Source organism: Panthera onca, chromosome A3 (genome assembly GCF_046562875.1).
Source record: "Panthera onca isolate mPanOnc1 chromosome A3, mPanOnc1 haplotype 2, whole genome shotgun sequence".
Lineage (NCBI taxonomy): Eukaryota > Metazoa > Chordata > Mammalia > Carnivora > Felidae > Panthera > Panthera onca.
Window position 1 is genome coordinate 17584120 of NC_138341.1, and position 144179 is coordinate 17728298.

The following is a 144179-nucleotide window of genomic DNA, read 5'->3' on the forward strand; positions in this document are numbered from 1 at the left end:
AACCCAAACCCCTAACCACAAATATCCTCAAGACCCCTTTCCCGCACATCCACAAGTTAATGTTCACAGATTCATTGTCCCTTTGTGCACATCCATCGCCATGTTTGTAAGCCTTCTGATCCTAATAAAAATGGGGCAAGGACCCCTATTCGGGGCTTTTGTCTTTTCCCGGACATTAGTCATCTCTTGCTTTAATCCTGCGTCTGCTCTTTTGCTGGCCAAAAGAGAACTTTAGACTTAGAGTCTATGACAGAAGAAGTTACACATCCATCCACTCTTACGAGTTTTAGCTAATTATTCGTTCAACAGCATTAGCATTTGGCAGCTCTTCCTGTCTAAATCTACATCTACTATTCTGCATAAGTTTCTTGACATTCTTCAGCTCTGCAGAGCCTTCTCGCCAAAGAGACCTCAGAGCTTGGAGTATTATCACAGCAGTGAGACTGAAGCAATTCCAGGCACAATGCTTGTCAACACATACTCGTGAAACAAATACCAAACACTGGGGTAGGCAGAGTGAGTTAGTACAAGCTAATTTACAGATGGTCTCTGCCCTCTAGAGGTTAATTATCTAGGAGAATTCACAATAGCAAACATTAAGCATCAAAAGGAAGGCATAGCCAATGTGTAATAGATCCCCAAAAACAAAACAAAACAAAACAAAAAACAAAATAACAAACAAACAAACAAACAAAAACAAGTCATTGCTATAGATGAAGGAGTTTTCAAGGGGGAGATGGCATTTGGAAGTCATGACTGCTAACAAGAATCTGAATATTTGTGTGAACTTGAGAAACTCCAGCTTCTCTACTTTTAAAATGGATACAAATCCATCGTCCTTTTTTTTTTTTTTTTAATCTCACACAGTGATTCCATGAACATGATTGGAGGTAGATTAAGAAAGTGGAGGGGCACCTGGTTGGCTCAATGGGTTAACAAGCGTCCAGCTCTTGATTTCAGCTCAGGTCATGATCTCACAAACTCTGAGATCGAACCCTGCCTTGGATTCTGTGCTGAGTGTGCATGGAGCCTGCTTGATATCATCTCTCTCCCTCTCTCTTTGCCCCTCCCTGCTTGCACTCTCTCTTTCTCCATCTCAAAATAAATAAATAAACTTAAAAAAAAAGAAGGTGGTAATCCACAAAATTCAAAGGAAGTTTACATGCCAATGAAGCAGAAAGTCTTACACAGCACAAAGTACACACAGGGATCACCAACCAAACGCACCATAGACTGAAAATATAAACCGCCCAGAGGATTATCTTAGAAGTCCTTGGGTCTTCACCTGTTCATGAAGACTAAGCAGAGAGGTATCTGATTATAGCCCTACCCTTGGAATACACCATGTGCCTTCCCTGTCTCTTCCCAGAGATGGCTTTATCAGAGCCAGGGTATCGGTAGTTGCGACCACTAGCAACAATTCCGTAACCAGAATCCTCTGTATTTTTGGGATGTGTCACAGAGCCTCTGAGATTACTATACCCATCAAAGCAAAGGAACTGTTTGACAAGTGACCAAATAACTCAGTTTTCCTAGAATAATCTGGTTACTAATATTCTCTTTCACTCTCAAAAATGGCCCTGGTTAGATGATTAATTTTATGGCAACCCTAACTATTCCCTGCTTTCCAGAGGCCATGCAGAGGTGGGCCACAGACAGCCAGTTTCCTGCTGCAGACGTCTGAGCAGAGGCATGAGGATAGCTTGAGGTTTACTGGTGGAGAACAGAACAGTTGTTTAGAAACTGCACCATAGGCAAAAAGCCTCCCCAAGCTTTGCAAATAAGCTATTGTCAACTTAATCTGGTTTCATTCTCTCTTCATACTTGATCTTGTTTATATTTTTGTTGTTGTTTATTTGCTTTATCCAATTATCAGCTGTTTCAAGGTTAAATTAGAAGCTTCTGGAAGGCAACAACCCAAGATGATGTTAATGATTCGGAGTGGGCACATGTGCCTCATTTACACTTTACAAGGAATCCATGACAATTGTTTCAACTGACTCTGAAAATTCTGTAAGTAATCCTAATTTCACAAGCAAAGAAACTGAATTCCAGGTCCTGACTGTTAGCTGGTATTGAACTGATGGTGCCAGGACATAACCAGGTCCTCTGAAGACAAATTCTAATCTCTGTCACCAGATTGCACCTCGGTTTTTGTTAGTAATGATTGTAATTACAACAGTCAGTTGCACAGGAGAAGCAAAACGGAACCAGGAGACCTGTTAGGCACTCTGGAGGCTTTTAAAATGATCTCATAGGAGTGCCTGGGTGGCTCAGTTCATTAAGCATCTGACTCCCGATTTTGGCTCAGGTCATGATGTCACAGTTTGTGAGTTTGAGCCCTACTTCAGGCTCTGCAGTGGCAGTGTGGAGTCTTCTTGGGATTCTCTCTCTTTCCCCCTCTCTGCCCTTCCCCTGCTCATGTGTGCATACTCTTTCTCTCTCTCTCTCAAAAAAAATATAATAAATAAACTTAAAAATATGTACGTACCATCTTCTTTCCTTGCCAGTCTCTAATTCTCACATAGTTCTTACCCTGCCAGTCATCTCATCTAGCCTGGAAGGGTCTTCTTTCACCAGCCTCATACCCTCCATATGTTATTCAGATCCTTACCTCCTCCAGGAAGCCCTTCTTGGTGCCTTAGGTCCACGGGAATTTCTTTCTTTTCTGAGCTCTTACATCCATGACTTATAGAAAACTTTATTTGGAATCTCAGTTGTTGACTGTTTTTATATGACTGATTCTTATTTTCCTAGTATCTTTTCAACTCACTGTGGACAGAAATTGTACTTGTTCATTGATATAACCCTGGCACCTCTCCCCCAACTCACCCCCACAATATGGGCAAAGACTCAGAGACATGGCAAGCAGAGTACACACAGACACAAGAATGTACAAGACAAGGGCAACTGAATCCTTTTGGGAAGCTCTGGCAGTATTGTCTCCTACTGTGAAACTCAATCTGAACTGAGATCAGGCTCCCTCATGCGTGGTGAAAGGAATAGATCAGGCTCAGGGACCCAGCAGCAAAAACACCTGCCCTTTGACCTCCCTGTTCCCTCACACATCTGGGGTCTAAAGGGCTTTTGCCCAAGGCAGGTGGAAGGTGGCAAGCCTGAACAGATCTCTGCACAGAAACCTCTTTCCCTGAGGCCAGAATGTGTTAATGAATGTGACAATTTCTGACTTCTTATGTGTTTAAATCTGTAACCATCAAGTGGACTATGCCTCATCTATGGATGTAGTATCCATCCTTGTGAGGTTTTACTATCAATGGTGACAGACTCTACAATTTCAAATCTGTTAATTTAACTTACATTTCAGTATTGGATAAATCTGAGGGAGCAACAGGGGCAGCCACACAAGTATAAAAATCGGTTATGCCATTGGAAGATAGATCGATAGATCGATACATCATCACCTTTCACGAACAGTTTCTTCTCTTTTGAATATCCCCCTCCCCAGATGAGCATGGGCTAAACACCTCACCTCCTTCAAGTCTTTGCTCAAATGTTACCTTTGCAAGGAGACCCACCCTAACCACTAGAATTAAAATTGTTATTGCCTCACCTTGGTAGCTCTCCCTGAACTCTTTCCTGTCTCATTATCCTGCTCCCTTTTCTAATACCTTATAAAACATATCTATATATTCCATGCAGTATTTAGCGTGTGTCCCCTCACTATGTAAACTCTATGTGGTTGGCAATTTTTGATCACTTTTGTTCACTGATGCATTGCAAGCATGTAGGATAGTGCCAGGCATTTAGCAGGTACTGAAGAAATTGTTTTTATAGAATAGAATGGGATAGAATATAATAGAGGAGAATGAATGAACATTATATCCTTACCAAACCCTTGGTATCTCAAGAATGGTTCACCTAGAGATAGAACAATAAGAGCAGGTGTCAAGAGACCTCCAAGGACACAGAACTACCTGAGAATATGCAAATGAGCACAGACACATAGTCTCTAAGACTGGATGTCAGAATACTCTCTGTAGTATGGGATTTCCACTGGGATCTTTGTTGATACAAGCTTTGAACCAAGCTGAGGGCATAATAGTACTACCACTTTCTAAAGACCCAAGAATCTGAGAAATTAAACTTGAAAAGATACACATCAGCCCCTACCCACCTCTTGGGGACAGAGCATGTGTACCATCTTCCCAGCACTGCAGTTAGTATGAGTAACAAAAAACAAGGAGCAAACGTTGACCCTGACATCATGGTATCTACTGTTAGAACCCAGGAGACAAAAAAGGAATAATGAGAATAATAAGAAATAAATAGATGGCAGGATAAACACATAGAATCCAAACATTCACTAAGTATCTATTATGACTCAAGCTCTATACTGGGTATTAGAGATATGATGATGACAATATAAGGTTTCAGCCAGGATATAGGGAGGGGTGGTAAATGCATCATTAGAATACAATGCAACAGGTGCCGTAAGATCTGTACATAGAAAATGCTTTGAGAACACAGAGACAGTGGTGAATAATTTTCCCATAAATGAAGGGAAAACTAAAATGTCAGGGTCATATTTTCTTTCGGCCTTGAAGGACAAATTGGAATTTTCTGGAAGAGAAAGGTGTGCATTTCAGGAAAAAAAAAGTATAAGTGGGGGCAAGTGCAGATATCAGGATTCCCTACATTTTGGAAAGACAAGACCCTATAGTTCTTACAAGATTATCCTTTCCTCACTGTCCCAGCATATGTCTAGTCCTCTCAATCTCCCAGAACATTGGACAGTGTCTGCTTCATAGGACACACTCAAGGAAATTGGCTGTAAGCCTTGATGGGTGAGCTGGTTAGACCCTGATTGCTTTCATTCTTTCAGGCATTTACTCAGTATATACTTATTTTTAACAGAAGGGCTGATGTTTTTGAAGACCAGCTCTTATAACCCAAGGTCTTATAGGACTCTGCTCTGATTTTAATCTGTAATACCTTCCTTCTACAGAAGTGATGATTAAACTCCGTGATCAGTTGTCATACTGCTGCTCCTGAACCTGGTATGCCCAGCACAAGTTTGGGCTGGGGGTGGCCATGAGAATATGGTATCAAAGGAGGATAGCACAGAGATGCATTCAGAGAATCAGGCTGCTCAAAGTCTTCCCCTGCCAGCTACTACTATGTGTTTTTGGACAACTACTCAATAGCTCTATGACTTTATTTATAAAATAGGAATAAAAGGATCCAGGTATTAGTGTTGTTCCAAGGCCCAAATAAACTAGGACTATTCAAAATCTTTAAACAATAGGTGCTACAAAATAGGCGCTTGGTAGTAGTTAGATGCTCTTATTAAGAGTTGCAATGAGGTATGCCTGGGTGGCTCAGTCGGTTGAACATCTGACTTCAGCTCAGGTCGTGATCTTGTGGTTCAGGAGTTTGAACCCCACATTGGGCTCTATGCTGACAGCTCAGAGCCTGGAGCCTGCTTTGGATTCTGTGTCCCCCTATCTCTCTCTGACCATCCCCTGCTTGCACTCTGTCTCTCAAAAATAAATAAACATTATTTTTTTTTAAAAGAGTTTCTACAATACTGATTTTCATGATTCCTCATCCACAGTGCCACTCTCTTACACTGCTCTGACAGATTTAGCAGATAGAAGGAGCTGTATAGCAGGATTCAGGAGGCGGTTCCTAGTCTTGGCTCTGTCCCAAATTAACCATCTCATCTAAGACAAATAACGTTCTCCTTTCAGTTTCTTAAAAGGGTTATGGTTAGGCTTGGATGTATCTACAGGGATAAAAGAACTGTACCCACGTTCCTAGAAGACCTTTGGGTTTCCAGTTTCTCCTTGTTCCTGAGATGGACACCATGAGAGTACTGATGCAAATTTCCCAGAGGACTCTTGCTTCTTCACAACTGGTTAAGAGGTAGGTAAAGAGAGAAAATTTCAGTTCTTAGAGGAAAACCTGACCCTATGCCCAGCAGAAAATTTGTGGAGGCTCCATTGCCATCCCCCTGCTGCTGCAGTTCAAATACACCTTGGGCCGAACAGGTGCAGGTGAAAGCAACCACTCTGTGTTCCTGGCACAGTGCTAAATGGAGGGAAAAGTTTCCTTCCTGCGGTAAGCACAATGTTATGGGGACATGGCAGCTAAAGTTTCTATCTTCTCCATTGTGACCCTTAGCTCACTGAACTAAAACTGCAGGATTTCCTTATCTGTGTGTCCTGCAGAGCATGAGCATAGTAAAGGCACTAATTAGTTATTATTTGTATCTATATTCATAGCATCTTGAAAGATGGAACAACAAATATTTGTTGAATGAGGCAATAAATACATGAGTAATAGTAGTAATACCAACAGGAACAAAAAGCAACTAATGCCTTTACTATGTTTTATTCTGTGGGAGCAGTGTATAGGTGCCACATACACATTATTTCAATTAATCCTCAGAGTAGGATGGGGGTGGGGGGAAGGCCTATCCCTGTTTCATAGACAAGAAAACAAAGATTCAGAAAGAATGAGAAACAGAAACAAGTTTACGCAGCCAGCGATCAGAAGAACCAAGGTTCCCATGGACCTCTGCCTGAACCCAAACCAGTGGTACAAGTGGGTGAGATATTCAGCATGTGAAGGGGCTAGCCAGAGACCCTAAACCTAGAGCTAAACTCAAATTTAACTAAACATAGATTCCATAACTTTCTCCTTCTCCACCTATTTTTTTAATTAAAGCACATAAAACAAATTAAAAATTTTGAATTCCTAGTTTTCTCAGTACCAAGTATTTACTTGGGTGGGTTGACAAGTCCATGATGCAATGGTGCTAATAAAACCACTATTGAAAACCACCTCTAGGAGTCCAGAGCCTGTATGTCCAGAGGGGAGGGGCAGAGGGACTTCCAGTGCTGAAAATCAACACAGGTGCTTTATTCTTTCAAAATGATTGTTCATCAAAAACTTCAGTCTAATAACTGAGTTTCATTTTACCATCATATTGCAAATCTGAGTTTAACTGGAGTTGTGTGCAATGCTCTGCTAAGTACACTCTGGTGGGAAGCCTGAGTTTTAGCCTAAAGCCAATGGCTGTCGACCTATTAGATAACAGGACTATTTTAGCTGAACACCATGCAAAAATGGGGCTCTTCAAAGTGCTGATTTGTTTCATAGATGCCTAATAATTGCAGATGTTGGAAATTCTGGAATATTATAAAACTCTACTGACATTATGGATGAATTTAATCCAGTGACAATTACTTTGATGAATCCCAAGTGAGAGCCTGGAGGAAGAAAGAAAGAGCAATATGATCCATTTAAAAGCTCTTTTCAGGGGCACCTGGGTGGCTCAGTTGGTTAAGCATGTGACTCTTGGTTTTGGCTCAGGTCATGATCTCACAGTTTGTGGGTTTAAGCCCTGAGTTGGGTCTGTGTGGACACCCTCTCTGCCCATCCCCCACTTATGCTCTCTGAATAAACAAACAAACAAACAAACAAATAACCAACCTTTTCAGAAAAGAACTGATTCAGAATGATTTACTTGCATAGTCACATTCTAATCTGACAAAGCAGTAAAGGAAGCAAGAATTGTTATTTCTTGGGGTCATCACTTCCATTATTGCTTTTATGTGTATTGAATATGGGGAAGGGAATTACAGCTCTGGAGAGTTAAGACCCATGTGGTCTCAAAGACTAGAAGGAGAGATACAGCAGAAGAACCAGGAATAAAAAGAATCAGAAAGGACTCTAGGGATAGGTTCCCAAGTCTCCTCACCTCAGGAACCATAAGTGTTGAGCATAAGATTAGAGGAAGTCCTGCCTCATGGGCCATATTCTGGCCACAGAGTACTGGGTTTCCCTGGGCTTATGAATATTAGTTTAAAAAAATCTGATTAAGAGATGGAATGTCTAAGGGTCTCAGCAGCAAGACAGGTGAAGTATCAACAGCCCTAGGAGTATTATTGAAGAAGAGACAGCTACCACGTGGAAAAGCCGCACATGGACAAAGGGCTTGCAGGTCACAAGGGATAAATTCAGACTAAGGGAAATAGAAACTGAGGCCTCACACATGGGCAGTAACAGCACACCAGCTCCTCGATATGACACAGTTTTGGACTGGAGCTCCAGGTTCCGATCCACAGCCCACTACTGATTTCTCAGGGCTTTGTATGGGATAAACATGCAAATAAAAAAGTGAACTACACATATGTGGTCCTGGGTCTTAAGTTTATCTGTAGTGGAGGACATAGAAACTGCAAAACACAACATAGAGACAATTGCAGGGTGAGATAAGTGACCCATAACATCCTATCGTGTCCCTTTCCTTCAAATTCAGAAACATGAAAATAATAATGCCCAAACTGCCTACTTCACAGTGTAGGGTGAGAATCAAATGGAAAAGCTCCTGAGAAACATTAGTAATTCTATTCAAGTAAGATGCTATTTCATTGTTTTAAATTGCTTTAAACAGGATGTTAAAGAATTACAGTAATTAACATAAGAGATTAATATGGATATTGGCTCAGAATGATGAAGGATGCCTACAACTGTTAAAAAAAAAAGACAGGTGGGGGCTGGAATCAAGTGAAGAAATAACTCTTCTAAAAACGGTGGGAAATGACTCAACTAATACCAGTAGCCAAATTTGTGAAGTAGCATATGCTCCCTTCTAGGAGATAGCTGTCATTTTTGGAACTTCTGAGTCTCTCTGTGCCAGTTGAAGATGACTGAAGAAGACAGTTTATGAGATGGCCTAACACCCAATATAGAGGACTAGTGTTCTCAGGAACCAATTACAAATGGATTTTCATCAATCTGAACTATCAGTGTACAGCAGAGAGGAGAGAGATTAAAGCAAGAAATCAAGAAAGGATGCTCATGAATATCAAAGGAAGAAGGTAAGTCTAAATGAAGGGCCAGAAAGAGAGGTAAAGACCAGGAGAGAAAAAGAGAGAGGGAGTGAGAAAGAGACTGAGAATGAGAGAGGGAAGGAGAAATAGAAACGGAGGCTGGGGACAAGGCAATACCTACAAAAGATAACCTTGTGGCAAGATAATCACTACAAAGGTGTTTAGAAAAAAAGAGTGAGAAAATGATGGAGATTCTGGAGAGTATTAAGTGTGGCTTTCCACAGAGAATGCTTGGAAGATTAAAGGCTACAACTCTGTAAACCACCTAGCATAATCCTTGGCCCAGAATAGGCACTGATTAAATGTTAGTTTCACTATATTTTCCCTTGACCTCACTGCCATAAATAAATTACAATCAGTTGGCATCTCTCATGTTTTGGAGTGTTTCACAATGTCTTCGCTACTGCTATACAAATGCTTAGTGATTAGGAAGAGTTTTTGTTGTTGTTGTTTTGTTTTGTCTTTTCATTTCTGCAGCCCTGCTTCCCTGTCAGGTAACAGAAGCCTAAAAGCCTGGGGCATCTTGGTTAAGAAGGACAACAATAACTTCAAAGCACCTCAAGAGAGAGCAGGTAGGAATGTAATGTTCTTATATACTGAAGGAAGTGGAGGTTGAGGTGCTCTTGGAAATTTTACTAAAAGAAGTGAAAATAAAGTTTGTTAAAGTGAGGTGATGGTTACAGGAATGGACACTTACCTAGAAATACATCAAAATATATCAAACTGTTCATTTAAACTTTATGCATTTTTCATACCTTATTGCATGTAATTGATACTTCAATTAAAAACACGTACTAGAAGGAATGTAGTAGAAGGTCAGTGCACTTTCTGAATTCCTCAGAACACACTGGGTTACTGCCACTAGCAGTCAGTAGCAGAGCTGGACACGACTCAGGTTGTGTACTGGCTATTCTAAGCTTATGTTGGTAGTTGAAGGGGACTTCTAGAAGGAGTGAGCTTGGGACAGGCTAAAATGGCATGGGACCAATGGTTGTGCACTCTGGACACCAAAGATTCTGAGGAAAGGAGAATGAAAACCAGCATTCTTTGCGGGCTTACCTCAAGCTTTATACATGTTATCTCATTTAATCCTAAATCTAGTTAACAGATAAAGTAATTGAAAGGAACTTGGAGGCGTTAATTTTCCCAAGGGAGTGATGTGCCGTGAGAAAAGATGGCTGAATCCTAGAAGTCTTCTCCTCCTAAACCAGAATACTGTGTGTTTCCTTACTATTTTTCTAATCTGGTGTTTTGCCTCAGTTCTGCTGTTGGTGAAGCAGTTTCTGTCATTGAAAGAGGTCTAATCTAGACCATATGCTCCCAGTGTTATGGAGAAAAGCAAACTTCTAAGCTTCCCCTGGATTAGAATTTCTCTGTGATATCCATTCCCCAGATCAACTGCCTCCATTACTGACCAGATGAAAAATATCATTAGTAGAGGAAAACACAGAGTGGAAGCTTGGGAGTAGCAGCTGTAGTTTCTACTCAATCCCATGCATAACTTCCATTAGCAGTAATGTCTGTGATGTGTGTGAGCTGAGGGAATACTCCACTTTATTAAGAGGAAATGATATATACAGTTACTTATGAAGTAAAATCAAATAGCAGAATTGCTATTTGTCTATGGGAACTCTTCCTTATTAGTGTCATATAAATGCAAGTAGATACTTAAAGAGATTGATAACACATGGGCCACGTACAGTCACACCATTAGAATGACTAAAAACCAATTCTAAAAACAGATCCGTATGATTTTTTTTCTGACATTTTGTGATAAGAATATTCCAGTTCTAGAACTACAACCTCACCTCTTAATAAACATAGAATGCAATATTGCTAGATCTAAAGCAAATCTGGAAGGCAGAGAACAAAATGTGGTGGTGCAAGCATGTTTTCTCTCACCTTCACCTTTTCTACTAAGCAAAATAAGTTAATGAGTCAACTCATTTCCAACCTGCATGTTACGTGCCAATTGCTTAAATCAAACGAGAAGCTCTTTTTAGTGCAGGACCCAGAGCTCAAGTGAAAGTTGTCAGATTTGATAAAGTAGATTTGTTCTAGAAGGAAACATTCCCTTTCTATTTTCCAGGGTACATCTGTTTGCCAGAGTGCATTTCCCAGCTAATACTAGTTTGTCGACAGCATTTGCAATGAACTTTAATTGTGTGCTTTACCTGACAGTCTTAATTGTAATCTGACTTCCTTCAGGTAGCAATCAGCCGAGTGAGGTAATCATATCTCCCTGAAGCCCATAAACACAACCACCTGCGCCTCTTCTATTTAGCCTTCCTCTTTTTAACTCCAGTATCACATGGAGAGGGGATACAGAGCCTGAAAAGGTACAGTGTCCTCAAAATAGCTGCTATCATCTCAGTGGTGTATAATTAAACACAGACAGAGTAACTGAAGACAAAAATAATCCTATAATTTTAAATTGTAATAGTAAAGCTTGGGTACAAGCAGAGATTGGCATTTTTAGTACCAAAGAAATTGGTTCTGCTTCATGCTTATGCCTGCGTTTGTAGATTTCCCCAAATGTTCTTCTTGGTAGGTGGTTTTCTATGTGAATATCAGGGGATTTCCCCTTCATACACCCTGTCTGGAAGCTCCACCCTTTTCCCTATTCTCTGTCCCCACTGCTCACATCCCTGATCCTTATCACCTCCCATGGGGATTCCTAAAGAGGGCTCTAAGTCTGTGTGTCCAATTTATCTCTGTCCAAACCACACCATTTGTGGTATTTGAATAATCTTTCTAGAATGAAAATCAGATCAGGCCACAGATCTAGTGGAAACAATCAGTGAATTGAGCTTCCCAGAAAGATGGCAGTGGAATCACTGATTTGGAAGTTATCATGACCAACAAAAAACCAGGACAAACTTTCATGATGTTAAACTAATGAATAGACACAGACCAATGCCAAAATTACATACAGCGAATAATCTCATTTCTTCATAATATAAATATATGCATTACATTTTCAAAAGAAGACACAACCATAATTAGCATCATGAATTCACTTATATGTCTCATAAACTTTTTAATTAAATATTCATCTACAATTAATGACATTTTACTGGTTGAATATAATTCAATTGCCTTTCACAGCAATTTACTTATCCACTTTCCTTCTTCCAACATTTACTTCCCCCCAGTGTTCAGAAATAGTAGAGATGAACAATATATAATTAAAAGTTTTCAAGCATAATCAATTATTTCCTTGGAGGAAAAATTCCTTAATGCAAGTGAAAGGATAGGCATATTGTTGAAAGTAACGATTTCTTTTACACATCGCTCTCTAGAAAGAGTGTTCCTCAGTGACACCAACCAATCTGTTGGTTTTCCCTACTTATATCAAGATTGAAGTTAATGATTACTTCCTCTGATTATTAGCCATATGTATTTACAAATATGTGTGTGAATCATAGATATACATTATTTCTCATATTTTTATCAGCATGTTCATCTATTTCTTGTTCATCTGGAAGAGCTCTTTATATATGAATACTAATCATAATACATTTCTCTAGTGCATTAACTCAGTCTCCTAGGTGGTTACTTTAGTCATTTTCTGTCTTGTCAAACCTGCAATACCTCCTTCACCATCCTTAATCTTACTTAGTGACCCTTTTTCCTTGCTTCATTGAAAACCTGAAGCAATTAGAAAAGAAATCTCACAAGTTGTCACATATGCATTCACCAACATCTGCAGCCATATGTGCTGCCTTCTTTCCTGCAACTACAAATGAACTCCCCCCATGCTTCTGGCTGAGATCAAGCCTTCCTCCTGTGTACTAGCTCTCAGGCCCTCAAGGGGTAATCAAGGACATCACACCAGCACTTTCTCCTATCTTTTCTGTATCGACAGCTTCCCCGTCTTTACTGGATTTATTTCCATCAACATATGAAATTGTTCTTTTCATTTCTCCTGTCTTAAAAAGAATACTCACTGCTGTCTTCAATTCTACCTCCAGCTGACAGTAGGTATTTCTTCTTTATTTTACAGCAGAAGTCCTTGAAACCACTGTCTATATGTCTATTTTAATATCTGCTAGACCTGTCCTTCCAACTCTCTTAAACCAATTCAGACTAGACCTTCCCTAAAACTCCAGTATAAGTTTTGATATATTAGTAGCATTTGAGTTATGCTTCTGAAATGATTTCAATTAATTTCTCAGATATCACACACTTCTAAGTTTCCTCCTAACCTATTGACTCACCTTTTTCAGTCTCCTTTGCTGAAGGAAACTGTTAATCTTTTAACCATTTGTGTTGGAGTGCCAGGGGTCTCAATCTTTGTTTTTTGACATTTTAAATATTCCCTTCCTTCTACTCTCTTCTCTGTTTATATCCAGTCTCTCTCTTGGAGTTTTTATCAAGTGTCTGGATTTAAATACCATGTATAAGTTGGACAGTCTAGGGATTGTATCTTAGTACAGACTTATCTCTTGAAATGCAGGCTCAGATTTCCAACTGCCTACTCTATGTGGAGATCTAATAACCATCACAAATGTGATAGATCCCAAACTGATCTCTTGTTATTTCCTCTCAAGCCTTCTTCTCCCAAAGTCTCTTCTAGACCCCATATGGCATCTCAATGACTACAGTGACTAAGATAAAAAATTTCCTCGATTTCTCCTTTCTTCTTTCAACCCACATCTAATCCATCTGCAAAATGACTTGACTCTACCTTCAAAATATGTACAGAATCTTACTACTTCTGATAACCTCCACTGCTACCACCTGTTCTATGCTCTTAAAATCATCAAAATAACTCAATAACTTGTTAACTGTTTTCACTGTTTCTACTCTTGCCCTTTTATAATTTACTTACAACAGGGTAGTCAGGATGATCCTGTGAAAACATAAATCCAGTTGAGAAACTCTTCTGCTAAAAGTGCTATTGGCTGGCCATCTTGCCCAGATTAAAATAGAGACCTCTTTAAATGGCCTAGAAAGTTCTACACCATTAGACCGATGATATCTCTCTGATTGTATCTACTACCTCTATCCCACTTATTCACTTCTCTATAACCATGGTGGCCTCTTCTGTCATTCAAGCATGCCAGGTACACTTCTACAACATAGCCTTTGCATTTGCTATTCTCTCTACATGGAACCCTCTGCCCTACATCATATACACATTGCTCACTCTCTCAAATACCACCTTCCCAGTGAAGACCATGTCTATTAAAATTTCCACTCCAAAACCTGAATTTCCACATCACCCTTCCTGCCTTATTTTCTCTCATAGAGTTATCACTGTATAACATGCTCCATAATTTACTTATTTATTTTATCCTTTGTCTAACTCCACAGATTAGACAATAAGCTCAATGAGGGCAGGATTTTCTCTTATTTATTCATTAATGTATGCCCCACAGCTAGAACAGTACCTGGAACAGAGGGTGTCCGATAAATATTTGTTATATGAATAAATGAAAAAACTAAATACCAACTCCTCTGATTAAACCACTCAAGTACCCGCCCCAGTCCACACACACAGGCCTATTGTATAAATTGTAAATAAGTCACTGATAAGTAGAAGCATTTAGTAGCTTTGAGAGAGAGAAAATAGCTTTTTGAAGGCCAACAGTCAGATTGACACCAGACTGACTTACCATCAGCATAGTAGGTCCTACTACAGGAAATCTCAACGTGCTGAGGGAGAAACTGTCAAGTTTAAATTCTTTAATCAGCTAAGCTACCATTTGAAAGCATGAAGTAGAAATAAAGACATTATAGACATAAAAAGTCAGTTGTTCTAATCAACACACATTAGTTTTTTCTAATTGTGTGGCTTTTCTCAAGTTACTCAACATCCTAGCTGTTGTTATCTCTTAATAAGTGGGTAATTATATTATTGTTCCATAGGGCTCATTGTAAGAATTCAGTGAGGCTATACCTGCAAATCTTTAATATAGTCCCCAAAATTTTAGCTGTTTTTGATGATTAATATTACTATTTTATTATTAGAAAACATGGAAATCTTTCTACTTCATTTTAAAAGCATAGCCTAATCCTAATATTTATCTTGGCTAGTAAAATGAAATAAAAATGTCAATTTCAATTATAAATTTAGATGAAATATCATAGATAAAATATTAGCAAATCAAATACACCATTATGTCATTACCAGTGAGGGTGTATCCCAGGAATGCAATGCATGAATGGATTAACATCAGGAAATCTGTTAATGTAATTCAGTGTATTAAAAGATTAAAGGTGAACAACTATATTATTATCTCAGTAGAGCGTTGATAGAACTCAACATTCATACTTGATAAAACCCTCAGTACACTAAAAGAAGAAAACTTTCTTAATCTGAAATGATTTTCCAAGTATTACCACTCTGAGTTCAGCCCTCTAAGTTCTGCATTCCATTATCTATTATGCACCCTAGGCAAGTTGCTTATTTATTCTGGGCCTCAGTTTGCTCATACAAAAAGTGTTACACTAAGGGTACAGTGTCATTAGTATTAGAAAGATTAAATGAAATAAATGGTAAGTATTCCCTAAATTACAACTTAGAAATGCCTTTGATTATAAAACATGTTTCTCACTATATTAGTGATGAAGGCATCTTAAGATGTTCCAGGCCAACTCTCTTTTTAACAATTGTTAACATTTTATTGAGGGTCCTAACAAATATGTTAAAATAAAATAAATGGAAGTAAAATATTGGTAAATAATATTCAAAATAGTTACTCATTAAAGGAAATTCAAATTATTTACATTGAAAATTCTAAAGAATTGACCAACAAACTATTAAAGATAATGCAAGAGAATTAAGCATCTGAATACAAGATAAAATTTGCATAAGACATTTGAACATTTAGCCTGGTAAAAATTTTTAAAGTGTAATTTTAAAAATCCATTCACAAATGCTCCAAAAAGGCATTTAATCCCTAAGAACACATTAACAAGAAGTATACTAGATCTCCGTTAAAAGTGATATAGACTGGGGTGCCTGGGTGGCTCAGTTGGTTAAGCATCCTACTTTTGATTTCAGCTCAGGTCTTGATCTCATGGTTAGGAAGTTCAAGCCCCATGTTGTGTTCTGCGCTGACAGTATAGAGTCTGCTTGGGATTCTCTCTCTCTCTCTCTCTCTCTCTCTCTCTCTCTCTCTCTGCCTTTCCCCTGCTCATGCTCTCTGTCACTCTCATAAATAAACTTAAAAAAAGGTGATATAGACATTTAAAAAAGACCTAGAGAGTCCTCGTTAGAAAGACTCAAAATCGCAAATAGGTAAATTTCTTCTGTACTCATTTATAAATAAAACCAACAAGTTTTGAAAATACGTGTTTTCCTGGTGATTCTACAACTGATAAAGAGTATGCACAATAGTAAAGAAGTATAAAGAGAATAATGAGGTAAAACTTGGCCTAATTCAAACCATATGGTAACTGAAATAGTCCTACATACTAATAGAAATGAAGAAGCGTATCAATAGAATCAGCTTCAGATCTAATAACATTTTACTTCATTAACTTTGTGAGAGAAAGGTAGTTTAATATTTTTTTTTAGAGAACTGGTCATCTCTTTGAGGAAAACAAAAACTTTATACTTCCATTCTTATACCTCTAGATTCCTCACACTGCAGGAGAGCATCCTTTTAAAATGCAAATCTGTTAGGATGACTATTATCAAAAAGACAAATGTTGGCAAGGATGTGCATAAAAGGAAACTCTTAGACACTGTTAATGGGAATGTAAAATGGCACAGCCGTTACGGAAAACAGTGTGGCTGTTCCTCAAAATTAAAAATTGAACTACCATGTGATACAGCAATCCCACCTGGGTATATATCTGAAGGAATTAAAATCATTATCTTGAAGAGATATCGGCACACCCATGTTCCTTTCAACATTATTCTCAATAGCCAAGATATGGAAACAGCCTAAATGTCCTTTGACAGATGAATGGATAAAAATCATGTGGTATATACATGTAAACAGTGGGATATTATTGTAAATGTAAATGTAAAAAGAAGGAATTCCTGTAATTTATGGCAACATGGATGAATAGGAAGGGCATTATACTAAGTAAAATAAATTATTTGTTCATTCACAAAATGGACATGTATATACATCATTGGAAAAAGTGTGAATTTATATTATTGCCTTGGAAGAAAATTTGGCTATATTTTTCAAAATTAAGAGGGCAAAATTAAAAATTCCTCAATGGATAGAGGAAAAATGATTATAATATATCCATACCATGGTATTCTATGCAGCTTTATAAAGAAAGAACAATAAGATATTTAAAAATATATTAAGAAAAACTAAGTCACAAAAAACATGTGATTATTTAATGATACCATACATGTGCACATATACATATATACACATTAAAATCAAAATCATTAATAAAGACCTGTATTATGTACACTAAGTCTTTAACAATGGTTACCCCTGGGTAAGATAGAAGAGGAAAAAGTGGGGACTAGTAACAAGACTTCCACATCTTATTCTACATTTATAACAATTCTCTGGAATTGTTATAAACTGTTGAGCAAGTGGCATCTGTTGCTTACCACCAGGAGTAACACAAGGAGTACCCACTTCTGTCCACTGCACATTGGTAGTGGAGACGTCAAGGAAAACACAGTGCAGTCGAATACTGAATGGAGCAATGCTTTGCTCACATGGAGAGGGGACAAGGAAAGCTCAGCTTTAGTGGTGGGTGTTGGACCCAATGTCCAGCAGGCACTCCTGGAAGCCAACACAGGGCCATTGGCTTGCATGCTACCCTCTTGTACCTCAGAATGATCTCCTCCCCTCCCCACAGAAGACAGATATAGTAATGGGGCTGGCCAGGTGTTTAATGACACACACATAAACAGAACAAAGGAGTATAAACTGAGTATGAAACAGGGAAGATAGTCCCACACAATGTGATAAGCCCAGTATAGGCTGTGGAGGCTCGTTGTCTCTTGGTAATGGTCTGTGTCAGGCCCCACGTTCATTCTCAGCTAAGTGGGGCTGAAAGACTGAACACACAAGACTGCCTTTCCAAACATACAATATGGGAATTTTTGTATTACTTATTACAAATAAAGAAGAAAAGGGAGACAAAGTTTAAAGAATTATATAACCCTAAGACACTGGTGGGTAAACAAGCATTCATCTCTTTTTAGACCCTACTGTATGCTAGGAGCCATAGGGCATTCTTCATAAGACTGAACACTCTTACTCCTACAGCAACCTACTGAGTTAGGGATTTTCACTTACAGTTTATAATTGGAGAAGCTAAAGTTTAGAATGATTTAGTAACTTCTATTTTCTGGTTCAAAAATTTTCACATAATGGCAAAAATATCTGCAAGAGTCAAAGACAGTGGTCATGCTATGGTGAGGAGGAATAGGGAGAGAAAAGGGACAATGCCACATGGAATATTAGAAGAAAGCCAAGCCAGGCTCTGCTCTTGTTGGCCAAGAGTAATCACTCGTCAAGGTGCTGATAAATTTTCCAGGAGCTCCACGCAAACAGTGTAAACCAACCTTTTATCATAAGTCACAGGAAGATCTGGAAGTACATATTCATCAGACTATCTTAGAGCACCCTCCCTGCCCCACAGTACTCTGCCTAGACAGGTCAGGAAGCCACAGAATTAAATTGCCTGAAAAAGGTGATCAATTTATGTCTTCTTATTCCCTATGATCCAATATAATACTGACTTAGAGGTTATTGCCATTTACAGAGAATTAAGACAGTTACTATCTAAGTGCTTCTTAGAAACAAGAAACATGTCAATAAAATTTTACTCTTCCTTTCATCTCCAAACGCAAACAGGAATAACCAGGAGTCATTTAACAGATTAACATCTCCTTAATTATTATTTTAAAAATCACAATAAAGGGGACTCTTTAGAGAGATTTCTAAATAAGTCCTAAAGAATTTAGTGTGATTTTCTTCAGGATAAGAGATGTTTGACAATTACCTGGCCACTGAAGAACCTAGAAAAGGAAAGGCTGGAGAGAATAAAGTGTTTTAAAAAACTTAGTTCAAGCAGATGCTGCTGATAAAAGTCAGATTTTCATATTTACTCAACAAATATTTACTGATTTTCTGCTGTGTGCCCAGAACTGTGTTAAGCATAAATGTTAAATGTTAAGGGAATGAGAACCTAACAAACCTGTTCCTGATTTAATTGACCTGAGAGATGTTAGAGAATTGTTTTTCAAGGAAAAAAAAAAAAATACAATTTTCAAGAAAAATACAGAATAATCTTACTTAAAAACATAGATCCAATAATTCAAAATGGAATACCAACCAAAATAATCACTATAACGAAAAAATGCTTTATAGCATTTGCTTTATAGCAAATTAGTGTTTATTCTAAAAATGAAAGAATGGTTGATAACAAGGAACTATTAATAATATTCTTATTAGTAGGGCAAAAAAGGAAAATCTATCTGACCATCTCATTAGATATGAAGAATTTTAATAAATTCTTCACCTAACAAAAAAAACCTATATAAAATAAGAAATAAGAACCTACCCTAACAAGATAAAAATTACTTGTAGTGAAGTATTAAGAATTCTCATTGAGCCCAGGAGCAAAACATATACTAGCACTCACCATGTGATTTAGTATTTCTCTGAATGTCTAGCCATTGTAGTATGATAAAATTATTTTTTTCCATCACTGGGAAAAAGAAGCTAATGTACAATTATGTATAGATTAGATGATTAACAAGGTTTTAGCATATAAATGATTGCAAAATAAAAACCTAAAAGTAATTATATCCGTGTGTACAAGGAATAATTGGTTAGAAAAACCAATGGGAAATAAATGGGAAAATAAAAATTAAAAAAAAAATAAACTGTATATAAATATTTATCAGTACCCCCACTGAAACACAACACTTCACAGAAATTTTTATTTCAAACAGTAATGTAATGAACATATTTGAACTCATCTAATAGTACATGTTCTTATTTTCATCATTTTATAATAATCTTTCCAAGTTAGTTTTACTGTATGCATAGCTCTTTTGACTAGCACATGGTTGAATTTATTTTATTTTTCCAATTCTTTAGATCCTTATAAAACAGGTGAGCTTAATAATTATATTCTATTGTACATTAGCTACATTATGGCTGTTCATATCATCTTATTGTATGTCTTCCTTTAACTGTTCACTATGTTTTTCTGATTTTCTGCCCTTTATTGGATTGGCCAAGTGTTTGGTTTGTTGTCATTGTTTTGTTTTGTTTTGTTTTTAAATTGAAGTATAGTTGGGGCGCCTGGGTGGCTCAGTCGGTTAAGCACCCGACTTCGGCTCAGGTCATGATCTCGTGGTCCTTGGGTTTGAGCCCCGTGTCGGGCTCTGTGCTGACAGCTCAGAGCCTGGAGCCTGTTTCAGATTCTGTGTCTCCCTCTTTCTCCGACCCTCCCCTGTTCATGCTCTCTCTCTGTCTCAAAAATAAGTAAATGTTAAAAAAAAATTTAAAAAAAAACCCAAAAAACAAAAAAATAAATAAATTGAAGTATAGTTGACACACAATGTTACATTAGTCTCAGGTATACAACTTAGTGATTCCACAAGTTTATACATTATGCTATGCCCCCACAAGTGTAGCTACCATCTGTCACCATTACAATATTGTTGACTATATTTCTTATGTTGTGCCTTTTATTCCCCTGCCTTATTCCATAACTGGAAGCCTGTACCTTCCACTCCCCTTCACCCATTTTGCCCATCCGCCCACTATCCTCCCCTCTGGCAACCATCAATTTGTTCTCTGTATTTATAAGTCTGATTCTGCTTGATAGTTGTTTAATTCGTTTTGTATTTTTGTTTGTTTGCTTGCTTTAGATTCTACATATGAATGAAATCATGTGTCTTTCTCATTCTGATTTATTTCACCTAATATAATACCATCATGTTTTATTCATTTTTGTGTCCTCTACCTGTTGGAAAGGTGTACATACTCTTTCTTTTATTTTAGTCATTACCCTTAACATTTAACATAAATACTCAGAATAGTGAAAAGTTATTCCACCTCTCTAGCCTCCTTTGTTTATAAGAACTTTAGAATTCTTACAGAAGAATCTTCCTAACTCTCTCCTTTCCTATTATTGTTTGGTGTCTCAGATCTACTAGTTTCTTTACTTTCCAGATGAGTCATTCCTATTATTTACTGCCAGTGCTTATTTATATAGATCCCTATTTGATGTTTCTTTCATCCTACTCTTTCCTTTGGCTTCAATATCCTTCTTGCTGACACATATCCTTAGTTGTTATTATCAATCTGCCTGAAGGAAATTCCCTCAATCTTTGTTAGGAAATTCCCTTATTTCACCCTCATTCTCCCCGCCCCCTACATTTTTATACACTACTTTTGAGAGAGAAAGGTGGGCAATAGGCAGAGAGAGAGGAAGAGACAGTTCCAAGCAGGCTATAGGCTCAGTACAGAGCCCAATGTGGGGCTTGATCCCATGACTCTGGGATCATGACTTCAGCCAAAATCAAGAGTTGGATGCTAAACTAACTGAGCCACTCAGGTACGCCTTCACCCTCATTCTTAAAGAAAGTTTAGCTTGGGTTGAAACTCTAGGTAATCAGTTATTTTTCCTTTGAAGCATGAGGGTATATTTCACAGTGTTCTGGATTTGACATAGTAAAATATTTGTTGTAAGTATATTTGGTAACTCTTTATAAGAAGTAATTGAACTTCTCTTTCAGGAAGTCTATTTTTTTATGTTTATTGTTGTGTGATTTCACTATAATTCAGCCAAGTGTGGATATGTACTTATCCAATTTAAGACTTAGAAAGTTTAAAAATCTGAAAATTCAGGCACTCATCAATATGGACATTTCTCAGTACAGTATTACCTCTCTCTTATTCTGTATACTCTTTCATTTGGAACATTTAGACTCTATTTTGCCCTTTATATCTCCTAAAATCTCTTTTCTATGCAATTATCAGTCCATATGATCCCAGATGATTTCCTACCCTCTGTCTTCCAATTAATATATTCACTCTTCAACTATATCCAATCTACTTATCACCTGATCCAAAGAGGGATTTTTTTAATGTTAACATTTGTGTATTTTGTTTTTTAGACTATGTATTTATTTCCTTTCAACGTTGCCTTTTCCTATATCATAATTTAATGTTGTTACAGTATTTATTATTTCCTTTGTCTGCCTGAAAATTTCAAAATCCACTCATTTTAAATTCTTTAAGTTAGTTTATTATCCCCAGTTCTCTTCTATTTGGTGTGCTTGCTGACTCCTGCTCAATATTTTATTTCATGTGTGGTTTGTAATTTTTAAAATAAAGTCATCCTCACAAGAAACCACATGCAGTGGAAGTTCTATTTTTTCCTAGATTGTAAAAATATCTCTTCAGAAATATTTGCCCCTAATAGGTATTTTCCCTTAACAGCTGGTGGTGTGGATTGTGGAGTGTGAGTTTAGACTTCATAGAAGGGGAAAGGCCCTGAGTTTATAATTTTTCTCAGGTCATTTTTTCTGTCCATGCGCTCAAGCAGGCTACAAATTTTTGTGCTATTTTCCTAGATTGTTAAGAATTTGAATAGTTGCCATTTTATGAATGGATCAAACTTTATGAATCCTGGTTTTATCTGTAGCTCATTTCTAATGCCCAGTATGGCCTCTGCTCTTCAAGTGGGTAGCAGAGTCCCATGCAGCCAGTAAGGCCTGTGTGTCCTGGGCTACAGGTTCCATTCACTGCTCCAATTTTGAATTCCCTCTGTATTTGGAGGTTTGTTTGTTTTGTTTTGTTTTTTAAATCTCTGTTTGTATCTTGAACTCAGCCAAATATTTACATTTGCAGTTATATTTTAAATGGCACTTCTATATATTTGAAATAGGAAAGAAGACTTTCTGGGTCAGCTCAGCCCAGCTATTTAATGGAAATCAACTTTGCATTTACATGAAATATCCTAATTGTCAATTTAGTTTTAGACTTCTATGCAGAATGATTTCCTTGAGGAAAAGAACTATATTCTATTCATCTGTCTTTCTATTTGTTGAACAGATGAACTTATCACCTATGTCCTCATCTTATTCTTGCCATTTTCTGGTATTTCAGAATTTTGCTGGGTGCTGATAGAGTTTTTGCAACATTTGGTTGCTACAACACAAACATATGAAACCGCAGTGACCTTTAGTGTTTGGTGGGATTTAATGAAGCTTTGTCTGAATGATGGTTTGAAATCCAGATGTAGAAAGCAGGCTTTCCCAGTCTCTGTTATTAGGAGAAAATGAAAACAGAAGCATAATTATAATGTATGTCTTTAGTAAATCTACCACCTGGGATTAGAGGTAGGCTTCTTTTTATTGAAAATGTTAAATAGTTGCTTCAAAAGTTCAATGAATCAATTAACATTTCTTTGTACTTAAGCCTGCATTTTTGGGGAAAGAAATTTGAAATCTTTGTACTGATTCTAAAAACAAAATTGAGCAATATAATTTTGTTAAATATTTTCAGCAAGTCTCAATCCAATAGAATGATAATGTTTTAATTTTTCAACTCTATTAGACAGTTCTATTTTTATGGTTACCTACAATAACTCTGAAGGTTTAAAAGACATAGAAATGGCCATCCTTTTCTAGATTTTATGCTTTCATTGTTTTTGTGACTATAGTTTCATTATATATATTATGAACTATATGTGTGTGTGTGTGTGTGTGTGTCTATGCACACACACACACTGCATGGCTATATTGTCATTATATCTATATTGTATCTATTTAGATGTTAAGTAGTAATGTGCCTTTTCCAATAAGATAGTGAAATGACTACCCTTTCCAAGAAACTATTCTCTTTATTTCTATTATAACAATTAAATCAGGATTTCTCATCCTTTTCTTAACTCATATCCCTTACAATATTTTCCAAGTTCTCTGCATGTTCCCATTGGTCAAGCAAATTTGATAGAGCTTTCCTTTCTAAGTCTGTTTTAAGAAAGCAAGTATATTGAAAATGATGTTTCAAATTATGTCTCTGTACTTTGGAATATTTCTCAGAGAATCAACAGCTATTTAGAATGTTTGGGTGGCTCATTTGGTCAAGTGTCTGACTCTTGGTTTCAGGTTAGGTCATAATTTCGCAGTTCATGAGATAGAGCCCCTTGTCTGACTCTACATTGACAGCACAGAGCCTGCTTGGGATTTTCTCTCTCTCCTCTCTCTGCCCCTTCCCAACTTGTGCTCTCTCAAAATAAATAAATTAGAAAAAAATAAAAAATAAATAAAATAAAGTAAAATCGGGGCGCCTGGGTGGCTCAGTCGGTTGGGCGTCCGACTTCAGCTCAGGTCACGATCTCGCAGTCCATGAGCTCGAGCCCCACGTCGGGATCTGGGCTGATGGCTCAGAGCCTGGAGCCTGCTTCTGATTCTGTGTCTCCCTCTCTCTCTGCCCCTCCCCCGTTCATGCTCTGTCTCTGTCTCAAAAATAAATAAACGTTAAAAAATAAAATAAAATAAAATAAAATAAAATAAAATAAAATAAAATAAAACAAATAAAATAAAATAAAATAAAATAAAATAAAATAAAATAAAATAAAATAAAATAAAGTAAAATAAAGCCTGCCTTAAACTAGAGTGGGACCTACCATAAACAAAATTTCACAGTTTCTATCTGTCAGTAAGAACAGATAAAACTCTAGAATCCAACAAGATGTTCTAAATTTCTACTCTAACCAGATAAGAACTGGTTTACCTGAGGGATTGACAAATAATGATCATCAAGACAAATCCAGCCTGTGACCTATTTTTTTGGAATAAAGGTTTATTAAAGCATAGACATATTTGTTTCTGCAATAACTATGGCTCCTTCCTGGCTATATCAGCAGATTTGAGAATTTCCAAGTGTTGCAACAGACTGTATGGGCCACAAAAATAAAAATATTTATCATCTGGCTCTTTACAGAAAAGTTTGCAGGCCCTTGCTTTACATCACTTAGGGATGCATTGGGGTCAAACTTCTTAAGCTAATTAATGCATAAGGGGCTTTACACTGGCATGGCTTTATAATTCTAGAGCCAAATATTAGCAAACTACTTGAACAGAGAAGGTGATATTATTTTCTGTTCAAACTATTTGCTGTATCTTTCTGGGAGGAGAATTATATTTTCTGGCTCCTTTAACATCAGGTCTAGCCATATAACTTCTTTGCCCAGTGAACTGTGAATTGAATAATGTGCTTCACCTCCAGGAAGAAGCTTTAAAATCCAATGCATGACTTGCCATGCACTCTTTTCCATCTGGAAGGAGACTGGCGATGTCTTAGAGGTTGTCCTGACAGCCTGAACCCTTAGTAAAGGTAACATGGAATAGAGCTGCAACTAATCCACGGTATTTATCAGCATGGGTGAGAAATAAACCTTTACTGCGTGAAAGCCATTGAGACTCTGGGATTGTTTTCATTGCACAATAACTAAATGTAAGCTGACTAATGAAAAGTTCTTTTCTTGAAGAAACATGTTTTTATTGGCTCATTGAGAGATCAGAAAGCTAGAGTGAAGATCAAATAAGCAAAGTCAGCAACAAATAAATGAATGGATTTTTTTTTTTTTTTTAGTCTGAGCCCAAATGAAAAACTATTTTAAGCTGTCTCCAAAAAACTAATATCACATCTAGGAAACAGTATCAGGATCAATTACACAGAGAACACAACTGAAAAAGACAAAAACAAAACAAAACAAAAGAACACACACACAATGGAGACTGAAATGAAAATAAGAATCACTAAGCTTCAAGAGTGCAAAGTTAAAGATAAGCCTAATTTTGCCACATTTCTACCATACACAGGCAATAGAGAAATAGATATTTAATTCTATTATTCGACCAACCATGTAGGGGTCTGTTTTATTCCTTATTGATTCATGTACTGGCATCTAAAAGAAAAATCAGCCAATTTCATAACTATTATAAATTTTTTAAAACGGCACCTGGGTGGCTCAGTCAGTTAATCATCCAACTCTTGCCCTCCCCTCAGGTCATGATCTCATGGTTTGTGGATTCGAGCCCCACGTCGGGCTCTGCACTGACAGTGTGGAGCTAGCTTTGGAGTCTCTCTCTCCCCCTCTGTCTGCCCCACCCCCCTCAAATAAATAAACTTAAAAAAATTTAAAAGTATAAATTAAAAAAATGAATATCCTCAGATGAGTTGTCATAACCAACCCAAAACTTTAAAAGTAAAAAACATAAATAGCCAATACACGTATGAAAATTTCACACATAATAAATACGCTAATTAATGAGGAAACACTGCTTTCCTCTAAAAGATGAGCTGGTATCTTAATATCTAATATTGACAAATATATAGACAAACATGTATTTTGCCCCACATACATTGCTGGTAGGATTGCAAAATGTAAAATCTTTTTGGGAGGCCATATTATGATATGTATCAAAGATTATTATAATAATCATAACATTTGATCCAACAATTCTGCAACTAGGAATTTATCCTAAGGAAGTGATTAAGCATGTGTGAAAATATTAATTTGCAAGAATAGTCATCTGATCGCAGTTGATAAAAAATTGAAAACAACATATGTTTCCTAAACATGAAAGTGGTTAAATAATCATGCCAAATCTTTTTATGGAAATCTATTTAGCAATTAAAGGTTAGGTAATGGAAAAATAATAACATGGAAATAAGGTCACGGTGGATTATCAAGCAGAACAAACCAATGAACAACAGGGTAAAAATCATTATATATGGTATGAGTACATATTAGAATAGGAAACATTCTAGAAGATATACACAAAGTATGACTAATGATTAACTCTCAACTGTTAGATTAAGGATGATACTTAATGCCTTTTTCTTTATTTTTAATTAGTCCATAATATGCACAGATCACTTTAGATGAAAAAAATTTAAATTAAAAATCATTAAGCAGGGGCACCTGGGTGGCTCAGTCAGTTAAGCGTCCAACTTCAGCTCAGGTCATGATCTCATGGTTTGTGAGTTCGAGCCCCACATCAGGCTCTGTGCTGACAGCTCAGAGCCTGGAGTCTGCTTCGGATTCTGTGTCTCCCTCTCTGCCCCTCCCCTGCTCACACTCTATCTCTCAAAAATAAATATTAAAATTTTTTTTAAAAAAATCATTAAGCAACTGTAATTAAGAGTGCAGAATAAAAAAATATACATATATATCATATGTGATATATTATACATAGTATGTATTATGTATTTATCTCTCCCCCTGTATATATACATGTATACATATTCCTCCCAATGGATTTACAGAAAGTTCATATACTATATATGATGCTTAAATTTGTGACAGGCATCAAAACACATATAGATAGGAAAATAATATGTAGTATATCAAATTAGATATATTTAGATATTTTAAAAGTGAAAAGTAAACTACAGAAAAAAGTCTCTAATGAGAGTTATATGCAAACACATAAATGTCATAATTTTTATATCATTCAAATTGCTAATTTAAAATTTTTCAATAATTAAAATCTTTAAGGAAAATATTGATGTGTAGTGCTCAAATATTTGTTTTTATAATTGGAAATAAATTTTAACACTTTTAGAAGCACTTATATAAACATAAATAGAAAACACACTCAGAAAAAAATATGTACTGCATCTAATAAACTGGTAAAAAATTTTATAGACACAGGACAGAATTAGGCAACTCAGAAAAATCAAATTGCAACAAATAAAAAAATATGCAACTCAGAAAAGAAACATACATTTAAATAAAGAATCTTACATTTTTGTTAAGGCAGAAACACATATATGATGAAAGCCAATGAAGGAAAGGTTATTAAAAGCTAACATGGTAATAAGTGTAGCATCTGTGTACATTAAGATGCAACCCTCCTGGAAAACAAATCTGGCACTTGGAATCAAGAGTCATGTCTCCATGGATATACTTTCATTTACAGTTGCAGGACCACCATATTTAACACAACATGCTCTCGTGGCTGAATTTACCCTACCCTGTATTCCCAAGGGTTTCACCTATGAAAGTGTATATTTGATTGGAATTACTGAGACAAAGATGATGCATATTTGACAGTACGTGCCAAACACTTTCCATTAAGGATGCACAAATGGGAAACTGAAGTCCATGTTCAGAGAGTCACTAGAAGGCCTCAAAAGACTCAGCATACAATTTTACTCATGGCTGGGATGTATTACAGTGACATAGTAGGGGCACACAGCTAGATCATAAGGGTACAATAGTCAACAGAATCTGGAGGAATCCCCAGGTAGACTTCCCTAGATACTCTCCATCTCATGAGGGGCCACACCGAACACTCTTCCTCCAGCAATGAAAAGGCAACAAACAATATGTGTGTGATGTTTCTCCCCAGTGCATTAGAGATGCAATGCCCAAGGTCTTCATTGGAGGCTGCTCATGTAGGCACCTTCTATCTGGCATTTATCAAAATTCCAGAAAGAAAGCAAATGTTCAGCAGAAGCCATATTATTGTATAAACAGTACAGGCCCAGTGAGTCACTGTCCTCTATTAGGAAAAAGTGGAAACCCTGTGGAAATTCAAGTTCCCAGCTGCCCCCTTTACAAGCAGGCCTTTCTAAGCATCAGTTCGGCTATATTAATCCTTTCTGCACAGAAACACACCAGCAGCATGTGCTATTTCTTGTTTTGCTTTGCCTTGGTACACAAATGCTCTTGTAATACTTTTTAAAAAGCAGGGAGAAGGTGAGTCAGGATAATAGGTCAAATTAATATTTAATTTTCATTTTTATTTCTTCAATCAATACTGAAGTTTTGTATGTGTTTATCTACTTGCTGGTCACTTGTTTTTGAAGTACTTTGTCAAAGCATCCATTAGACAAATTTGTGTGAAGAAAATTAGCCATTTTCTATCATGAATTACAAATGGTTGTTATCAATTTACTGTTAGTCTTTTAACTTCAGTTAGGATCTTTTTGAGCACTCTGATATTTATTTAGGACAAGGAAACATTTTATTCTTCTTTTGTAATTTCTGGTTATATGTTATGTTTAGAAAGGTCTTCCACAGTAAAAAAAATATATATTTTTACAAATAATGCACCTGCATTTCCTTCTAGTACTTTAGAGTTTACTTCTTTACACTTAAGTATTTCATATAGTTTCAATTGCTTTTGTCATGATGATCTATGTTTATTTACTTTTTAGGTTTTAGAAATATTTAGCCAGTTATCCCTATAGTATGAATTAGGCTAACATTGCTATTCACTTACCTGTAATACAAATTTTAACATATGTTAAATTGGTACAGACTGTGAATGGGGGCTAATTTCTGCTCAACGATTTGAGTATCTGGTCTAGTACCAAGAACCTGATACTGAAGTGCGTCTAGAATAAGAAGAAGTAGGTGAGGCTAACCAGGACAAATCCAGAAAGATGTGAAATGGGAAGTGGAGGGTGGGGAGACTAATGCGGCAATGCATCAAAATGTATTGTAAAGTCACAGTAAACTTTACAATACACTTAAAAATTTTTGCTATGAACGTTTATTCCTCCAGAAGAACTTTCTTATTTACTTACTTACTTACTTACTTACTTACTTACTTACTTACTTAAATTCAAGTTAGTTAACATACAGTGTAGTATTGGTTTCAGGGGTAGAACCCAGCGATTCCTCTCTTACTTATGACACCCAGTGCTCATCTCAAGTGACCTCTTTAATGCCCAACACCCATTTAGATCATCCCTCACCCAGCTTTCCTCCAGCAACCCTTAGTATGGTTTGACTCCCTGTCTCTTTTTATCTTATTTTGCTTTCACTTCCCCTACGTTCACCTGTTGTGCTTCTTAAATTACACATGAGTAAAATGATATGATATTTCTCTTTCTCTTAATGACTTATTTTGCTCAGCATAATACACTCTGGTTCCATCCATGTAGTTGCAAACGGCAAGGTTTCATTTTTTTCAACTGCCAAGTAATACTCCATTGTGTGTGTATGTATATATGTATATATATATGTATATATATATATATATATATATATATATACATATATATATATATCTTCTTTACCCTTCTTTACCCTTCATCAGTTCATGGACATTTTGGCTCTTCCCATAATTTGGCCATTGTTGATAGTGCTGCTATAAACATTGGGGTGTATGTGCCCCTTTGGATCAGCATTTTTGTATCCTTTCGATAAATACCTTGTAGTACAATTGCTGGGTCATAGGGTAGTTCTATTTTTAATTTTCTGAGGAACCTCCATACTGTTTTCCAGAGTAGCTGCAGCAGTTTGCATTCCCACCAACAGTGCAAAAGTGTTCCTCTTTCTCCACATCTTTACAACATCTGCTGTTTCCTGAGTTAATTTTAGCCATTCTGACAGGTGTGAAGTAGTCCCTCATTGTGGTTTTGATCTGTATTTCCCTGATGATGAATAACACAGAGCATCTTTTCATGTGGCTGTTAGCCATCTGTATGTCTTCTTTGGAAAAGTGTCTATTAATGTCTTTTGTCCATTTCTTCATTGGATTAATTGTATTTTGGGTGTTGAGTTTTATAAGCTCTTTATAGATTTTGGATACTAACCCTTTACCCAATATGTCATTTGCAAATATCTTCTCCCATTTCATCAGTTACCTTTCAGTTTTGCTGATTGTTTCCTTCACTGTGCAGGTTTTTATCTTAATGAGGTCCCAATAGTTCATTTTTGCTTTTATTTCCCTTGCCTCTGGAGACATATCAAGTAAGAAGTTGATGCAGCCAAGGTCAAAATGTTGTTGTCTGTTTTCTCCTCTAGGATTTTGATGGCTTCCTGTCTCAGATTTAGGTCTTTTATCCATTTTCAATTTATTTTTGAGTATGGTATAAGAAGTGGTCCAGGTTCATTCTTTTGCATGTCGCTATCCAGTTTTCCCAGTACCATTTGCTGAAGAGGTGGTCTTTTTTCCATTGGATACTTTTTCCTACTTTGTCGAAGATTAGTTAGCCATACATTTGTGGGTCCATTTCTGGGTTCTCTATTCTGTTCCACTGATCTGTCTGTTTTTGTGCCCGTACCATACTGTTTTGATGATTATAGCTTTGTAATACAGCTTAAAGTCTGGAATTGTGATGTCTCCAGCTTTGGTTTTCTTTTTAACATTACTTTGTCTATTTGTGGTCTTTTCTAGTTCTATACTAATTTTAGGATTGTTTGTTCTAGCTCTGTGAAGAATGTTGGTGTTATTTTGATAGGGATTGCATTGAATGTGTATATTGCTTTGGGTAGTAGAGACATTTTAACAATATTTGTTCTTCTAATCCATGAGCACGGAATGTTTTTCCATTTCTTTCTGTCTTCTTCACTTTCTTTCATAAGTTTTCTATAGTTTTCAGTGTATATAGATCTTTACCTTTTTGGTTAGGTTTATCCGTAGATATCCTATGGATTTTGGTACAATTTCAAATGGTATCAATTCCTTGATTTCTCTTTCTGCTGCTTCATTATTGGTGTATAGACATGAAATCAATTTTTGTATGTTGATTTTATATCCTGCACCTTTGCTGCATCAGTTCTACCCATTCTTTTGAGTTTTCCATGTGGAGTATCATGCCATTTGTGATGTTTGACTTCTTTTATTTTTTAATGTTTATTTATTTTTGGGAGAGACAGAGACAGAATGCGAGTGGGTTAGGGGCAGAGAGAGAGGGAGACACACAATCCTAAGCAGGCTCCAGGCTCCGAGCTGTTAGCACAGAGCCTGACGTGGGGCTCGAACTCACAATCTGTGAGATCATTACCTGAGCCAAAGTAGGACACTCAACCTACTGAGCCACCCAGGTGCCCCGAGTTTGACTTCTTCTTTACCATTTTGGATGCCTTTTGTTTCTTTTTGTTGTCTGCTTTCTGAGGCTAGGACTTCCAGTACTATGTTGAACAACAGTGGTGAGAGTGGACATCCCTGTCTTGTTCCTGACCTTAGAGGGGAAACTCTCAGTTTTCTCCATTAAGGATGATATTAGTTGTGGGCTTTTCATACATGGCTTTTATGGTGTTGAGGAATGTTCCTTCTCTTCCTTCTTTCTTGAGGGTTTTTATCAAGAAAGGTGCTGTATTTTGTTAAATGTTCTTTCTGCATCTGTTGAAAGGATCATATGGTTCTTATCCTCTCGTTTATTAATGTGGTGTATCACACTGATTGATTTGAGAATATTGAAACAGCCCTGCAGCCCAGGAATAAATCCCACTTGATCATGGTGAAGAATTCTTTTAATGTGCTGTTGAATTTGGTTGGCTAGTATCTTGTTGAGAATATTTGCATCCATGTTCATCATTGGTCTGTAATTCACCTTTTTAGTAGGGTCTTTGTCTGGTTTTGGAATCAAGATAATGCTGGCCTCATAGAATGACTTTAGAAGCTTTTCTTCCTTTTTTGGGGGAACAGTTTGAGAAAAATAGGTGTTAACTCTTCTTTAAATGTCTGGTAGAATTCCTCTGACAAGCTATCTGGCCCAGGACTCTTATTTATTGGGAGAATTTTGATAACTGATTCAATTTCTTTTCTCATTATGGTCTGTTCAAATTTTCTATTTCTTCCTTTTTAAGTTTTGGTAATGTGAGAGTATCTAGGAATTTGTCCATTTCTTCCAGAGTGTCCAGATAGTTGGCATATAATTTTACATAGTATTCTTTTATAATTGTTTGTATTTCTGTGGTGTTGGTTGTGTTCTCTCCTCTTTCGTTTGTTATTTTATCTATTTAGGTCCTTTCTCTTTTCTTTTTGATAAGTCTGACTAGGGGTTTATCAATTTTGTTTACTCTTTCAAAAAACCGGTTTTTAGTTTCATTGATCTGTTCTACTGGTTTTTGTTTCTATATCATTTATTCCTGCTCTAATATTTATTATTTCCCTTCTTCTGCTGGCTTTAGACTTTATTTGCTGCTCCTTTTCCAGCTCCTTTAGGTGTAAGGTTAGATTGTATATTTGAGACCTTTCTTGCTTCTTGAGATAGGCCTGAATTGCAATGTACTTTCCTCTTAGGATTCCCTTTGCTGCATTCCAAAGGGTTTGGGTTGTCATGTTTTCATTTTCATTTGCTTCCTTGAATTCTCCATATCATGTTATTATATTAGAAATACACTGTTGGCATTTTGAACGGATCACTTTGAATTTACTTATGTATTTTGTTTTAATTACTATCTCTATTTTCTTGAGTTCTCCAATATTGTTGGTTCTTTTTATTATTCTTTTATATCAGAAGAATTTTTAAGATTTATTTAATTAAAAACCTATTTATTTTTGATAAATATATCTCTAGTAAGTTGGTTTTATTTTTACTGTGGAGAGATTTTTTTTCCTGTTTATTATACTATCTATGTAATTAAGTTTTATCATACAATATACATTGGTAAGCTACCGATTGTTTTAAATTGATTTTTTGTTTTCACCTGTTTTGCTGTATTACCTTATTATTTCTAACTTTTTAAGCTCATTTTCTTGGAGTTGCTTCATAAATAACCATATAATATGCAATATACAACTATGACAACTTTACCTTTTTAGCAGCATTTGTATATGTTACATTGTAGCTTCATCTAATTACATTTGTTAGTATTACCAGAACACATTTAAATAACACTACTAATAATGAGTCCTTTATCTTCTTGGTTTAATGGGATTACTTATATTGTTTATTTTGTTAGGTGGGAAAGTGTTTTTATAGGGGTGGTGAAAGAAAGAGAGGAGGAAGAAGATGAGAGAGAGTCAAGGAAGTATACATTGGCCTCTATTTGCTAACACTTTTTACAAAACATGAATGTTGACTTTTATCAAAGAATTTTACTCTGGAATGAAACTCTGGAGAACAAGTGTCATCTACTTAGAGAGACACCCATTGCCACCTTATCCGAAGTGACAGCCCCAAATACTTTCTATCTCATCTTTCTTTATAGTTACTCTACATCATAGGTCAAAAATCTCTAAGTGATTGGTAAACTTCTTTATTTGGCCTCTGTCTATTTTTCCCTAGGAGTGTGAGCTCTCCAAAGACTTTGTCCACTATGTGTCTGCTTCCTATCTATAGTTTTTTGGAGTTTTAGAACAGTAATTCACACATAGTAAGTGCTCTAGTAATGTACTGAATCAAAAAGCAATGTATTTTAAATTTACTTCAGGTTTAATTACTAATATTTTTTTATTTGGACTTTGCACAGCCATTCCTAAATGAATTGGCCTACAGTTGCATTGGCATTTCTAAACTAATTGGCTTATAGTTTTTAGTACATGCTTATTTTTCATTTTCTTAAAATGACATTTTAAAAATCACATTTAAATATATATATATATTTTTTTCTCAATGTATAAAAATTGGTGTTTAAATATTTAATGTAATTTACTTGGAAAAATATCTGAGCCCTTCGATTTTGACTAGAGATGGCTCTTTAATAACCTTCTCAAAATTTCATATGGATTAAAAGTCTGTTTAATTTTTTTATGTGTTCTTTATTTTCTGTGTGTTTTCTCAGTAATCTTTATTAACATATTTCATTCTGGAAATTTGTATTTGATCTAGATTTTCTAAATTATTTGTGTAAGGCATAGATACAGGTGCAATTTTGTATATCTGTTAGTATTTGTCTTTTTTTCCCCACTATTTCTGAATGTTATTTGTAACTTCCTGATTTTTGTTCTTGATTTGTCTGGCTAAATGTGACATTTAATAAATAAATACATACAAAAAATATGTTTATTTAAAAATAAATATATTCTTAAAATATATTTTAAAATATATTTTATAAAATTACTTGTGATAGGTTTTCCTACTTTTGTTTCTATTTTCATTCTTAATATCTATTTTTGTATTTCGGTTGTAAGTGGCAATGGCATTTACAACTTCTATAAACCTAGAAGCACCTCGGTGGCCCAGTCAGTTGAATGCCTCCCTCTTGATTTCAGATCAGGTCATGATCCCAGGTTTGTAGGTGGAGCCCTGTGTCTGGCTCCACATTGAGCATGGGTACTACTTGAGATTATCTCTCTTTCTCCCTCTGCCCCTCTCCCCCACTCCCACTCTCTCTCTCTCCCTAAAATAAAAAAAGAAAATACAACTTGTATAAACCTAATATTTATAAATTTTGTAATTTATTGATATTCTGGTTTGTTAAGTGTGTTTGTATATATACATTACTGAACATTTGAATTTTTTTGTTTTGCATATTTGATATTACAGTAGTTAATTTTTATCACATTTATATCTTCCAATATGATTATTATCACCAATTTAGGAATTTAATCTAAGGAAACACTTTAACTTTTCGATTCCAAACTAATAATGATTCTAGGATATGCCACCAATTTAATACAGCTTGTTAATAATATTTAATAACCATGTTAAATACACATAGATTATAATACTTACCCTGATTTTAGAGTAGTTAAGATATTAAAAATATTTATTTTAGGAATTAGGGTTTATAGTCATTCATATGATGAAAACAGAGACATTCACAAATACATTTAAGGCAGAATTATTTAAAACAGTAAACTAATATTTAAATAAATGCCTACAACTAGATAAAGATCTAAGTGAAGCACACCCACTCTAAATCTTATGCAGCAATATAAAATAATTATGAACATATAATTACAAGGAGAATATTTATGAAAGAACATTAAATGAATAGGAAAAATTAAAAAAAAAACACAACTATTTCTCTAGTTTCAGTGTGGGGCCTAATGCAGGGCTCACAAACCATGAGATCATGACCTAGGCTGAAATCAAGAGTGGAAGCTTAACTGACTGAGACACCCCGGCACCCTATTATACGGGGGAAATTTAAAAAGCACTTTAAATATTCCCAATAACAGGGCTGGAGGAGACTGCATTTTTTTTTTTTCATAACCCCCTCCCCAACAAAGTTTTGTTTTAAGGGTATTTGTGCAATAAAGGAAAATGTAGCAAATTCAGAGATCTAAAGAAAGCAGTAAAGGCTGGTCTTGCATAATTTACCCCTTCTCTCGGAAGGCTGAGAGGAGGAATGAAGAACAGAGCTGCATAAAGTCTCGTTCCCCAGCTTCCTCCCTGAGATGTCTAGACAAGCAGGCACTGCCCACAGGCATATCTGAAACAAGCATTGTGACATGAGATTGATGGTCCAATTCAGGAGTCCAGATGGACACCTCTATTGAAAGGGTCCCATTTCCTAATAAAATGATATTTATCTACTACTCGGGTAGTTTTTCTGTTCATAAGAATTTCCCTAAACTGATGATTGATGACAAATGTCAAGAAAGATTTAGGAATGGCCATAACTATCTGTTATTCAAGAAGTAGCTATCCCATAGTCTGCTTCCCCTCCCACCATTGATATCCCTAGCTACTTTCTCCTCTCTCTTCTTCTGTTTTGTTTTGCTATGCCTTGGGGCGCCTGGGTGGTGCAGTCGGTTAAGCGTCCGACTTCAGCCAGGTCATGATCTGGCGGTGCGTGAGTTCGAGCCCCGCGTCAGGCTCTGGGCTGATGGCTCGGAGCCTGGAGCCTGTTTCCGATTCTGTGTTTCCCTCTCTCTCTGCCCCTCCCCCGTTCATGCTCTGTCTCTCTCTGTCCCAAAAATAAATAAAAAACGTTGAAAAAAAAAAAATTTAAAAGTTTTGCTATGCCTTGAATTCCCAATAAATTCCACATTGTTGAGGAAAAGACCCATGACTTACTTTTTTTAAAAACCTGCAATATATCTATATCTATATCTATATCTATATCTATATCTAGATAGATATATAGATATATATAGATATATATATTCAAAAATGTCATTCTTTAACTGGTATTGCTATTTTTTAACTAGTCCCTGAATTTCCTCCCAAATAACCTATTTTAAGGTGGTTTTGACCAAATATTTCACAGAAAAATGCCTATATAATTATGTTGTTGTTGTTATTGTTGTTATTATTGTTATTATTATTATTATTATTATTAAAGTTTTACACTCCAGGGATACTGGGAGTAGATTGCCTTAACAATGTCAGTTTCCCACCCAACACCTCACATTTGCCCATGGCTCTCTTACTGGCATATTTCCTGGCCTGCTGGTATTTTTGTTTCCTGAACTCTGTGTTGACAAATGTATCACTTTCCCACTGGCATCCTCATTGTCAAAATCTATTTTCTTCACTTGATCCACCTTGTTTTTGTAAAAAAAAAAAAAAAAAAAAATTAATTGCATGCAAAATCCAACATGTGCTCTATAGATTAACCTCACACACACATATTTGGCCAATATTTATGGTGGGGGGGGGCGGTCTGGATGGTTATTTCTGTGTTTTCCAATACTTTGAAAACATGATAATACCAACTATATATGAATTTTACATTGTCAAAGTATAATTTTCAAAAGCTAAAACAATAAATTATATGCAAATGTAAAGTGAGCACATGTCAAAAACTGTTGAGCCTACTGATGAAGAAATCACCAGGATACTGAAGCTGGTTTAAAAGTATTGAGATATGGAGATATTTATAGTGGCTAAAAAGAAAAAAAAAAATGGTTTAGAAAGATTGCCAGTTCAGGTGTAAAACTAGTTAAACTTCATCAAGAGCATCTAATTCTGTAATCTTTGGTCAAGAACCATTTGCAATTTGCACACAAAATTAATTCCCGTTGCTAGAAGATTGGAATCAATTACGTTGCTGTCCATTTTCTTCAGGGTAACATGTATCTTTGCAAAGTTGCAAACTATCATTTTAAGTGATGGTAAATAGCAGGTCAAACAGGGAATATACAAAACAAGAGGATTGGGTAATTCCTGGGCAGGGCTGTTAGATAATGTCTAGCAATACAATGAAAAGACTTTCTGTAATCCTTTCTCTGTTTTGGCTCATTTTCCTTAACCATCTGAATTTCTGAATGATTATCAATGCTTCATGTACATATTGACCTAACTACAAACGTGCCCACATTTGATACAAAAGGAGGGGAATTTCCATTCCAGACTAGATTTGAAGAATCTGGAAGTTCAGAGTTTTTGGCCTCTGTCCAATCAGCCAATGCAGACTGACAGAGACTGTTCCAAGTGGGTATCCTTCCTTCAGGAAACACTTATGGATTGCCTACTATGCTCCAGGTGCTGTGTGTTATACAGAAGAAAATTCAATTCTTCCTCTTTGGGGCTAAGAGCCTAATTGAGAAGACAGATGTACAACCAATTACAGTGGAATCTGACAAGTGTTTGCAGGATGCCGGGAGCTCCCAGGGGAGCAGCTCCTCATGTCAGGGCTTCTGAGTCAAACCAGCTGAATTTTACCACTGAAATCATGTTGTTTATTGACTGCACAAAGTATCCATAATAAACTTTTATACCTCAATTCTAAGCTTGAAATCTTTAAAAAATGCATGACACAATTCTCTGACTCCTGAACCTGAGGATATAAAAATAACTCAAATTGATTAGATGACTCTGGGTCATTATGCTAAATACACAAACCATCCTGGACTGTCACTCAGCAATGACCCAGAAACTAGTGAGTCATAAAGGACACATTTTCCCCCATAATAAATAACCCAGCCTGATATGTTTTTAAATTACTATTTCTGCTTTATGCGATTTTATGTCTCCTGTAGCACTGGCTGACGTTGCGTCGATATATACAGTGAAAATATTTGTCATAGTTATTCTATGTTTTGTATGAAAATGATATAAATATGTGATTGTTGGGCTGTTATTTTTCACATCATGATAATGTATATTGTTGCTGCAATGTGAAGGATAAATTGTCCTATACTTTAGTCTTCTGGTGGAATGACAGACAGTGATGATGGGGTAGTAAACTAATAAAGAGTTCAAAAACAGTGAAAACAATCTTCTGTAAGATGAGGTTATGAAACAAGAAGAGTGATATTCTAGGTGTATAAAGTATAACTGAATAGTTAATCTTGTTCTGTATTACTTTGAAGAATCTTTCAACACCTCATTATGTTCAATTATACTCCTGATTGCTCAGAGAGAGAAAATCTGGGAAAGTTGTAAGACATTTAATGGTAAATTGCTGATGAAGTACTTTTTCATTGCCTTTGTGTCCTAAGTGGGCAGGATCATAAGTCCCTTGCAAAAACCTGTGAATTTTAGTGTTTTTATTTTTATTATTATTGTTTGTTTTAGTTTACAGTGTTAATGGCTAATGGTATTTGTCAAATATTTAAGGGCCAGTATGAATTAATTTTTCTGGGGAAGAATGCATGAAACAGAATTCCATTTCGTAAACCATACCTCCCTTCTAACCTTTGTGATATTAACTGGAGATGAAGCCATTTAGAAGACAAAACAAAACAAAACAAAAATGCCACAAAGATGGTACTAAAAGTTACATAATTCAGTCCGTAATGTAAATACATGCTTTAGGTCCATAACCAAAATTTCTTCCTGACAGGTAGACCATACATTACAGATGTTTGTGTTTGTTTTCTTTCTCAGAAAGATGAAGACTCAAGAACAAGAGAAAAATCTAGGCTTTTAATTCATTCAACCCATAATTATTTCTTGTCAAATATGTAGATAAAAATAAAGAGTTATTTTCTTCACTGGATTCATAAACCATCAAGAAATATCAACATTGGGCAAGGCTGGTTAGCATCCTGGGCTATTTGTGGGTGATGTGCTGGGTTGTATGGGCATGTAGACCATGAAGACTTAGCATGGCCTTGGAGACAGGAAATGGTGTGTAAGCTGAGACATGAACATGTGCTGGGGGCTGGGCAGTGAGTCTCAGGGAGAGGGTTCTCTCTAGGCAAACTGAATCATATGTGCAAAAAAACAGAGAAGCTATAAATCAAGTGGCAGCTTTAGGGATCCTAAGGGAAAACTCATGTGGACAAAGCCAAGAATGCAAAAAGCAGAGGGCACACAATGAAACTGGAAAGTTAGAAGATCCCCAGGTCTTAATGAAGATTTTATTCTGAGGGCAATGGGAAGTCACTTAAAAATCCTAAAAATGAAGATTTAAGGAGAAAAATGGTTATTGCCATAATCTTGGTTGCATTTTTAAAAGACTGCTTTCCCTGAGTATGAAGAATATATCAGAAGAGGCAGAAGTCTACCTTAGCAAGTGGCTTTTTGCTTCCTTGTTGTTTTCTTTTGTTTCTTTTTTTTAACACAGTGGGTAGCATGTGCCTAGTATAGGTTTGGACCACCATTGAGGAAGCTGCCCTGTTAGAAATAAGACCCAGAGAAAAAGATCTCAAGGTGGGACCTATACTTGCATGCTCATCTGACTTCTGTGATGATAAATTCCATTGTGTTGAGTGTATCAAGAAAAGAGTGAGATGTAAAAAAAAAGTAGAGATGCACACCTAATAAGAGTCTTCCTACATATTCTTCAGTTTCTCTCTGTTGCCCATCCATGATAGGTCAGAGCCTGGATATGAGCCACAGTGACTAGCTATGGTTGACAAAAAGCATACACAGGGATCCCAAGATGTGTCCCACTTCCTGACATAGCCAAAAGAACATGTCCAGGGAATTCAAGAACTGAATGTGTGTGTGGGAGGGTGGCATTCTTCCAAGGACCAGGCTAACCCAAGATAAGTCATAGGAAAGGTCCTATGGCATAAACCAGAGCTCAACTATTGAGTCCGGCAGCTCAAAGCCCAGAGCTGTCCATCAAGGATAGGGTCAGCAAGAGAATCATCTATGACAAACTTCCTGAAGCCATATGTTCCTTCTGAAGCTCTGGGCTGAGAATCCAGGTCTCCTCTCAATGCTTCTTGAAGTGACAGATGCCTGGGGCAAGCCATGAGAATGGCAGCTGACATCTATATGTTATGCCTTAGCTACCTGTCACATATAAAAAAAAATAAACAACGGAATAGTTTCTATGGGCAGGTAGGCATTTTGTCTATTGATGAGCACACAGTTGACACCAAATAAATATTTAATTAAATATAGTATTTAAAAGATCTCATTCTTGCCTATTAGATATTTAGAGAATCTGGGATAATAAATTCAAATACTTTTATCAAACCACTTTTATATCAACAACTCCCCCAAAAACAGTTGGACACAAAATCAACATAGTGGCAAGTTAACAGATATTTTTGTTGTTGTTTTTCTTAAGCAGGAGTCTGTGTGATCCAGCATCTTTTTTTTTTTTTTTTTTTTTTTACTATTTCTTCCTTTTTTTCCTGAGCATACATCATTTCTTTTAATTTCATCCCTCCAGATTACAAAGTCTTGCCAAGAATTAGGTCACTAAATGCTTCACCCCACAGGAAACTTTAAAAACATAAAAGAGAAAATTAGTTCACCTTCAGGAAGTAATTTTAACTTGACTCTGAAATAAAAACTCAGGACTTTATATTGACTAAAAAGTAGAGCTTCCTCTCCTCTCAGCTAAACCATTCCTTTCCCAAGTTTCAGACCAGAAACTCTTGCCACAGACTCTGCTCTTTTGGTTCTGAAAGATACTGTGTGGAATATAATGGCAGGAGTCAGCATGGCTCTTACTGACACGTTCCCACATGACACTCTGGTGATTTATTTCAATCATTATTTCCTCTGTATCTCTATCAGCTAGAAGACTGAAGCGTACACAGTAGGCACTCAATCAATATTGGCTGAATAAATAATTGAGTGACACATTATAAAATCAATGCATACTAATTGCAGAAAGTTTGGAAAATAGATACGCGTACGTGTGTGTAATGTTGCTATCCTGAGTTAACCACTGTTAACATTTCAGTGAAAAATTTTGGATGATTTCCTATTAAAGTTATTGTAGCTTCTGAAGAGATCGTAGTGATATAAGTCTGGAAAAGTTAATCAAGGCAGTCAAGGGGCCAAGCAGAGGCAATGAACTGTGATTTGAAAGAGAAGCTCAGAGGATGCATTAGGATGAATCTTTTCAAATAAGCTCAAGCAGGCAATAGAATCGTTTACTCCAGAAAATCTCACTGAGGTGCCTTCAGGAACATAGTTCAAAGGAAGAGCAGATTGTCTATAACTCTATGAAAAAAAAGCTATAAGTCTGAAAGTTTCTGTTTATGTCAGATAATACATAGCACTTGACCCCTCTCACCCTATAATCTATGAATCTCTATTATTTCCCTTGATATAGCCCAGCCTGAAATTTAATTCTGTTTTGACTGGCAGTGAGAGTTGTTCACACTCCAATATTTACAGAAAACATCAATTTCCATAAGCCCAGATACTTATGAATTACATTAGAATTATTCGTGTGATATATGGCAAATGTATTGCTGACCTAGTTAGAATACTTCCAAAAGTGCTTTGTTAGTGCATTTGAGAAGTTTAATATGCAGGGTGGCCTGTTTAGAACAGGTTCCACTTAATTCATCATGGCCAGCTGCAGTGACAGGTACCTTAAGTTTGGGGCCAAGAACAAGTTTATTCAATCCCAAATACTTATATCCACTCCTCCTAGGGCTCATAGCAGCAGTTACAGCCCCCTGGATTGTGGACTTTCTTCCTTTCTCCTTCTCTCTCTCTCTTCCTCTCTCTCCCCTCCTTGCTCACTATATGACCATTTCTCATGCCTAGTTATCATAGATCATTAATTCTAAACCTCCTTACAAAATCTGTCATCCTTTCTTTGTTCATCAAGATCCTCTCCATTCTCCAATTAAGGAATTTGCAAAATTACAGCTTCTAAGACTATCAATACTTTAAACCAGAAAATAAAACTCAAAGTAATAACAGAAGTACATGAAAACATACATGTGCTAGGACACGAAAGTGGTTAGCCAGAGTCAAAGCTCAAAAATATTAAAAAATGAAGAAGAAAAAGAAGAGGAAAAATCTCAATCAGTAATTTGCTCATTGAGGCCTACTATGTGTCAGATACTTGAGTCAGGGCTGAAGGAACAGATTGTGAGCAAAACAGATGGAGTCCCTGCTTTGATGAACCTTACGGGCTACAGGTAGACAGAAATATTAATCACATTAATGCAAAATAAATATAAAATGGCAAAAGTGACTTGTACAACAGCTGAGATGTGTTAGTGCTAAGCATTTGATAAGGGGATGTGGTGTAGCCAGTGGGTCTTGCAGCATTTCCCCAAGGAAACAATGATGGCGCTCAGATATGAAAAGAACAGCATGCGTTAAGGCTGTGGGATGGGAAAGAGCATCACATATTTGAGAAATGAAACGAAGGCCAGTATGGGCAGAACTGAGAAAGTGGGTGTAAACACTGTGGAGGATGGGCTGGGAGAAGTAGGGAGGGATAAGATGATGCCGAGGTTTTTAGGACATGTCAAGTTACAGACAAGGGGAAGTTGTAGACTCAACCTAAACAGGATCTAAAACTAGATTCAGTCACATGACTCATGCACGTTGTTACTTGCTCACACTATTTTCTTACTCATTTGTTCATACATGATAATATATCTTTCACTCTGTGGATGCTTATAAAAGGAAATGCTCAAAAAAAATTGGGATGAGCTAAATTGAACATTCAACTTAAAACCAAGGTCCTGCTGTGGATGGTTCAAACCCCTTGACTTGCATTCACTTTCCCAACTTGTTTCCTTGTTTCCTTGTTTCCTTGTTTCCTTCCTTCCTTCCTTCCTTCCTTCCTTGCTTCCTTCCTTCCTATTTTGAAATAGTGGTTTTCAATTGGTAAGTTTAGCATGCAGTGATGTGGTACATTATCTTTTATTTGTGATTGCAGTAACATGTCTCTGTATACTGTACCATGGACTTAGCTACTGTGTTGCCTCTTAGTCATTTATGTCTCCCATAAAATAGCCTGTGGCATTAACACAGGTGTCCTGTCACATTCCTTGCTTTTCATGGTTATGGAGTTACTGTGGAGGAAAAAACTTTGAAATTTGTTTTCAACTGGAGTGTGGAAAGACATAGAAAAGGAATAAAGCAGTTGGTACGACCCAAATTTAAACAAGACCCTGAGAGTAACTACCAAAGTTTGGAAAAAAGAGAGGCTTGTATTATAAAGAACAAAATACTGTATCACCTAAGGCCATGAACTGTGCCTGAGATCCATTCTTCAAAACAAGAGATTTGTGGAGGGCCTATTCCCCATTAGACAGAAATTTGTTAAATAAAGCAGATAAACCAAAGGCCTTAGAAGTCAGGAGTGAGATCATCACATGGGTGACTTACCAGAGGGCACAATAAGCCTCTGCAGACAGATGGCTACAGTGAGGGAGAGTTATAGGAGAGAAGGCAGCAGCAAGAGCACATACCACATCTAGGTATAAATGAAGAGACTACTCCCTGTGCTTCCTTGGACAGATCCAGAGAAACACAAGGAGAAGAAAGTACAAGATTCAGCCATTTGCATTAATCTGGAATTTCCAGGTGAAAATGGAAAGTAGTCTTTCTCACAGCTTACATGCTAGTGGGGTATATGGGACAGCCAAGTTCTACTGTGACCATCCCGTTTGCATGCATGTGTGTGTATACATGGTCAAAGTATTATCAGTAGTTAAATGGTTAACAGCTCCTCATCTTGGAAAATTTCCATGTAAACATTAATGCTCAGTTGAGTAATGCATATCACAAGATGTCAAGGTCCTACAAGAAAGTAATAAAATTACCTGTGAATTGATAGTTGAGGTCATTACGTGTAGGTGCTCTCCTATATTTCCTTACGATATGTCCTTTTGCTAATTTTGATGTGAGACATCAGTGACAAGAGAAGATGTGCTGAAGTAGAGGGTGCTGGGAAATGCAGAGGGAGGTGTTATTTTAAATCAACTATACTCATTTGCACTGTGAGTGTAAAATGGTGTCACCCACGGCCATGTTGCCTGGAAAGATCATGGCATCAGTTAGGTTTCATCAGACTCTGTAAGGCAGAACTCTCTTTTTATTCTCATTGAATTATCCAAAGACAAAAGTCTATGCCTCCAGCACAATAATTAATTGTGAAGTCATCACACATATTTCATTAATGTTTTTCTTGCTTCTCACAAATCCCTCTAAGAGGGCAGGAGTCATGTGTAAGCATAACTCTATTTAGCATACACACAAAAAAAGATACTTTGATTGTGATCTGTGTGGTTCTAAAAGCCTTCACTAGACTGCATGTCCCTTGAAAAAATGTAATTTACTTTTCATTTATTAAACAAATATTTGTAATTTTCTAAAGGAGTAAACAGAATAGCAAAATAATCTCCTTCCTCATGCAGCCTACATTTTAGTGGTTTCCTAACATTCCTACAATGCTTACTGTATTCCAAACAATGTTCAAAGCTCTAGACATGTATTAATATGCTAAAGCAATAACCTATGAAGTACTGGTACTAGTTCCATATTTACATGGAAGGACTAAAGCAGGGGGAGTGTAAGTGCCTTGATCAAGGGCACAGAACCAGTAAGTAGTGATGCTGGAACCTGTACCCAGGCATGTTGGCTTCAAAGCCCACTTCATTCTGTTATCTCTCCTCCTTTATATTATGTTTCTATTACTAGTGCTTAGCATAGCTCTCTGCAAAGAGTAAATGAATGCTTATTGAATACACTGATTAAAGGATGGCTGTCATGCTAAATGTGATGATGGTGAGACAATATTGACAATAATGATACATATTAATGAAGTACCTGACATACTGTATACTGTGAATTACAGGCATCATGCCATGCAGTCCTCTCAATAGGCACAGTTCTGGTCTGTTACCCAGTTGGTTAGTTACAGAACCAGAATCTGAACCCTAGTCTTTCTAACTATCATATCCATGTTCTTCCACTACAGTGGAAAGTCACCAGTTGAGGGCTTACTCTGCTACCTCCTGGCTAAGTGACTTGAGACTAATTGTTTACAACTTTGTGTTGCACATGAATCTCTCTTTATAAAATAAGGTTAAAATATAATTTTCCAAGTGCAAGTATTAAAAACAAAGTATGGAATAACAAATTAAAATCACTTTCTCTCTCTCAACACACACACACACACACACACACACACACACACACACACACACACTCCTACCCCACAGGACAACAAGTTGAAAGTCACTATGAATCAACCATAAATCCCAGTGGATCTAATGGAAAGAGTCTGAATGAAATTGAGATTAATACAGTAGGCACAATGGGTAAAATACAATTTGTGATTTAAAATCCATAAAGCAACTCTAAGGGCATTATGATTTATTCTGTATTAAACCCATTTCCCAATCCTAATATTCATGCCCACATGTTTTTAATATGCTATTTAACCACACATTTTACAGGCATAAACATCACCATATGAGCTTTCAATTAGCATTGATTTTCATCCTGAAGAAGTGCCTATTGGAATGAAATGGTAGGAATGGCTGGGAACTGATGTATGCGGAGTTAAAGTGCTGTTAATTCAATTGCTTTATCTGATCCAAAGTCACTTAGATTATATTAAATTAGCCATCTGCTTGGCTTTCACCTTGGAATGTCTGCCAGATGCTGAATGTGTTTACAGAGTTCATTAGCAGACCCAACCTTAACAACAACTTTCTTGTGGTAATACTAGTGACCAGAAGTTTTCCTGAGAATACATCATAGGAAAAATGTATCAGCAACATTTAAATAAATGTTGCTGCAACATTTAAATAAATGTTGCTAGAACAGAATATTTCAATGAATTATCAAATTAAAGAGTCCTTTTTATTGGAAGGGATTGGGCCAAGGATTTCTATACTGACTGATCCCTTTACTTCTGTGTGGACAAGTAATGACAGTTGATCATATTATATATAATATAATTATATATATAACTTGTATTATAAAAATACCAGTTTCCACCAATTTATATAGTTATTAATTACATTGGAATCATTCATGTGATATATACTAAATGGAATCTTCTACTGCTTTATACTTGGAACTTAACTTTATCAAGTGAATACCCAGGAGTGGATGACTATTTTACTTTGTAGAATAATATGGTACATTATAGCCTAGCAGTGAAAGTATATACATAAAAACTAATTTAATTGCCATGAAAAATTGTTAGAGATGTAGACTGCTATACTTTGTCTGAAGAAATTGTAAGAAATAACATTTGACTTGGATCTTGAACACAGTAGATTAACTACATATAACACACCCCACATAAAGTGAGCATTTATTAAAAGGCATTTCAGTTGGGAAGTTAAACATAGAATGTGGGGAACTGAGAAAGATGAGGTTGGAAAGATTTTCAGATCTTTTTTGAATGAATATCCTTGATTGCTTTCCAGGAAACTTATTCTTTAATTTATATGTTATAAACAGGGAACCACCAAACAGTTTTAAGCAGAGGAGTCACATAGCATACATGTAATTTAGAAACCTGGGGACATGTGAATTATGTGGAGGAGTTAGTCACCTGAATCTCAGGCACCTGAGCTAAGACACTATTGTGAAGGTACAGGGGAGAGACCATGGAAACCTTAGCCAAAACAGAGAAAGTGAAAATGTGTAAAATGAGACATATTTAATAATTATTTGGGAAATAAACTCAATCGAATGTTTTTCACAAATAGAAATGAGAATGTTAAGAGAAGACAATGTTACAGATAACTTCCAGAATTCTGAAGTGTACAATAGATCGATACGAGTTGAGAGCTGAGTGGAAGGTTATGGAAATTAATTAGAGGGAGTATGGCACCATGACTTTATCTTTGTATATTCTGAATTCTATGTGACTCTTAAATATTCTGGGAAAAGTATCTGTAGGTAGTTAGCTTTGTAAGTCTGAAACTCAAGAGAATGGTCTGAGCTAGAGACAGAAATATGAAGTGCATTGATGTCTACTTGGGGTCATGGAAGTTAAATGGAGTTATCCAGGAAAAACATGTGTAATGAAAAGATAAGGATGCCAGATATAGAACTCAGAGTTAACATTTCTGTCTAAGGCACAGGAGGAAGGAAAGGCCGCAAAGGACTATTCAAAGAAGTGGAAGGAAAACCAGGAAAGAGTATTATTGCAGAAGCCACTGGAAGAAAGATAAACTATAAGGAAAAAAGGTGAAGATAATCTAAGACTGCAGAGGAACACTCTCTCCTACTCTTAGGACAATAAAGCCTAGCAAACCAAATTAAAGTACCCAAGAAGCTATGATAGGGAGGAGAGGAGAGGAGAGGAGAGGAGAGGAGAGGAGAGGAGAGGAGGAGACTGGGAGATGGGGAGGGAGAGAGAGAGAAAGACACATAGAAATTAAGGGAAAATTGTACAATCTATCCATATCTAAATATATATAAAATAAATTTTAACAGCTCTGTAAGACTGGGCTTCCTGGCTTGGTTACTAATTTATCCATCTAGAGTGGGAAAATCAGAGGTGAGAGATAGTAGATAAAATTTGATTAAAAATAAAAACAATACTAACAAATTCTATTTTGCTTTAGAGTTTTAAATTTTCCTTCCAGTACATGATGCCATTGAAACCTTAAACAGCATTATGAAATACTTGGAGAATTTTTACTATATCATCATCCTTATCCTCATTCCTTAACAAGGAAAAGGAATACTTACAAACACAAAAGTTAAAGAATCAGGCTATTTTGACACAGACCATGAGGGACACATTCAGGGCCCAAATCCAAATCTCTTGGCTCCAACTTCTAAGCTTCAGCGGCAAACTGAAATAAATTCCAAGTGCTCTGTGACAAACAATACAACAATCTTGGCCAAGTCATTTGGTCCCTCTCTCCAGTAGAGTAAATGAGAGACTAGAACAGATGATCTCTCTTTTAGTTCTGTGAGTCTGTATTTCTATTAAATGTTCTTAAAGTTATGTAATTGTAAATGTCCCCTGGTATTAATGAATAGTTACCCAAACCTATAAAAATATTACTTTAAATTCAATTAATTTTCTAAAGAATTAAGGTTTATGTCTTGGAGCAAAGTATTTCAATTTGATTAATTATCATTCAATATTTATAAAAGTTCATGTTTCTGCTAAGTATACTAGGTTAGAGCACTAGCTCCCATCACAGGCTATAATAAATGATGATGGATAATTATTATTTCAATTACCTAACTTCTTTTTTAAAAAAAGATGTTCACTTGTACTACAAATTGGACAACGCTCACTCATTTTGATGCAATGGTTCCAGGGTAACTTGTAGGCAATCATTGATAATTTAGGAGTATCACCGCATTCAAGACGTAAAGTACATTGAATGGTAATATAACCAGATCAAAAAATATTCAGAATTGAATTGACACCAACTTCCCTGAAAGTACATCAGCTTTACACATTTCCCTGGATTTACTTATTTTTATCAATAGAATTTCTTGTTTGAATGGTTTTAGATTTAGAGAAAAATTAAGAAGGTAATGCAGATGGTCTGCATATGTCCCACATCCACAATTAACATCTTCCACAAGCAGGTCACATTCATTACAATTAATGAACCAATTGTGGCACATTATTATTAACTAAAGTCCATAGTTTATTCAGATTTCCTTAATTTTTCCATATTGTCCTTTTTCTGTTCTAGGATTCCATCCACATTATTTTCAGTTTTCATGTCTTTTTAGGCTCCTCATTATGAAAATTTCTCAAAGTTTCCTTGTTTTTGATGACCTTGACAGTTTTGAGGAAAGCTGGTGAGATATATTGTGGGATGCCTCACTATTGGTATTTGTGTGATGTTTTTCTTCTGGTGAGACTGAGGTTATGGGTCTTAGGGAGGAACATAATAGAGGTAAAATGTCATTGTCTCCACATCATATCAAGGGTACATTGTATCAACATGATTTATAATGGTTAATTGTTGACCTTGAACATCTATTTCTTGAAGTAATGTTTGTCAGGTTTCTGAACTGCAAAGTTACTCTTTTTCCTCTTTCCACACTCTGCTCTTTGGAAGGAAGTCACTATCCAAAGCCTAAATTTAAAGGGTGGGGAGTTAGGCTCACTCTCAAAGAGAGTATCTTTTTAATTTATTTAGAATTCTTCTGTATGGGAGATTTGTCTCTTCTCCTCCATTTATAAGTTTATTCAAGCATTTATTTATGTCAACATGGACTCATGGGTATTTATTTTATATTTTGGGTAACAATCTAGTGCCACTGCATTTATTTTGCTGCTAAAATTGTTCCACATTTGGCCATTGAGATCTCACTTGCTTTATTTTAAGAACTATCAGTGTATATTTGTGTGCTCTAGAAATAACCTTCTAAATAGGGCTCATTGGGGGATGTTAATAGGGAGAAAAACCAAGGCATCCCTACAGTAGATACAAAATAAAACTTTACAAAATTAAACAAGTATTCTAATCAATAAACAAACAATATGTAAATATTATTAGACCCTACATAAAAATAATGCAAAAGTACCCAAATAAAAACCAACATTTAAGTTGATAAAACATAATTGGTTAAATTTTTAATATTACAGGTATTATTGTATGAAAATGCTATTAAAAATTGGAAAAATAATGCTTATAACATTATAGTTAAAAATAAATGTAAAAAAATCCATTAAACATACTATACTTTGTAGGATAATTCACTTGAATACAAGACAAATCCTCAGTAACTCTCTTGTACTAAAGCAATGGATAAAACAACAACAACAAAAATTCTTTCTCAAAATAAAGCATGAGATACACTTATTTTGATGTGCATAAGTTTTTGTTATTAAGATAACTAGACTTCTCTTTCTAGCTGTATGGTAGACCAGACAGCCTATATGTTCTTTCTTACTGCAAATTAAAACAAAAATAAAATAAAAATGCTGATTAAAATAAAATAAATCATTAATAACACATTGCTGTTCTAGAAAAATTGAAGATACCTGTAGAGGCCAAAGACAAAATCAAAGTGAAAGTCAGAACTTTGGTTCTTAAGTTGTATCCCAAAAGAGATTTTACCCTTCATATTTTTAACAACCCCTGGAGATCTTGAGCTTTTGAATTTATAGCTACACAAATTTCTGGGATAGAAAGTAAGTCTCAAGGGCATCCAATATTGAGTGTCTATCAGGAAAGTCTCACATAAATCTGGGTTCTTCAGACACTCCTATATTACAAGTGTAAACAAAATCGAAACCTACTATACATAAGGAAAGAGAAAGGACATATTATGTCTAGTCTTTGAGGTTAGATGTAGAGGGAGAATCTTCACCAAGAAGTCAAAAATACAAAAAAGAAAAGACACAGGAAAAACTGTGAGTTTGTATAGCTGAAGAGAGAATTAGTAAAATGAAAAACACATATGATGAAGTTATATACGATGCAACTTGATAAAGCTGATATGAAAAACATTATGTTCAGAATAAGAAGATATAAGGAATGTTTGTCAGAACTTCTAGAAGACAATGGTAAAGAGGAAACATGTGAAGAAACAAAATTAAAATTAAGAACTTCTGTTCATTGGGACACTTGAGTGGCTCAGTTGGTTAAGCATCTGTCTTCTGCTCAGGTCATGATCTCAGTTTGTGAGCTCAAGCCCCACATCGGTCTCTCTGCTGTGAGCATGGAGCCTGCTTTGGATCCTCTGTCCCCCTCTCTCTCAGTCCTTTCCCTGCTTGTGCTATCTGTCTGTCTGTCTTTCTGTCTCTCTCTTTCAAAAATAAAAAAAAAAAAAAAGAACTTCAGTTCATCAACAGATACCATCAACAATGTGAAAGACAAACCAACAAGCGGGACATAGTATTTAAATTGCATATGATAAAAAACATATCAAATATGTGTGAAAAATTCTCATAGATGTGAATTAGAAAATGGCTGCAAATCCAATTTGTGTTTTTTAAAAAGGTCAAAAGACATAATCAGACATCTTGCAAGAGAAAAAATTAAATGGCCAATAGACATAAAACAGTGTTCAACCTCATTAGACATCAGAGAAATACATGCTAAAACTATAATGAGAGACAACTACTAGGCACTTACCAGAAAAAACACAATTAAAATTTAAAAAGCCTATCACACTAGGAGGGAGAAATAATGGGAAACGTCAACACTCATATATTACTATGGAAGGATGTTTTTAAAAATTTTTAACCACTTTGAAAAACTGATAATATCTATAAAAGCTGAACATATGCATAGACTATGATATCATACTTTCACTTATCTGTATAAACCCAACAGGAATGCATATATATGTGCATCAGAAATTACATATAGGTATGTTTACTGTAGGTATGTAATACTGTACGTGTTATCTTTCCTAACACATGAAACAAGAAACAAATCAAATGTCTATCAGTAAAGATGAATATATTGCTAGAATGGAAAAATATTTATACTTTATACATCATTTAGTATTAATCTTACTATCAGCAGTATACTATTGAACAAAAGAAGCCAGACATGAAAGAGTGTACAGTATGAGTATGATTCAAAAATTGTTCAAAAATTGTCAAAACTAATATATGTTATTACAAGCGAAGATAGTGGTAAATTTTGGATGGGAAATAGAATGGAGGTAAAGCTTCAGGAGGACTTTGAGCACTAAAAGGATCAAGAATGCTATTTACAAAGGCAAGAAAAATAAAACATATGTAGAAGTAACAGGAGAAGTTGTATCAATTCTTCAAGGAATTAATTACAACTCTTTTCAAGGTATTAAAAAGTACCTAAATCAAGTGATATATTGTAAGACAAGAAGACTGAATATTCGAGGATATAAATATTCTCTATACACTTTTAACTTCAATGAAATTCCAAACTAAATCTGTATAGAAGTAGTCATGGAAATGACAGAGGGATTCTAAAATTTATGTGAAAACACCAAAGATTAAAAAGAGTGAGGTCTTCTTAGAAGAGAACAAGATGGGATAACTTGCCTTAACAGTTAGCAAGATGTATTATAAAACAGATTCATTACAATTCATGCATATATGCAAATATGATTTACAACTGAGCTGGCCCTTCAGATCATTGGAGGAAGAACCAACTATCTAAGCGTGCTTAAATAATTGCTTATCCATGCAAAATAATTACTTTCTATCCCTCCCTCACACCCCACAAAAACCAATTTTGAGTGGATTAAAAACTTAACAGGAAAAAAAAAGACGTTATTAAACTTTTAGGAAAACAACAGAGACAAATTTTTCATGATCTCATGATAGAAAAATTTCTTAAGCAACATGCAAAAAGTCTGAAGGTTGACAGAAAATATCAAAGATCCATGAAGTTCTGTTATCACACAGTGAGTAAATAGGAAGCTTTACAGTGGGCAAGATACTTGTGGCTCATATAAGAGACAAATTATTAAAACTCATGTTAAATAGACTTCCTCCAGGCAACAAAAAAAAAGCTCAACCTTCCCCCAGAAACATGTGTAAAGGCAAGAAGAGGAGAGAAAACAAAAATGATCTATAAACATGTGAAAATAGTCTACCTTACTGACAATGAGAAAATTTAAATGAAAAACATGTTATATAGTAGAAAACAAAATGAGGTACCATTCTACGCTCTCCCTGGCAAGCATTAGAGTCAAACTGTACCAGTTGTTGGAGAAATTCTGAAGCAAAACAAACTCATCCACTTCTTGCTGTGGTTTTGTCCATTGACAAAACCGCTTTAGGAAATGGTTTAATCCACTGGCAAAGTTGATCACGTGCATACCCTGGCATTCCACTTCCAGGTATAAACACACACCAGCTAAATTCATGGCCACGTGCAGCATGGCACACAGACAGGAACATTCACATCAGCAGTTTTCATAAAGTTGAAAAAATGGGAAGACCCAACTGTCTATGATAAAAAGTAAAAAAAAAAAAAAATAAATAAATTCTAGAATATCCTTACAACAATAAAAATATGAAATATGCTACAAGTACTCAGGGACTTGTAATCACATGGATGAAAAACTAAAGTAGCGACAAAGAGACAAATCAAAATAGGATTCCTACCATATACATTGTTGAGGAGTGCATAAACAGAAGGTGGACTATCTTCAATAAAAGTGTGAGGGTGATGAACCCAGAATCCAGAACAGTGGTTCCCTGGGGGATAGTGTGGTATCCACACTGGGGGCCACTCTGACAGTCTCTAAGTCTGGTGATATTCTTTTTATTAAACTGGGTTTTGACTACCTGAGTAATCATCTTATTATTCTTGAAACTTTACACATTCACTTTATAAACTTTCTACATGGGTGACATATTGAATCATAAAACGTTTAAATTATTAAGAAAAGACAAAAATACTAAGTTTTTAATGCTGTTTTAAACATTTAAATAAAAGAACTTTTAAATCTCCTGGATGAGAACATAAAACATAAAGGAAGAATATTTCAAAATTTCTCTAAATGCCAGAAAATAATTGTCCTTTTCAATCAGACTCCTTACAAATAAGAAATGTGAACAGCTTAAAATGTCAAGTATATTCAGAGAAGACCAGAATCTCATTTTTTTTCCATTTGGGGTCCCCATAGGTATCCTCACATGGGATTTCAAGAGACTCAGATACACCAGAAACCTTGCTAGAGGCTATGTCATGCCTCTGCAGCCCTTACTACCTTTGCTTTCATCCAGCTTAGGTCAGGTCCCCTCTTGAACTCCTGCCAGTGCCTCCAGGCCACACATCCTGCCATCACACACTTCAATAAAAGTAACCACATTCCTGCCTATTGCCTATTCCTAATTTGGGATCTTTTAGAAGATGTTCACAGCATAATGAAATTGTCTTTTGCCTTTCTAACGCAACCTTCTCCTTACAACTATACAAAATCAGGAAGTGGCAGGTCCAGGGGATGGGAGTTCAAGGGACAGGAAGAGATCAGACACATGTCCACACTTTGCTTGGACTCTGCATTGATGAGGCCTCATATTACATGTGCACTACTCTGACAGATTTCCTCCTCCTTCCCAGGCACGTTCTCTCTGGGTCACCTTTGCTTGTCCTTGCACATTGACTTCCCTTTCTCCCCGCCTTCTCACATTTATCAAACATCTCTGTATGTAACTGTGAGAAAATTATTAAGCCATGGAAAAAAATGAAAGCCTGCACTAGAATAAATGACCCAAAAATATCAACAGATAATTTACCCCCAGAACATTAGATTTCAATAGAAAGGCAGTAAATTCATACTTTAGCAAGTTAGATAATGTTTGTACATGCATTGACATATGAAGATAAAGATAATATAATTATGTAACGGAAGCACAATTAAAGATGATTAATAAACTACTTGCAATCCTATTTTAAGTTCGTATTTTAGGAAAGCAAAAGGGTACAATATAAAGAAACCATAGACATATTTGTAAAAAAAAACAAAAAAAACATGCAACATATGTATGATATATATTGGGGGAGGGGTATTTTACTATAACCTATTAAAGCAAAAGCAAACAAAATTCAGTCCACTACAACTATCAACAACAACACCACCAAAATTAATAAAGCAAAGTACATCTTCCATATTAAGACAATTTAATAAATTATGGTATATTAAAAACCCCATAATTTAGAGAGTCTGTTATTTAGGAACAAGATATTTATGGTATAAAATATATACAATAAAATAGAAATTGACAGTTATAAATCTATAAATGCACATTTTGTATATGAATTCAAATGTACACATTGAGAAATGGACATTTTGTCATAGAGTGTACTTGGATAGCAAATTTTAAGTTATTTGCTTGGACAGTCTGATATTGCCAAATTTCAATTGTTTTTGACCTAAAAAAAGGAAATGGTGTTTGGTTCAGTCTAATATATTAAAAATGCTACCTTGGAAAATAGAAGCAGTTTTCCTCTCAAGGAATGCCAGTCAACAGTATTTATAAATGTAGGCAGTGACAGAGTCCACAGATTTCCTATATCTCTTCAGTTTAATTATAAGACCTTTGGTGTTCTAAGGTAGATTATAAAAGTTCTTTAACCCATATATTTGTTTATTTGCTATACTATCCTAAATGTTTTCTAATCTTCCCTTTACTTACAGTATATGACAGTGATGAACGCAGGGCACCTAATGGCAGAAAAGCCCATATTTCTAATAAAATTCTAACGTGCCCCCCGACATAGTGCTTCAAGCCTAACCTGCTATCTTTCAGCCTCTCTTGCCTATGCAAATCCATTTGGCTGAAACAACCTGAGAAAACTAGAATTATTTGCAGAATCACTGCAAAGGAGTTCAAGCATGGAAGAATCATTATTCATAATTTGCTGCCTATGGTAAAAATCAGTACCAGTCTGTTCATTTTCACTTACTTATTCACTTAATAAATCATCGAGTAGACATGATTTTCAACCTCCCCCAAGAAAGACGAAATTCTTTCAGAAAATAATCACTCAATGATTTAAGCTGAAAATATAAATGTAGTGCACACAGTACATAGAAATCTCTGTCAGCTATATAAATCTTATGCATGTCCTCCTTCTTTTCCATGGCATGACAATGCTAAGAGACCAAAGAATGTTTATAAGTAAGATTTTTCAAAATGCTCACTGTCAAAAGTTTCTCATAGACCTTTTCAAAAATAAAATAAGTTGGATATAAACCCCACCCAGATGAGTCAATTTAGGAAAATTGATTTTTTTCTTTAGCTCTGGATATGACCAGATTTATGACAGAGCCTTTAAAAAAAAAAGAAGTGAGTTGAGAAGGTTAAACCAACAAACAGACACAAATGAGCAGAAAACCAGAAATTTAAAGAAGGAATAAAATAGGGAGGAGACAAAGGACAAGGAATTTTTTTTTTTTAACAAATTGTGATCAAGGACATAGACAAGAATGACAAAAGAGAGGAAATATGTGTGTAAATGGTTACTGTTGAATCTGTATCACCCACATGTGCTAGGCTGTGTCATGTCAACAAACAACTTCTAGTCTCTAGTCTCAAAGGTTTGTGAGGACAAGGGGTTATTTCTCACCTTTATTGCGTGGGATCCAGGCTAAAGTAGCAGACTGCCTACATCTGGGACATACATGCTCATGGCATGGGAAAGAAGCAAAGATGGAATTGAGGGACGGCCCTTTAAGCTTCTCAGATGGGGCCTACTTTACTTCAGCTGGATTCCATTGGCAAAACAAGTTAGAGGGCCAAGATGAACTCAATGGGAGGTGGTTTACATTTCTCCTATAGGGAAGGGCCCTACAATGACAAATGTGATAGAGAATGGCAGGAAAAGCTAAGAATAATAATATACCACAGGTTCTTAGAATATCTGTGATCCATATCAAAAGAAATTCCTAGATACACTTAACTTTGATCAAAGATAAATTGTCTCAAAGGAAACTCACTGTAGAGGTTAATTACAGTGGAATTTTTTTTACAACTATTGTAAATGAGCCAGAATTATTGATCTTGTAGAAATTACCCCTAATTTGTTTATGTTCATACTTGAAATACATTTTATAGAAAGTATTAAAATTGATTGTTCCCTGTCTAACATTATTTTTTTCTTATTGTATAGAATATGGCTGGGGCTTTATAGGGTTGGTAAGGATTGTCCTTTTCTCTCCTGAGATTGGAACCAACTGTGCAACATACAAGACAGAAAAATGGAGATGAAAATACCAATTGCATTAATGGAAGAAAAAAAAAAGTTCTACAATATAACTTTAGGTCTGCCAATAAAAGAGCTTTTTAATACGCACTGTCTTTATATTAAATGGACTTACTCATCCCTTACTGGCAAAACTAGAAAAATATTCTTTCAAGAACATGTAAGTTGCATTGGTTCAATAATACCAAGTCCCTTGTGTGCCTTTCTCATAAATGAATATAAAGAATATCAGTTTAGCATGCATAGCAAACAGGCCAATCCTAACTCTAAAGGATTTATCAAAAACTAACTTATTTCTCCAGAATTCAGCACTCTGTATTGCCAAAGAGTCCCTTACCAGGATGATCATAACGTATCATCTATAGCAAAAAATCCAAAAGAAGAGAAAGGAATGGGCTGAGCTGAGCATGGTGAATTTATCCTTTCAAATTCATCAAATTCTGATAACATACTCCTCCTCTTGTAGGGAAAGGTGGGGTGCTGGGAGGTGTGCAGAGAAAAACCAGGAAAGTCAGTCTAACTGAAGACTTTCCATATGATAATATGAGAAGCCGAGAATAAATCTTCCTTTCTAACACACAGACATAATTTCATTGACAAGACTCATTCTTTACAAAAGCAAAACAGAGAGACAGAGTTCTATTTCCATATCTTCTTAAGTATCTGCCCCAAAGATCCTTTGCAAGATGCTTTCTCTCTAACCATAAATCCATAGGTCACAGGTAATGCAAAGCAGTTTGTAATTAAATTAAGACCTGGCAATCACTGAGCTAACAATTCTCTCTGGGTTCAGTAAAGGCTACTAAGATAGCAAGAGAAGTCCTCAAGTAGGAATCAGAGTAAATTAGTTGTATACCATATTACAAACATCATCTTCTTTAATAATCTTAAATAAATGGGAATTGTATGGCACATAATTGACCTATCAATTAGGGTCAGAAAAAAAAACCTTAAGATAAAGTCTTAGATAGCAAATGTAAAAGGAACTATGAAAAAATAATACCAAAGAAGAATAAAATTCCAAATTCTAGTTACTTTACCTAAAATGATTATTTCTCCTTTTGACCATATTTTAAACATTTGGGTTAATTAACAAGCTACTTCATTATACCTTCACTAAACAGTCGTCCAGACCATTTTGGTCTGCCATGAGTAAGAGAGGATCCAGTCAATCTCACAGAAAATTCTGAATAAATATGTGTGTATCCAAATCCTAATCATGTTTCAAGATCCACTATATCTCTTTCATTTCAAGAAAGTTTCCTGAAGTCTCAAAATTTCATGCAAAATTTCATACAAAAAATTGCATATCTAGGTATCATTATAAATACATATTGTCTTGTCACATAAACAGATACGAGCACTGTATGGACATAATACATACTGTGAATATTTTCAAGATGATTTGAGGTAATTTACAATAAAATAATATTTAAAATAGTATAACTAAGTATTCTAAAAAATAATGGGAAACTCAATAACTGTATAGTCAAGATCAATTCAATACCCTACGCTGAGCTATAGATGTCTTTGTCTTTGACCAATAAGATGACCAGATGGCAAAGCTTACATTCAGCTGTGAAAATAAAAGTCAGACTTCTTTTACTGACTAGTTATAGGGACATCTTATTATCATGTCATACTCATAGAAACACTCCCCTCCCCCGCCCCCCGCAAGGTTGTTCTTGCCCAAGTATATACCTTGTGTAAGTATACAATTCTCTATTCTTCATCATAATGTAGGAATACACCACAGAGTCTGGACATATTTAAAAAAGAAAGTTGTCTGCCATCTCAGAATGGCTTTTATAGTACATATGAATTTTGAATACATCTTTTTTTTCCAGAACAAGTCATTAAAAAATAAATTCCTAGTAGATATTTGGTGGAGTCTAATATTTGCTTATTTTAATGCTAGGGAATGGTAGACAAAATTAACTTTGTAATTCTGGCCTAGCTGTTGTTCAAACTAATGAAATGTTCTAATTTTCTAGTATTTTTCTTTAAAGTAATAACCAGAACAATAAAGTAAGTTCTGTAAAATAATATGCTATTAATATCCAATAAATTATCAAATAAATATCCATTGCTTTTATAGCACCTATGTAAGGAATTGAATCTACAAAAATAGAATGATAAGACTCAAAGGTCTAATAAGAAGTAAAAACATGAAAATATTTAATCATAATATAATGTTTTCAATAAATATGGGTATGTGCAGTGAGGTTATGAATGCTCCATTGGAGGATTCTTGACTTTTTTGTCATGACAGATTGACCATGCCTGTGAATCATCTAAAAATGGAATAATATTTTTTAAAGTTATGTTAGTATGTTAGGGATTTGGGAGAAAATCTCTACTATATTACTTATAACTATAAATATACAATCAATGCAATGCATTGTTTCTTCTCAGTCTTGTTCTGGAAGTTTATATAAGCATATAATCTTTAAAGCCCATGTTATATACTTTTTCTTGAATCCTACTTTAAGCTTGATATTCTTTTAATAAAATGGAAATATATATCTCAAATATATTAAATATATAAAATATTGATTACTTATTGAATGGCTTTTCTATAGTATTTGGATATTCACTATAGTTTTCCCTACTTTTGTTTTCAATTCACCTTCAAGTACATACAGGGAACACTGTGACAATCAAAAACTCATTAAGCAATTGAATATGGATTATGTAAGTTACAAAGCAGAATATTAATCAGATAGTTTTTTTCAACAGATTTGCCTTTAAAAAAGTTGAATCACTTAGAGAATTCTGCATGATGTCTGTTAACTTTCAAAATGTCCTTCCAGGACAATAAAAAACAAGACTTAGAAATTAACAATGTACGCAAAGTTACACCAGTCTTCTGGCTTGCTCCAAAGATTTATAGTCCTTCAAATTAACTACTGGGCATTTACCCCCCACCCCAACCTTACTCCTGTTAAGAAAGCATTTATCAACTAAAACCAGAGCATTATTATCCTGAAGCATCCTAGTTCTCCTTCTGCTTCACTATCAGAAGCATGGGATCACTGCATAGAAAAGCCCAAACTCACGACCCTGGCATTATCATTATCCTTGAGCTTTTGGGAAAGTGTCTGATATAAGCCTGACCCTATGTTAGCCAAGGAAGTGGCTGAGAATATGACATGGTGCTTAATTTCCTGGAGCTTAAATTCTTTATTCCTCTTTCCCCCCCCTTTAATATTAAAGCAATCATCACATTTCTTTGAATGATGACCTTAAACCTTCTTGCATAAAGGAATTCTATCATTCAAACTTATGTTTTTTTTCACATTATCCTCATGAAATATGTTTGATCAAAATTATTCAATAGTTGTATATGTGAAAAAGTGAATGATTGAATTCAACCACAGTGATACATTGGCATGCTCATTTGCCTCAATTTCTCAAACTGTGGATGCCCCTACCTCAAAAGCTATATAGCCTTCCCAATATAAGATTTACTTCAGAACACAAATACTTTTTAAAAAGAGTAAATGGTTCATTAATCTACCAAGTTCATATTAGCCTATGTTGGCTTTCAGCCAGAGAACATTTACCAGTGGGTGCTTATAAAGTAAGCTTTCCTATGTCCAAATGACATGTATACTCTATTAAGTGCTTAGAGCCACTCTGGTGTGCTAGTAAACAATACTATCACCCACAAGAACTGAGATGCAACAAAAGATAATAAGCTAAATCTCATCTCCATCCTCACATTCAATTTGGGGATCTTTCTGGATAAAAAGGCTATTATGCCCAGGGATGTCATAGCCATCAAACTGTCAATAGAAAAGTCATTTATTTTTAAGGAGCTTTACTTCGTATGTTAACCTCTCCAGACTTAGGTTCTAAATGCTCTGGGATCAATTAGAATTAATCCAAAGCATAATATTAGACCATACTTCCCTTTTACTTATATATTTTTAGTTCTCCTGCCAGAAATAGACAGTCATCTCAAGTTAGCCGTTGAATAGCCTTCTATAAAGAAAAACATTTCCTGCCTATGATCATTACACAATGCAAATATTTTCCCTGAGAATCTTATAATCCATCATGCTAAGTAGGAAAATGATATGGCCTTTGTGCATCAAGTGTAAGTTCCAGGAAGAAAGCTCACTGGTTTCTTGATGACTTAGGACCAATGATGAGTTGGATAGAAGAGACTCCCTCCATCTCCATCTGCCACAGCTTCATTCCATTGGGGATTAATTGACTGGAACTGAATTAGCAGATACTCTGTGCAATTGCTTGATGAGCTGATGATGATCTCAGTTCAACCACTGATTAACTTGTTGGAAAGCCCAGGTGAAGCGATAATTGTTTTAGAAATCTGAATTTAAAATTTAAACACAAATTTCTGCTGACAACATAGAAGAGACAGAACTTAATCAGGAAAAACCTGGGCTATTTATTTGCTGCAATAGAAAGGAAGATCGAAAGACCCATTCTACCTTTGATGTATGTGCTTTAAACACCAATGGCATTCTTGTCATCTATTTTTCATTCTCAGAAAGACAGGGGTGGTTGAAAATATTATGTAAAGAATGTATAGCAGATTTTTGAATCAACAACTGTGAAGAAACAATGTGAATAACCAAATTAAAGATGTGACAGTTGAGAAATTGGGAACAAGTTATTATGGAGCATGTGTACACTCAAAGTTCGTAAAAGGTTCTTAAAATAGAATTAATCCTTACAAGCCACTAATGTTTCTGTACTAGATTAATGCTACTATTCACAGAGGCTGATCATCCCCAAGGAAGTTCACAGTACATCAAACTAACACTGTTCACTAAAGGGCAATTATATTTGGTAGAAATAATCCCCTTGAAAGTAGAAAAGGAAAAGAAAATCAATCACTTCATGATTTAATGGACTACCCAACAGCAATGCCAGCCATTACCAAATATGAACTACTCTGGTAATAATTAGAACATACTTTATTATGGAAAAAAATTCACATTTGGAACCACTTTAAATTAAAACTCATTAAAATTTAATTCATACTACCTATACAATAAAGTATCGGTGATTTTGAAAATTCACACAAATTCTAGATAGCCATTAATAGTTTGATTATTCAGTCATTTAAGAAGTGTTTATTTATTATCTTTAATATGCTGGATATTCATCTCTCTACACATATAAAACGTTTTACATCTAGATACACTCCCTTCTGATCAACATCTTACTCAAGTATGGTAATTAAATTTTAATGTTAGAAATTCCCAGAATAGGTTAAATGGAAAGGAGAAATTATATCAAAAAACTTGTTTTATTAAGAGTCTAATCTTTTCTTCCATCACTCTTTCTATATACCCTATCCCAAGTCTTTACCTAAAATATCCTATGCTGAAACAGTCTTCACTCCCTGCTTTCACACCTTTGTTTATGCTGCCCTTTTGTCTATAAGATTCAGCATTTCCATCTCTACTTGTCAAAGTCTCTTGTTCCATCCAAGTCCTCTGACCAGTTCAAGTAAAATTAATAGATACTCTAACTCAGAGCTAATCTCTCCTTTTTTTGAAACTCTCATATCATTGTGTAGATGTCTCTTTATATACTCATGATTTTTTGTAGCTGGGAACTTAGAAATGTTTCCTCCCCTCAGACCTAGAAATTCTTGAAATAAGAGAATACATCTTTGTCTATCTCAGAGACAGAATCTATGTAGAAAATATGAATTCTAGAAATTAGCACAGAAAGTTGGAAATCCATCTGGAAAGGATTCTATCATCCTTCATTGATGACTTAAATTAGTTGAATTACAAGCCATATTCTGTTTCTGTGGAGACTGTTGCAATATAATTAGTGGTGAATCAATGTCATTCCTTGATATGTGGCTTAAGATACAGCTATGCCATTTAGCCATATGAAGGACTGGAGATATTTCTTACATTTCTGAAGCTCATATTCCTCATGGGAAAATGGTGATAATAATACTGATTTCATAGGATGTTTGTCAGAATGAAATGAGTTAGGTTTATAAAGAGCAACTGATGTAAGTGGGATAGTAAAAAAATATAGTTACTAGGCTGGAGCTCATGTACGTCCTTAAATGGAACTAGTATGAAACTCATGAGCCCTTGCAGGACATCTGAGAGTATTAAAGGACACTTTAGTGGGGTTGAAGTCTTCACCAAATAGATTCTTGAGGATTATCTATGCTACCCAAGGCATCTGCAACACTCTCATTTCCTTTCTGTTTTATAGGGCAAGACTCCAAAAACTGGAGCCCAGTTAAAGATCATGCATTCCATATCAGGATTTCCCCCTACATTTCAATTGAGTGCCCTCATTTCTGCCTCAAGGAAGGGATATTTAAACCAGTAACCTTTTTAGATCTAGTTGCAAAACCAAAGGCAGGACTATATTCACCATCACAGACAATACATTCATGGCATCTATTGATCACTGAGACTCACACCTAGTTCCCAGGCATGGGTATATTTTTGCCTGTTTTCCATATTATGATGCCTTAGCTCCTTTCTGTAATATGGTTAAATTTTAGTCAACAAGAAGAATATTCATTATTCATAACCATCAATAGTAAGAAACCAATTTTTATTTATTTTTATTTCCAACACAATTCCTAGTTCTATTATTGATGTGTATAAACTGTAGGGACACTTCAGTAACATGATGAAGAAGAAAACCCAAATAATTTTGGAATTACATAGAAAAGATACAAACAATGCTTCAATGTGTACGTACATCTCTTCTTCAATATTAAATCTTGTTCCAACATTTAGACAGTTACAGAAATCTTGAGTGTTCTTGGAAAGAATGCTATGTACAGAGAGGTTTAAATGTTGTTTCTTTTAAACTGGGGGTCATTTGTCTGGCTTTAGCATTGCCATACTTTTAGCATCACAAACTTTGATTTATGCCTGCACAAAAATCCCCTCCTTCATTTTCCTAATGAGTAAAGCCTGGTAGGAAATAAAACACATTTTGATTAATAGTGCTTTGATAGTTATCACTTCTTTGATTATGAGGAAGCTTGCTAGTTGCCTCTTAGTTGCAAATTAGAAAATAATACTTCAGTCATCCAGTCCTCTCTAAGGTAGCAGAGGCAATTCAGTTCTAGTTAATTAGCATTAATGAGCATCTACTCTTTTTCCTAGTACTGTATTCAGTGAGCAAAAACACAGGAAAGATCATGGGGCCTGCCCTCAAAGAGCTTACAGTATAGTCAAGAAGACAGGCATATGGACACTGACGTGAAACGGCCTTATTCAAGTGTTGCTTGTATATCCCGTACAGATAACAGGAAAAAGATGAAGCACAACAGAGGAACAAATAAGTTCCATTGAGAATGGGAATTTGTGAAAAGAAAAACATTCCATACCCAGCAGTTTGTGGACATAATTGTGCTCATATTAACATACATATCACCTTAACTTGCTGATGTATAACCACCCCCCACCCCCCCACCCATGAAGTCTTCTCAGGCATTTCTGGGATTCCCCAGGTGGTGTCTCTTATATGTTCCTAATATGTTTCTGCTGCTTTCCTGACTCTGACTCTGCTTTCCTGATGATGTTCACTGTTTATAAACTGAGGGATTTCTTCCTTAACAACATGGAGAGAGGTACCCTCCATGGTGCCCTCTGTTTTCCTGCCCAGCTTGCAAACCTGCAAGCCACTGAGATGCCAAACAGCAGCTTGCTCCTCTCAAAACCCACCCTGTGGGAGGCACATTGTGTTTTGTGTCCTTTTCTGATCTCTGTGTTGCATTTTCCCAGCGACTTCTGAAGCACTATTGCTCACTGAGGATTCGAACCTTGTTCTGCACAATTTTTTCCTTTATATTTTACATCTAGCCTCTCCTTCAGTAGTAGGGTTGTGGCACACACGCTCTGATTTCTAGACATCTGAATATCATGTCTTTCCCTAGTAAGCCTTCTCTTCAAATTTTTCTTTCCCATGATTATGAATGACAGGAACTAGATGTCACATGGGAAACACTAGCTCACCAGTTCATGAGAAAGAGTCATTTATGCTTAATCCCTGCTATAACTGCTAGAAAGATGAAGCCTGAATGTGAACCTTCTTTTTATAGCAATCTCTTGAAGCCTAGTCACGTAAAGATATGACATCATCTAAGGGAAAGTCACTTAACCTAACATGGAAACTGTGAATTATTTTGAGGTAGTAGTTTGGGCAATGTCCAACAAAGGCTGTGTTTCAAATTATCCTAAATGCCCCTGTGATTTTGCCACAGTGCTCTGGAACACTTTGGCACACATTTCGGGAGCAACAGATATAAAAAGAATGATACTAGGTTAATCCCTCATTCACAGACAGCCTTCCTTTGGAGTCAATAGCTATGGTTTAGAGGCACAAGGTGATAGGGATGGGAGTGAGAAGACAAATTTTTTTTAAGACCTGGTATTTATTTTCTAGAGGAAAAGAAAAAAAGGTGGTTGAAATTAGAAACCTAGATACACGTGAAAAAGATTCTTTCTCATCAAGAAGCAGACTTGCCACCTAAATGAAACAATGTTATTTTCTTTTATTTTTGGCTCTGGAAGCCTGTGGGTGGTCTCTTCACAATGCCTTGGCAGGATAAAGAAGCCAAATTTATCAGGAACAGGTGTTTTCAGCAGGTGAGAAGCATATTTCAATAGACAGGGATTTCTCTGTCAAAATTTACCTTTGAAAATGGAGAAGGCAATTTTAGGTCCATAGATTTCTGATCTTTGAAAAGTCAACAGAGAACTTTCTGAATGAGATTCTTTATTACACATTGCATGCTTGGTTCCTGCACTCTGCTGCTCCTAAGGACAGCTATCAACTTTTTCTATTTACTCATTCATTCACTCATTCAGTCATCAAACATTCATTGACTATCAGCTCTGTGCCAGGTGTACTATTCTAGATACTGTAGAAAATTAAAGAATGGAATGTTGAAATATGATACCACAGGAATTTAGAAATTGGGTCATCTTCTACTTTTAAAAATATTATCTTTAATTCTACAAGCCAGAGGCATTTAAGGGACCAGTTGTCTCCAACAGGAGATGAGAAAATAAATGGACTGCTTGAAATGTCCTTTGTTCATTAAGGTGTTTATGGACATAAATTCTCATGTGCTTGACGTCCAGTGCAGTGATCTTTCTCCTCTGGTCTTAAAAATGAGTTCCAGCCATGTGTTCTAAGGGTATCATGGAAGTGTCATAATGCAAGAGGAGGTTGTATCTAACTGTAGACTTTCACCCCACTTTATCTATGATGGCATCGTTTTTATCTCTTCTACATATTGGACTAAAATAAGACTTCAAACAAAGAGATTCCCTTGACAAAAGAAAAAAATAAAAAAATTAAAATGATTACACTCTATGCTGCTACCTCTCCTTCATCCAAGAAAAATATAGTCACTCATAGGGAAATTCCAAATTGCATGCCTCTAGGCTTCCACTTCCCTGTTCGTAGTTGTCAGCAGTTATGGTTGTATTATTCACCATCATGCATGTCTTAGGCAAAGTACTTTTCTATTTCCATGGAGAGAATTAATATGAGCTTACTAGCTGAAGCAAAAGAAGATATAACGAGATCATTCTCGTCACATACAAGGGCATTCAGAGGAGCCTGACAACAAGTTATAGAGGAAAAATTCAGTCATAGATGTTGAAGTTCAAGGGGACTAATCAATTGCACCTTTGCCTCTCTATCCCAATTCTGATCACACTGAATGAGAAATGAATCAGGAAGATAAAGATGAGCACATCACATGTATGGATCTCAAAGGCGAGCTTGGAGAATATGGATTTAAACCTATTAACTAGGTGGACTTGGTGATACCACATCCTTGAATTTAAATTACTTACCACATTGAAAGCACTGCTAGGAAACCATGGGTCTCACCTGCTGGTCAGCACACCATATGCCCAAGGGCAGACCAAAGCATAAGCTCTCTGCAGGCAAGCATATCCCAAAGAGAAAAAGGGGAGGATCTGGTTTCACATCCTTGGTTAGTTTCTGCTGTGTATAGGGTTAATTAGAATACACTCATTTTTTTTCTAGAAAGGGGTAAGTGAGGGAATGGGGTAGAAGCTTGAAATGTAAGGGAAAATATCTCCCAGTGGACACCTGAAGAGTGGAAATAAACAATCTACACTGACATCGCATAACATTAGATGTGAATGAGAAATCAAGCTGAGTAGTGACCAGTTTGTAAAGGGGTGTGTATGTGTGGGTTCGAGATTATGTGTGTGTGGGAGCCTACGAATTCACATCTAAATGGCAAGTACTAGGACACTGAAACCACAACATTGAATTCTTGCACATCTACAAGTAACTTGATCAACCTCCCAAGTAACATCTTTAGAAATGTGATCATGAACTCATTCACAATATAATTCTTGATACTAGAAAGATGGAAGGGAGACAGGTTAATACCAGGATTAATACATTCCAATGCTACCCAACAGTATCTCCATAACGAATTTGTATCTGAATATATTGAACCAAAAAACATCCTGGGTCCAACCATATGATTAAAATAAAAGTACAATGTAGGGCAACATGAAAGTGAACACACTAGAGTAAGGAGAGGAAGGGAAAGGGTATCTAAACAAGAATGATAATAGGAAGGGCCCATGGAGCTAATTCTTTCCCTACATCCTTGATGGAACTCAGGAAGGCACCTTTTTATTTTTCATTTACAAAGCACTCCCTTTTGAGAAGAGAGAATTTTTGAAGGAATCATCATTTTACCTTCTTACCACCACTTCCTTAAGTATAGCCATTCTATTGATCAGGGTAAGCGACAGTCTATAAAGAAATCTGTTCTAAATTTACTTTTTTTTTCTCTAGTACTCAGTGGAATTTGTTTTCGGTGTATAGAATAATGGGCTCCAAATTCATATGCACCACCTTTAAAAAATCCATAGTATGCTCTCCAACTTGAGTCCAAAGGCTGAGATCCTGAAGGCAAAGCCATAGGCTTGTCTCTGGAGCCCTGTACATGCTGAAGCATGGTCACCAGGCATTCCTGTATATTACAGAATGATGTAAATTTGGACTTGGCCTGTGGCCCTACTGGTCAAGTGACCTTAAGGGGAAATATGTACTTCTTGCTGCTCTTGGTCTTGGTCACCCAGGAGATATTTAGCTTGAGGCATTAAGTAAGCAATTACTGAGAAATATGAAATTGGGGAGCCACAGGTCATGGAGCAGAGAACCCAGATGTCAGATACAAGAAGTAATTCAGGACTCTTCCAAATTTCATTGAATCCATCTTCTATTTGGTTCTACTTATATGGTTCATTAGGAGTAGTTTCTCCAAAATCAGAATAAATGCATAGTTCTCAACCAGCAGTTGCTTAAACAATCAAAATTTCACCGTTTTTTTTCCTTTGGATTTGTACAAGGGATTCTAATACCTAAACATCCCATCTCATATAGTTGCAGTGGGTATCAATATTATGTACACAAAAGCACTTTGTAACTAAAAGAATTTGAATGCTAGCCATCATTCCCTCCAGACCAATAAAAACATGATGTAAGCAAAGTAGATAAAGAGAGTCTTTATTCCAGGTAGTCCAAAATTCAAAGAAATATGGCAAACGAGTAAAATGCCAAAAATAAAATACTTATGATATAGTTAAAATAATGAGTTAAAATAACAGAGGCAACTTACATTTAATTACATGAGTCATTAAAATATTTCTTTAGAATATGTCTTGAGTATAAAATTAATTAAATGATGTGATCTATGCATAATTTGCTTTGTGAAAGGATTCATTGAACAAGATCTCCCTTTGATAGATTCACCTTCATCATGGATTTCAAAGCCTGCATGCAAAGTTCATCACCTAGGGCTCCAGCTAATGACAAAAAATCTTATGCACAAGCTCCCTCATACTTAGTTTTCTGAACGATATGGTACATAATACCTTCATTCACTTAACAATCAAGTATTCAAACTTATTCTTAAGTTAATTTCCCATTACCTGGCATATGGTTGGTAAAGTATGGCAGAGTTGTAAGAATAGAGGACCCAGCAAAAAATAAGGCAGACATGACTTTTGTTTTCACTAGAGTCCATACGATCCATTTTAGACCCATACTGGAAAAACTCACCATGATGTTCATGATGGTATCCTACTTCTAATTCTTCAACTCTACATTGCTTAAAGAACAGACGCTAATCTCCTTCTGTAATATACAAGCTCCTCACACATTTTCAGTTTCATTCCCCACCACTCCTCTGCAAACATATGATTTCATCAGGCATATCCACTTACTTGCTATTCTTCAAATCCATCACGTAAGTTCATTATCTTAGTTCTTGCATAGAAATGCCAGTCACTTCATTCTTTTTCCGGCAAATGCAGATTCATTATTCAAAGCTTGTGAATGAAAGAAAAAGAGAGAGATAGAGATAGAGATAGAGATAGAGAGAGAGAGAGAGAGAGAGAGAGAGAGAGAGAGAAAGGATAGAGAGCAAGGGAAAAAGGAAGAAAAAAATACGTATATTCTCTGTCTAGTATTTGATGCTTCTCAATTCTGGTTGTCAACCTGACTGGGTTTTCTGATTGCTTGGTTATTCATTCAACAGATAGTTATCAGAATCTAAAAATTTAGATTGCCTTCAGAGATGACCACCAACAGTTCTTTCCATTCAGCACCTGGTTTGCCCCTCCTCCCTTCCAGAGATGGGCTCTGTTTCACTCCCACTTGAATCTGGTCTGGCTTTGTGACTTTCTTTGACTAACAGAATGCAGCAGATGGGACACTGTGCCAGCTCTGGGCCCAATGCAAAGAAGCCTGGCAGCCTGAGCTTTATTCTCTTGGAATCTAGTCACCATACATTAGGGAAGCTGGTCTACACTAATGGAAAAAGAGAGACCATGTGGAGGAGAACTGAGCTACCCGGCCAATGGCCAACACTGCTTGACAAACGTGAATGAAGCTGTCTTGAACTTTCCAGCCACAGCCCAGCTCCAAATGGGATGCAGAGGACTGCCCATCAACTCACAGAATCACAAGAAAAAAGAAACTGCTATTATTTTAAGCTACTAAATTTGGGGTATTTTATTATGCAGCAATAGATAACTGAGGCATTATGCTCCTGGTACTATGCCAGTCATGAAAGATAAAAGGTAGAAGTATATATTCTAGAATAACTCAGTGATGGGTAGAAGAGATGGGTATATAAATATTTAATCACATATTACAAAAACATGTACGAGTATGATGGAAACTGTCTTATCACTAACCTATTTTTTGGTGCAAACGTGAAGGCGCATCTTCCTTTGCAGTGGTAAGAAATCAAAAACAAAGAAAACAAGTAGTGAAATCGTTCATAGACCAGTAGAGAGATTTCTTGGAAGAATCCCACAGATTTTCAGATATGCCTTTCCTTAATTATTCAACAATCATAAAGCATAGGTCTGAAAATTCCTTTCTACTTTTCATTTGGCAAGGTGAGAAGGCAAAAAGAATTGTGAGAGAATTCCTTACTTGTGTCTCCTACTTTTTCCAGAGTTCTTCAAATTAGTTTTTTCTTTAAAGAAGTATTAATAATTTCTAATTAAGTCATTGGTGCCAGAAGGAGGTTTTCTTTGTGATTCAGTACATACGTGAAAATCTATAATGTGCAGAATTAAAAAAAAAATCATCCCTTAGCTGGTATTATCATCCTCAGAGAATGTGTTGTCCTTAAAGCTGGTCAATTATATTAAGCACCTTCTTTATGCTCAGCACTGTGCCGGCCATGAAGATGGAAAAAGATGATACATATGCTAGAAAAACCCATATGCAAATATATTAACAAACTTGTCTGCCAGAAAGAGCTTTACTCTGCACCTGCAACAGTCCAAGGATGATACCAAAAGACATGGGATAGGGAAGGCGAGGGGAGTCTAAAGTATATTAGGCACAGCTTTGACTCTCCACAGTAACTCTCTAGTGGAGAAAACAAGTCCTATTTGCAAAATAATTTTACATGATGCTAGTATTACTATATCTACTACTAATAATTTGATGATAATAATTCTACAATTATAAGAATAATTCCACATTAATGTGTTTTATCTTGCAAAATAAAATGAACATTGCCATAAATTCTATAGGAGATAAAACTGACACCAAGGCAAATACTTCTGAAGCTGTTTCCAATTTCAGGCAATAGTTTTCTGCATTAATAACATGCTGCAAATGCTGACATACATTTTCTAAAATGAATCTCATAGAACTTTTTTCACTAGCAAACACACGGCAAATCGGACATACTATTGCTGCTTTGTGGTTGTTCAGTCCTATTTATTGTGAGGCCAGTGGGTTTTAAAACTCTTTTAAAAAATGTTTTTAATGAGCATCATCTAGTAACCTCACTAAGGCTGGCCTGCCTAAAAGGGGAGCATACAATTCTTCAGTCCTCCATGGAATTCCGGAACCTTCGGAAAAGACTGATTTGACATCTCAAGGGTAAGGAAAGATTGAGCTGTTCACGTTGGTGCCAGAAGGGTAGTGTCTTCTGAGAGCTTACTGTTAGCATTTTAAACACACTTCTTTTGGGGTCTGTGTTCATGGCACATTCATTTTGCTGTTCTTTTGACACTATTAGGGATTTTGCATTGTTCCTGCATGCCAAGGTTCTCCTGTGAATTTATTTTTAATTGTGGCCAGGCTTAAATTGCCTGTTATGGCTTTAAAAAATTTTAAACAAGCAAGCTTCCAAATAAATATTTAAGTTGTGAACTGTCAATACGATGCGTCCCTAAATACTCCATGTTTTTATGTTTTTTTCATAAAATTGCAAAACAGAAATGTGGAGAAACTACTGTATACCCCCGTGTGAAATATCTCTTTACTGTTGAAAATGCTTCAAAATTAAAAATTATAACTCGAAAGGAATTGAAATCTGTTTCTACTATTTGTTTAATAATAAAAATTAGATAAAATAAGGCCAATAGGACTTGTTTTTTGTTTTTTTTTTTCATGTTGATAAAAAGAAACAGTAAAAAACAGCCACAGGGAAACAGTTGTCTCTGTGGCTGTATTGGTTAGGTTTGCTACAAAACAACCATTCTAACACTTAGTGGCTTAAAACAGCAATTGGTAATTGCTGACAATTATGTGGGTCAGCAATGTGGGCTGGGCTCCACTGGGCAGTACTCCTGCTATACTTTCCTGAGCTTTCTTATTTGTTTGGTCAGACAACTGGTCAGCTGAGGGGTCCTTTGTCTTGGATGGCCTCACACACATTTCTGGCATTTGGCAAGCTGTGGATATGGGCACATGTGTCTGATTGTTAGCTGTATCAACTGGGGTGATGCTTCCATGTCTCTCATCATCCAGTAATTCATTCACACGATAGTAAAAAATAACACTTTTTAAGTTTCTGCTTGTACTCTGTTTGCCAGTTTCCCATTGGTCAAGGAAATTCATAAGGCCAAGCTCATGTTCAAGCAGTGGAAAAATGAAGAGTTACTTTTGACAGGAGGAACTTCTAAGATTTTGGTCATTTTCTACCTTTGAAGAAAATACTCATTATCTTTCTTACTATTTTCATGTCTTATTGTAAAATACAAATACCCAATACCTAATTTACACCAACCAAACTTATCATGTGCTAAAACAATTTTATGTGAATTACTCAATGTCATCTTCACAATGCCATGAGGTAGATAATATTATTCATTGCTACTTATAAATGATGCAAATAAACAGAAAGTAAGCTATCTAATATCACACAGTTTATGTGAGGTAGTCAGAATTCTAACCTGTGAAGTCCCAATCCCAAGTTCATTTTCTTAACCACGACTCTATACACCGAAGTTGAATTACTTCTCCTCTAAGATAAGAGTTAAAGGCTAGTAATTTCACAGGACAACTGAAATTAATCACATTTAGTTAATTCCTAGATGCATATTTTCACATTTGAACCTGTCTGAAATTAAATTCATCTTGCATTTGCTGTGTGTCATCATATAGTTAACAACTGTATGTTTTTCTTCTTAATGGTACATAACACAATGGTGCATCTTGCTATTCACGGTAACTTACATTCAATAAACATGACAGCAGCATCGTTGCAGCCTGGTTAACTTGGAGCATCAGCATATTCAGCCACAGAGTGTTAAGCAAAGGGAGCTCAGTCTAAGCCCAGTGGCTTCTGCAAAGCTCAGTTTGCACTAAATGATGAATGGAACTCATGGTATGTTCTTAGTTCTTACCATGAACAATGCCATTCCATTGCCATTCCAAGTGCTCCATTGGCATTTCTTTGCATTTTACTCTAAATTATATCAGTTTGAATGAAAATATTAGTTTTTATGATGTTATCTGAAGCCTAAGAAAGGCTCCAGAAAAGACATTTTATGAATACATAAAGGATTATCTGTCCCTATTTTGTACAATAGTGGTTTATTCACTAATCACATTGCTCATTTGAAATATCCTGTGAAAGTCAATAGATAAAAGTAATTAACTCAGAACTACACTATTTAAGTGGGCTTGGGAAGTACTGAAGAGGTGAGTGGGTAACACGCAGGTGGTACCTGCACCACAAAGAGCATAGTGATTAGGATGGCAGTTCTGGCATTCGATTTCCTGAGTTTTCAATTTGACCTTGGGCAAGTCACAGTTACTATTATGTTCCATTTTCCTCATATGTAAAATTGGGGACAATTAACAACTGTACTTTGGGTACAATGCCTGGTAAATAATAGATACTACTACTATTTATAGGATAGTATATTTATACTATTACTATAGTAATACTATTTTGGCACATCTTCTTCCATCTGAGGTTTCCTGGAGTGGTAAGGTGTTGCATGATGGTAGACTTTGAGAACTCTGGAATGGCACCTTTTAAAGTTAAGGCTTTGGGGGCACCTGGGTGGCTCAGTCAGTTAAGCATCCAACTTAGGCTCAGGTCATGATCTCACAGTTTGTGAGTTCGAGCCCTGTGTCAGGCTCTGTGTTGACAGCTTGGAGCCTGGAGCATGCTTTGGATTCTGTATCTCCCTCTCTCTCTGTTCCTCCCCTGCTTGCTCTCTCTCTCTCTCTCTCTCTCTCAAAAATAAATAAAGATTAAAAAAATAAATAAATAAAGTTAAGGCTTTGAACTATAAGACCATAACCAAGCAAACAATACTCAGCAAGATTTACTAAGTGGATGTTACATACTTACTAAGCAGATATAGGCTCTCTTTTATGTAGAGAAAAAAAAAAAACAAGAAAGAAGTAGGACATAAACTTTACCCCTTCAGAGATTTTATCATGACTTGAACTGTAGAAGTAATTAATGTCTTAAGAGAAATGGATTGATGCCCACATGGCCAGACTCACAATTTCTAAACTGTTAGGTGGAGCAAATTATAGTGTTCTGATGGTGATAATGGTGTCAGAATCAGAAGATCTGAGGTCATTTTCCTTTTCCTATAAATTCTCTCAAAATTTCTTTGAAGTATATGAATGCAGCTATACTTACATTTGAGATGGAAAAACAGGGCTCCACCTAGATCATGGGCTGTCTCCAAAGGAAGTGCAAAGAAGTACAAACCGATTTTTTTTTAATTTTTTAACATTTATTTATTTTTGAGACAGAGGGAGACAGAGCATGAACAGGGGAGGGGCAGAGAGAGAGAGGGAGACACGGAATTTGAAACAGGCTCCAGGCTCCGAGCCATCAGCCCAGAGCCCGACGTGGGGCTCGAACCCACAGACCGTGAGATCATGACCTGAGCCGAAGTTGGACGCCCAACCGACTAAGCCACCCAGGCACCCCCTAAGTATTCAGATATTTAAATGCAGCTTTGACTCTACCTATATAAAATGCTTCTCGATTTTTGTTGTATACACACACACACACACACACACACACACACACACACACACACATATGACACCATCAATATCTTTCTGCTGAAATTTTCAATTTGAGAGTCAACAGAGCTTCAGACAGAAAATTTCTTGCCAGTTTTACATGATGTATTCATCAAAAAGGTCTTGGTCAAGTCAATTAACAGAGGATGAGATTGGGCCTTTAGGGTTGATGGCAGGGAATGGTCTCTCATAAAATGTTATTTTGTTCTTAGTGACAATTAACTTAGCAGAGCACTTGAATGGAAGAGCAAGCAAGGTCAGTTTGCAGTTGGTGGTTTCTCCTCCATTAAACGACACATGGTGCCTATATTTTTAAATTATGCATAGGAAGTAGCAGGCTCCTGAATGCATTCCAAAATACATCACAGACCAGGTGTTAAAGCACATTGCTATTAAGCTCAAAACATGAGCTGAAATCTATAGTACATAAAAGTTGGAGAATTTCTACAGACATGTAGCATATAGTATAATTTTTTTTAATAGTACACAACAAAGGAACCACCCTTCTGAGGCATTCTGTTACTAATACAGTAGTTGACAAAACTAGCAAATAAAAGTAAAACAATTTCTCTAAGCATAGGGAGTGTGAAACCTATAAAGTCAAAGATGTTGAAGGAGAACCTTTAAGGAAGCAAGAGACTGAGAAACTCCTCTTCTTTGTTTATCTACCATCCATCATGCATACATCTTTCAGAGCAGTGTTTCCCAAAGGAAGTTTGTGAACTAGGCCATCAGAATCACCTGAAACAGGTTTTGTGTTTTTAATACAGAATTCTAGGTCCCATCCTGGGAGATTCTGTTTTAATACATTCTGCATGGAGGGTGGGGGGGAAGTCAAGAAATCTGGGTGTATATAAAGTATTTTTCATGAGTCTTTCAGAGACAGGTTTAACACCAATATAGTCACATTTCATTATAGTTGGCCAAGAATTTTTCTATATCCCTCCCTATACTGAGTCCTGAAGGTCAGGGCCTATGCAACACTTGAGACTGCCATGGTCCCTAACACAAAATAGGCACTTGGTGTGTCAGCTTAGTGAATGAAGTTCTTTGTAAAGTGCAGTCACTGGTCTTTGCTCTTGTTTTCTACAAAAAATTCTTTCCTCTATCCATGGTTTTATGCCCCATTAAGGTTCTGGCTTAAGAATTAAACATTAGGGGCCAGTCTGAGGAGAGTGGCAAGGAATGGTGGACCAAGTATAGTAGGAGGAAGTAGTCAGCAGCTAGGAAAACATAGGAAAGACTGGTTGAGGGTAAACTTTTACCATTGTCCAGCACCCTCTACTCCATATGGGGATAAGACCTCCTGGTTTCCCATATGGATATACAGTTGCCGAAATCTAGGGATTTGGCAATGCCCTGTCTTGGCAGCTACAAATGTAGAGTCTCTGAGTTGCAGCATTCCTCTGCTTCTGGATATGTCCCTCCCTGCAATGATCTCATCATGGCTATACCATGGTGAGAAAGGGAGAAATTGAGCGACATTGATAGATAAAATAATTTGGCATTAAAATTTCTTCACCACGTTGGCTGGCCTTATATCTGGTACCTGTTTCAGAACTCTAGAAAGCTTATAAATAATGTTAGGTGCATCGTCTTTTACAAAGAGTCTCCTTAAGGTGTGGTTACTTTTTCTTTTAAGCGTGTGTGTGTGTGTGTGTGTGTGTGTGTGTGTGGTATATGTAAGTATGAATACATAGAAAAATAAATGAAATACTTAAAATGTATGTGCTAAATTGTGTATATAACTCCTGATGTTTATTACTGATGCTGTCTTCCACACCAGGGCCACAAATTCACTTCTCTGTATTGAGACCACCAGAAGTGAAGGACACTTTTCCTTACTTGGCTAGAGCTCTGATGGCATTGCCTGATTTGGATAGCACCTGATTGTCACTTTGTGTGTGACCTCTCAGATGTTTAAGTAGCTTCTAACAATGGAACATCATCCAAGTTCAAGTGCATTCATTCTGATTCTTATATTCTTCATTCATATTTATGGCCTCCTGCCTTGAGATTCCATTCCAAGAGAATACTATGTCTTCCTCAAGCTACTGGCTTCAAAATTTCCTTTGTATTTTTCCAAAGCTCCAGAGGGAAAAAAAACCTTCTTAGAAATCACCTATGAGATGGATAATTAGTGCTTGATTTCCTATTTTATCCATGGTTACATTCTAGATTCACGTAATTTAAAAGAGCAAAAACTGTCAATTGGGGTAAATGACTATTAGTTTCTTATTACTCAATAATCCCAGACCTGCAAGTTTAAGGGTGTTAAGAATCCATAGCTTGAGATTCTGTTCTTCTCCGTGAGCTCATTTTCCAGTTCAGGTTAAATATGTGCCCAGGGATTAAGCGTAGCCTGGACACATAGGTACATGGATTGTGTAAGCAACCTCTCATCTCTAAGTCAGGAATTATGCTGGATAGAAATGATAGTTAATTTTTGTCTTTCCTTCTTGTATCCCCATATGTAGAAAAATAAGGATTTCTGGAAAATACATAATTCTCATGCACTACTTTATGTTACTGCACTACCTTCCAATATCAGAGATAGCTGTTTTTCAAAGATGGCCCTTCTCCATCTTAAACCCTCTAAATTAATTTCCCTCAAATTAACCACATCACCCTCCCCCCCACACACAGTATATTAGAGCTTGGCACACAGTCAGTTCTTGTTAACTATTTAATGAATAAGCAAAAGAAGAAGGAAAATGTTACAGCATGAGAAATGAATTCGTAAATCTTCAAATACTTATGCAGTACTTGTTAAGTCAAAAAAGATCCCTGTTCTCATGGGACCTAGAGTCTTGGGATAAGGGAGGCAGAGTAATGGTAAAAGATGTAGGCAAGTAAACAAATAAGTAAACAAAGTAAGTTTATAAGGTTATAAATGATGGGAAAAAATAAACTTTGGTGGAGAGTGGAGACATGGGGAGCCATACTATAAAGGATGGCCAAAGAAGCCCACTCTTAACCCTGAGATGATTTGGGAAAGAATATTCCAAGGAAAGGTTTAGATAGATTCCTGAAGAAAATTGAGCTTAACATTGTATATCCAAATGTAGAAAGATAGTCTGTACCCTCCTAGAGCTGTGAGTACATTCTGAGCTCCTCCTCGTACTAATCAACCGAAATCCCTTTTGTATATGACTACAGCAAGCAGATCCAGTTTTCCTGCTTAGCTTCCTCAATTTCTGATCTGTTCTTATTAAACACTCAAAAAACAGAGGAATAATAATTGGGTTTCCTCAGTCCGTGGCAGTAGGAAGAGGGCATAGTAAGTGCTGTTTTTGATGGCAGTAGAGTGGATAGCTATTATGCAAGACATTTCAATGGAGATTATTCCTTCTCTTAACCTAGGAAAAAGTCTGAAAATCATTGTTCCAGATTGCAACTAGCCGAAGTTGAATGAAAGTGTTAGAATTTTTTTTTCATTACTATTCATACATGCATGCGTGGGTGCATTAATTCACTCATTCATTAGCACATGCCTTCATCAGTGTTCATTTAGTATCTCAAATAGTTCTGGCTCTGGAGTACAGACAAAAGTGGAAGGTAGCCCTTGCTTTGCAGAGTTTACAGACAAGGGCAGGGATAGACAGTGCAGCCCAAATCACAGTAATGTGATTTGTGCTTTGAGAGATTTGCAGAGGCTGGTGTGGAAGCACAGAGCATAAGTGTTTAATTCAGCCTGGGGAGGTTAAGGCAGCTTCCTGCAGGAGGGGATGCCTGGCCTGACTCTTGAAGGCTGAAGAAAAGTTAGGCGGGAAGACATAATGGGAAAGGACAGGCATTGTATAGAAAGATAATGCTATTTAGACGTGCAGTTGTGGACAAGCACAGTGTGTTCAGAGAACTAGAAGCCTGTCCACAAGAAACAAATACCAAATGAGTTAGTTAGGAGAACAACATTGCCCCAAATGCCAATTTTCTGTGCTCATGATTTTTTTTTTTTACCAATTTGCCTTCACAGTTTACTTTTTAAAGACAGTCATTTCACTAATGCCCCAGTTTTGTCTAAGTGTGGCATAGTCTTTTCCTTGGGTGCTTACCAACAATCTCAGTTCTTTTCTGCTATCCCTGGAGACAGAGGTGCCTCCCACTGTGCCAAGGAACGTAGGAAATACTTAGCAACCATCATCTCACATTCTGACTATGCAAGACAGTTACCATTTTTAGAATGGACATGAGGAAACTGAGGCTCAAGGGTGGAACCACCTTGCCTAAGGTTGCATAACTAGGAAATAGCATGGTTATGATTCAGTGCCAAACCTGGTGACTGTCCTATTATGCTGCAGCAGAGCCTGTTGTAAATCAGACTGGCAGTCCATTGAGCCTGTGGTTTTGGCTGGTGTGAAGACATTGAAGGAAGGTTTGTATTAAGATGCTCTGTGATTTTGGCACAAGAGCTGTGGAAGCATATGGGCCCCTGGAGAGGTTAGCAATATGAGCAAGAAATAGCAGGATGAGATTCAACTGGAAAAATGCTAACGAATACATCTGGAGACAAACAAGCAGAAACACACACGGTTAATGGGAAGCAGAGCAGCAGGGACCACGAGGGTTTGGTGAAAGTGGACGCTTCATCATAAAGATATTGCCAAGAGGAGATGGGAACAGACGTACAGGAATCACTTGGGCTGTGGACAAAAAGCTCTCCTCTAACCAAGGCGAAAGAAAACAAAGCCTCTGCGTGACTGATGTTTTGGATCTGCAGGGGCGTTTTCACTTTGGGTCTCTGTATTTTAAACAGAGGTCAGCCAATGCTGGGGAATTCAGAGAGAGAGAATCGCACACATTTAATACCAGAGAGGATGAACTTAAGAGGAGCAAACAAACAAGAAAATAAGATCTTCACACATCTCTGTAATTCTGAAAAAGGCAACAGTAAAAATGGCTGAAAGGAGAATGCACAAATACAGAGGGATGGGAGGTTAACATGGCTCAGATCCGAATTACGACACTGGGTACCTTCCATTATTTGATTGTCTGCCAAAGACGTTTGGGGACACTGTCTAATAAAATGTAGAAGCTCCATAACTGAAGTCCAGTACCAACACCTTAGAAACTGATTTCGTGCCATTGGGGGCTAGGGGCTCAGGGCATCAGAAGGCAGATGGCTGCATTTCTGACCAGTGCTGGGTCTTGTTTGATGATGACTCACAGAGTAAGCCTGTGAATGCCTTGTGATGTGCTCTCTTGATGTAATACAACACACCAATCTCCAGAGCTAAACCACAGGCAGGAAAGTGGCACCACTTCTGTTGTCACACCATTTTGTTCTCCTTCTGTCACAGAACACTGGATGGACTGGAAATGACCCGACTGTGCTGTTTTAGCAATTCCTCAACCAAATGTTGTTTTCCAATAACCATCTATCTTGGAAACTGTCTCTCACATTATCTTTATCCTAACTGCTTAAAACAGATGGTACTTTATACCTTAAATTCATGTCCAAGTCATTTCAACCACCACTGCCCTGTGATTTGGGACTCTAGACCTGAAAGGGAAAAAAGCACGTTCCCATTATAAAGTGTGCAAAAAATGCCTTTGATTTTGTAGGGGAGCAGGAGGTTATAGTGATTTTGGTGTGTTGTATAATGTGCCTCTAAGTAAAAAAGAGTCTTAGTCTTGGTGGAAATCCCCTAAATCCTATGAAGATTGTGTTAAAACAGGAGATTCCTCAAATGGAATATTAGCATACTGGCAACATACCTGGTCATTGACACGGAGAGTGAACATCACTACCCAGCTTCTCACTCACTCAAGATTCTGAAAGGAAAGATTCTCCTTTTGAACATACAAAGAGCTTCCTGGACATTTGCTGAAGAAATGGGTGGGAACCTGAAATGATAAAGCATAGTAATTGCTTTGCTAGTTTGGTGCAGGACAAAGTCCCAAGTCTGGACTTCAAAGTCAGGGAAACTGTATTCAAATCTTGTCCTCACCACCCAAAAATTGTGTAATTTTGGAATAGTTAACTTCAATTTCATATCCTTGATTTCCCTGTGTGTGTGGGGGGGAGGGGGACGTGGGGGTTAAAAGGGACAATTTTATCTAATTCATGGGACTTTGATGGGTTTTAAATGGAAAAATGATGTATGCCATGATTAGCATGATTTCTAGAGTATAGCAGAGATTTAGGGGAAGTTCTTTTTTCCTGCCTTAGTAACATACCCCTGACAGGTTTCTGGCCAATGTCTCGTTTATTCACTTCCTATCCACTGCCCAGAGTCTCAAGAGAACTTTCTTGACAATGCTTTTATGTATGCTTCTGTCCCTTTTCCAAGCATGTTCAGCACTGGATGTTTGCACAACTCATTTGGACACTCTGCATATCTAGCCTGCCACACCATATTCTGTATATAATTGGCATTTCACAAATCATCTGTATCAGTTATGTGTCCTCAAGTTAAACACCTGAGAGCAGGGGTTGCAACGGGCTTCATTAGAGCACACTGCCAACTTCATGGGAGATCAATTTAGTCAAGTGCTAACTGAACACATTATGTCACTCTTAATCCTTTTGAACTAAAGATTCTTCATTTGTAAATAAGGATATACTCTGTGTTCTATCTACTTTTTAGGTTGGTTAAAGGGATAAAATGTGAATGAAGGTGATAAAAACTATAATTCTTAAAGCTTTAATAACTGTACATAATTCTTCTCTTACAATTATTTTATTCTATTTGTTCTTTAACTACAATCTCAAGTATGAAAGGATAGTTTCACCTTTTGAAGAACAAAGCCCAGTAACTTTAGTTAGGTGGGCAGCATCTGGTCCAGTGCTAATACCTAGCTCCCTCATAGCTAAGTATCTTCTTTCTACTATCCATGTTTATAGTGACCATGTGATTTGAATAAAAACAGCAGGATATGTGATCTACTTTTTAAAGACTGTTAGCACAATAGAAAGATATACATTGTGTGTTCCTTCCTAACTCTATTAATGGACATATATTTTTTGAAAAGATCTGTGAACGCCTCTCATTGTGGCCCTGATATAACATTTATGAAAACATACACCCAAGTGTTACCAAGTGGAAACAGCACTAGAAACTTGAAAAATGCCAAAGCCCTGGGGGAATTTCTACTAACCAAAGCACAGATGAAGTTTTGAGGGAATAAAAATGCCTAGATGAAAGGGGCAGGTGTGAAGATCTGGGAAACTGATGAACTCTCTGAGTTGTCATTTTTGATTTTGGCTTTATGGCAAGAGGATAACTATAGGATGCATCTAATTATTCATGAGTAAATATCTCTCTGTGCCATTAGTTGATCAAATGGTGGAAGCCAGATACAATTTTACATAGAATCCATGCTTGGGAATAAAGTTGACCCGGATATGCATGCCAACTCTGCTACAAGGGGGGTGGGGAGAAGCTTTCATAAATTTCCTAAATATTTATAAGATTCAGTAAATCTGACCTGTAAAACAAGGATAATATTAGTGACCCTTTCACATAACTCCCATGAGAACACATGTAAAATCCTACATGTGAACAAGGTGAAGTTTAGTACCTGTTAACTTTATTGTTTATATTTCTATTGTATGTCTGTTGTATTCAGCATCTGCCCCAGCCACACACACACACACACACACACACACACACACACACACACCTAAACCTTACAAGAAAGGTCTTGAAAATACCTTTCTCATATTTACAGGTTCAAATTTAGAGTCTATTAATGAAACTCACCTAGACAAAACTGGAAAACACAGAAAAGAAAAGCCATTATTCTCATCCCCCAAGTAGGTGAGAGGGCAGAAGGCAAAAGTGAAGTTCACAGAGCGTTCTGCATCTGCTCCTATGAATCACCCCTTCCAGAGCTGTGGGTCTTTGAGATCATGTGTGGAAATCCCTGTAAGACTTACATGCCTTGATTGCCACAAAGCCAACTGCTTAAACTAACGTTGGTTCATGGCTTCCCCAACCTCTCAAAATTTTATAAGTAACTGATTTCCTATATTAAATCCTTCTTGCTTGAAATATGTAGAGTGACTTCTGTCCTCCTGACCACATCTTGCATAATGCAGATTATTCTCTGTATAATCCCTATTTGATTCTGCAGTCCACTCAGTAATTAGTGGGGTATTTATAATTTGCCTGTGGGCTATAACTTGGAAGTCTCCACAGCAATCTTTGAGAAAGAAAGCCTCACTTGAAACAGAGGCTTATTTCTCTCCAGACTTAGAACAACAAAATTGTACAGATCTCTCATTAAGGGAGAAGTAAAGAGAAAACTACCACCAAAATATGTATCAACACATTCCTCCTATAAAAGGTACAGCAACCTTGTAATCAAAATGCAAACAACAAGAATATTTTTTCTGATTTTTACAAAATTTTCTCCCATAAGCATCTGTTGCCTATGCAAAGAAAAGATAACAAATTTAAAAATTAAATAATACCTCAGGAAAAATAAGAGTGAGAATATTTAGCTAATATGTTTATAATCCTCAAATGCTCTGAGCAACATGAGAACAAAAAAAATATCGTGTTTAATTGATATTTGTATCCCAAGCACCTAGCATAGATTCTGGAGTGTGTGTGCGCGCGCACACACACACACACACACACACACACACACACACGCACACACACAAACACTTGTTGAACTAAATGGAAGGGGAAAATCAGGATTAGCCTGGTACGTTCAGGAGACAGAGAAGCAAAGTGTGATCTGGTTAGTTCCAGACCAGCTCTAGAGAGTTTTCCTTCTCTCATACCTTCCCTTGTTTTCCCTGCTCACCTTCTTAGGAGTATACCTCTTACAGAGCGGGACATTTCTCACTGCATCCAGTGGCATCAGCCCCAGGCCCCCTTGCCAGGCCAGCCCTGCCCTGTGGATTTACCTTTCCCACCCCACATCTGAGCAAGCCGATTATATTCAACAAGCTTTCACACACTGGCATCCATAATTATGATTCAGTACTTTTGACACTCTGGGTTAGTGAAATAAAAAATAATAATATACATATTTTTTAATTCAAGAAATCTTAATTATTAAAAATATGTGCTTTAAGTAAAAGATTACAAAAACATTTCCTTCCCATTATAACTGAAAAAAATCAACTACAAGTTGTGAGGAACATTCCAGTGTTTCTGATGAGATAAATCTTTATTCTTAGAGACATAATTAACTTCTTCTTTGAGAAGGCACACTAAGTCTAAACCCAAGGACATTTATTTTAAAACTTCTGAAGGTCTGAGATTCTACACTGTGAACTCAGGCAATGCATTTTACCTTCTGTTAAAATGTTTTAATCCTCCCCCTTCCTGTCTGTGAATTTTTGGTTTAAATAACTGTTAGATCTATCCTGAAGAAACCACAGATTCTTTTTAGCTTGCCTTCTGGCTACGAGAGCCCAGAGGACCAACTCCCATGGGTTTCTCCATAGATAGATTTCTGGGAGGTGGGTCAGGTAAGCAGGTTACCAGCAAGGTTCTGTCTATCAAGGTGACATACTAGTTCCCATGATCCATGGCTATTTACTAAGCATCCTATGTACCTAGGGCGGGAGATCTCTGCCTTCACCTGCTTTTCTGATTTGTTTTTTCTTTTGTGGCACAGAAGCCCAGACACCACTTTCTGGCTCTCATTTCCAAAGCACGGCACCACATTTGGAATGTGCCTTCTCCATAGAGGGTGACAGGGGAGCTACTGCCACAAGACTGGTTTCTACAATTCAAGAAAAACATACCTTGTTGCTGAGGATTTACATAAAAGGAGAACCATGAGGATAAGCCTTTCAGGATGATGGATCATTCAATAATTATGGCAGCCAAATCTAATGACCCCCCAACAAGCCTGTGGATAGACTATTGGTTTTACCTAACTGTGCTGAATTCTGAACAAAACACAGTTATCATAGTGAAACAGAAGGTTAATGTGACATTCTTCTGTCTCAGTGACAAAAGGATTGAAGGCATCAGTCAAGAAAGAAACGTAGGATATATAATAGATGCAGCCCAACTGCAGCTGTAGATGTCAGGATCGCTGAAATAAGGCCATTCTTCATGCAGATGTAAGTCCACTGTAAACACAAGCATTAATACTCCAGGTTCAGGTGAAAGCTGAAAGTTTGCACTTCTAGTGTTGCCACGATCCAGCACTGCTTGCTGCATGAAGCTCTAGCCTTTGTGTATATGAATTATGACAATCAGAACTAACAAAAAAATAATTTTTACTTTCATAGCATCACAATGCCTTATAATTTCTTAAGCTGAGAAGTAGTCCAATCTTAAACAAGTGGAATATGTTCAACTATGCATCTTTTAGAAAGGGATTCCTATGTTTTCTTTGTCTCTCCATGTGCTATAGATTCATTAACTCACACATAAAAGGGACAGTGATACCCTTGGCTCAAGAGGTTTGAATTCCATGCGGTATGTTTTGTGAATTAGGGATCCATCATCATCTCTACTGAATTCAGGGATTCCTACAAGAATTTTGGAAATTCTCTACTTTTTCCAGTTCAGTTTGATAGGTCATAGAGAAACTCTGCTGAAATCGTTATATATTCTGTACCCATTGAACTCCAATAAGGCTAGAACCTAAAAAGACACTAAACTTATTTAGCCTTTCTACTCTGACATCCAATACCTAGTCCATGTGACCTGGGTCCCTCTGGGGATTCCATGAGCTCTGAATTCTTGCCCCATCACTAAGACTAGTCTTGTAAGTCTTGATGCCCAAGTGGGAACTGATTCTATTTACCTGTGGATTTAAGCAGAGGGGACATGGAGCAAAGAAACCCAGCAGTCCCTAGGATAGATTGAAACAGCTTCGAGCACACCAGAGTGTTTGCCATTGCTTCTATATTGTAATAAAAATGACAATATATCCTACATTTTACATTGTAACATATCCTCCACCAGAAGCTATTTGCTATTGGTGAAAGCTGCATAGATCATTCAACTTCAAACTGTTTATATTCACTTCAAACTGACAATTTCATTTTCTTCAGGCATCCAAAAAAATTCTCAACCTCCTGCGAAAAATGCAATTTTTACTTATAGCGCCATTCATTCCACCTTGAAAAATATAGCCAAATCTGATATTAGTCGCCCAACCAATTGCTCCCTGTGTTTGAAGTTACTGTCCCTGAATTCCATGGCTCCATCCCCCCTTAGTACAGGTGCACAGCATAAATGAACCAAAATGTGTTGTGCGTTCTAGTAGTGGTATTAGTCACCAGATTGGCAGAAGTAGTTATTAAAAAATCAGATTATCACAAAATCTTCAAGATTCCATCCATTTGATTATTAGCATTTGGAAGTAATCATAAGGTAAAGGGAGAAAGAAGCGGGGACCTGAAATATTTAAGCCACATTTGATTTTAGGACCATGTCAGATGCCTGGTGAGGAGAGCAAAGAGGTGCAAGAGGAGGGCACATGACTCTGTGTCTGCAAGATGCTCCCTGGAACAAGGACCTCTCTCTTAGGTGTTACTAGCACACCCCAGTGCATTATTCAGGGGAGCATTCAGGGGAGAAAGGAGTTGTGTGAGTTAAGAATGCTCACTGTGTAGGCAGCACAATGGTGCGGAGAATGCAATAAAGAGAAAAAAGGGTACTTAAAAGTCACTACAAGGGTTCCTGGGTGGTTCTGCTGGTTAAGCAACTGACATTGATTTTGGCTTAGGTCATGATCTCACAGTTTGTGGGTTCCAGCCCCACGTTGGGCTCTGCACTGACAGCGTGGAGCCTGCTTGGTATTCTCTGTCTCTCTGCCAATTACTTACTCCCCCCCACCTCAAAAATAAACTAAAAAAAAAAAAAAAAAAAAAAAAAGAAAGTAAACACAAACTACAAACTGGGTGAAAATAATCACAGTACATATACGTGACAAAGGATTTGAATCCCAAATATGTAAAGAACTCTAAAAACTCAATAATAACAACTTATTTTTCCATTTAGATTAGGATAAGACTTGAACAGACATTTTAACACCAACAAAAATATATACTAATGGCCATAACACACATGAAAATTGCCTGGGCATCATAAGACATCAGGGAAATGTTAATTAAAACCACAATGAGATGCCTCTTCACACCCAACTAGAACATCTACAATTGAAAACAATGTCTAATACTAAATACTGGCAAAGATGTGAAATCTTCATGTGTTGCTTGTGGGAATGTAAAATGGTACCATTATGTTGGAAAACAGCACACAGTTTCTTATAAATATTACAGCATACCTTCCCCATGACTTAATTTCATCCCCAGGTATTTACCCAAGAGAAATAAAGTAACATGTCCACAGAAAGACTGCTATGTGAATGTTCATGGCAACTTTATGCATACCAGCCCCAAAGTACAAAAACTAAATGTCCATTGATAGGAAAATGGAGAAACAAATTGAGATATATTTGGACAGTGGAAAATTACTGGGCAATAAAAATGAGACATGAAACATATTGAACCTTATAGACATTTTATTGAGTCAAATAAATCAGACAAAAATTATACACTGTACAATTCTGGTCCAAATGAAATTTATACTAGGCAAAATCATTTCATGGTGGTAGACATCAGAGCGAAAGTTAGAGACGGGAGTGTGGCAATTGACTACAAAGTGGCATGAAGGAATATTTGGCAAAAGGGAAATGTTTTACATGTTACATTAGGATAGTAGTTGAATTGTTATATATATTTGTCAAAGTTCACTTAACTATACAGCTAAAATATAGACATTATATGTAAATTATACCTTGTTATTTTTTTAAAAGAAAAAAAAATACTACCAGACAATGTTTTTCATAGTTCAATGTAAACAGGAAGAGCTAATATGTAGAGACAAAGACCCAAGAAGTAGAACAGATGCAGAGTGAAATCCCAAGTTGAGGATTGATGTGTATGGTTGACTTTTCTGTGCTCTCTGCTCCCTGTGTGAACAATGGAGCTATGTAAGAAGGGACAGGTCCAGACAGGTGTAGCAACCCCTCAAATGTGGAACTAGTCTCTTGGAACCTTCACAGCTGGACTAAATTCAAACTCTGGCTATCACCCATCTCAGCCATGTGATTGTGACCATCAAACAATTGACTTTAAACTCAACAGAGCCTCAATTTTCTCAATGGTGAAGACCATGCAAGGGAACATTTGTAAATTATGTATACCTATATGCTCACTTCAGTTAAGTACCACTTTTATTCTCATACTCAACTATAGATGGGGCAGACTGCAGCCCACACAAAGGTGATGAGAAGCCCCAGGGGCAGTGTTAGCATACCCAAGGAGCACAGACTGAATGACTGTGGGGTAGCCTAGACCCCTAAACTCACTCTTCTTGTTTCCTCCGATCTGTCCAAATCTGATGCAAAGACATGATGATATTGTATCATAGAAAAAAAATATTATTAGTGCCCTACAAAAGAAAAATGCCAGCACATCACAGCACAATTAAAATTAAACTAAATTTTATCTAACCAAAATAATAAATTCAGATGTAAACATAATCAGACAAGACATACTGAAAATAAACACACATCCATCTGTCACTTATCAGTGACTGGCAAAACTTAGAATGCTCTGGGCAGAGTTTTAGATGCCTTGTGTGCTGTCTTTGAGGCTCTGGTTCCTTGTGTGCTTTATGCAACAAGAGTCACGAGGCCAAGGTAACAAAGCCTCTGTGTTACCTCCTTTTAAAGCCTTTCTAGAGTTTTGTCTTCTTTCCTCTGAGTTTTCAGCTTTAGTGGTAGGTGTTTACCTCATCTTCCTGACATAAACAAACAAGACACTTCTTTCCCTATTCATTCAACAATGACTGAACAAACAAACAAACAAAAACTCCACAAATGCAGTTTCAAAGTACATGTTCAACTAAAGTCAATTTTGTTTCAGAACATGGGTGCAAGGAGATGTATGTAAACTCTACCACCAATTTGAAATGTTTGTAAATGTTGCTGAGATTCAAAATTCTTCCATTCTCTACAACTACAATTACTCAGCCAAACCATGGTTATTTGGGCTAAACACAGGAAAGGAAACACTATACCTCTAGAATACACACAGACTGGCTCTAAATTGTTCCTTGGACCAAGAAGAGCTCATGTGAATGAATACACGTTAAAAAGGGTCTTTTAGCAGTTAAGCCCCTTTACATCATTCAAGAAACAGCCCAAATCCGCCTTACTCTCAGGAATGGCTTATGCCTCTGGTGGAGATATGAGGATAGGGACAAAGGAGCAAAAACATAGTGCATTAGGAAGCATTTAGTGGTTGGGGCACCGGGCTGCCTCAGTTGGCAGAGTATGTGACACTTGATCTTGGGGTTGTGAGCTCAAACTCCTCGTTGGTTGCAGAGATTATTTAAAAAGTTAAATCTTGAGGCACATGGGTGCTGAGTCAGTTAAGTGTCTGACTATTGGTTTCAGCTCAGGTCATGACCTCACGGTTCCTGAGATCAAGCCCTGCATTGGGCTCTGTGCTGCCCATGTGGATCCTGGTTAAGATTCTCTGTCTCCTTCTCTCTCTGCCATTTCCCTGCTTGCTCTCTACCCCTCTTCCTCTCAAAATAAGTAAATTAAAATAAATTAAAATAAAATATTTTTAAAAATCACTTAGCATTTTATCATCTCATTATAAAAATAATGGGAATGAATTATGGGAAAATTTAATATAGAAAAATATAACAAAGAAAATAAAAGACTAGCATAAACATACCCCCAACATTAAATATTAATATTATTGCCTAACTTTTTCTACAGATATACATACATGCTTGCAAGTATATTTTTTTAAAGTTAGGTTATATTTTAAATGTAATGTACACTGCTTTTTCATTCCTCATAAGCAATCAAAGTTCTTCTATGTAGTGCAGAGTCAGTAACTGACCAATTAATCAGAAAAAAATTCTGTAAAGCAGAGAATCATTAAAAAACACGTTCATTGCTTAAGAAAAAAACATGTTTACTGCCTAAATGTCTTGTTTTCTCTTAAGATATGTAAGTGTACATTCATCAGCTATGCTTATGATGTAGGGCCAAGGTTTTTTCTTCATGTTCACATCCTTTGATTAGAGTTTCACAGTTTTCTTAACAAAAGTCACATTTATGACACATGGTCTACTATTCCATTTTTGGGGGTGTCTTTAAGTAAGGGTAAGAATGCAAAGTCTCTAGAGAGCTGATCTGAGCCCAGAATTCTAGGATTTTACAAAATGTCCTCTACCTTTACAATTATCTAACCACACCTACTTTCACAACAAATTTTTTTAGCACCTCACCTTCTCAGAAAAACAATCTGAAACATTTTTTTTCTTTGCACTCATGGTCCATTGACATATAATATTTAATTGAGTTATGCAATTACAATGGCAAGGGCAACTGACATAAACACATTTACTGACTCATGATAAGCTTAGCACCAGTGGTGAGAGCAGATAGGCACAAGAACAGGGGTGCAGAGCCTGTGGGCCACAAGATAAGAGTGCCTGGACACTGCTCAGTATGTTTACAAATGGAGTGCTGAACTAAATATTCTGATGAGTTGGTTACATGGAGGTTGGTTAGGCATCTGCTATAGTTATCTACTTCACCATGTGTCAACAAAGACAATTTCTCAGACTCTTGAATGAAACAGAAATGTTCTATACATGTTGGATGAGATGGGTTATTCTACGGTTAAGCTTATATTATCCCTAAATGGTCCAATTGTGGATCTGGCAATGTTGAAACCTAGTATCATCAACCTTTGAACTCCATCTTACAGAATGAAGAATACGGTTAAAGTAAGTTTAGCAGTAAAGTGTAATGCACACATGCAGAAATTCATCCTTTTAGCCTCAGAGGATCAACACATTTTCTGCTTTTAGTGAGTCTAAATATCAAAAGTCAGTTTACATTGATGGTTTTTGCTTAATAATTCAGAAAGGAATATTGATATAATCTTAGAAGGGGAACTTCATAGGTTTGCTGTTTCTCTAGAAGTAGCCCAATATTTCCACTTTTTACTGCCAACATATCTCCTCACAAAAGTCAGCAGTGTTCTAAGTAATGTGCCTGGATAAAATACTAACAAGTAATTAACAATGCATTCATTAGTAAGGCAGTTAATGCATCTAATGATCTTTAATCACATAATGAAATGCTCACTATGAATGTTTTATTTCTCAACCTTTTCCACACATTATTTATTGTTAATTAGTTACTGAGGAGTAGTGAGCATTATCCTTTTGATAAAAAGGAATTGTACAAAAGAACTAAAACATTGCACAATTGGTAGTCTTTTTATTTAATTCATATACTATTTAATTCTATATGCTGGATTCTTTGCTATAGGATTCTTTTTCTTGACAGAGATCATTTTGTCTAAGATATAAATGTCATGTGTTTACATATGGTCCAGTTCTTGCATTTATCCATTTTCCATTTAAAACAGAAATGCTCTTAGGCACCTTAGCCTGGGGCTGTGCTTCTGTTAACCATTCAAGAAGTCAAGCTCTGTGACTAGGATTCTTTGAAAGAATGCAGAAGTTCTGCTTAGTTGGCACAGTTGAAAATGTGTCAGTAGGGAACTATACATATGTGTGTGTATGTGTGTGTGTGTGTGCATGCACAAATGCCTTTAGATAACTTAAAATAACATCACTCCTTTACTAGTGATCTCTGCTAATGGCTCCACCATCCATAGAAGCAGAAAATCTAGAAGTCAAGTCAGTAGAATTTTACCCTAGAATTTTTCTCTTAAATCTCTATTCTGCTCTGGAGGCATCATTTCTCATGAGGATGTGTCAACAGGTGCAGTTCCCTTAAAGGAAATTGTATTTAGCAGCCGTTCCTCTCTCCTTAGTAACTTGTATTTGTATTGTCCCTATTGATAGTTTTTATGCTTAAGAAAATAACTAGAGCAGGTTGTGAATGGGGATGATGTTGAGAGTGGGGAGACATTTTGGTCATAAAATAGGAGGGCATGTCTGAATTTGATTCTTTGTGGGAAGCTGGTGCTATTTGGCCACCACAGTGCATGAAAAAGAGATAGAACACCAGCTTTCTATCAAGGTCTGATTTTTCAAAAGTCAAAGGTAAAGCAAGTTCTAGAATTAGAGAATCCTACAATTATATGTCTAAAAAGGGGCCTTACCCACCATTTGGTCCAACCCTAAAAGCACTTATGTTTTTTATGGGCTGGACTGCATCTCCTGAAAATTCCTTTGTTGAAGCCCTAAATGGAAGGACCTCAGAAAGTGAATGTATTCGGATATGAGACCTTGAAACAGGTGATCACCTTAAAACAAAGCCTTTAGTTGGCCCCTAATCCAACTGTCTAATGTCATTACAAGAAAAGGAAATTGGGACATGTAAAGAGATACCAGGGATATCTCAAAAGAGAGAAAGACCATGTGAGACACAGGGAGAAGTCAGCCATCTGCAAGCCAAGGAGAGAGGTCTCAGAAAAGACCATGGCTGCCAAAGCTTTGAACTTGAACTTCAAGCCTCCAGAGCTGTGAAAATAATAGTTTCTTTTTTATGATCCCCAGTCAGTGGTATGCTGTTATGGCAGTTGTAGCAAACTAACACACACTCTCTTACTGACTCTACAGAATGAAGGCTGTTCTTTCCTATAGCTCATCACACTCTACTTTTTCAGGCAAAACAATATAGGAAAGAATAATTTTCATACTGGAAAGCATTTAGGGCTGTGTAAATCTCACAGGAAAGCATGATAACAAGAGATTTGCAGCAATTAAACTTTAAAAAGCCTCTCAAGATCTCCCAAATATATTGTGCACATTTCAACAAAGCCAAGTGCTAACAAACATATCCCCTGAAGCAACACCACTAGAAGAACACCTTCTCTACTCCCTCATGATTCTAATTGTTTACTTGATAACCTCTTATCTCAACCAAATTCCCAATGTAGAATCTGATAGCAGTTGGGTTGAAGCTGTAATATACCCTATTGAAGGTATGAATCTAAATGTGAAAAAGAGAAATCCAATGGCTCAAAATGACATGTACAATCAGCATATTTAACACAAACTCAGTAAGACAATCTTCAGACACAAACAGATTTTACTCCAAGCCATTCTCTTAATAATCTGTTCTAAATTCTGAATTTTTACCATACTGAATAACTGGTTAAGGCATTGATTCTACTCTGACCTTGAGTCATCAGTGTCATTGTCCAAAGCCACATCTCCTTCTTGGTGACCAGAGGCTCAGAGACAGAAATATGTCTTCCTGTAATGCCCATTTCTGATCCCTGGCTCTGAATAGTGTGTGTTCAAGGTTCTCACCAGGGTCTCAGTGGGCTAAGGAGACTTCAAAAGAATATAGTGAGTATCAATCTATAAGATTCATTGCAGACTAAAGAATCAATTTTTTTTTTCTTTTTCAACTTCAGAGTAATTTATAGTCCAAGTAATATTCAGAGGTTTTTAGATTAAAGATCTTTGGACTCTTTATGACTATAGATTTGTTAGTTTGGAAGGTACAGTGTTTCTCTCATATATATATATATATATATATATATATATATATATATATATATATATATATATGTGTGTGTGTGTGTGTGTGTGTATTTATATGCATAATATGTACTTATATATAAATTTATTGCATATTTTCCATAGTCCTCATTGTCTTCACTATACCTTGCCCTCTTCATAAGAGACTCTGAAAGTATTTGAGTTTTTATGGTTTTTGAGAAATATTATGAGACCCCCCCATCTATAACCTAATTGGAGAACCCAAAGATAAAATTACTATCTGTAACTAGAAAATTCCAGCAAGCAAGACTGTTCTAAAATGATGTGTAAAACCTAATGGCGATGCTTACGGCAAGCTTTGTGGGTGCTCTAACAGCCAGTCACCAAAAGCAGGGCAGTCTTCTAAAATTTGACTCATTCTGTCAGCAGCAAGATGACTCCAGTATAATTTCCCCAAATCCCTTTTCTACAAAGCAATATGTACTCTGAAAAGAGTAGCAAATTAATCTATGAGATTGAGAATCTTATTCCCAAGAGCAGGAACTATATATCATCTTCTCCTAATTATAAGACAAGAAAATACTTATTGAGACTTGAAGAGACCAGAATAAGGATTCCAGGGGAGGGCTGACAGTGAACAAGAAGGCAGGATTCACAGTGTTTAAGTGCAGCTGAAAAGAGCAGAGATACCCCAGTAAATTCCACACTAGACTTGAAGCTAATCCTTGAGTGGAAGGTGACCCTTGGCTTCTATGATACAATAACCCTATAACCTGAATTTGCCCGTGCCTGTGCTGCCTTAGGTCTAGGCACTCACTTTTATTCTTTTAAAAAGGAATATATGTTGCTGAAAAAATAAATCATACATAAATTTAATATAATTTTTATGTCTGAGAATGTCCACACAAATGGATTTTTACACTTGGAAATAACAGTTGTTGAAATTAGGTGTTTTTATCTAATAAACATGCCGGACGTGTCCTCATCTAGAAAGCAGGCAAAACCATCTTGACCTGCTAGTATAAGTGAGATAATGGAGGAAACTACTTCACATTATAGACTTAGAAGGTGTCATTATTGCTATCCTGGCTTATGAAAAGTACACCAGGTATCATGCCAAAGATTAATTCATAAGAGAACACAGGACTAATCTTAAGGAAGCATTGGGCAGGATTATAACCTATCACATATCTCTGTTTCTAGCTTCTAGATTACTATCCGATTCTTGCCTCCATTCTGGAATGTCCCTGAATTTCTAATTCTGCTCCTTGCAGTACATGGAGCGATTCATCTCTGTCCACATCCTGACCTGCATTCCCTCCTTATCTCACTGCATAGAGTGAAACAAATGTCCTCCAAGGAGCAGTCATCACTGTCCTCAGAAACCTGTTTCAACACCATTTTTCACTAATTGTGCCCTTCCTTATTGAATGCCACTTCCCATTTAGAAATACTTAAAATATTTTTCCGAACTCTTATTATTCTCTCCCTAACAGGGATTGGATAAATAAACTGTCCTCTAAATATTTTAAAGTACAGACATCCTGTGTTAAGAGAGAGATCACAATGAGGGGGAGCATGATGCGGAGGCCACCCCATTACCCAGGCAAAGTGTTCACCCTCAACATGCCTTGCAGGCCTCCCCACAGACTTCATCTCACAATGTGTATATGTATCAAGACTCAAGCTGTACACCTTAAATATAAATAAGTTTAATTGTCAATTGTACTTCAATAATGCTAAACAAAAAATACCAGCTCAGTAAACATGGCCCTGCACTAGAGCTGAAATGCAGCGGGGATTCCTATGGACTGGGAAAAGAAGGAGTTCATATAAATGTATGAAAGCAAGCAAGAGACAGGACCCATCCGGAAAACCACCAGTACAGGGCAAACATGAGTTAGAAAGCCAGCTCTGCTCCATCACCCAGCCTTCCAGATGACACCTCAGTGCATCAAAGCTTCCCAAGTTATTTACTGTCTGAAGCCGGAACTCACTCCTCACTGCCACTAATGCCAGGTCTGAGCAGCTGAGAACCCCTGTTCTTCTCTTCTACTTTCCAGCTCCTTTCAACCTAGCATTCAACTATGCCTTTGAACCACACAAACTAACAGCTTCAAAATGGCAACGTCGCATTCTCCCTTTTTACCGATATAGCAGAGAAACCGCTGTCTCTTGGGGGTTAGGAGAATGGTCCTTCAGCCTCAGGACTGACTCCCAAAGGCTGCCACAAATTCGTCCCTGCAACCCCTCACATAGACACAGAGCCCTAAAGCAAGGATGTTGCCATGGCAACCAAGAGACAGCCAAGAGCTGAATGGAGCTTATCACCCCACAAGTGGTGCTTCAAGTCTCCATTCACATCACTGCTGCCATCTGACAAGCTGCGTCATTAAGAGGTCCCAGATCATAATTAATTGCGAAGTGTGCTTCCTCTACTCCAAGTCTTGTCATGCCAGAATCACCCTGAGGATGAGTGAAAAGCAAAGTTTCAGCTGCAAGGGCTAAAAATTCAGCAAGGGAGGATGCTAGGGAGAGAGACCCAGGGAGGGCTAATCCTGGAGGTCACCTCACTCAATGCCCTCATTGCAGCCCTCTGTGAGAGCATGGAGATGAAAAATCATGCAGTGTAACATCTGATTGCCCTTTTCAAATTTCCAGAACGAAGCAATATGAATCAGCAATGTCCCCTAGAGCGAAGGAGAAAACCTCCCAAGACAGTGGCAGAATACTGGCCAAGGTCTTAGGAAATCTGTTTATTCCCTGGTTCAGCCAAGGCAGGATTGCAGAAAACTGGGATAGCTACGTCTTTGGGGCAAGTTATTTTAACAAGGAACCCACTTTGTATAATTTAATAAAATCTACTTTTTGTTGCATGTTTTTTTCTCTGTTTTCCCCTCAGTGTTCTCATTTAAAAAAAAAAAAACAAACCTCCTTATCTTTGGAGGACAAATGAAAATATTTCTCTTTCTATGGCTCACCAGAAGAGCTTGAAGCCTCACAGTGTTATAAGAGCCTGGTGTGGTAGCATCAGGGCTTGGTGGAGCAGGGGTTGTAGGAGGGATGTCTACTGCCCTTCATCCCACCAGGCAGAAGAAATAACATATTTGGCATCCTAGAGAGTGGCAAGTTGGTGTAACTTCACATACATCCAAGTGGTAGGGACAACAGAACAGATATAATAGTAGTGAGACATGAGTCAGCAAAGGTAGGCAGAATCTGGCCATGAACAGTTTGATGTAGCTAAATTAAGAGTTTAGATTCTGTTGCAAAAGCTATGGGTAGACAGTGATCAGATTAGTCTTAGATAGACTATATCATCAAGGCAAGGAATGCAATTGCAGTTGGGAGTGGAATTCATGAAGTCCTGAAGGAAGGAAAAAACATGGTATATTTGAAGAATTTGGACAAACACACTGTTGAGTACAAATGCTTCCACAGTGTTGTCTGCAAGGGTAAAACTTTCCCCCTCAGGTGAGAACAGAGTCATTTCTTAACTTTAAACATCAAGTTTCTAGTGCACCCCAGGGAGAAGAGTGAACTAGACCCATGCAAGGTTAGAGTCACGGAACTCAGCTGGTTGGGCAGAGGAGTCACAAATGAGGGAGAAATCTGCTCATTTCCTTTTTCCTTGCCCCAAAGCAAAGCAACAGAATCTGGTCCAAAGTCCTAGGCTACAGATGGTGGAATAGCACAGCATATGTTCTGTAAGTACTTCCAAGAACCACCTATATCTTGGCACTTAACTACTTCACAACAGAGAAAATGTGCTGGTAATTTATATATTCAATATGTGTTCATGTGTGTACATGCCCAACACACACACACACACACACACACACACACACACACACACACCACATAACACACAGCCAATGCTCAGCAAATTCAGCAACAGTGAAACTTAACTCATGAGCCCTTTTCTTTTTTATACTTCCCGCATTCCTGTTTCTTCTCACACTCTTTTGTTTCTCCAGTTTTCAGTAATCTTCTTGGGAAGGATTCTAAAAATCAGTTTCTTATCCCTTCAGATTACTCCAAGCTTCCTAGGGAGACCAATTGCTAACCCCTGTCATGTAGAGAAGGAAAAGATGTTTCCTCTTACTAGGGGAATTTAATGCATAAGTAAGCATGGAAAGGTTACTTATCGACCTCAGAGTATATTGTTACCACTTAGTTCTGTATACCTAAAGCCATGTATAGACACATATAGGGACATTGGTATGTGCACACCCTGTAAATACCAGGATCTCTTAAATAAACATACCAAAATGTCTCCTTATATATTTCCCTGTGTTTCAGTCTTTAGTCTCGAGAGGCTCTGGCAAATGAGACAATGGCCATCATTTTACCACAACAAACAAATAAAGATAGTGACACTTAAGAGTTCTTTGGATGAGAACTGCCTACCTTCCAACTGAATTCCTGATTCTTCCTACCTGATTCTGATTACAACTCTCAGAGCCAGAGTTACTCCATGGACTTAAAAATTCCTTCATTGTATCCTTATTTTCTGGAGTAGTTCTCCATTATCCATGTGACTGTGAGCATACCACCTCTTCTTTCCATGACGTCTTCTACAAAAGATCCCGAAGATCCCCCGTCTGCTCTACGATTACACTGATTGTGGTTGAGTAGACTAGGGAAGCATTTGTGCAAACCTCTGGCTGTGTCAATTCTTCATGAGAAAATTCTTGCCAGCACAACTGTGTGCATGACAACTCCAACTCCCCCTCACACACTGACACACATGCCCACTCAACACAATACACAGACCCACACATTCACATTCCCTTCAAGACATCCAGCGTTTTGCCCATTCCCACACAGATGCATCTGCACACATAAATGCACACCCTGTATGCAAACACAGTCCCTGCATATATTTATGCATGTGTTTTATAAACAGCTAAACCTTGCTAATTCACAAGCCTCTTTGGCTGGCAGATTACTGGAGTGTGCAGATTAGAACTAAAACAAACGATTACAAAGTCAAGGATAGCCCATTGCCAAACACATTCTGTTCTTTTGCTTAGCGTTGTAGTTTTGCCTTAATTTATGGTAATCCTACCCACGCTGCAAGTTAACGTACTGCCGGTTCATAAATGGAGTGCAATCTACTACTCCATTTTGGCTGAGAAGGAAGAGAAGACCGCCAGGTTTCTTAACGATGCTTTAAAAAACAAAAATTATAGTTTTCCCACATATTAATGTGAGGATAGTTAAGATTCCTCACGGCACATATATATGGTGTATGTGGACAAATACATAAACTCATAGTGAAATCCCAGTTCTGTGAGAACCCTTAGAACAGATGTTGACTTTAATTTCTGTCATAACATATGATAGTCTTGTTTAATAAAAAGAATTTACAGGTCTCAGTAAGTTCATGACTGAGGGCTTTATTCTTTGCACCCAACTGTCCTTTCTTCCATCTCACTTCTCCCCTTCATTCCGCATTGGACTTCAGATCCCACATGCTGTCCTGTCATTCTATCTGTTCCCCCCGCCGCTCCCCATGGTAAGAGACCAAATTCTTTCAATATCTCAGAATTAAGAACAAATTATTTAAATTGGAATTCCACCAAAACTTCACGCCAGCCACTTTTCCTCCATTTTCTAGTCAGCCTTGTTGACACATAAATCCAGGATTATACCATAAATATTCTCTTTTCTTTAATTCCTTGATTCTTCACTGAATTCAAATCTACATCATTTTTTTTTCTTAGTGTGAACTTGTCCCTTGACTAAGAGAAGGTCATAATTCCTCTTTCCCATGCATAGACTTTCTGACAAATAGAATGCATTTCTACTGGAAAAAATTTTCCCTCATTTCTGAATCTCAAGACAACCTATGGGATAATATTTTTAACTTTAGTATCAAGGTATAATAGATATATAGAATAGTGCTTATATCATAAGTGTTCAGCCAGATGAATTTTCAGAATTCAATACACCTTTATAACTAGCTATGCAGCTCAAGAAAAGAATATTAGCAGTACAACAGAAGTCTCCTTGAGGGCCTGTCAACAGTCACTACCCTCCATCCCAGGAGGTGATAGAAAATTATCCTGTATTCTATTACCAACAATTAATTTGCCTGCTCTGGAATTTTATATAAATGAAATCACATGATATGAATTCTTTTGTGTGTTACTTCTTTCAGCCAACATTAGTCAGTCATTCATATGGTTGCATGGAGTTATAGTACACTCAGTGTCATTGTTGTGTCACATGCCATTTTGTAAATGAACAATTTATATATCCCTCTATTGGTGGACATTTCGTTAATTACTTATTTAAAGCATCATGAATAGTTGTGCTGCAAACATTTTTGTCCATGTCTTTTGGTGAATATATATATATGAATTTCTATAGGAAAATTTCAGAAGTGAATTGTTGACTTCTAGAGTGTACATATGTTCAATTGTAGTAGATACCACCAAACAGTATTTTAAAGTGGCTATAGAAATGTACACCATTACCATCATTGTATGAGAAGTATCCCAGTGGCCCTGCATACTCATCAAATTGCAGTTTTTATGGAATTTTATTATTATTATTACATTATAGAAATTTTGATGAGATCGTGGTGGTATCACATTCTGATTAAATGATCTCCAACTGATCACATTTTCATGCATTTATTTACCATTTGGACATAGTCTGTGAAGTGCCAAATAATTAATAAAGTGAAGCCCCTTTTCATTTGTTTCCTGGACATGTGGACCTCCTCTTTTGAGGAGTTATGTTCACATTGTTGCATATTTTTCTACTGCAGTGTTTTCCCTTGTTATTATTGATCTTTAGGGGTGCTCTATATATTCTAGATAGTAGTCCTTAGTAAATAGGTGTATCATCAATAACTTCTCCCCATTGAGGGTTACTTTCTCTCTTAATGACTTCTTTTGTTCTTATACAATGATCTATCAAGCATAATACAATTGCATGATCATTTTATCCTTTTACAATTAATGTTTTTTTCTGCACTATCTAATCTGATCCTCAGAACACATCGGTGAAGTAGGGAGAGGAGATACCATGCCCACGTTACAAAAGAAGAGCACAGACCTACAGAGGAGACTAAGTAAAACAGTTCTCAAGCCCAGGTCTTGTGACTCCAGCAGAGTTTGGCAGCTGAAAATCCTGGACACTAATTCACATCCAAATCTCTTGAGATTCCTGAACCTGGACCAGGAATCTGTTCATGCTAAACTGCATCTCTCCATGGCCTACAGGGAAATATATTGTCAAGAAGAAGGTGATGGTTAAGGACATTTACAGAAAATGATTCACACTAAAACATGACAATTCTCTTATTTCCTAAACCCAAGGCCCCTTCTCCTCTAAGGGTAGAAGTAGAAATGTTTGGGAAAAGTCCAAAGTCCACTTCTCTCTTACCATGGAATGAGACAGAGAGGAGGGAGATCCCTCCTGGTTTGAGTTCCCATTCCGTGCATTCTCTTATAAGAAAATAAGAAAGAGATAAAGAGAGAGGAAACAGAATAAGAAGTACAGAGATGGAAATGGAGTGAGAAAGAGTAGCACAGAAGGAGGGAGAGATGAAGAGTTGAGAGGCACAGTGAGTTAGAGGAAAGCAAAAGAAGAGAGTAAGAAGAGAGTAGAGACAGAAAGATGGAGAGAGGAATGAAAGACAAGGAGAGAAAGAGAAAAAGGGAATTAAAGACAAAAAGCTTTGTTTTCTGTTAGCGCTGTGATCTTCACCTCTTTAAAATTGAGATAATGTGGGGCACCTGGGTGGCTCAGTCAGTTGAGCATCTGGCTTCACCTCAGGTCATAATCTTGAGGTTCATGAATTTGAGCCCTGTGTCAGGCTCTGGGCTGATAGCTCAGAGCCTAGAGCCTGCTTTGGATTCTGTGTCTCCCTCTGTCTCTGACCCTCCCCTGCTTGTGCTCTATCTCAAAAATAAATAAACATTAAATAAATAAATAAATAAATAAATAAATAAATAAATAAATAAAATTGAGATTGTGTGTGTTTGTGTGTGTATGTCTGTCTGTCTGCTGATAGAATAAAATGAGATAATGCAAGTAAACACATTTTCTTATCTATCTCTTCCACATGGTGGCTAAAATAAAAAATTGGTAAAACCTAACTATTGAAAGGCTTCATGTGTGGCCAAATCATGAAGTTGATGGATAGTGTGTTTACGTCCACAGCCTGCCAAATTAAATTCTTAGTTTTGACATTAACAACAGCAACAAAAATGATTCAATGACTCACTGCAGATGAGTCTACTACATCTCTGAGGGCTCTGTGCTCTCTCCAGGTGGAGCTTCAGGGATGTGAACAACTTCAGATTGAGGTTTGGGGTTCAACCACCAGCTGAGTTTCATCAACACTCTTATTAATGATCAGATCACACATTCAACTAAAAGATAATGACTTTTCTTGATGGTACACAGGAAGATGTCATAATCACCAGGTATAAAAAACAATACTCCAACAACAACAAAATATGTTTATATTTATTTATATTTATATATTTATTTTGAGAGAGAAAGTGGGGAATGGGCAGATAGAGAGGAAGAGAAAGAGGAGAAAGATAATTCCAAGCAGGCCCCACACTGTCAGCACAGAACCCACTGCAGGGCTTGAACTAATGAATTGTGAGATCATGACTTAAGCCAAAACCACCAGTTGGATCCTTAACTGAGCCACCAGACACCCCCGAAAATAGATTTTAAAAAGGACCAAAGTGTAGCAATTTCCTCTTTTAGGCTCTTTGAAGGAAGTTTCAACTGAGATTTGGCCCATACACAGAGACAGAAAGAAAACATATTATACTAGGAGAGGTGTTTTCTATTACAAGGTATTTAAAACAACTTCAAAACATAGGAAACTTCCTGGAAAGTGAATATAGGGAACTCCCTGTTCTTGACCACAATGTCTGTTTTTCTAAGATGGCCACCTTCTCTAACCCTTTTTGGTTCTACTATCCCAGACTCCCTTTATTTGCCTTTTCTATAGTTAGCATCCATTTCCAGAATTGCTTCATTTATCCAATTGCTCAAAACAAAAATACTTACTGTTTAAAAAAAAACAATTCTGGGCACTCTGTTGGAATTGGGACTAGAAAGATGGAGTGGGCTGAGAAATTATGGTCTCTTTCATGGAGCTCAGATCCTAGTCAGATATCCATTGATCCAGTGATAAAGAGGTAGGAAACTATTCAGACATAACAAAGTTCCTCACTGATATTCTGCAGCTTTACAAATGATAGGGAATATGAAAGTTTTAAAATTATTATAGAACCCTAGAAATCATTTGACCTCTACAACCATTGTCCTAAAGCTTGGGGCAACAAAATTCTGTGAGATTACGGTCTTCCAGGCTCAGGGTAATAGTAATGCCAGGTTATTCTAAAGTATAGAACAACAAAGACATTTCTTTGCATTTATATTTTTTTATGTTTACAAAAACTTCTCCTCTTTCTGTGCTGCTTCCATTTATTCTCAGATGATGGAAAGAGGACTTTTTTTCCTTTTCTTTTTTAAGTAGCATCTCTTTAAAAGTTCAAGGGAAAGCCTAAAAACCTGGAAGTGATTTCAGGGTAGTCTGTTGCAATACCTCAAAATGGGCAATTTAAAGGGATTATATGTGTTTTTAATATAGGCAGAAACTAGGAAAAATCAACACTACCTGTGAGATGTAACACTTAGGCAGGGGAGTTTTTGAGATGGGAAAGGAAAGGCTTTCTGCTGTGCTCAGGGGTATTTAGGGTATGATAAATTGACTTTCAGATAGTGTTGCTGTGGTCTGAATGTCTGTGCCTCCCCAAATTCATATATTAAAATATTAATTCCCAAAGTCATGACATTGAAAGGTGGGACGCTTGGGGGACAATCAGGTCATTATTGCCATTATAAGAGAAGTTCCACAGAGCTGTGGTGTTCCACTATGGCAGGACACAGTGAGTAGACGCCATCTATGAACCAGAAAGTGGGCCCTCACCAGACACTGATCTTGGATTTGACAAAGCTATCAGCACCTTGGTCTTCAACTTCTCAACCTCTAAAACTGTGAGAAATAAATTTCTATGTTTTTATACCAGTCTGTGGTATTTTGTTATAACAGCCCTAAAGAACTAAAACAAGTGCTAAATAAGTCACATAAGTTGACTTACAGGTGTAATTAGAGGCCTAAACCTCAATGATCTAGGAAGGAAAAAGCCAGATGGGCTCCTCCTAGGAGTTGTTTTTTGTTTGGTGTCTAAGGACATGGTTTCTTTGGAATCTAGTTGTAACGCATCTCTGTATGGGTCGCACAGGCCTGTGGGAAACCCATGATGAAGGTGTACTGCCCAGGTTAAAGCCAGAGGGACAGTCTGAACTCACTGTCAGATTCTTGTTAATCTCCTATAGCCCCACTCGACAAAGTGCACCCTATAGTACTCTCTCTCAGTCCTGGCTTCCTGCTCACCTCCTTGCAGAAAGTGCCACATCAGAATGCTGGCCCCATTCAGCTCTCCCTAGAAATTCCAGCAACTGACTCTGATTTGCAAAGGCCTGTGGGTTGAGATTGAAGTTACCTTGTAAACATCTCAATGATGAATAGAAAGGACTGAAGCACAGTGTCGTCTTGTGCATTTGCTTTGTACTGTTTTGAATGCACAGTGCTCTCATTCCCAAAACTCTAGGGGGCTCACACACACTCAGAACTATGTAGACACAGTGCACAATCGTCTACTCCAGACAAAAGAATCACATTATAGGACTCTTTAATATTATCTGTACAAAATCATGTGGTGAGCAAGTTGCTGTAATTTAACTCCTGCGACATACTTAGTGATAATTTATTTTGGTCTAACAATGCTTTATGCTTTTTAAGCAAACATCATTCCTCTCTGTACAATTACAGTCCTTTCTCCTGGTTCTACATTGATGCGCATACCCCTGAAACATTGTCTATAACATATAATTAAAATATAGGAATGACGGTCATGCATTAATAATAGAGATTAAATGATTCAGAAACATCATTTTCCAAAAAAAAATTCCTAAGTTAGGCAGTGCAATTCAAAAATATAATCCTGGAAGTCTGTGAGGGTTGGCTAAGCCTAGAGGCACAAAGAACACATTTCCAGCACTGCAAGTTTGCAGTCAACTGACCACTGCCTTTTCACCCCTGAGACTACACCTCCTAAACAATTATACAGTATGACAACTTTCTTTCTAAAATGTTGACAGTCACAACCATCCCTCCTGCCAGCTCTCTGCTTTGTAGAGCTTCTCCTTTGCAGACAAAATATTCCCAGACAATCAATTCATATTTTTCTTCTTGTATCAATGTGGGAACACTGTCATCTTATTTATTAACTTTCATCAAGAAGGGGGAAGTGAGAATCTTCCTGGAAATTTAGGCCAGGGATTGGTAGCAGGTGCAATATAGGAAGTAGCAAAAGATTTACAAAATACAATTAGTGTTGGAGGCCAATTCAAGAAGGCTGATTCAGGGCCTTCCTTGGAACATTTTAAACCATATCAAATGATCATGCTTATCTAAACCTCTATTGGCCTTCTTTTCACACAGCTGATATCACAGAAGTCATTTGGGGGTCATTTCACTACTGAAAGCAAAGACCCCCTAGACAATACTTAGAACTCGACATCATTTCATCCCTAATTTAGGTCCCATGCTAGTGACGGGGCCTGGGCTTTGTTCCACTTTGAACACCAGTTGGATAACTGAATCTTTGTTCAGTAACTTCTACTAGAATCTTTTTGTGTGATCCAGACAGCGTTAGGGGCTCCCTACTCTGGGCCTACTTGCCATCCTATCCTTCTTAGCATAGAGTACAATGAAGCTTATTATAAACATCTTTTTACTTATCTTTCTCTAATAAATTCAACATGTGAGCTCCTGAGGGAAGAAATGGTGCTTGTTTGTCTCTATCCTTGGTCCCCAGATTGTTCTTCACATAGAACAGTCTATTACATATCATTTTATATGGTAACTTTTAATTTATTAGAACCCAGCTACCCACCAGATTTTGAATTAAGAGAAGGAATTAGGTCTTATGCATTTTCATATAACTCTTTATTTGACCTCATGTCAAAAATGAACACATTCTTATTTAATCTAGAAAAAAACCTTATGAAAATACATATTTTAAAATATATATAGAAAATACTTGTGGCCAGAAGTATGTGTGAAAATTAGATGTGTTCATTCATTCATTCATTCATTCATTCTATAGTTATGAAGCCTTTACTATGTGTCAGGCATTGTGAATATTACTTACTTAATCTACTCACTTATGGACCTTTTGGTATTATTATGTACTTACTGAATATGAAATAAATGTTTAAAATAGAAAGAAACTCCTGCACACTTAAAATATCTCATTATCAATGGCAAATATATCAATTAACTATCATAAAGTACAAAAAATAAACACTATTGTGTAATCTCACTTTCCATTCTTTTTTTAAAGTTTTTTTATGTTTATTTATTTCTGAGATAGTGGGTGGGGGAGGAGGAGGGACAGAGAGAGAGGGGGACAGAGGATCTGAAGCAGGCTCTGCCACTGACAGCAGAGAGCCCAATGTTGGGCCGAGTCTGATGCGGGGCCCAAACTCACAAACCCTGAGATCATGACCCGAGCCAAAGTCAGATGCTCAGCTGACTGAGCCACCCAGGCACCCCTCCTCACTTCCCATTCTTTTTCTGACCTAATCTATTGTGTTGGCCTCAGGTATCCCTGAAGAAAATACCTTCAAAGTGGTCATAGTGTACAAGTAAAAGCCCTTCCAACCCAGACTTTGCTTGATTGTTACCAAAGGCAATATCACTGTATCATGGCTTGAGGAACACTTATCATAGTGTCATTAAGGGTAAGAGAAGACCTTACACTTGGCCTTACTTCACTCTCTGGAAGGAGACATGTGAATGTAACACACTTCCTGTGCACAGCACACGTCTTGACACTCAGCCAAGATAGGGGGCTGCAGCAGAACTCACCTGCATATCTAGCCTGGAAGATCCACCAGGAATAGCCTCCCAAGAAAATACTCCTTCCAACAAAAAAAGGCCAGAATAATCAGTTTTTCAATGGCTATCTCACAGCATGCAGGCTGAGACACAGTTTCACAGGACACTAGGCTTTCATTGACTGTACCAAATGAAAGCAGGCTGACAAGAACTGACAGTGATTCATTTGAAACAAAGTGTTGGGAAAAAAATCAAAGTTCAGGCTTCTTTTTCTTTCCATTAAGTAATATAGACTTCCCTACAGTCTGTTTTGTAATTTTTTTTCATTTTTTTTCCATACAGCTTTTAATATATTGGAAATGGAATGAAAAGGAGCCTTATCAATAACCAGTGAAGGGGTTGGGGCACCTGGATGGCTCAGTCGGTTAAGCATTGACTTTGGCTCAGGTCATGATCTCACAGTTTGTGAGTTCGAGTCCTGCATCAGGCTCTGTGCTGACACCTCAGAACCTGGAACCTGCTTCAGATTCTGTGTCTCCCTCTCTCTCCACCCCTCCCCCACTCATACTCTGTCTCTTTCAAAAATAAAATAAAAACATTAAAAAATTTAATAAAAAATAATAAAATAACCAGTGAAAGGGTGAGGAATGCCTTTCCTCGGGGTTTTGCAATCTTCAATGCTCCCATCACATCTAAATGTGCAATCCAAAAACCTGCACCTATTCTTAGTGTAGGCCTCTCCATGGTTTCCACCCACTCCCCTAAATTCACTATGAAACACAAGAATCATCTCCCTAGAATGTTTCTCCCCTCCACCACTTATAATTTTCTATGTTCCACTTAATGTTCCAATTATAACTATACCTCCCCATGGTCACTGCACTGACCACACTAATTCACCAGACTTCCCTCCCTGAGGTGGTTGAGCCCCCATTTAAGCTACCAAGGCAGCCACTGCCTACTAGGTTTTGTAGGTATGCTGTCCTCTCAAAGAAATCACAAGTCTGGGAAGGTGGAAGTTATATTCATTTTCTAGGGGTGCTGTAATAAATTATCACAAATCAAGTAGCTTAAAACAACAGAAATATATGCTTTCACAGTTCTGGAGGCAGAAGTCCATGATAAGGTTATCAGCAGAGTCATACTCTAAAGCCTCAAAGGGAGGATACATTCCATGCATTTCTCTTAGCCACTAGTATTACCTACAATCCTGGACATTCCTTGTCTTGTGTATCCTCCAATCTCTGCTGTCATCCTGACATGGCCACTTTCCTGCTGTGTCAGTATCCCTGTGTCTCCTCTCCTCTTCTTATAAGGAGGCAAGACATACTGGATTTAAGTTTCACTCTAAAACAATATGAACCTATTGTAACCAATTACATTTGCAAAGATCTTATTTCTACAAAGGTTGCATTCTGAGATTCTGTTTAGACATGTACTTGTGGGGGAACCCAGGGCAGAGATATACCCTCATCTTGCTTTTGATGCTTAGTATCTTTCTTAGACTGGGAGAATTCAAGGACTAGGCTGATAACGATACCATTATATTTGGGGAGCTTGGTTTGTGTGAGATGATGTGCCAGGCTCTGCAGGGGAGCCTTTCTGCATGGACTCAGCCGCAGAAGGCAGTAAAAGTACCCCTCCTATAAGTCTTGGTTCTACTAAGAAAAGCCAATCACTTTGTAATGGTAATTGCTTTTGACCCACTCTTCTGGGAGGCCACTAGTAGGTACAGTGGAGTTCACTTAAGCAGAGCTTTAGTGTAAGAGATCAGGAATAATTAAGGCAGGCAGGTTGGGGAGAGGAAGCAATCATGGAGAAGTCTCATCTTAAAGCATGGGAAATGTCAAGTTGGATTCACTCTGTGTAAAGGTCAGCCCTAACATGCCAACCTTTTGAAATTTCATTTGAAGGACTCTGTTTAAAATACCATGCTACAAATTTGCTAAAAAAAAAAAAAAAAAAAAAAAAAAAAAAAAAGCCATGCACTTTGGGAAAACCTTTTATATAGCCACAGAAGACAGAGTTACCACATTAGAGTGCAAAACTAAATAAAAGCAATATAAATGCCATAATTTCTAGGAAACAAGTGAAGGGGCACGCAAAAATTTTAAATATCCAAGGGAACACTATGGTAGAAGGGAAACAAGCAAATAACAAACTAACCCCTCCTAGTCCTAGGGTTAGAAAACTAGGTTTCCAGTTCCAGTTTGCTGTTTGCTGGCTTTGTGGCATTCAGCAAGTTAAGACATTTCACCTTTCTTTAATATGGAATAATACTTGCCTTACGTACTTGCTGTAAGTAATTGTGAAACAAAATAAGATCTTATGAGTGAGATGTTCTGTGAAATCATTAATCACTCCACAAATATTTGGATTATTTTGAGACCTTCAGATAGGCAGTTATATAGTATCTTAATGATTATAAAAGTTACAACCAGGGGCGCCTGGGTGGCTCAGTCGGTTAAGCTTCCGACTTCGGCTCAGGTCATGATCTCACAGTTCGAGCCCCACGTCGGGCTCTGTGCTGACAGCTCAGAGCCTGGAGCCTGCTTCCAATTCTGTGTCTCCCTCTCTCTCTGACCCTCCCCCGTTCATGCTCTGTCTCTCTCTGTCTCAAAAATAAATAAACATTAAAAAAAATTTTTTTATAAAAGTTACAACCAAATACTGTCTGCCATTTTGAAAGAAAACAAATTTGTTTTTGAGGAGAGTCCTAAGGGATCAGCCCAAATTGGTTGCCTAGGAGAAGAGCCATTTAACTAAAGGTTATGTAAAATTGAAAGCCACAATCAGACTTTTAAAAATAGAATTGTAAAAGGTGATCTAGTCAGTGAACCAACAAATCCAACAAAATGTGCTGATTGAACACCTACTATGTCTAGGTGTTCTCTAAAACTGATGGAAACGCAGAGCTGAAAATAATTAGTATCCCTGATCCTAAAAAGATCAGAATGCAGCCATATACTATTAAAAAATAAATGTCTACATAGCATGTGAAGAACACAGAGACCTGGCTAAATGAGAGCTGAGTGATCAGAGTGAGGAGAGATCCCCATGGATTTAGTGGTCAGGGAAACTTTGTGGAGGAAGGGTTTATGAATTGAACAGGAAGAGTGACAGTTTTGAGTCTATAAAATGGAACAGACAGTTAAATATCTTAGATGGAGTAGAGGTTGGAAGGGATGAGTGCGGAAGGAGAGGAAAAGAGATAGATACTTTGTTTCAATCCAGGGTGTCACCATCTTAAGTATGCCTCTGTCTTTGAGGTTATTATCCACAATATCAGTCTGGACCATCATGTCAGACTGAAACAAAAGGCACATTAGCAAGTTAGTCAAACCTAGGAGAAGCCTTAAATATAGATGATGTCCTCTACTCTATTCATTCCAAACAGGATAAAAGATAAGGAGATAAACACTAAACCTACTTTTCTCTCGGGTGTCTTGGGCACATGGCCACCATTCCACGATTTATAGACAAATGAATCCATCTATTCAATTTTAAACTCCGTTATGATAAAATACCTGCATGTATAAAAATGCTTGCAAAATACATATGGAGAGAGAGACACACACAAATATATATTCAAATATATGTATGTGGGTATAGGACTGGTTGGAAAAGGCAAAAAGGGAAAAAAAAAATAACTTGACGAGAGAAGAAACCTAAGAAAAATCAGAATGGAATTTAGAGTTGCAAAATGGATGCTTTTTGAGAAGATTGAACAGAAGAAAATGATGAGACTGAAATTAGCTGAATTGGAACAATGCTTTCTAAAAAGTGACCTATCCAGAGATGGGAAGATCGTACCCCTTCAAGAAGAGACAATCAGCTTTTGTGTGCTGTGTCACTGTAAAAGCTGCTTCCAGCAGAGCGGAGCATAGCCCAGCACTTCCTTTTGAGAAGAGATGATAAGATGACAGAACGATGAACTTTAATGGGCTATCAGATATTTTTAAATGGCATTTTCCATTTTAAATGTGGATCCAAATCTAATGCTTATAGAATGAGGGCTAAAAGCTTCAGTTCAAACCAGCAAGGCCATCACCAGTATCCGCACCGAAAGCTCTCTGACAAGAATACACTTGATTTCCAACCAGCAAGAGACTAGTTATTCCATTTAGGGAAATGACATCTTGATGACCTAAAATTACCCTTGCAGTTTCTGCAGCCTGTAGTTCTGGCAATCCATCTATTCCAGGTTGCACAGAAAAGCTTTGCTGAGGCTTTTAGAGAACTCTCTCCAGGGGGATCATGCTTTCCCTGGCTCCTTTACCAAAGATGGTATAAATATCTGTCAACATGGTGCTTACAGCCACCAAACCTGGTAACTGACTCATTTAGGAACATTAATGAATGTTTACCATGCGCCAGTCTCTGTGCTAGATGCTGGAGATCCAAAAGTTAAAGACGTTGTGCCTACCCTCAAGCTCTTACTGCCCTCTGGGGAAGATAGTCAAGTGAACAAATTATCAGAACATATAATAGGAGAGAGAAATGGCGAGCTGATTGAATTCCCAAAAGGGTTGTTGACTTTTGCAGTCTCCATTCAATCCTATTTCATTCACTTCCTAACACTGCAATCTTGCCCACACCCCTCTCTGATAATGATCTCCCCAAGATCACCAGGGCTACTCAACATTCCAATCTGATGGCCAGTTCAATTCTTATACCCATTTGCCAACAACACTTATCACTTTTTGTTACCCATTTATTTTCTGAACTCTTGTTTCCAGGACTATGCAGTATCTTGATTTTTCTCTTTACAGTCTTGAAAATTTCTTCCAAACTTTCTTGAGTAGTCTTTTTCCATTATTTGGTCATTAAATGTTAGGACTATAAAGAATTCTTTTCAGTTCCCCCTACATGTACTTTCCTTATATAATTTCATCTCTGAGGCTCCCAAATAAAACAAAACCTCTAAATTTCTCCCATATATAATCCATTGTCAATTTTGTTCATTAGATTCTGGAAACGCTTCAAGTTTCTATTCAAGACGGTAAACAGAGCCCATATATTTGACTGTACCAGGCTAAATATTCATTTATATTTACAATGTTATATAAAAATATGTATATTTTAGGAAACTATCAGTGTGACCAAACAGGAAGGATACCATCCACATATTCAATATTGAGAGAACATTTTTCCAAGATATAACATAGGTTTGGATTACTAGATAGAAAAATTACCAGCCTAAGATTCAATACAAGGAAGGCAATCCTTCAATTCTCTGAAACACAGGGATAGGGATCAGAGAGATGGAGAGGACCTGGGAAATCATCAAGGGAGCCCAAATTTCACAATGTGAATGGCTTCTGGATGGACATCAGGGAAATCATTGAGGTCGCAAGGTTCAGGCCATAGGTAGCCACACAAAAAAACCACCAAATAAAATAGAAACATTTCCTCAGCAAGCCACTGATAATGACCTGGTTGATTTGTGCTACTTTTTTTTTTTGCACTTCTATCTTGCCAGATATGGATGCACTTGTAAATGAGGAGTAAGAGGAGAGTTAAAACTACAGGAATTTGTTCTGTGAGAAAGTTTTACTCTTATGACACAAATATATTTTTCTGTGTTTGTGACTGTCATTTGTGTTTGAGGTAGCAGCTTAACCTTAATAGACACCTGGTCCTTGTGTAAAAGGTGGTGCAAATGTCCAGGTTGTGAGGTGGGCGCAAGACCTCCTCGTTATCTGCCATACCTCCAGAGAAGGCTCCGTGCATCTCTGCATTTCCAAAAATTGAAATTTGGCCCCACTGCTCCCAACCCTTCTTCTCTAATCCTTGCTATCTGTCCCAGTGGGCACTCCTACCTGACTGGCATGCCTTTGCCTTACAACTGGAAAGAGTAATATATGGTAACAAACCTTGCTGCTGCTGGAAAAATAGTTGAACTTCTCCCTCGAGTTAGCTGTGACACATTGAAGTTAGCTGGGCTGTTCCTCTCTCTTCCTAATGGGCACAATTTTATTAACAAATTCCCTTCAGTAACACCCGTATTTTAAACGGTATTTGCCCCGTGCCAAGTATACTAAGTGAGAACCCATGGTGTATTGGTAAATTATTGCTACAATAATAATGACAAGTAACCTCAATATCTTAATAGGTTAAAATAGCAAGCACTTAGTTTTCTTATTTTTGTGGGTAGGTTATGACATTGGTAGGCTAGAATGGACTGAGCAACAGGTCAGATTTAGATTGTTCCAAACAACTTCTCCTTTGGGGCAACAGACACCTGACTCATGTGCTTCCCATGGTGGATCACAGGACCACAGGATGGTGAGCCAGAGAAAAAGACAATTCTTAAGGGCCTAGGTTGAAACTGGTAAACTGTGACCAGTGAATACATTCCAGGGGCCACAACCCTATGGTTAAGCCCACACAGGCAGAGGTGGATAGGACCCCAAGTGAATAAGAATAAAGGTGACAGGAGGGGGTGGATAATAGTGGCTGGGATAAAATCCTAACATTATGAATTATTTTAGGAACATAATATATAGACATATATACAAATTATGGTTGGTCATGTGTTATTTATTTATTGTTCCAAAATTCTCCTCTCCTTGTTATAAGATTATATATTCATAACCCTTTGTACTATGACTTTGGTTATTAGATATTGCATTTATCAGTCCAGCCTTCAATTTGATCCTGGCAACATGACATTGTATATTTTTCACTTTCTTAAATATGCTGATATGAACTTCTTCTAATTTGTGTGTGTGCATATGTACATAGACACATACACATACAGGCACATACATAATAAACATATTTACATGAATTCATTCATAAATATACACATGTACATATGTATATATCCATATACATGCTTATGCATATATTTGCATATATGCATATGTATTCTTATAAATGTGAATTTGAGAGAGAAGGGAATTAAATGTATAGGACTCAAATATCATTTTGAACCGGAATACTTATCTGTGTGGTTTTTCTATATTTGTTTAAGTGTGTTTCTCCCAGGGGCACCTGGGTGGCTCAGTTGGTTAAGTGTCCGACCTCAGCTCAGGTCATGATCTGGCAGTTCACGAGTTTGAGGCCCACGTCTGGCTCTGTGCTGACCGCTCAGAGCCTGAAGCCTGCTTAAGATTCTGTGTCTCCCCTCTCTCTGCCCCTCCGCTGCTCACGCTCTGTCTCTCTCTGTCTCTCTGTCTCTCTGTCTCTCAAAGATAAATAAACATTTAAAAAAAAAAAGAATTTTAAGTGTGTTTCTCCCAAAGGGACTATCTGTCATTCTTGTATCTTAAGCACAGAATATGGTTTCTGGAATCATCATATAATATGTGCTCAATAAATGTTCAAATTATTAATTAATCACATTAATGATTTGGTTATTTTCTCTCCAAACATGTTCTGAGGATAAAAAATTAAATATTGTACTGCAATCTTGCATCTCTTCATCTCTATCCACTCTCTGACTCAGCAGCTTGATCCTGCCTTCCTCTTTCCATATGTTCTCTAGTTCTTTTATGCCTTCTTTGAACTGGGGTGAAATATGGGCCTAATAATTCAGGAGTAAATGAACCATTATCTGTTAATGATGCAGAAGACTTTCTGAGTTTGCATCAGAGATGGTGCATAGGGAAAGTTAAAATCAGCAGGTGATGGTTCTGACTTTTCTGCCACTGTGGGACATTATAAAGCCATTTCACCTCTCTAGTCCTCAGCTTTTCCAAATAAAATGGAAACAGTTTTTTAAAAGTTGCCTTTCCTTCATACCTTACCTTGCAACATCAAAGGAAATTATGTTTGAGAATATGCTTTGAAAAATAAAAAGTATTGGGGCACCTGGGTGGCTCAGTGGTTTAAGCATCTGACTATTGATTTCAGCTCAGGTCATGATCCCATGGTTTATGAGATTGAGCCCCTTGATGGACTCTGTCCTGGTAGCATGGAGCCTGCTTGGAATTCTCTCTCTCCCTCTCTGCCACTCCTCTCTCTCCTTCTCTCTCAAAATAAATAAATAAAATTTCAAAAAAATAAAAAGTATTACATAAATATGCTCTGCAATTATTTTTTAATATGTTCAGCCTTTACTTGATGACTTAGGGTAATTATTGTGGATAACAATATTGAAACTTTCCTTTCTCCCCTTCCCACATCTTTGACTTAATACTACATGTAAGGCATATCTTAGTTTTGTTTGTTTGTTTTGTTTTGGTTTTTTTAAACAAAAAATTTGCCAGACATCTAAGTTGTTCTAATTGCTTCTCTTTTTCTCTTAGGAAATGTCACTTATTATTTCTGTCAGACTTTTTTCCCCACAATTATTAAAACAGAAATGTAATAAATGCAAGGACTATTGTTTAGGAAGTAAATATGAATGTGTCTCTCAGGGCAAGGAGAGAAGAACAGAAGGAAAGATATGGAGAAGCTATTTTTAGTTTTCTGTGCCTTGGTGAAATGGCTTTAAACAAAGTATATTATTGCAGAATAAGTACAGCTCTTCAAGATATAAAATATTCCCCATCTTATCTCACCTACCACATGCATCAAGGGATCCAGAATGGGGACAGGCAAGGAGGGACGGGATCAGAAGCTATAAAAGGACATTTATTTTGGAGTGGATATTTCCGAATCTGTCAGCCTCACTCATTGACAGGGAAGAGAACTTACCTTGATTAAAAGTCTTCCTTTATGTAAGGAGGTTTTGGGGAACAGTGCAGAAAGGAAATACCAATATCCAGGACTTCCACAGAGTGGAATCCTGGGCTGATACCCCAGCTGACTCCATCAAATACAGAACATTTCTTTCAATTTCCAACCATATTCTAGGACTAGGAAAATATCATTTCAAATACTAAACTCAATGCTGAGGAGCCAATTTCTCATAACAATAGTTAATAATGAGTCTTCTTGAAATCCCTTTTCCAATCAAAGAACAGGGATCGTCAGAACAGATATCACTGTATTAAGGCCAGACTAAAAGCCTGGCCATAACTTGCATGCTATGGATAAAACCACTAATAAAAGTGGTTCTAAGATATTTCTGTAAGAGGTTTCAGAAATACAACTAATTAACTCAGGCAGAGAATCTTCCAAAGATGTATTCCTTCTGTTGAAGAATATCCTGTATTGGCATTTTTGTGAATTGTTCTTGACATTTTGCCAGTTCTACTGTCGACTTTCAAGGGATACAGAAATAGTCAGTGGATTTTTAAAAGCAAAATCTCTAAATCATAATTTTATTACAAAACTAGTGACTAGCTTAAAAACAAAACACAGAGATGATCATTAAAATCGAAAATTTCTAGGGGCACCTGGGTGGTTCAGTCAGTTGAGTGTCCAACTTTGGCTCCAGTCATGTTCTCACAGCTCATGAGTTTGAGTCCCATATCAGGCTCTGTGCTGACAGCTCAGAGCCTGGAACCTGCTACAGATTCTGTGTCTCCCTCTCCCTTTCTGCCCCTCCCCCACTTGCTCTGTCTCTCTGTCTCTCTCTCTCAAAAATAAATAAAAACATTAAAGAAATATTTTTTAAAAACACCCCAAAACTTCTGGGAAAGTCTCCTGAAGTAGAATTGCTTCTAGTGTAGTAGGACTATGTCTTCAAGGATCAACTTGGATTAAATTAGAGTGTTCCTTAGGTTGTAGTACTAAAAGTATTTTGAGCTATTGAGTGCTGTGTGTGCATGAGTGAGCAGACACTCATACATATATACATACATTCAGTTAATAAATGTTGATTCAACACCTACTATGTGTCAGCCACTACTAATAAGCTTGTAAGAGAACTATTGTTACTGTTTTATAAAATACAGTAAAACCTTGGTTTGCAAGCATAGTTCATTCTGGGAACATGATTGTAATCCAAAGCACTTGTATTTCAAAGCAAATTTCAATAACCATTGGCTCAGTTGTGATCATGTGACATTTGGCATTATGGACTACTCATATTGCAAGACATCACTCATTTATCAAGTTAAAATTTATTAGATATGTTTGCTTGTCTTGTAGAACACTCACAGAACAAGTTACTCGCAATCCAAGGTTTTACTGTACTAATAATTATTCTAAAAAGTGTGGTTTCTGTTTATTTTATGCTTTTAATAATTGAACTCTTTTTTTAACAAACTACTTTTATAGCAGTTTTAGGATCACAGCAAAATTGAGCAGACGTACAGAGATTTCTTATATTCTCCCTACCCAGACACACGCATAGTCTTCCTGTTATCAACACCCCCACTGGAGTGGTACATTTGTTACAACTGATGAACCTATCATGACATCATTATCACCCAGAATCCATAGTTTAACTTGAGGTTTACTCTTCATATTGTATATCCTATGGGTTTGGATAAATGTATTATGATGTATATCTACCAGTATAATATCATACACAATATTTTCACTGTTCTAAAATTTCTCTGTGCTCTGTTTATTTACATCCCCTCCCAACCCTGGCAACCACTGATCATTCTATGGTCTCCATAGTTTTGCTGTCTCCAGAATGTCACAAAGTTGGAATTACATAGGTAGCTTTTTCAGATTGGTTTCTTTCGCTTAATGATGCAAAATTAAGTTTCCTTTGTGTTTTTTCATGGCTTAATTGCTCATTTATTTCTAGTGCTGAAAAATAGTCTATTGGATGGATATACTACTGTTTCATCATTGAATCACCTACTCAAGGGCATCTTGCTTTCGTCCAAGTTTTGACAATAAAAAATAAAGCTATCAATATCCATGTGTAGGTTTTTGTGTAGATATGATTTTTCAACTGCTCTGGGCAATACCAATGAGCACAACTGTTGAATCCTATGCTAAGAGTATATTTGGTTTTGTAAGGAACCATCAAACTATCTTTGAAACTGGCTATACCATTTTGCATTCCCACTAGCAGTGAATTAGAGTTCCTATTGTCCCACATCCTTGCCATCATTTAGTATTGTCAGTGTTCTGGATTTTGGCCATTCTAATAGTTGTGCAATGGTATCTCATTGTTTTAATTTGCATTTCCCTAATGACATGATGTGAGCATCTTTTCATATGCTTTTCTGCCATCTGTATGTCTTCAGTGAAATATATTTTAAGTCTCTTTGACCCAGTTATTGTATTGTCTGTGTTCTGATTGATTTTTAAAAAGTTCTTTGTATATTTTATATAATAATTCTCTATCATCCTCTATCAAATGTATTTTTTGAAAATATTTTTTCTAGTCTTGGGCTTGTCTTTTCATCCACTTAATTGTTTTTAAAATATAAAATAGTATGTGCAAGATCAATATTCTTTTCAGTTTATTTATTTTGAGAGAGAGAGAGAGAGAGAGAGAGAGAAAGTGCAAGTGGAGGAGGGGCAGAGAGAGAGGGAGAGAGAGAACCCCAAGCAGGCTCCACACTGTCAGCGCGGAGCCCAATGTGGGGCTTGAACTCATGAACCATGAGATCATGACCCAAGCTGAAGTCAGATGCTTAACTGACTCAGCCACCCAGGCACCCCTAGATCAATATTTTTTTTTACAGTAGAATGTCAACTATCAAGGTGGAATTGAAATGTCTATTCACTACTCCTGAACTGCCCAGCCCAATCTACCACTTTCTGCAAATACTCTATTTATGGAGAATGGTTAAAAAAGCTTTAGTCCAAACATTACTGTCACCCAGAATTTGCTAATGGCTTTCAAAACTAATATAACACAAGTAACATTATATACCTGTCGCTTTTCTCTTTATACATATGGTTGCTATACTACTATGGAAAATAGTATTCCCGTGTTCCTAACTCTATCCTCCAAAATGACTGAGAAATCAGATAAGACACAAGTTTGTTTTTTTTTAATCACATACATAAGTGAATGGAATGGAGACACAAATTTTTGGATCATCAGAAAATCAATTATGAAAGACAACGTTCTGATTAAGAACTCAAGAAATAAGCAGAGTGGAGGACATGGTATATTTCTTTGCAGTTTGCAGAGTAGGGTCCCTTGAGAAGCTACTACAGAAACCACAGATATAAGATTTTGACTTTAAGGTAGACCCTTGCTTATCCAATAGCAGATGGACTAGAGAATCTGATTCAGGGCCCCAGTGACTTAGACCCGAACCTCAACTTCTGATTCCACATTTGTTTTTCTAAAACAAACAAAATCGGACCAATACTCACCTGCTTTGTATTACAAAACATGGGCCTGAATTTATACACAAGAACAGGATGCTTATTTTAAATATGTTTGAATAGCATATGGAATCATCAGAGGGCAGGGCCCATGTGAAAATAACAGTAATAATAATGAAGCCCACCAAATCTGCATAAGATAGTGGCTATGCAGCCCAGCCATTTCCCTGAGCATAACTGCCTTCTATGGAAACTACATCACAGTGTGATAGGGGAACTCTGACCTTGCCCTTGTTATCTGATAATGCCAGCAAGTGTGTAAGGGGATAGGGACATAGGCAAGGGTGAGAGATCCTTTGCCTGTCTCTACTACTTAGGCACTCAACCCTGTGGTCATCCACATAAACTGTCACAGACCATTGCAAAAGAAAAATGGTTCTTGGACAGAGTCTGTCAGCAGGAAGTTTGGCTGAGGGAAAGAGATAAAGAGAGTTCTCTTCCAGCATCGTATTTCTTTCTCTGCCACAGTAATAGCAAGAAGAACACTGAAAATAACTGGATGAGTAAGTTTTTGTGTTCTCTCCCACAGCTCTCCTGCTCCTCCTTTTCATTCCTTGGCTCCATCCCTCCCTCCTTGCCTCTTCCCATCCCTCTGCAAGTATGTGTACTTCTCTTTTTTAGGTAATATATATCTACTGACAAAACTATGGGAAAATGTGTGTGTGTGTGTGTGTGTGTGTGTGTGTGTGTGTGTTTTCCACTAACATGCCAATAGGTAGCATACAGCTATTTAGGTCACGAGACAGATATGGCCAAGATCAGAAACAATGTTCTTCTTCAGATTCACACATCCTAGCCAGCATACAGGGGTCACTTGCATGCCACTAACATGGTCTATTTCCTGAGGCTGTTCCACAAATATTAGTTTGAAGCCCCTTGGTTGTTAAAATAGGATCCCATGCTAAAGAGACAGTTCAATGTTCAGACTAGGTACGTTCATCAGAAAAAAATTACTAGCTTTGTTGTCACAATGTGCTCTGTGCAATCAAGCCACCTCCAGAGTCTCCTTCACTTCCAGTCTGGGTTCTATTCAGGGAAAGCTTTCTCTGGATCTCTTTGAACACCTTTTCAATCAGGCACACAAATTCCGTAATCCAACCCTCTATGAGGTTGGTTCTCTCTAATTTTGGCTGAAATTACACTGGGATATATCTTTATCTGGGAGCTACTGCTATAAACTTCTTTTCCACTAGGAAAATAATGCAACTTAAAAAGCACGGTGTCTGCCAAATGAATGAACAGAGTAGTCTTCACTGTTTTCTAACACCAACAGCCAATTCTTCAACTCTGTAGACACCAGATGGGTTTCCTACAATTCAATTCAATTCAATTCAATTCAATTCAATTCAATTCTGTTCTTACCCATCTGGAGTCAGCACCAGATCCCATAAGTTAAAAGGGCTCAGTCCCACAGGACTTCCCCACTGCAGATGCTAGCTATAAGTCCCTGGTGTTCACCTGTTCTTCTGACTGGCCAGTTATAAATTCAATGGTTTCCAAATCCTCTCCTCAGATTTGATAATTTGACTGAACAATTCAAACAACTCAGAAATTCACTTTACTTAATATACCTGGATTATTATAAACAACACAATTCCATTTGGAACAGCCAAATTGAAGAAATGCATAGAGCAAGATATGGGGGGATGATGAAAATAGCTTTCATGCTGTCTGCTGGCATCCCAACCTCCTAGTACCTCAGTGTGTTCTCCAACCCAGAAGCTCTCCAAGTTCTGTCCTTTAGGAGTTTTTATAGAGGTTTCATTATGTACACATGACTGATGAAATTATAGTTCATTGGTGATTAAACTCAACCTCTAACCCCGCTCCCCTCCTAGAAGTCTGGGGGTAGAGCTGAAAGTTTCAATCTTCTAAACACTCCTTGGTCTTTCTGGTGATGAGAAACCATCCTGATGCTATATAAGGGCTCCAGCCACCAATCATCTCATTAGCATAAAAAAGACACTCTTACCCCTCCAGATATTCCAAGGGTTTTAGGAGATAGATACCAGGAATCAGAACCAGGGACAAAGATGATCAAATATATATTTTTTATTATGCCACAAGAAATAACCTCACTTATTTATAAAGCAGGGTGTCTGCCAAATTAATAAACACAAAAACCAATGACAGAGAGTGGAAATGCACCTGTCCCCACTTTCTATCCACCCATATACACCAATGGCCCTTAACAAACAGCCTCATTTGCCAGTGAACTCAAGACCTCAGGACCTACCTCATCTGAGATCCAGTCTTTAGGACTCTCTCCAACCTTGTTGCCCAATATGATTGAAATAGTTTGAACTTGATTTTCTATGCTATTCTCCTGACTCCTATTATGTGAAGCTCTATTTATACATGTCTGTATGATGTTACCCTGTTAGATCACAAGCTAACTGAGGCACAGACTTTGTGCAAAATTTTTCTCCTGCTATCCCTAGTATCCAGGGCAGTACCATTTTAGGCATCACAAAAATATTTGGCAATTAACTTATAGATTATGAAATGACTATAAGTTGGAATAATGATAATAATGATGATAAAATAATCTCCTTTAAGGAAATTTATAACTTTCTAGGAATTTTAATAGATATTATACATTTAGTGATTTAGCAAACACCTATGAAATAATAAAATACCTATGAAGGAAATATAACACATTTTCTACACAGGATAAAACAAAACTTTAGAGAAAATAAATATAGCAATTGTCACAGGACCATGCATACAGGAGGTAAAAATTACATCCTTTCCTCCTCATCTCCAGAATATTGGTCAAAGTGGGATTTTGAAGGTATCATTAATAAGATTTTTCAATGCTCAGTAAGGAAGATTGAATTTTCCCAACAAAATTGATCTGTCCTTTCATGAACTCATTCAGAAGTGTTTTTTTTTTTCTCATAAGCAATCAGGATTTGCAATGTGCTTATCCAGGTGTGCATAAATTTTTAGTGAAAGTCATTTGTATATCAAGGAATGCCTGAGTAAGAAGGACTGTAAAAGAAAATCTATTCCAACTCAACCTGTTTACTTTCAGTGACCAGTTGAAGTCTTTAAAATTCCAAAAGCAAAAAATGCTTTAAGACTTGAGTGGATGACACACTTCAAAGAACAGACCTGGGCAAGAAAATGCCATTTGGTAGAATGAGTTGAGATTCTGTTCTAAACCCTGCTATATGCATGCCTCCCTGTACTTAGGCTATGTCTACTAATTCTCAGTTGTTGGCTTCAATTTTAGACTGCAGCTTTCAGGATCACTCTCTTTGGGATCTTGGTGTGTCCTGATGGTGTCTAGGTCATGTATAGTCTTGCCTATTGACCACATTCTGGCAAGTAGTTTGATGACCAGGTATAGCCTCCAGTTTAGCTGAGTTATGTAGATCTCTGAATCTTGGGAAGAGGTATGAATTGTTCATAAATTTAATAAGAAGTGACCACAGACGTGGATCTTCAATCCCCAAATCATATATACAGTATATCATATACTGTATATATTATATATGTACTACATATATATGTATACATATAATTTATGTATACATACAAGTATGTATAATAATGCATATGTGTATATATAGACATATATTTTTTTTCCTGTACTATGCAATAAAGTAAAATTTTCTTTGCTAATGGAGAAACTCCGTGCTGAATTAAGCTTTGGTGAGAGGAGATATGGATGTCTGGAATGAGGGGAAAAATAGCAACACAAGAGCTATTTCAGGTTGCCAGATAGCATTATATAATCATAATTTATTTGATGAGAATAAACTAAACACCATAGATTTGATATCATTTTCTACCTGGATTTAATTATGGCAGCACCTTGATCTGAACAAAGAGGAACTAAGATTCACAAAGATTTCTGAGGAAGTAGGAAAAAATAGCATGACTAACATCATTATTTACAAAATATAAACAAGGTAAAAATGAGAAAATGAACAAATAAAACATAAAAGCAAATACAGAAAACCCTTGGCCTGGGGACCATGATATGAAGTGACCTCAAACTTCCACCATGACCAAGATATAAGGATAGATGGACTTCTCTAAAAACATCTTTTAACACCTGCTGCTTGTTCTCCTTCAAGGCTGTTTTAATATCCATATAATATTTTCCCCTGTGAGTGACCAAAAGGCACAAAGCCACTTCTCCTGAAGATCAGAGGCATAGAGTGTCTTCAATCCTTCTTGCATAGCCATAGATCCACTCTCAAAAACCCCTCAGTTTTACCTATTTGCCTAAGGTATAGATCCCTTAACCAAATTCTAGTGTCCTTAAATAAGAAGTTACATTTCTTTATGTTGGCAACATAAATGAAAGGTTTTCATACGTATGCTAACATCCTTCCTTTACACAGACATTAGCCACTCTTTCTTTCTGATTTGTGATATCTATAGACCCAGTGCCTATAGATTCTGAATGAATTAATACATTTTTAGATGTTCTCATTAAAAGTGAAACAAATGAGAAATTCATACAGAAAACTCATACCTAAAATGAGAAATCATGCCAGCATTAAAAAAAATACATTTAGCCAATGTGGTCAGTGTTTAAATAATAATAGTAATAGTAATAGCAATAGTAATAGTAATAATAATAATAATAATAATAACATAAACACAAATCATCACTTAGGTTAAAGGAGAGAAAAGTAACACCTTAGAAGAATCCTATGTGCCTCTCCTTAACCATATTTCTATCCCTCCCAAATATAACCACTATCCCAAATTTATACTATTTTATATAGTTTTACCACACATAAGCATATCCCTAACTGTATTTTATTTACTATTACCAACTTTTTAGTTTTTAAACTTTATACCATATGTACTCTTATGCAATAAACTATTTTAAAAATTTATACACAGGATTATGTTTGCAAGATTGATTTTTATGTGTCTACCTGTAATTTATTGCTTAAATTTTTTTAAATGGTTATGTATTTATTTTGAAAGAGAAAGAGACAGTGTGAGTGGAAGTGGAACACAGAGAAATGGAGAGAATCCCAAGCATTGAGCCTAAGGGAGCCAGCATGGAGCTTAATGTGGGGCCAGAACCCATGAACTGTGAGATCATGAGCTGAGCTGCAATCAAGAATCCCATGTTTAAACAACTGAGTCACCCAGGGGTCCCTCTATCTATAATTTATATACCACAAATCAGTTGTCTGTTTTACTACCGATGGACATTTGAGTTGTTTCCAGTTTTTGGTAATTTTGAAAATATTCTGCTATATAATGATTTGGTCATATCTCCTGGTATGTGTTAAAAAGAATTCTGTATGCCATGTATCATAAGTTGGAACAGTTTGAATACAGAGTATGCACATATACAAATTAAATAAAAATGAAAATCACCCAAAATGTGTACTAATTGATTCTGTTATTGTATTCCATTTTCATAACCATTTTTTTTCTATGGAATTAGTACATAGACCTCATTACCATAATGCAGTGATCAATGATTTTCAGTGCTATCTTTTCCCATGTCAAGAGTCCATATATGTGTAAATATATTTCTGGTAATCCTTTTCTGTTCAATTTTTCTATCCACTTGTCTAACCAGTTTAAATATCTTACTTCCTGGTTCCAGCTCAAGATGGCAACATAGGAAGATTCTGAACTCACTCTTCCATAGAACACACCACATTACACCTATTACTAAAACAATTCCTCTTGAAGAAGAATTGAGTGTTGACTGACAGCTACTCAACAACCAAAGATAGAGAGAATGGGAAAAGAACAGTAATAAAGATGGAGACATGCCACGGATTTAAGAATAAATAGCATATACAGCCACAACTCCAGCCAGCCAGCCAAGAACACACAGTCTGCATAAAGGACATCATATACAAGACCATTCCTTCTTTAGAAGTAGCCATTTCACCTAATCCACAGAAACAAACATAGAAAGCACAGCAGAATGGGGAGACAAAGGAATATGCTCCAAAGGAACAAGAAGAAACCTCAGGAAAACAACAAAATGAAACAGATAAGCAAAAGCCTGATAAGGAATTCAAAGTAATAATCATGAAGATGCTCACTGGCCTAGAGAAAATAATGAAAGAAATCAGTGAGACTTTCAATAAAGAGACAAAAAATATTAAAAAGAACGAATCAGAATTGAAAAATACAATAACTGAAATAAAAAACATACTCGAGAGAACCAATAGATTAGAGGATGCAGAGCATATCAGCAATTTGGAAGACAGGGTAATGGAAAGAACATGACATGAATAGCAAAAAGAGACAAGAATGTTTTCAAAAGAGGATGGATTAAGAGGTCTCTTGGACATCATCAAGTGAACAAATATTTGCATTGTACCATCCCAGAAGAAGAGAGAGAGAAAGGGGTAGAAAACTTATTTGAAGAAATAATAACTAAAAACGTCCTAACCTAGGGAGGGAAGTAGACATAAGTCCAAGATGCACAGAGAATTTCAAACAAGATGAACCCAAGGAGGTCCACACCATGGCACATAGTAATTAAAATGTCAGAGAAAATCATAAAAGCCTCAAGAGAAAAACAAAAGTTACCTATAACGGTATCAGCTGATTTTTCAGCAGAAATTTGCAAGCCAGGAGTGTCATGATATATTCAAAATGCTGAAAGGACAACAAAAAATCTACAACAAAGAATACTCTACTTAGCAAGGTTATAATTCAGATTTGAAGGAGAGGTAAAGAGTTCCATAGACAAACAAAAGATAAAAGAGTTTATCATCACTAAACCAGCCTTACAAGAAATGTTAAAGAGACTACTTTGAGGGGCACCTGGGTGGCTCAGTCAGTTAAGCTTCCAACTCTTGATTTCAGCTTAGGTCATGATCTCAAAGTGAGTGAGTTCCATCCCCACATCTGGTTCTGCACTGAAAGCTCAGAGCCTGCTTGGGATTCTCTCATTTTCTCTCTCTCTCTCTTTCTCTCTCTCTCTGTCTCTATCAAAATAAACAAAAACTTAAAAAATTAAATAAAGGGACTACTTTGAGTGGAAAAGAAATGGTCATAATCATACATCAGAAAAATATAAATAAAATGATGCAAAATATGATAATATACACATAAAATATGGAGATGGGAATTAAAAAAGGAAGAGAAGGAGGAATTAAAAAAAAGAATCTTTTTCTTTTTCTTTCGTTTTTAATGTAATTTATTGCCAAGTTATCTAGCATGCAGTGTATTCAGTGTGCTCTAGGCTTCAGGGGTAGATTCCCATGATTCATTGCTGTCCTACAACACCCAGTGCTCTTCCCAACAGGTGCCCTCCTCAATGCCCATCACCCATTTTCCCCTCTCCCCCAAACCCATCAATCTCCAGTTTGTTCTCTGTATTTAAGAGTCTCTTACGGTTTACCTCCATCTCTGTTTGAACTTGTATATGAACTTAATGGTAACTATAAACCCAAAATCTATGACAGATACCCAAAAATAAAGAGAAAGAACAGAAAGCCAAACAAAACACTATATATATATATATATATATATATAGTATATATATATATATATATATATATATATATATATATATATATATATATGTTCATTGGTCATAAAGAAAGAGAGCAAGAGAAGAACAAAGGAACAAAAAAGAACTACAAAAATAACCAGAAAACAAAATTTCTAAATGTCATTAAGTACACACTTATAAATAATTACTTTAAATGAAAATGGCCTAAATCCCCCAGTCAAGAGTAGTGGAGTGGATAAACAACAAAATCAACAACAACAACAAAGAGCAAGACTCATCTATGTGCTGCCTACAAAAGACTCACCTCAAACCTAAAGATGCATACAGACTGAGAGTGAAAAGATATGAAAACATTCACCATGCAAATGGAAGTGGCTCTTGTATAAAAGAACAATTTTGAAAAGAAAGGGAGGGGGGCGCCTGGGTGGCTCAGTCGGTTGAGCGTCCGACTTCAGCTCAGGTCATGATCTCGCGGTCTGTGAGTTTGAGCCCCACGTCAGGCTCTGTGCTGACAGTTCAGAGCCTGGAGCCTGTTTCAGATTCTGTGTCTCCCTCTCTCTCTGACCCTCCCCCGTTCATGCTCTGTCTCTCTCTGTCTCAAAAATAAATAAACGTTAAAAAAAATTTAAAAAAAAAGGTAGGGTAGAATACTTATATCAGACGAAATAGACTTTCAAACAAAGAACTTAACAAGAGACAATGGAGGGTATTACATAAAGATAAAGGGATCAATTCAACAAGAGGAAATAACAATTGTAATATCTACACACCCAACACTGGAGTATGTAAATACATAAAGCAAATATTAACAGATTATAAAAAGAGGAATTGATAGTAATACCATAATAATAGGAGACTTTAATACTCAATTTATATCAATGGATAGATCATCCAGACAGAAAACCAGTAAGGAGCAATGTCTTTGAATGACACATTGGACTGGATGGACATAAGAGATATATACAAAGCATTTAATCCAAAACCAAGTGAGTACAGTCTTTTCAGGAGCATATGGGAGATTCTCCAGAATAGATCACATATTAGGCCATAAAACCACCCTCATCAAATTTAAGAAGATTGAAATCATACCATCCTTCTTTTCTGACCACAATGGCATGAAACAAGAAAAAAATTCACAAGAAAAAATGAAAAAAAAAAAACCCACAAACACATGGAGATTAAACAACATGATCTAAACAACCAATGGGACAATGAAACAATAAAAAAGGAAATAAAATACATAAGACAAATGAAATGAAACACAATGGTCCAAAATCTCTGTAACACAGAAAAACAATTCTAAGATGGAAGTATATAATAATACAGGCCTACTTCAAGAAACAAGAAAATAATTCAAATAAACAATCTAACCTTATGCCTAAAGGAACTAGGAAAAAAAAAGCTTGAGGTGAATAGAAGGAAGGGAATAATAAAAATCATAGCAGAAAAAAATGATGTAGAGACTTGAAAAAAAATAGAAAAAATTTAATGAAAGCAAGAGGTGGTTCTTTGAAGAGATAAATAAAGTTGACCACCTCTTAGCTAGGCTCATCAAGAAAAAAAGAAAAAGGACTCAAATAAATATAATCAGAAATGAGAGAGAAATAACAACCAATACTGCAAAAATACAAAGGAAAATTATATGCCAAAAAAATAGACAACCTAGAAGAATGGATAAATTACTAGAAACATATAATCTTCCAAAAGTGAACAAAGAAGAAATAATCTGAATAGATGAGTTATAAATAACAAAGTTGAATTGGTAATCAAAAAACTACCAAAAAATAGAAGTCCAGTACCAGATGGATTCACAGGTAAATTCTACTCTGCCTTTAAAGAAGAGTTAACCTCTATCCTCTTCAAATTATTCCAAAATACAAAAGGAAGGAAAGTTTCCAAATACATTCTATGAGGCCAGCATTCCCCTGATACCAAAACCAAACAAAGACACCACAGAAAGACAACTATAGGCCCATTTTCTGATCAACATAGATGCAAAAGTCCTCAATAAAATATTAGCATACAACAATATATTTAAAACAACATTTGCCACAGTCAGGTGGGATTTATTCCCAGGATGCAAGGATGGTTCAATATTTGCAAATCAATCAATGTCATACACCACATCAACAAAAGGAAGGATAAAAATCTTCTGATCATCTCAATAGATGCAGAAAAACTATATGGCAATTTCAACATCCATCAAAAAATCTCACTAAAATGGAATTAGAGGGGACATACCTCAACATAATAAAGACCAAATATGAAAAACCCACAGGTAACATCATACTTAATGGTGAAAAACTGAGAGATTCCTCTCTAAAGTCAGGAACAAGCCAAGGAGGTCCACTCTTACCACTTTTATTCAACATAGTATTAGAAGTCCTAGCCATAGAAATCAGATAAGGAAAAAAAGAGGCATCAATATTGGTAAACAATAAGTTAAACTGTCACTATTTTTAGACAATGTAATACTATATATAGAAAAAAATTACTCCAAGTAATAAATGAATTCAGTAAAGTAGCAGGACACAATGTTAAAACCCAGAAATCAGTAGTATTCCTATACATTAACAACAAAATTGCAGAAAGAAAAATTAAAACGCACCATTTACAACTGCACTAAAATAATAAGATACTTAGGAACCAGAGATGAAACACTTGTACTCTGAAAAATATAAAATATTGATGAAAAAATTGAGGATGACACAAATAAGTGTAAAGATATTAATATTGTCAAAATGTTCATATTACCCAAAGCAATCTATAGATTCAACACAATCTATATCAAAACACCAACAGTCTTTTCACAAAATTATAAAAATAGTACTAAAATTTGTACAGAAACACAAAATCCTAAAATAGCCAAAGCAAACCTGAGAAAGAACATAGCTGAAGGTATTACAATTCTAGATTTCAAGATCTACTACAAAGCTATAGTAATGGAAACAGTATGGTACTCACATAAAAACAGACATAGAGAACCATAGTAGAGGGTCCAGAAATAAATCTATGAGTGACTAATTAATTAACTAATGTCGACCTATGACAAAGGAAGCAAGAATATACAATAGGGAAAAGATAGTCTTTTCAATAAATGGTGCTGGGAAAATTGGAGAACTAAATGTAAAAGAATGAAACTGGACAACTTTCTAATACCATACATAAAAATAAACTCAAAATGGATAAAAAACCTAAATGTGAGACCTGTAACCATAAAAATCCTAGAGGAGAACACAGGCAATAATTCCTCTGACATTGGCTATAGCAGTATTTTTCTAGAAATGTCTCCTAAAGCAAGAGAAATGAGCAAAAATAAACAATTGGGACTACATCAAAATAAAAAGTTTCTGCACAACAAACGAAAGCATCAATAAAACTAAAAGACAATCTACTGAATGAGAGAAGATATTTACAAATGACATATCTGATAAGGGGTTACTTTTCAGAATATACAAAAAACTTACACAACTCAATACCAAACCAAACCAAACCAAACAAAAAACACCAAATTATCTCATTAAAACATGGGCAGAGGACCTGAACAAACATTTTTTCAAAAAAAGAATACATACAGGGACACATGGGTGGCTCAGTCAGTTGAGCGTCCAACTTTGGCTCAGGTCATGAACTCACAGTTGGTGAGTTTGAGCCCTGAATTGGGCTCTGTGCTGACAGCTCAGAGCCTGGAGCCTGTTTCAGATTCTGGGTCTCCCTCTCTCTCTGTTCCGCCCCGCGCCCCTACCCTCAAAAGTAAAGATTAAAAAAAAAACTTTTTAAAATACATGCATATGGCCAACAGACATGTGAAAAGATGCTCACCATCACTAATAATCAGAAAAATGCAAATCAAAGCCACATGAGATATCATCTCACATCTATTATAATGGTTAAAATTAGGATAAGAAATCGCAAGTGTTGGTGAGGATATGGAGAAAAAGGAACATTTGTGCTTGTTGATGTGAACGGAAATTGGTACAGCCAGTGTGGAAAACAGTTTGAGATTCTTCAACAAATAAAAATAAAAAATAGACATACTATATGAACCAATAATTTCACTATGGGTATTTACCCAGGGAAAATGTAAACACTAACTTGAAAAGGTACATGGACTGTTTTGTTTATAGAAGAATTATTTACAATAGCCAAGACATGAAATTAACTTAAGTATCCATTATTAGATGAATGAATAAGAAAAATGTGGTACACACACACACACACACACACACACACACACACACACACACACACTGGACTATTACACAGCCATGAAAAATGTGAATTTTTGTCATTTGAGACAATAGAGATGGACCCGGAAGGTGTTATGCTAAGTGAAATGAGTCATACTAAAAAAGACAAATACCATATGATTCCACTTATAAATGGAATCCAAATAAATTAATAAACAAACAAAAAACATAAAGAGAACTATAAATATAGAGAACTGATGGTTACCAGAGAGGAGAGGTATGGAAGGTTGAGCAAAATGTGTGAAGAGTAGAGGGAGATACAAGATTCCTGTTATAGAAATGAGTGAGTCATGGGAACAAACTTCAAAGCATAAAGAATATAGTTAATGATATTGTAATAGTGATATATTAAGATACTTGGTAGCTATACTTATGGTGAACAAAGCATAATGTGTAAAATTATCAAATCACTATGTTGTACAGCTGAAACTTATGTAATATTGTATGTCAACTATGACTGAATGAATGAGTGAATGAATATCTTACTTCCTACTTTATACAGAAAAGTGATGCAATCAGAATTCAATTTGTACAGACTCCTTGCCACCACATCTACTCTGTATACAAGTATCTGGTAAAAGATATCACAATGAGCTTCTTTGCTTACTATATTAGAATAGAAATGTTATGTGTTGTTCTGTAATTGTGTACACAATCTCAACCACTTTCTTTCATTTAAGGACAGTGTCCAGTGATTCTCTCTTCTCTTCTCTTAATTCATAAATTTGCCTTCTCTAAAGAGTTGTTCTCATCAGCATATGAGCATACTTTATCCTAGAAAGAAACAACTAAGACAGCTTTCTCTTGAACATTGATATCCCTCAGCTGTATTGATTTCTCTGCTCCCTTTTAACAAAACTCTTTGAAAGAGTTGATTAGAATCACTGTTTTAATAACTCTTATCCTAGTCTCTCTTAAACTCACTCCATTCAGGCATTCAATTACACCATTCTATTGAGAGTGTTCTTGCAAAGATCATCAATGACCGTTATGTTGATAAATTTGACTAACATTGATTTGGGCAGAGTTGATCACTCTCTCCCTGAAACACCCTCCCTTGGTTTATAAATTATTAAACTCTGCTGTTTTTTGTTTTTTGTTTTCATGCATCAGTGACTACTCTTTGTCTCATTCCTGACCTTTTAAAACTAGATGGCATCAAGGACCAGTCTATATTGGCCTCCACCCTTTTCTTCATGTGCTTCATGCAAAATTCAGGTGTACCCAGAAACTGACCAATTCTTTCCATTCATACTCTTATTTCCTGGTCGAAGCTGCCACCACTTATTTCCTGGATTGTTACATCATTAACTTGTCTCTCTCTTCACCCTAACTATCCCAGGAATCATCATCAGTATAGTGACCTCCATTGATCATTTCAACACTAAGTTACATTGTGTCACCCACTCATCAAAATCCTCCAATGATACCCCATTTTACATCATAATAGCTAAAACCCCTGACCATGGCCTACCAAGCCCTCTGAGAGCTTACCCCACTCTCTCCCTCTGAATTCATCACTGCTACTCTCTCTCCTCCCCAGTGCACTCCAGCCACACTTTCTTGAAAAGACCAACACATTTCTGCCTGAGTACATTTGTTCTAGATTGATCACAGAGCAAGGTTCCTCACCTCCTACAAGTTTTTACTCAAAAGTCACCTTGTCAGTGAGGCTGAACATGTTTGAATATTGAAAATTAAAATGAACCCCTCCACTAGAACCTACTATCCAATTTACTGTGTTAATTATCCTTTGTAACATATCTCAACTCCCAATATACTACATAACTTGCTGAATTATTATATTGTCTGTCTTCCCAGTAGTGTTTTGCAATCGCTCGTGCAAGCTCAAGAGAGCTGACTGAAGACATCTCTTGCCAACTCTGTAATATTTGATAGCTTAAAATTGGCCATTGTAGGAGTATGCACCACAGAAATCAGCAAGTAATACAACCCAGCCCAGAGATTTTTTTTTCCTGGTTGGTAAAAATTTACCAGCGCATCACTGGCCTTCCTCTTCTAGAGCATTGATCTTTACCACTATATTGGAGCAGGAATTTTTATTTGTTTGCTGCTGTTTCCCTAGCACTTAGATGATATCTAGTAATGATATCTAGTAATTTTTAGGTGGTTTAATAAATTAGCAAATTAATGAATAACAAGTTATATATGATTTCTATTATTTAATAAGTAAATATGCTGAATTATATTACAAGGTTTTCCAAAGTTAAAGCAGAAGTATGTATTTCTAGAAATAATCCAACATTGCTATAAAGTATTTTCTGAATATACCTAAATGCTCTATTTTTAATATGTTAAGAATGTTGCATCTATAATTATCAATATGATTATCCTGTTGGTTTCTTTCTCATCATGCTTTTGTTTGGTTTTAGTGTCAATGTTATGTTAAACTATTATGTGAATTGGGGAGAATTATTTCTATTTCAATTTTCTGAAAAAGTTTATGTGAGATTGGAATTATGTGTTTCATGAATATTTGGTAGAATTAGCCTATAAAGCCCTCAGACTTTTCTTTGGGGAAATATTTAATATAATGTTCTTAATGAATTTAAGACTATTGATATTTCCTATTTCTTCTTAAATCTGTTTTTGCCACTTATATTTTCTAGGAATTCATTCCCTGCAGATATGCTTTGAATTTATTAGCATATCATTACTTTAATATGTGCCATATCTGTGATTATTGTCCATTTTGTTTATTATTTGTTATTTGATTATCGTCCTAATATTGTTTAGGTTTTTCCCTCTACTTTTCTTTATCTAGAAAATTGAATTGTCCATTTTATTTGTCTATTAAAACAACACATTTTGTCTTTTTTTTCCTTTATCCATTATATCTTTTTTTCACTCTTTCCTTAATTTACTATCATTTTTTTTTATGTTTTCCTTCTTAAAAGTATGCTTACTTTATATGGTGGGCAGAAATCTAAAAATGGCCTGCAGTTTCCATACCCTAATCCCCAGAACTTTTGAGTGTGAGGAGGTGGTACTTCCATATTTATATCATGTCATATGGCCCAGTTGAATTTAAGATAGGGGGATTATCTGTATGGATATAATACAAACTTATAAGCCTTTCAAAAACAGAAAGTTTCTAGAGCTGGTAGCAGAAGAGAATAAGATCAGAAACATACGGAAACTTGATGTGCCAGTTCTGGGATTAAAAATGCAGCCAAATGGGTCCATGTAATGGAGTTCTGAATTCTGGCCAATTGTCTGAGAGTAAAGGTGCTATGGGAAACTTCCAGGTCACTTTCCTACAAACAAGATGCTTGCCCTAGAACCTCTCATTTCCACATATTCCTATTGGTACTTAAATAACCTTGGAAAACACATATTGACAATAGCTGAGGCCCCCGTCCACTTCTAAACCACTTATTTCCAGACTTTTGTGGGAAGGAGATATAAAATCGATTTCACTTAAGCCACTGTGTAATAGTCTCTTGATCCTAGCATTTTGGCCTGTACCCTAATCATCACAATAGAACTAGAAATAATTCTCTTAATCTTCTGTGTCCATAACCCCTCTTTCAATTCTTTTTATCTCCTTTTCACTCTGTGCCTCTTTTTATGTCATTCCATATTGTCAGATTTATCATCCAGTTTGCTAATTCCCTCTTCAGCTCTGTTTAATTGAATGCTTAGCCTGTTCATTAAATTTCTAATTTCAATCATTGTGTTTCACAATTTTAATTGGTTCTTTTGCAAATGTACCCATGTTTATTTTAATAGTATCTGCCCATTCATCATATTTTTAACAGCCTCTATTTTTAAAAAATTGTAGGATCTATTGATAATCTCTGAATGGAAGACTTTGATGTCCTTACCGTAAAATTAGTTATTTCTGCTATCTCTAACTCATGATGGTTAGTGTCATGACTTGTTTAATAACTTTTTATTGTGAACACATGTGCCTTGGAACTCTTATCTGTGAGAGGTTGTTGAGATGAGATGTAGGTTTAAAATATGTTGCTCCGTCAAATATAATCAGTTGCTTTTGACTAATGCCTGAAGGACTACCATTTATAGTCACTTTAGATTTTTTTTTTTCTTTGAGAAGTGGGAGAATGTTAACTTTAAGCCTCAAATTTTAAAAGAGAAGATTCTTGTTTTGGAATTCTCATTAGAAAATTCTTTTCTTCTTTTAAAAAAATTATCACTTAGACATAGTGTGCCAAAGGGGTACAAGTTCACACATCTTCCACTGTAGGGTGCATTTATGCTTTATATTTTGTCAATGAGAGTGTTGGCCTTAAGTGCATCTAGATTCATGCAGTTGTCCAACCTTCCATGTGTTAGGTCATCAAGAATGTACAGAATCTCCCAGAAGAATATCAGTCCTTGCTTTCTCCTCCTGATTTAGGCTTTCTTATATTTCATTTCTCCACTTTTCTACCAGCTCAAAAGCACATTGAAAAATATATATTTAGGTGTGACTTACTAGAAGATGCTTTCTTTTATATCTAAACATTCATACTTCTAGATAAGCTTTAATTTCATCCAGACTATATATCATTACATTAAATTATGTTGTGGGTTTTTTCCCCAGTTTTTGGTAATTTTGTCTTTCTTTCTTTCTTTCTTTCTTTCTTTCTTTCTTTCCTTCTTCTCTCTCTCTCTCTCTCTCTCTCTTATTCTCTTTCTTTAGAATATAGCTTCCTCACATAGGATACTTGTTGGTCCTATTCACTCCTATATTTTCAGTGTCTATAACAATGTCTGGCACATAGAAGATGCTCAAAAAATTCCCCCAATAAACACATAAATATAATTATAAGCATGTATAGTTATTAAAATACATACATACACTCCTTATACATGTATGTATTATATACAAATGTATATACATTATTCCTATATAATTTTAATTTGAATTTGTTTTTCTTTAAATCGTCTAGTCAATTACAGGACGTTATAATTTTAACATGAGGTAAACAGAAAACTAAGATTAAACATGTATCACAAAAAATAAAGAATTCATCACATTGAGTGGTAAAAAGGTAAGTGGTAGTCCTTTGGACAAAATTGGTTATTAACATGACAGACATAGCAGACAAATATATACTTTTAAAGTTCCAAGTTATTGTAATATATATAGTCACTGAATGTTAACTTTAATTTCAGGTTGTCACTCAGGTTTACATCCTTAACGCATCATTTCTCTGGTAGGTTTGAAAGGTGCTGTAGTAGAGATTGTCACTCGGAGGTTTGAGGCACCTGGAGTTACTATAGTATGAGTGACATGAGCATTGAACAGTCCTTTGTAGCCTCTGCCAGCATGCCTTTATCCTGAGTAAAGGGAGTAGATTAGATAATTGGATGGTTCAACAAGAATTCATGTATGTGTATTTGATGGAAGCGAAAACATATGCTCAAGGATGCAAATTTGAAGATGAACAGTGTTTGCTACAGAAAGAACACTGGAATTGGGGTTTGGAAACAAGTTTTAAGCCTAGCTTATCCTCTTACTAGGCGTTTCACTCAACCCTCTGGACCTTGTTCAATTTATCTGTAACTCAAATATTTCTCAAACTTGTAGACCTTTCGAAAGGTCAAATAAAGTCTTAGATAAGTTATTCCTCTGATGTGGGATTCAGTATAAGATGATATTTTGCTGGACTTTTCAACATTTGTACTGAAAGTACATCATGCCTGTCCCCAAGTGCTTTCCCCAAAATAGTTGGTAATACAACCATTGGGCTCTGAAGGAGGAGAAGGAGAAGGAGAAGGAGAAGGAGAAGGAGGAGGAGGAGGAGGAGGAGGAGGAGGAGGAGGAGGAGGAGGAGAAGGAGGAGAAGGAGAAGGAGGAGGAGGAGAAGGAGAAGGAGGAGGAGGAGAAGGAGGAGGAGGAGAAGGAGAAGGAGAAGGAGAAGGAGAAGGAGGAGGAGGAGGAGGAGGAGGAGGAGGAGGAGGAGAAGGAGGAGGAGGAGAAGGAGGAGGAGGATGAGGAGGAGAAGGATGAGGAGGAGAAGGATGAGGAGGAGAAGGATGAGGAGGAGAAGGATGAGGAGGAGAAGGATGAGGAGGAGAAGGATGAGGAGGAGAAGGATGAGGAGGAGAAGGATGAGGAGGAGAAGGATGAGGAGGAGAAGGATGAGGAGGAGAAGGATGAGGAGGAGAAGGATGAGGAGGAGAAGGATGAGGAGGAGGAGGAGGAGGAGGAGGAGGAGGAGGAGGAGAAGGAGAAGGAGAAGGAGAAGTAGTAGTAATAGTAGTAGTAGTAGTATTCTATCACTTTAAGGAATAAAATTTGGGGATTTCTTAGAGGCTGTTAGGGTTACTCAGTACTATCTCTAAACTCCCCTGATACATGAGTTCTTGGATGATGGATGCCACTTCCTAGTTAGAGCTTTGGAGCACCGATCTGTGCTTTTTAAATCTCACACCCTCTTGTTTTTCACCATCACTTTCCTCTGGTTGGACTCCATTTCTTCTCTTTCCTCACCTTGCAAATTATATGCAGTCTGTACCATCTGATTTGTAGAGAACGAAAACACAGTGTCTTTAACATATACCTGCCTTAGGCCATCAAATAGCTGTAGCAGTGCATCAGCGCTGGTGTCTGTCTGTCATTCAAAGTAGAATACTGAGGGGCGCCTGGGTGGCTCAGTTGGTTAAGCGTGGGACTTCAGCTTAAGTCACGATCTCGCGGTCTGTGAGTTCAAGCACCGCATCTGGCTCTGGGCTGATGGCTCAGAGCCTGGAGCCTGCTTCTAATTCTGTGTCTCTTTCTCTCTCTGCCCCTCCCCCGTTCATGGTCTGTCTCTCTCTGTCTCAAAAATAAATAAACCTTTAAAAAAAAGTAGAATACTGATAGAGAAGATACAACTCACCAACATCAGAAATAAAATAAGGGTCATCAATACTGATCTCATATACATTAAAAAGATAAAAAGGAATGCTATGAATAATTCTAAGGCCTTGTATTTGATAACTTAGATAAAACTGCCAATTCTTTAAAATATACAAACTGCCAAAATTCACAGAATCTCTGCTTTCCTTAACAAGACTGGATGAGGCAAATAGCACATCACCAGCACCTAGCTCACTAGTAATGAGCATAAAAGCTATGTTAGTGCAACGTCGACTAATGTTGAGTTTAGGGGAGCTCCTATCACCTTTCCACTTGTCATTCTACCATGTTGGTCAACTTTGCTTTCATGCCTCATAATTGAGGCCTTCTTTGGGCCTAGAATCTTGGAAAATTTCAGCATTATTTACCCAATATTTGACCTAATCATCCTCCTTTCATGAGATTGGACTGTACTCTCTGTGTCTTTAACTGTTGATGAAGGTCCTGTCATAGCAGATAAATGGGCTGGAGCCAAGATGCTATATGTCACTTCCTTCCAATAGCTCTGCCTCCCCCACTATTTTACTGCTGTAAATAATTATTCCTATCACCAGACTCACTAAGCAATGGGTGTCTTGGATTCCTCCTTGGGAATCACAGCTTCCAACCACATCAACTTTTTTTCCACCTCCTTATCTTCCTTCACCAGTTTCCTTTCTCCTGGTCCATGATGGCAGTCTCTGGGTATTGCCTATGTAATGACATAATGTTTCTTTTTCTATCTGAAGCACAGTAGGAAGCAAAAGTCAGTTTAATACCTGAAGAAATGGAGGTATGACATATAGCCAAGAAGGACACAACATTGGAGTTAAATCAAGCATCAATATCTGGGTCTGTTATGGTATAATGACCTTTGGCCATTACTCATTCTTTTTATTTCCTCAAGCTTAACCTGAGGATACAAGTATCAACTTCATGGGGATTTTGTAAAGATTAAATGAAATGACCTATATAAGGAATGTAGCACAGAACCTGCTATAGAGTAAACATGAAACAGTCAACACATGGAATTTAAAATAAAATCTTACCTAACATTCACTTTACAGATAATTCTATCATCTATATACTGGAAACACTTTAATTGGATCAATTCTGCTCCTCCCATTGCTTTTTTTTTTTTTTCCCCTCCTCTCTTCTATACTGAGAAGCCTCTCAGGAGGTAGTAGTTTGCTCAGTATTCCATTTTGTACTGAAAGCAGAGTTAGGAAAAGAGCTCAGGTCTATATTCCCATGGTAAAGAATCTGGGAAGCTGGGGAAGTGGGAGTTTTCGGGATTTGGGAAATGTTGAGGACTAGAGTATTCATCCTTTCTTTGTAGAACTTTAAAAATAGGAGATAGGTCTCTCCAGTCCTGTTCTTTGATGGATTTCATGTAAAAGAAGAATAAAAAGTAGCAGAGAGCCAAAGGGAGAGGCAAACACCTTTGTTATGAGTGCTAAATCACAAATTGAAGAAAACAGCAGAAAATGGAGTCCCCCATGTAATATCCATTAAATAGAGCTCTGAAATATATTAGCCAATTATACTCAAGCAGCCTGGGAAGCTTCTCCAAATATTCTTTTCAACACAGTCAGGTACTCTCAGAAAAACAGCTGAACTAGAGCTAACACACCCCTGAGTATGAAGTGCTGAAATTCTAGGATTTAGTCCAAAACTAACTTTAACCAAGAAACTAATTTTAATTTTAAAATAAAAATAATATAAGGAAAAACGAAGAGAACATAGGTTGAAGGGTTGAAATTAATTAAGATATTTAAGTCTATAGAAAGCTGGTAGAGTGGAATTAGCTTTTATTTCACATGGACCAATTGCCCAAACTGAAAATAAGTCTTCAGTGGCAAAATGCCTTGGAGCTCCTAGCCCATCTGATTGTGTCTGGGATCCATCCTGCAATGACCCTCATTAGGGCTAAAGCATAAAACTTCCTTACTATTAGCTTCCCTGCATGGGTCTCCTCTGAGCAGGCTGAAACAGACATCAATGTCAGAGAATCAAGATCACCTTTGCCATCATTCTTACCAGATGTGCATCAGGACTTTATGATAGAGAACTACCTAATATCTCTCCCACTGCTCTTTAATCACATGCCGGTACCATTAGTTCCCATATGCATGGTAAACACTATCCTAGGCCTGAGAACCAATCTTGTCTTGTGGCTGGGAGAACTGAGTGGTTCCCTATTTAAAAGCTGGACAGCCTAGCACCAAGTAAGCCTGGCAACATTTTGGCTCTGGACTTGGACCTTAGTCCCCAGGAAGGAAGCTTTTCACTATTCCTTGGAGGCTAAGTTCTCATCTCTTTCAGTTCTAATTTCAGCAATGTGGGTCCCTCTGCCTCCATTCTTCTCTCACTTCCCACCCTCAGTGGCTTTGCTATTACCAATCCTTATGGAGAATGGCCCCCACACCCTGCCCCTGCTCTTAGGTCAGGACTTCCAGTAAGCACCACATTCTTCCCACCTGGACTCTCAATCTAGCACTGGATTCACCCCATATGATAATGTGCACCGTCTTCGTCAGCTACCAACTCCAAGTGATCTCCCAGGATCCAATTTGCCTGGATCACTTCTCCAGCTCTTAGCCACCCTCCATTTACTTTTTACTTATCTTTACCTTTCCTACTACTTTCCCATTGGATCTTCTCCTGATTACCTGGTTTACCTGTCAAAGCCCTCCTTGCCTCACTTGTATGGAGCTTGCAAGTCCAATATGTCCTGCCTTCATGAAGGTTGAATTATATCCTACTGCATTGTGATATTCCTACTACTGTAATATCAGTAGCGGTGACTAAGAGGGAGCAATTAGGTACAAAAAAGAACTAAACTTGCCTCACAGCCTCAGAGTCTTAGCATTTCACTGGAAAATGTAGCAACGAGGAAGCAAGTCACAACTTAAGGAAGCTTAGGTACTAAAACAAGAGAGGTGGTGGATCCAAAAACAAGCTCATATTTCTAGAGTCCAGCTCCCCTTCTCATTTCCTATTTGTATTTGGCGTGTTCTGAACCCATTCATTTCACAAGTTAAAAAGCTCCCTACAGCAACATTGTCCTGAACAATGTCATCCCTGTCTGTGGTCCTATACTAAGAAAACTAGATTGCAAGAAACATGAGGAAATTACATCTTTTACTCATGGCAATGCTTTCCTTCTCCTTCATGTGATATCCAGGACCTACATGCTGGACCCAAACCAAAATTTTATATATTTTTGAAAGTCCAGCTCACCTTGTGGGTGATAAAAGCATCTCCCTTTCTGTATACCATTTCATAAGGCAGGACAAAAATGATCCCCAAAGGAAACTGAGTGACGCAGTCAGTTAAGCACCTGACTCTCAATTTCAGCTTAGGTCATGATCTCACAGTTCATGAAATCAAGCCCTGCATAGGGCTCTGAGCTGCCAGCACAGAGCTTGCTTCAGATCCTCTCTCTCCCTCTCTCTCTGTCCCTCCCCTCATATCTCAAAATAAATAGACTTAAGAAAAATGAATCCCATGGGGGTTCACCTACCACTGGGTGGCTCATTCAGTTAAGTGACTGACTTCAGCTCAGGTCATGATCTCATGGTCCATGGGTTTGAGCCCTGTGTCAGGCTCTGTGCTGACAGCTCAGAGCCTAGAGCCTACTTCAGATTCTGTCTCCCTCTCTCTCTGCCCCTTCTTTGCTTGTGCTCTGTTTCTCTCAAAAATAAATAAAACATTAAAAGAATTTAAAAAATAAAATAAAATAATGAACCCGTTCTTCCATCTGATATCCCCTTCTGCAGGATTCTGTGCTCACCTACTGTATAGAAAAAGAGACACATAAAAATTGACTTGGGGGGGGCACCTGGGTGGCTTAATCAGTTAAGCATCTGACATCTGCTCAGGTCATGATCTCATAGTTTGTGGGTTTGAGCCCCGCATTGGGCTTTACACTGACAGTGCAGAGCCTGCTTGGGATTCTCTCTCTTCCTTTCTCTCTCTCTCTCTCTCTCTCTCTCTCTCTCCCTCCCTCCCTCCCATTTGTACCCCCTCTCTCTCTCTCAAAAATAAATAAATATTAAAAAATTGACATAAGAATGAGTCACAAATTGCTCTTTAAGGTTTATATCAAGAGAAGTTGGAAGGCCTATATTAGTAGGGCATGCACACAGAAAGATTGCTCCAGATGTAAAGCAGCAGGTGAATCGTACAGAGGCAAAAGCCTAGGGAAGGGACCTGGCACCCCCAACGCCTCTTTTTCTACCTAAGGGTTACCATAAGTGACAAAATACAGGGTGCTATAACCATATAATCATGTACATTTGGAAAAGGGTGGCTTCACACAAGCAGAAAGTGACAAATGCTAAAAGAGAAAAAAAGGACATCAAAACCTGCTCTTATTCTTATAGTTATTATCAGTCAGCCACTCACACGTCCCATTCCTCCTCTGAGAAAAAGATCCTTAAGGATAATCCATGGCTTGAAATTTTCATGACCCCATTGCAGAACAGATTAGAGGATACTTTGTGCTTCTACCAGTTTTTGTTCAAAATTGTAATTCTTCTGTAATATAACCATCTGTTTGAGTTCCAGTTCACCTTATTAGACTGTGACTTATTTGAAGACAGGAGATATTTCAACAACCTATGCAAAATGAGGGCTAGAACAGTGTCTGATACTTAATAGAAGCTCAGTGAATGACTATTGAATGACTAACTAGGAAGATAAATAATGTGGTGTTTGCTGCACTCATTCTGCATGAATGTAAGTTTATACTTGGCCCATAATGTTTTCCTCTTCTAGGTCTCTGTTTTCCAAAGAAAGTGTCAGTAGTCAAGGAAGTCATAATTACTGAGACTGCTGAAATTCCCAGTTCCCACAAAGAATGTTCTATCAGCCACTGTTACATATTCTACTATGCGGGGAACTTCAAGATTTTTCTCAGGATCTAATAGGGAAATTTACTTGATAACTGAAAGGAATATGGCACCACTAATTACTTTGTCATCATTGCTAGTTGGTGACTTGGAATGAAATAACATTTTAATTTCTTGAACTCCTACTCTGTTTTAGGCTCTTGCTAGGCACTTTATAAATAGGAACACTTTTAATTTTCCCCTAAGTCCTTCAAAATAAGTATAATTATGTCTATTTTATAGATGATGGAATTAAGACACAGAGATTTAGCTATCATACAGCTTGTGAATAACAGAGCCAGGATTTTCTTTAATGGCCACATTTACTAGACTCTTTTCTCAGAGATTAGATAAAAGTTTTGAATGATCATCCATGTAAACACAATTCCTGCTAATGATCACATTCTTTTAAATGAAAAATATTTTCTTTTGATCCAAGAAATTAAATACAAAGTATTTGCTATTGTCAAATACTTGGGATATTCAATGAAAATATTCTCAGATACCAGTTATGACTAGGCATGGGTTGATTAATGAGTTATAATCAGAGTTAGGAAGGTGGGTAATTATGATGCTGTCCCACATATGATGACTGATTTGGGCATGGCCAGGTAAGAATGACAACCACAATATTAACACTAACATATTTATTACATGCCTTATTTGTTCTTCCACTTAATAAATATTTTCAGACCATCTATCTACTACATGCCAGGCATTGAGATGAAATGTATAGCATACAGAAGTCACAGAGATGAAATGTACAGCATAGGGAACACAGTCAATAATATTTAATAATGTTCTATTATATGGTAACTACACTTAACATGGTGAGCACTGAGTGATAGAAAGCTTGAATCATTATGTTGTACACATGAAACAGTAATATAACATTGTATGTCAGCTATGCTTCAATGAAAAAAAAAGGATAGAAAAAATAACTTTTTCACTCTGTATTTTCTGTATTATCTTTTTTTCTTAATTACATTAAAGTATTACCTTAAAAAGTAAATAACACTTGTGCAAATATCTATATCTATATCTATATATATTATATTACATTACATTACATTATATTATATTATATTATATTATATTATATTATATTATATTATATATATACTTTATTACCTCCCTTTACCCTTCCTTTCTTGTTCTTTCCCATCCCTTTTTTTTTCACTTGGCTAAGATTACTTGACTATTTGACTATTATGACAGAATGTCCCAAAGATTCACCATCAGAATGATTCAACTAACATTTAACATACTATTAAGGAAGAAGGTAGGACATTGCTCGAAGGTCATAGTTTGGATCTGAAACTTAAAGGTTTTCATAACGTTTAGTGAAGGTATCATAAATGTCATCTCTTTCCAAAAACTAGCACCCCCAAAGTCAATGACAATTGGATTTATTTGGGACTTAGATTTTTTTAGCTCTACTATGCAACATTTGTCAAAAAAGATAGCAGTTTCCAGAAAGTTATTTTGTTCATCACACTTGCTTCTTTAGCTAACATTCTAGACACATAAAACACTCTTCCATGCAATATATTGCCATTTCCTCATGTCTTTTTTCAGAGGGACTGGGGGAATAAACTAGATCATTCTTCCTCACTCCTTGGGTAGCTTCCCAATTCCTCAAAGGCAAACCTCCATGGCATAGTTTTGAGTTGGGGAGAAAGTAGGAGAAGCATGGTGGGGCAGAAGTGACTTACAAGTCTAAACCTGACTAAAAGCAGACTCTTCCATGTAAGGCTTATTTGGATGACTTTTCAATGATATAAATGAGTTCATAAGCTAAAACTTCCCACTAAGTGAGTAGGTTTGCTTGATTCCCCAATATATTCCCAAAGCTAAGGTATGCATTATGTCCAAGAGACATCTACATGTGGATGCCTAACTTAGATACAGGAAGCCAGAAGGAAGAGAAAGACAGGTAAGAAATATGACAAAGATCTACCTTGGTCCTCACACCAGGACCCCCTTATTTCCTTATCAACATCTGCATAGAGGGAGGATACCTCCATGTGCAAGTTCCCACAAAGATGTAAATTGTGAGTGAGACATATTAAGGAAAACTAGAAATAACTGAATACACAAATACTTTTGCTATCCAT

At 36.8% G+C, this 144179-nt stretch overlaps 1 protein-coding gene across 2 annotated transcripts; it reads left to right on the plus strand.

Moving 5' to 3' along the window:
- Positions 1–8662: 8662 nt before the first annotated feature.
- On the plus strand, positions 8663–101397 carry LOC144615830 (uncharacterized). Of its 2 annotated transcripts, none has more exons than XR_013554441.1 (3): positions 8663–8849; positions 9356–9433; positions 100507–101397. XR_013554441.1 is itself a non-coding variant. In XM_078443810.1 (3 exons), exons 1-3 carry the CDS (start codon positions 8695–8697, stop codon positions 100767–100769), a joined length of 513 nt encoding a protein of 170 aa, XP_078299936.1. In that variant the 5' UTR covers positions 8663–8694; the 3' UTR covers positions 100770–101397. The 2 variants fall into 2 exon arrangements, 1 of the variants encoding a protein (XP_078299936.1); XM_078443810.1 differs by having other exon boundaries at positions 9339–9433.
- Positions 101398–144179: the final 42782 nt, after the last annotated feature.

Excerpts from the sequence above, each read along its gene's own strand:
- LOC144615830 (XM_078443810.1), top strand. The coding sequence starts at position 8,695 with ATGAGATGGCCTAACACCCAATATAGAGGACTAGTGTTCTCAGGAACC. Across the intron at positions 8,850-9,338 it reads ATGAATATCAAAGGAAGAAG|CCCTGCTTCCCTGTCAGGTA; the intron begins GTAAGTCTAAAT and ends TCATTTCTGCAG. Across the intron at positions 9,434-100,506 it reads AGCACCTCAAGAGAGAGCAG|AACACATCGGTGAAGTAGGG; the intron begins GTAGGAATGTAA and ends TCTGATCCTCAG.